This window comes from Lepidochelys kempii, chromosome 2, assembly GCF_965140285.1.
Source record: "Lepidochelys kempii isolate rLepKem1 chromosome 2, rLepKem1.hap1, whole genome shotgun sequence".
Classification (NCBI taxonomy): domain Eukaryota; kingdom Metazoa; phylum Chordata; order Testudines; family Cheloniidae; genus Lepidochelys; species Lepidochelys kempii.
This window is the reverse complement of record NC_136381.1, coordinates 70,005,671-70,149,849: the sequence shown is the minus strand read 5'-3', so window position 1 is coordinate 70,149,849 and position 144,179 is coordinate 70,005,671. Positions and strand designations below refer to the sequence as shown.

General features: G+C 40.9%; 1 protein-coding gene across 3 annotated transcripts; it reads right to left on the bottom strand.

Moving 5' to 3' along the window:
- Positions 1–50,320: 50,320 nt before the first annotated feature.
- Positions 50,321–137,608, bottom strand: ATP6V1H (ATPase H+ transporting V1 subunit H). Of its 3 annotated transcripts, none has more exons than XM_073331151.2 (14): positions 137,502–137,608; positions 130,539–130,661; positions 117,568–117,670; positions 116,260–116,349; positions 112,423–112,536; positions 111,051–111,155; positions 104,562–104,615; positions 99,975–100,072; positions 94,678–94,870; positions 91,149–91,327; positions 89,741–89,866; positions 83,767–83,868; positions 70,616–70,729; positions 50,321–50,883 (listed from the first exon to the last, which is right to left on the bottom strand). In XM_073331151.2, exons 2-14 carry the CDS (start codon positions 130,640–130,642, stop codon positions 50,823–50,825), a joined length of 1,443 nt encoding a protein of 480 aa, XP_073187252.1. In that variant the 5' UTR covers positions 130,643–130,661; positions 137,502–137,608; the 3' UTR covers positions 50,321–50,822. The 3 variants fall into 3 exon arrangements, with proteins under 3 accessions (XP_073187252.1, XP_073187253.1, XP_073187254.1); XM_073331153.2 differs by lacking the exon at positions 50,321–50,883 and adding an exon at positions 75,510–75,580 and having other exon boundaries at positions 70,649–70,729; XM_073331152.2 differs by lacking the exon at positions 104,562–104,615.
- Between the last annotated feature and the right edge of the window lie 6,571 nt (positions 137,609–144,179).

The following is a 144,179-nucleotide window of genomic DNA, read 5'->3' as shown; positions in this document are numbered from 1 at the left end:
TGCTCTCCCAGCAGATATCAGGAAAATTAAAGTCACCCATGAGAACTAGGGCGTGCAATCTAGTAGCTTCTGGGAGCTGCCGGAAGAAAGCCTAATCCACCTCATCCCCCTGGTCCGGTGGTCTATAGCAGACTCCCACCACTACATCACTCTTGTTGCTCACACTTCTAAACGTAATCCAGAGACACTCAGGTTTTTCTGCAGTTTCGTACTGGAGCTCTGAGCAGTCATACTGCTCCCTTACATACAGTGCTACTCCCCCACCTTTTCTGCCCTGCCTGTCCTTCCTGAACAGTTTATAACCATCCATGACAGTACTCCAGTCATGTGAGTTATCCCACCAAGTCTCTGTTATTCCAATCACGTCATAATTCCTTGACATCACCAGGACCTCCAGTTCTCCCTGCTTGTTTCCAAGGCTTTGTGAATTCATATATAAGCACTTGAGATAACCTGCTGATCGCCCCTCATTCTCAGTATGAGGCAGGAGCCCTCCCCTCACAGACATTCCTGCCTGCGCTTCCTCCCGGTATCCCGCTTTCCCACTTACCTCAGGGCTTTGGTCTCCTTCCCCCGATGAACCTAGTTTGAAGTTCAGTTAAGTCTTACCTAAGTTTAAGGGATCTTCCTTATTGATGCTATGCCTCATGAGTCAGCAATCCAAGTTTTCCACCAAGCACCAGAGAACAATTCAGGGACACAGTAACTTTCTTCCCATTTTGCACTCTCTCTGGGAGAGAGAGAGAGACACACACACACACACACAGTAAAGGGGGGAAAAACACCGTAGTCAATCCTGCTTCCTCCTTTTTATTTCATGTTTTCAAGTGATCTGCACCTGGAAGACATTGTTTCCAGTTTCCAGATACTCCGAGGCAGTTTCAATGGAGCAAACTGAGCTCTTCCTTTGCGTAACTGAATCCCTTCCTAGCCAAGTAAAGTGTGGAACTCGTACACCAAGTTATGCTTTCCTTTCCATCAAATTAAATTAAAATTGAGCTGGCCCCACACACTTTGGGAGGTATTTTTAATAATTTTTAAAATATTTTTTAAATAATTTTAGACTAGCTCTTTGGAAGGTTGAAACTGAAAGCCTATTTTCTAATAAAACTAAAAGTGTGTGTGTGTCGGTTTGTTGTGGTAGAGATGCTCATGCATAGTGGGCTTCTTTCATGGATGTTACCTTTTGAAAGCTCATGGTCCCCCGGTATGAACCAATTAGCAGTTAAATAGCCAGACTATCAAATGTAGTGCAGGGTCTGAAAGGTGTAAATGTCAGATGTGTCCCCTCATTCTGCTGTGTTGGCAACCCAGACTTAGGGGTATGGGCTTCAGACTTTAGGCAGAATAACTATTATTCAATGCTTCAAAGATTTTGATGAGCTCTGAGCAACATGTGAGCCTGGCATGCAATCTAGTTACTCACATATTCAAGTTAAAAGTTTAGTTTGCAAGGATAACCCTCTCCTGTTCACTCCCAAGACATTTATATTTTGTAAAAACTGCTCTTATAGAAAAGATAAGTTTGTAATAAGCTAGGGTGCAATTATGTAATTTTTACTTAGCCAGGTGGTCCATTGATACCAATGAGGTTATGTGCATGAATAAGAACCAGATACATGAATAAATTTTGCAGGATTGGGTTCTTGATTTCCAAATTACACTGGGAGCTGGTCACAGACAAAGGCCCAGATCCTCAAAAAGTATTTAGGTACCTAATTGCCAACAGTTAGGTGCCTAAATAACCTTTGAGGAGTTGGGACCCTCTCAAGTGTCAGCTGAGAAATGACATCGGACTTATTCACAGCCATTAGATGCAAAAAAGGTTATGTTGTTTGGTTGGCACACAGAAGAGCATTTCTTCAGCACAATGAAAGCTTATTTGCATCCAGTTCCTTCACATTGCCAAATACAAGCTTACCTTGTTCTGGAAGATAATGGTGGCAACTGGCCAGTGATTTCCCATCTGACAGCCCCTGTTGTTGGAAAAATAGAAAAAAACCCAATCACTTATGGCCATTATTCTGGAACTCCAGCAGCTCCCAGGAAGGAAAGTCTTCACTGTGAGCCTTGCTGGAAGGGAACAGACATGATGCAGAGTTCCCTAGGGCCAATTTTTTACTCCTTAGTTATTGATGGGATATTAGGTAATCATCTTCTATTGGCTGGTTCTCTGTGGGTGAAGTCTTGCCCCTACTGAAGTTAGTTGCAGTTTTGTCATCTACTTCAATGGCGCTAGAATTTCACCATAAGGTTCCACTCATGATTTCAACAGACTTTGTTTTTAAAAAGGTGTTTGAAGAATTTGTTTCAGGAAAAAAAAACATCCATCAACAATTCCATGGACTTTGTAAACAAATATAACCCCTATCCTCCAAAATGTAACAGAACCATGAAGATGTGCCCACACCCTAAACTTAGTAACAAGGGGCTGAATGCGCAAAAGGAGTTAAGTGCCTAAATCCCAGTTTTAGCTCCACTGCAATGTACAACACTCCTGCCTAACTCGGGTGACCATGTTCCTCAGGGTTCTTTCAACCCAGAGCTCGTGGTAACTTTTACTCTGTGCGAGGTGGTGTCAGGAAATAAATCAGGAGAGACATGGCCGTCCAACCGATAGATGGCTGGCACAAACAGGACAACGCAAAAGTGCTTTCACTTAAAGCTAAACTTTTCTTAGTCTCAAGCACTTACACACATGTCCGCAAAAGGTTAGTAAAACACCCCCAACCCTGGATAATTACCAAAGCTGAGTGTGGCTCTCAAGTGGCACAGCGGCAGGCTTCCGGTGGCCAAATCTTCCGTCTGCCGGTGAGGACTGCAAGATGTATCCAGAAGGAGAGTCCAAAAAGAGTCCAACTACCTCAAACTTTTCCCCCTTATTTATACATTAGACATGTCCCTTAAAGAAAACTTGTTACAAGCAGTTTCAGGGGTCCAGCAAAAGGTTCCTTCTGATTATTGATTAACCTGGTGTGGGTTTTTCCCAGAGTTTGCAGCCTTGAGGCCCCCAATAGACATTTCTGGGGCACATGCTGCTCTTCTAATATGCATGTATTAGCCACTTCAACACAATTCTTATCAGGAAGGACATGGGGTCAAACTGCCCTCTCTGTGGCACCCCAAGACCCCCCCCCTCCCCTCCTGCCTTGGTTAATCTAAGCCTGCTGACTTGGCTGCTTTTAGCAATAAGCCATAGTGGCTTCAGGCACTTTACTGGTTTGCCAAAGTCTCCCTGTACAACCAGATGTCCTGTTTTTAAAGGAACAGTCCCATTTTTGGGGACTTTTTCTTATATAGGCACCTATTACCCCCCATCCCATCCTGTTTTTTCACAGTTGCTATCTGGTCGCCCTATGCCTAACCCCTGTAGGCCCCGTAAACTCACTAAGCAACTAAGTATTCAGGGTAAAAATACCCTCAATATCTATGTTTCTGCCTCTGGGCATGCACATTGCTGCTCCCCTCTAGGTGGCCAGATGCCTATCTCCCTCCTGAGGCCGAGAGCAATTCACAAAGCACAGGAATATAGGCACTAGGACACCTAGGTCACATGCAGGGCCCAATCTGGTAGCTTCTTGCCTTCCCACCCCAGCTGGGAGTGGAGGGAAAGCTGCCTGGGGCTTCTTGCCTTCCCACTCCCTGCCAGTGAGCAGAGAGCTGGGACTCTGGGGGTCAGCAGAGCTCTCAGTGGGGAGTGGGGACCCCAGGTAGCAGCCCGACTTGAGCAGAGACCCAGCAGCAGCCTGGTTCGGGAGCCAGCTTTCTTGTCAATTTCAATGACTAGCTATGTCACCCCTGCCCTGTAACCTGGAGTGCCCTTTACAATGCCTTACTGCTGTAGCCTCCAGCCTGAATTGCTCACAAACAGCCTCCAACATGTAAGTCACTCCCAGCTATGTCTGTGGGTGCTGCACCCAGCCAGCCACACTGGCTTTTACCAGCTTTCAAGGTTACCACATGATGACCCCAAAACACTCCCAGTCCCAGATTTTCCTCCAAAAATATACGTCCCTGGTGGCAGCCCTTTCTTGGACAGTACAAATATATTAATTCCATTATTCCTTTAAGGGAATAATATGCACACAACTTGTTGCCCCAGATGGAGTCATCCAGACACTTCAGCCTGAACACACTGGGTTAGGTAAAACAAAAAGACAAGTTTATTAACTACAAAGAGATAGATTTTAAGCGAGTACAAGTAATGAGGTCTGAAAGTCACCAATGGTTTTAAGAAAAATAAAGTTAAAATGCTTACTGGTGCCTAACTTATGCTCTATTAGATTCAAACCAAAGTTTTCTCATCACATGTTTTCAGCATTCTTGCTGACCAAACTCTTTAGGTCAGGACCCTTTCCCCAGAATCCAACAGTTACTTCCTTTGTTTCCTCAGGGGCAGTGAATGTAATGGGCAGGGAGAGAGAGGGCAGGTGTCTTGTGGAGTCTTCTCTTCATAGTCCCTCGCTCCTTTGAGAAGCATTTCCAGCAAGGCGATAGTCAGTCTGTGGGGAAAGAAACTTCATGCTGTTCCTTTGCTCAGATGTAGTTTTTTGTCCCTGCTCCCTTTCCCACCAAAGAATGGCCACTTAGCAGGTAATGGTCTGTCAGCCTTCTTTAAACCTGGCTGAGGCATCAGCTTACCCGTTGTCTCTCAGGAACTGGTTTGGGCACTTCCCAGACTTATCTGGGGAACATACTTTTAGTCATGGTTTCAATTTATGTTTATTCCTTCACATATATTCCTGCTACATGCATTTTACCAGGATATTATTGGTCAGCAAATTATGAGGTTTTTAAACGATAGCTCACAAGGCAGACCTCGTACAAACATTATTACAATAGAATATAGAGTGTGAACATAGAGGTATATTCTGTCATAGTTAGATACATATGTAAGTGCTTTGCTGAAGAGGGGCCTAAGAGGGACTTAAATTGGTGCATATACTTTGTGCCAGCCTCCTCTAAAGGGGTGAATTTCACCTATGTGAATTTCAAGCTATATTGGTTATTCTGAAGTCAATGGGACTACTCATTGATTATGGTGCTACTCAGATTGAGTACGAGTATCCAAATCTGACCCTGGGCAATCTGGAAGAAGTGTTCTTTTGCAAATGACCAGGGGTTGGGGGGGGAACAGGGGGGGTTGTTGGATAAGCAATGTTTTATTGTCAGCACAAAAGAACTTTCTTTGATTAGTAAATGTACTGATAGGAAATTCCTCCTTCTAATGATGCAGCAGGGAGTTGTAAGTGGCCTTAAAACACAAAATGAACGTATCTGTCCATAAACTGCCTGTGAATTTCACTAAGAAAACACCCAAAATGCTAAATGGTCCTGATGTTTTACATAAACTGGGTGGTATGTGAAAAATAAATGGTTGGCAGAAGCTCATTACTGCTAGTTGAAACTATCATTCAAAACAGGAGAGAGAGATGCTAGGGAAATAGAACCCTCAAGAGGGATTTAATTCCGCAAATTTATCAATTCGGCATTTCAATGGATTTTAATTATTCAAACATAGGCTTTGTGTTCCAAGGCTGAACAACTTCCTCTAGAAAAGCATAATTTAAAAAATGCTTTGAAGGGCCAGTATTTGAAATGTCTCCTCAGAAAGGGGTATTGAGTCATGGCCACTGAGGTTACAACTGCTAATGAAAATATCCTGTATTAAATACATGAGATTATTTCAAAGGAGCATGTCTAAGAGCATGGAAAAGAGATCAACATAGAGATCGAGAGGGAAAAGAATGTATTTTGTTCCCATCCACCAGCGGAGACACATCATTGTAATTAATTATTATTACATTGCTATTTAATAAAGTATGCTGTCACCCACTCAATGCTGCAATCATCCCCGAGCTTCCCACCACAACATTTATTTGACTGCAGAAACTGAAAGATGCAATGGGACCCATTTGATTTTATGCCAAAAAATTCATTGGTATTTTCAGAAACCACATTTGTTATTTTACCTCTGAATAAATAGTGCTACCACTGAAACAGCCAGCAGCAACTGCTCTCCAGCTGCTCAGCTCTGAAGACAGCACCCCCGCCAGCAGCGGGGCAGAAGTAAGGGTAGCAGTACCACAACCCCCCCTACAATAACCTTGGGACTCCCCCACAACTCCTGTTTGGGTCAGGATCCTATAGAACACACCCCATTCCAGAGCTCTGGGAGCCTTGACATACAATAATACAGCAGTTACAAAACATATGTCACCCAAAGCAGCAGCTCTTCTCCTTCCTCCCAGACTTCATTCATTCGTGAATCATGTGACCAATACAGCTTTTAACGTCCCACCACCACACTCTTCTATCAGACAAAAATCCCATCCTCAACTGCCTCAGCCAGTGCCGAGTCACACAGATGCACTTCGGAAGGTCATCATATTTGGGCCATTTTAGCCCTTGGTAGGGGGGAGGCCATTCTAAAGGAATAAGGCCTTTCTTGAGAATGTTCTGCCCCAAAGCCCCTCCCTGTTTAAAAGGCGGTTTTATATTATGCAGAGACTTTATATACTGAGGGACTGATCTGGTTAAATCATTTCAATAGCTGGTATTTCCTGCCTGTACTGGAAGGAAACATTCTAGTGTGTGTATGTTTTTGCACAACTTGTGCCACAACAAAATAAGCAGATCCTTTGGATACCGATGAGCTATCTTTGATCGACAATCATTCAACATTATGAAATCTCACCTTTTGCCAGCGCTCTGAAGGTCTAGCCTCATTAAAAGTAAAGGCAGATATGTTAAGCTTCTGTAATTGGGGTAATAATGAAGAAAAACATTATCAATATTATCACTGATTAGTACTGTGAAATAGGTTTGTTCGATGTTGCCTTGATTTGACACAAACATGACACAAACATGTTGTGGAGGAAAGTCTGCTAGAGCACAAGCCTACACACTGTTTCCCTCTCACATGAAACAGACACGAGCTGTTTAGTCAGAAACTCTTGTTCATTTTTAGTTCTTCTGAGCTATAATGTTTAACTCTTGTAAATATGCCAAAAAGTAGCTGCTGCCTACAAACTGAGACAAACTGTTAGATCGGTTTCAGGACGGATATTTGTATTTTTGTGGGAGTAGAACAGTGAGAGCAGTTTTGGAGAATTTTTTTTTCCTTGGATGGATTATTCAGATCAATTAACCTGGAAAATCTCCTATTTCATACCAGTGACCTATTGAGTTTGTGTCAGCCAACTGACAGAAGTTCAATAGCACGTAAGTCTTAAAAGTGACAGTAAAAATTGCTTGAAAGGTGTGATATAGAAAATGAACGTACTGTTGTGAGAAAAGTATGAATGGCTGAAAAATAAAAGGGAAAAGTTTGAGCTTTTCCCAGCATGCTATAGATTAGCTAACTAATATCCCCAAGCTCTTTCCCCTTCAAACTTGAGACCTAATCAGCTCCACTCCCTAATAGGAGACACAGTGAGTTCACACAATCCCTCTGTGTAATCACAATGATGTCCCACACTACCTATAGAGACCCTAATACTAGAAAGAAATAACCCTGATGCTCTGATGCATTCCTGGACCTCCTCAGACAGTTCTATATACTATTACTTTTCCCTTTAAAGCACACCCTGTTTTTCTCCTCCCTCTGTAGGAATCCCTAATGCCTCTAGTAACTCTTTGTAGATATCACTGAATCATTCCTGCCACATTGCTTTAAGTCTAAGAGAAACCTCACCACCTGCAGAAAAACCACTTTTTAAAGAACGCCCATTTAAGTCCTGTCCCCATTAGAAAGACCTCAACTTAGGCTCCCTTCACCTCAGTCTCAGACAGTACCTCACCTATTGAAGAGCAGGCCTGGAGTAGGTATCTGCCATCTGTCCTCTTTGGTAAAGACTGGTGCAAAGAAATCATATGGCTTTTCTGTAATCTGCTCATAACTCTCCCTCCCTCCAGGTCCCTATTCTCCAACAGATTTATATTGCACATAATTCACTTAGAAAATGTCTGGTTATGTGAGTCTGTCTTTGCTACTTGCTCTTCAGAGTCCCTCTTTGCCCTCCAACTTTCCATCTTGCATTTCTAACTACCATTGTTCACATGCCTTTCAGCTGGTTTCAGTAAGTCTGGCTTTCCATTTTCAGGAAGGTACTGTTGGACTCAATCTCTTGATCTTTGTCATTTGGCCATGACGATGTTTTTTCTCCCTGCTGGTCAGGGACGTGCATGCTTTCTGAGACTCTTTTAGGATGTGTGTTTATCTATCCTACATGCGGAGTCTAAGCATTTTGTATAGCCTCAATTTTATTTTTCGGGTTTAGGTGGCTTGGCCTAGGTTTCTCTTTTTAAAAAAAAAAAATCCCCTTTTTAAAATGTGGAGCTACAGTGCTAATTTTTGGTAGATCCCTCCCCTGAGGACACTGAACATAATTGCACTGTGGTCACTACTATTTAGTGGCTCTACCATAGTTACTTTTTGAATATACTCCTGTGTGTTACACAGGACTTAACTGACCCCCTGCAGTATCTTGGCAATCAGAGGCCAGAAGCACTCACCTATCAAAATGACAATGATAAGTATGGATACAAGTATTCAGGGGTGCAGGAACAATTGGTATAGTGGGGGGGCTGAGAGCCATTGAACCAAACTGTAAGCCCTGCATATGATAAAAACCACTTCAAGCTAGGGAGTGAAGGAGCACCCCCAGGTCCACTAGTTCCAGCACCTATGCAAGTATTTGAAATGTCACAAAACATTTTGAAAAAAATTCCAGCACTGTTTTGATTCTATTAAATCTGTAACATCAAAAGGAAATTCTTCAGAAGTCTTTGCAACTGTAACTAGTGCAGTTTGTTATTTCCTTAAAATGCATACATGCAATTTATGAAGAGACCCTTTCTCTTACAATTCCCCAACTGTATATCATCTATAAACCCAACAATCACTCAAAAATGCATGAGATGGCGCTAAGCTGTCATAGGTAAACCAGGAGCCAACCGTCCTGTCCAGGTGTTTCCAATCATATTTCAGTTATAAGGCTACCTCCTGCCCCCTCCCACAGGTTAAAACAATTCTGAGTCTCACTTAGCAATTCTGTTAAGAGCTCTCACAAGATTAGTCAACGCTGAAATGAGAAATGTCAGCAAGAGAGCATTCTAGAAAAGCAGCCAGATTTAATAATTTTATTAAGATGATGTTGAAGTAAAAAGAAAACGGTACAGAGTTTAAGCAAAGAAGTTTCTGGTTATCAGGGAATAAGGTACAGATTATCAAGGGGTACGAAATTCGGTTTAGGAATGGGTGGCGTAAGGAATACATAATCTGTAATCTCCCCGATTGGGGGTAAAAGTTTAACGGGTCAAAGTACAGATATTGAGATATGGGGGTATGTTGATCATATAATGGCTATGTTCAGGTGTGGAGTATAATGAGTGGATACGATGATGAGGATGGATTTACCCTCATTTGGTGGGATTTAATGTTCAGTGAGTTTATCGTTCCAGTTCATATGGTCCAATGGAAAAAGTCTCTCAGTCCCTTTCCCATAGGTACTGTTAGTGGCCGGTGATGTGTTCGATGTGGATATCCCTGGACCATCGGATGGTATCCGAAATCATGAGGTGCCGCATGAGCCGTGCTATTACAACCAACATCAAACAAAGCAGAACTGCCTGTTAAGAAGGGGGAAATGTCACACGTAAGCACTTCCTGGGAGTCCACGTGAACTCATACAGGCCCTCTGATGATTAGACCAATGGCTAAGTGCTTCCAGAACATTCAGACAAGATATATCTTGTAGTCTGGGAGCATCTCAGAATGCTGATTAAGGCCATCAACGAAGCCTATCAGTAACAAAATTCCTCCCATGCAGAGACCTCTCTATATGTAAACAAGAGCTAAACTACTCACAGATGAGACAGTTACTTGCCTTATAGCAACTGGCAGTTCTTCCAGGTGTGTGGTCCCAATGTGTATTCCACTGTGGGTACACATGTGCTCCGTGCTCATCTGGTGCCTCTGACCAAGGAGATCAAGAGCAGGGCGGATCAACAGCCTCTGTTGTTCCTTCCCTACTATGAACCAAAAGATAATCTGAAGCAGAAGGGAAGGAGGGCCAGTAGTGGGCTAGAGATAGGGACCACACATCTCAAAAAGCCTCCAGTTACTGTAAGGTAAGTAACTGTCTCTTCTTCAAGCGCTGGTCCCTATCTGTATGCTACTGTGGGTGATTGACAACAATATTCAAATAGAAGGAGGGTGCGAGGACACAGATGGCAGAGCCAAACAAAGGTCTGCCATTCCAAAAGCTGCATCAGCAGAAGAGTCCTGTACCAAAGCCTAATGTCTCGCAAATGTGTGGCTAGAACTCCACATAGCTGCTTTGCAGATATCAAGTAGAGGCATTTCTTGAAGCAATGCCTTAGACGTTGCTTGCACTCTTCTGAAATGAGCCCTTACCCTCAAAGGAGGGGTCATATTAGACAACAGATAGAAAAGCAAAATACAGCCAGAGATCCATTTTGAGAGTAATTGGGAGTATATAGCCTGACCCATGACCCTATCTACTATGGAGACAAATAGTCTGGGATACTTCCTGGTTGGCTTTGTTCTCTTCAGGTAAAAGGCTAAGGCTCACCGAATGTCCCGGAAATGAAGCCTCCTTTCTTCTGAGGATGCATGTGCTTTTGGGAAGAACACAGTTAGCTGGGTACACTGGTTCAGGAGAAAGTCTGAAACTACTTTGGGGGTGAATTTAGGATGTAAATGTGATGAAACTTTGTCCTTATGAAATCAGACGTCAAGAATTAGAACATTCAAAAATCAGTCGGAGAACACTTCAATCTCTTTGGTCACTCAATTACAGACCTAAAAGTGGCAATATTACAACAAAAAACTTCAAAAACAGACTCCAACGAGAAACTGCTGAATTGGAATTAATTTGCAAACTGGATACAATTAACTTAGGCTTGAATAAAGACTGGGAGTGGATGTGTCATTACACAAAGTAAAACTATTTCCCCATGTTTATTTTCCCCCCCTACTGTTCCTCACACGTTCTTGTCAACTGATGGAAATGGCTCACCTTGATTATCACTACAAAAGGTTTTTTTTTCTCTCCTACTAGTAATAGCTCATCTTACCTGATCACTCTTGTTACAGTGTGTATGGAAACACCCATTGTTTCATGTTCTCTGTGTATATAAAATCCCCCTAGTGTATTTTCCACTGCATGCATCCAATGAAGTGAGCTGTAGCTCATGAAAGCTTATGCTCAAATAAATTTGTTAGTCTCTGAGGTGCCACAAGTACTCCTTTTCTTTTTGCGTATACTGACTAACACGGCTGCTACTCTGAAAAGTTGGCCACCAACGCTCCAAGTTCACCACCCTCCTGGTTGAGGTGATGGCTACCAGGAATGGAACCTTCATGGGTAGGAGAGACATGGAGCAAGAAGCTAGTGGTTTGAAGAGCGACTTAGTGAGTATGGAGAGAACAAGGTTCAATTCCCATTGAGGAGTCAGTTTTTTTAATAGGTGGAAAGGTTCTGATTAGGCCTTTCCAAAATCTGCTAATCAGTGAGTGCGCAAAGGTCAAGTAACCCTAAGAAGGTGGATGGCACACATTGATTGCTGCCAGGTGAACCTGGAAGGAGCTGATGGACAGCTTGCTGTCATTAAGGAAAGAGCATAGCCCAGAATGAGAGGAATATCCACAAAATCTGGGGATATAGATCTTTGAGTCACCCAGTTTGAAAAAGGTTTCTACTTGGCTAGAAAATAGGAAAGTAGAAAATAGAAAGTAGGAATCCTTCCTACTATTAAAAAGGATGATCTACAGCTTCAGAACAGGATCATTCTAAGGAGATGCCCATGCAAATACAAAGCCTTGTGGTAAAGAGGACAGGGCATGGATGCTTGATCTTGCCATTTCCCGGGGTCAGGAGATCAGAAAATGCTGGAATAATGGTGCCCAAAATGACATGCATAGGATGCTCAGAAACAAACTCTCTGGGCCAGTTGTGGGAAATGCGGATGACTAGTGCCCTGTCCCACCGAATCTTTCGTAAGACCCAAACCAGGAGTGGTAGTGGAAAGAAGGCACAGGTGGTCTGACAGTGGAAGAAGTAGACCATTGCCCTGCGAGTAGCAAAATAGTGCTCTTTTGAGCAGTATATGCCACATTTCCTATTTATCTGGGAGGTGAACAGGTCCCTGGTGGGGGGACCGCCATACAGCAGAAATATTGTTCACCACAGAGTCGCCTAGCTGTCACTCAGGGTTGACAGCAAAATGTCTGTTGAGAGTGTCCGCTAGCACATTCTGGTTCCATTGGCACTGGGTTGTGATTTGGCAGCAGCAGTGCCTCCAGTATCTCCCAAACCCAAACCCTGGAACCTGCAAGCACCAATGAAGTCCAATCACCAAGAGCATCGGTTACCCGTGGTATGAATTTTGTCTTCCAGAGCTGGGGCATAGACTCTCTCTACAGCAGCTCTGGTGGAGGACATCTTCTGGTAGAGGACATCTTCACTTTCCCAGATCAAGTGTCTCCTGCTCCGTTAGGTCCCTCCCTTAAGAGACGTCCTCACCAGGAGAGCCTCCTTTTGGAAGGAGGCTGTTTCCTGTTCCATCTTCAGGTTATGACTTCCCTCCAGCAGGAATGTCAGTACCACTGTTAGATCCGGAATTGGCTCTCTCTTCCTTGGGAGATTCTGAGCCACCCAATGAACCATTATTTCTTCCTCTAAGATACGTCTTCCTGGACAGGAGGCCTGGACCAACCTCCATCTTGTCACTTGCCTCAGACCCACTAGTATCCCATGCTATGGGAACCTCAGCAAATCCCATTTGATCTATCCTATTGGCCATACTGGGGACCATGGGATCTGTATCTTCCCTCAGATCTAGTCTAGTCTTCTAGGGAATCGTCCATCCCTACTCTCCAAGAAGGCAACTGGAACTGCCTTTTGATCCAGTTAAGGAGGAGGAGTGGGAGTGGGATCTGATGGTTCCTCTGGAACCAACGAGATTGTCTTCCTCCCCAGCTGAGGTGGTGGCTCCAGTGGCTCCAATGGCTTTGAATACAGGTCTTTCGCCTCCCACGTGAGGGGCCTAACCATCAGGCTACAGGTGAGGTTCTCTCAATCTCTCCTGTTGAAGATGTTCCACTTTGTATAAGATACTTAAATAGTCATTGTGTCAGACAAAAAGCAAGACTGGGGAAGACAGAAGACAATCCTAGCTCCATAACCCCTGCTCCAATATATATTTAAATAGCTATGCAAAAATGGAACAGCTTCAACATGAGGGATTTAGAAAGTCCCTAAGCCAGAATGCTCATTGGTTGGCGGTTACTGTCATCTTCTCCCCCTCTGGACATTTTGTGAATCTAGCCCTTTAAAATGCTTAAAAACAAAATGTTTCACTTGTCCCAAAATTGACTTTTTCAATTTTCCAGAAATGCCAGATTTGGTTTGCGCCAACGGAATTTTATTTTTCAGCAAACTGAAAAATCAGTTGTTTCTCCAGCTCTGACAGGGAGTCATGAGTCCTGGGTTCCAGACCTGGCTTTGTCACTGACTTTATATGTGATTTGTGCCTCTGTTACCTGTTGTCTGTCTTGTCTACTTAGCTCTTTGAAACAGGGGCTGTCTCTTACTCTGTGCTTGCAATGTGTTTGAATGGGGCCTTGATCTAGAGTTGTGACCTTGAGACACCACAAATGAAAGTAACACTATAAGAAGACAATAATAAAAGTTTAGACCTCATGAATATTTTACATTTGCAGAACCTTGTAAAATATGAATTAACCTAATTTTCAATTCATAATGGGCAAATGTGAATACATTTATGTAAATATCTGTAGATAATCAAGAATACTGTTTATAAACTCAGACTCCTGGCTCACTGCCCTTGGGGTATATTATAAACTGATCCATCAGTCCTTATTTAGGCAAATCTCCCACTAACTTCAGAACTAAAGGATCAGTCCTTATAATGATAAACCATCAAGGCTTTGGGTAAAATTTCAAAAGGATCTAAGTCCCATTGACTTTCAAGGTGACTTGGGCTCCTAAATTATTTTTGAAAGTGGTATTTAGGATCCCAAATCACATTGATGCTTTTGAAATGTTTACTCTTTACCTCTCTTTGGATCCTGAATTATAAACTGGACTGTGCTCTGCCCTTTTGTTGTCATGTAGTCGTTTTCAAGGTTGCCACAAAGTGGAAAAAATGTAACAGCATGCAAGCATCATTGCTTTGTCAGTTAGCTCACACACAAAAAGTATTAATTGTGACAGAAATGCTGGGAATCTGGTGAATACCCCAATCTTTCTGCCTACTCATTTCTCCCTTTAAAATTCTGACAAAATAATCACACCTAAATTTGATGAGATGATTTTAATGCTCAGCAAAATCCTTACACTCTGTTTATCCTGTTATAAATTTGTTCATCAGATCATCAACTCTTCTCTATTGGGCTTGTAAAGCCATGAAACAATGCATACATCTGCTCAGATTCAGTTTTAACACAAGGAGGAGACGAACTTTTAGGTGGGACTCCCATTTTAGCTAACTCCACATTTTTCTCTGCCATCGCCATGGTATCTTTGGGAATGCTGGTGCCCTCAGAATAGGGTTACAGTAGATTGGGGTAATGACAGCCAGTTGTGTGACGGAAATAAATGAGATAAGCAGCTACCTAAATAAAAATGAAGGTATATAAAGAACACATCAGCTGTTTGAAAGTAAAGGTAAGCCTCATCAAAGACATGGGGCTGTGAGCACTGGAAATTGAAGTCTTCAGTTTAATTATAGAACAGGCAGAGTAGGTGCTATAACAGCATAAGCGTACTCACTTGTCTTATTCCTAGGGCATGAGGGAGGCCCAAGCATTCCTTGGCCTCGCTGTTGAGACTGACAACAAGGCTACAAAGTAATTTCCATTATGCTAGGTTGTGCAAGTGTGGATATATTTTTACTTGGAATTGAATCTAGACCATGAGCTTTTCTCAGTGGCCTCCAAACAGCCATTCAATAGGAATATCTTCATATTAAAAGTACTTCCTACTCTCCTTTTTCTTTCATAAGCCAGTTACATTACTGAACAAGACACTCTGGAAAGACCTAGAAGCCTTAGTTTTCTAAGGCTATGGCTACACTAGAGAGCTTACAGTGGCACGGCTGTACCGATACAGCAGCACTGCTGTAAGATCTCTAGTATAGCCGCTCTGAGCCCATGCGGGAGAGCTCTCCCTTCGACTTAATTAACCCACCCCCAACGAGGGGTGGCAGCTGTGTCTGTGGGAGAAGCTCTCTCTCACTGACATAGCACTGTCTGCCCTGACACTTAGATCGGTGTAACTTACGTCGCTCATGGGGGTGGCTTATTCACACCCTGAGTGACATATGTTGGTATAACTTAAGTGGCAGTGTAGACATAGAATGTCTTAGGCTGTGGTTTCTGCTTCCATCTAAGCCACTCAGCCTTCATCATATTCAACTGTTAAAGATGCTCAGCCAAAGCCACTACGAAGAGAGATATCCACCCTCATCATGCTCAGCCCTACATTAATGGTCCCATTAAACCTCAGTTGTATTGTTCCTGTGTGTAAGACACGTGGGTTTGCCCTGTGCCTTAAGGAAAAAAAGTTACAAGCTCATAATAGCCAACACATAGCAAATACGAATTTTAAGTCAGTGCTTCATTTGCTCCAAAGGCAGGCTAGTTCCTGCTGACATTTTATCTTCTACTTTTCCCCCCTTTTTCCTTATTGTCCTTATACTTCACTGATTTAAAGTCCTTGCTTGCTCTTCCGGGGGTGTGCTACACCCCTCCTGTTCCATTGCAGAGGAGGGTCTGCTGCCTAGAAGTGGTGTTCCCAGTCTTTTATGAGCACCCAGAAGGAAGGCTGGTTACCAAACGTCAAAACACCTGATTCGCTGTTGCCCTGTGCAGTGTATAGTCATTTCCACTAGTGCCAAATTGGTGTGAAATGCTACCCATCTGATTGAGCAGCATTCTACACCCACTTTGCACACTTATTCTCTTATCAATCACTATCCAAGGTGCAGGACAACAGAGAATCAGGCTTTTTACATCTGTCCACCAAGGTTACTTTCTGAAGTGGATTGTTCAGAATACAAATGTTGACTGTGAATCCAATGCGGTCATAACCACACTCTGGCTTTGTTTTTTTTGTGATTTCATGGGAGCTGGAGTTCTAACCTTGCAGCAGAGCTGGTCAAAAATGGGAATTAGTTTCCACACACAAAAACCACTCAAAATAATTTTTGTCTCCTTCTAAATATATTGTGGCTTTTTCTGATATCCAATTAAATAATTTGAAATGAAAAGAGTTTCAAATTATGTTATTGAAAAATAAATCAAAATTAAACATTTTCAAATAGCTCATAAAACCATTTTTCATTTTAAAAGGCTTCAATTAAAAATGTGACCAGCTCTGCTTTTCAGCCTTCTATAACTCACTACATCCCTAAAACATGGGAGTTGCACAGCCACATCCCCTATTGTCTATTCCCTATCTGACCTACTACCTATACAGCTACAAATCTTAGCTAGACATTATTTTAGGATTCAAGGAGGCATTTGCATTTGTATAAATTAACATATCATTTCACTATTTCCAGGTAATGTAAACATGTCGATGAATTAACTTCATAGCTGTAGAAATATTTTTTCCTCCAATGCCTTCATGGTGCCCTGTTATCCTAGGTAAAACATAATTATCTTGTTCTTTGAATTACTGAAACATTCTGCATGTGCAAATTGATTCATATTGATGTTCTGTTGTTAGTGGGCACTTACGTCAAAGAACTTCTAATTACAATGTTGGACATTTCCCAGATGACAACAATCTGTCAAGTTCATGAGTTCTAACAATTATTTCCAGTATACCACAAAGCCCAATTTGATTATTAATTATTATTATTGAATTTTGATTTAAAGCAAAGGAAAGTTTATAACTTCCTGAAAAAAGCAAAGTTAATATCACTCTGGAAGTGGACTTAACTGAATGTATATTTACAATACTCATCCAGGGACCAGTAAGAAAAGGGTACTTCTTGTAATAGCCTTGTAGTTCGGTTTAATTCCTAAAAGTTGTAGCCCATGTGCCACTAGTTTTTGGACACTTGTTACATTGACACCTAACACTTCCCCACTCACCCGGTAGAATTAACATCAAAATAGCATGCAACTCTGGTAGTGAACCTGCTAAATGCATGGGGAGGGATTCTCCAGCCAACAGTGGTCCCTATATGCTTCTTGCATGGTGTAGAGAGACCATAGAATTCCCCTGGTGCAGGCACTGCTTGGAGTTGCTGCAGAAAGGCTTATATAGGCCCTCTTGCAAGCTTCAGTGTAGGGGCTGTGCTAGGAGTGGGGTTGTGCGTGGGAGGGGAGTCCCTGTAGTGCATACTGCTGTAGGCATTTGGGGCATCTGTGGGTTGTGAAGCTGCATATAGGCTGCCCAGGCTAGGCCATTGGAGTTCAGAGCAGCTGCTAGGGCTGCTCTAAATTACACTAGGAGTCATACCAGCCCCCAACCACTTCAGCATCCTGAAGGTGCAAAGGTGAATTAAACCCCTCCACCCGGCCTGTCCCTGTGTGGGATGTGCTTCCTGGATGCATAGCATAGTCTCACCTATACTTTTAGGACATTTCCTTTACCACTGTAGATTCACCCTCCCCTCCATTCCCACCCTACCCCTCCACTCCCACAGCTCTAACAACCAATACTGTTATATACTCAACAGCAAGTATCAACCAAGGTCCTAATCCTGGAAATGCAAATATGCTTAATATTAAGCACATCTCACTGGAGGCAACTGGACTACTAATATGCTTAACATTAAGCAAATGTGTTTGCTGGTTTGAAGCCACATGGCTGCACCGTTTCAGCAGAGAATCCATAATCATTTATTCACAGTCTCCTGAGTACATAGCCAACAACTAACCCCACCACTGGTATGTGACTGGATGGCTGACCACTAGCACTTGTTATGAAGGGGAAAGCAAAGTGTTTTTCTGTACGGTGACAGCTGCCAAACAGACACAAACCAAGGTTCCAGGGGGTTCAAAGTCTGGTGAAGTCCATTGTCCCACACATTTTGGTGATTTGTTCTTCCACATGGCCTAATTACAACTGATCACTTTGAGCCAGAAACATATCTAGATATTCTAAGCAGTTCAGAGCACAGAAAAGGAAGGACCTGCAGGAGAATGAGCAATGTGAAAGAAGTGATAGGGAGAAGGAAGTCCTCCGTTACTTCTGAAGGCAGACAAGATAAAATCCAGTGCAGTCAAGAACTGTGAGCCAACTCCCAGTGGAAGTTTGGATAATAAATTCATTGGAGCGTGGCATTTGCCCCATCTAGACCCACTTCCAAAAAAGGAGCAGATAATGAATATGAAGCAGATTATCCTTGCGGGGGCAAGGAAATACAAACAACAAAAGTCTCCAGTTCAGACATGGAAAGGCTTCAATTTCCTGCACCTTTCAGGAGCAGTACATTTACTTTAAAACAGCTGGTGCTGTTACATATTCTGCTTATTGTACAGCCTTGTTGTGCAAGGTGCTATTACCCTCAACCCCTGTTGATTTTAATACGAATGAATGGTGCTTCTCACCTTTCAGCACCAGGGGCTCTGTCATTAAGATCCTTGATGCTGATGAGAGCAACACACAGGAAGAGTCGAAAATAGCTGGAAGCTCAAGCAGGAATGAGTGGGTAATGGGAAGGTACCACAGAAAGGCTGTTTTCTCTAGCTTCACTACCTCCATGCCCAGGATCAGTGGAAAAGGAAGCCACGGATCCAGCAATTACCCTTTCTGTGTCCTTTCTGCCCAATCTGAATTTCCTGCTCTCACATTAAGAGAGGGAGACAGTCAGTCCCTAAACCTAAACCTTCATCATTTTGATGATCCAATCCTGCAAGGTGCTGGGCATCACTTGCAGCGGGAGTGGAGGAAGCACAACATGCTGGAGGAGATACTCATCATTTTGCAGGATCAAACCTGACATACATTTTCCTTTCATCTAGGAGCAGCAACTGGCATAAACTTTGCTGAACATCAGTTGAGTATGTGTTACTCCTTGTTGATTATTAGGGCCCTACCAAATTCATGGTCATGAAAAACGCATCACGGACCATGAAATTTGGTCTTCCCCTGTGAAATCTTGTCTTTTGTGTGCTTTTATCCGAAACTATACAGATGCTTTTCAGATCCCCAGGATACCTGGGATTCTGCTATTTTTGCATAGTCCATGTAAGTCCATGTAAACACCACCACTCCTTTTCCTGAGTCTGTGTGTAGAAATTCTACTGGCTTTTAACTGTATTGAGAACAGGAAAAATCTAATAAATGCCCTGTATTAAAATGCAAGTCTAAAGCAATTACCATGAAGGAAACAATTTCAGCTTTATCTTCATCTGATTTATATTGGCAAATGGGAATGGAAGAGGAAGAAAGCAAAGCAATATAACAGACACAGGATGGATGGACTGGTTTAAAATTAATTAGCTGAAAGCAAACAATCATCAACTGTAACAAATAATCCTCCTCCGTTTCTGCTATGAAACCTTGTGTATCAGTCAATTGAAACTTTAAGGACAATTGAACTCCTTATCTCAGACTGGCAATTTCAAAAATGTATTCATGAGTTTTCACTCCTAGCAGGCCTAAAAGCCCCTGCGGAGCTCCTAAGTAACAGGTGACATAAAATCTGTAATTCCTTTCTGGCTTGTGTATTTTACAGTTTGAGGTGACAGTAATGTCAGGAAAATTACATTTTTATTTGACAAATTAATACTAGGTGAATTTTTGGTTTTGGAGTTTATTAGTTCATTCTGTATTTACAAGAGCATATTTCACAAGGAATGTGGACGAGATTCTGCCCTCAGTTACAGCTTTGGTAATCCACTGACTAAACATTTTATGAATCTCTCTCTCTCTCCAGTTATTGTGACATTCTAGAAAACAATTCTATTCAAAAGCTAGAAGTGGGGTCCAAATCTCAGACCTAGGGGAATATATAACAAAAGAATTATATGTATGTATTAACCCCAGATGACTATAATTGAAGGCAGAATTTGATCCACTATGTTTAATACAATACACATTGCATATTTCAAAAACTTACCTGCCTGCCTATCTTTTTTTTATCTTGGTATGTCTGCCAGGCCTATTGCTGTAGTATCTGAAGCATCTACTCAGGGCTCCATGACTCCACCGTCACCAAACTTTCTGAAAAATTCACTGCTTGCCAAAAAATTGTGCTCCAAAACCTCAGCTCTCTCTCTCTTTTAAATCCACATTTCTAGCTCTCACAGTTGTGGAGAAAATCTTTGGTAAGTTAAGAAATGCCAGGGGCTTTCCCAAATTTGGACCATTTCTTTTTTTTTTTTTTTAAATGAAATCAGGTTGATTTTTAAGGGTTTGTAAATTTCAATTTGAGGGGTTTTTTTCTTAAAAAAACCAAACACACACACACAAAAACATTCCTCTACTAAAAATACATATTTGTATTTTTAAATTTCAGCCACAGGATTGTTCGTGGATTCATGCTGAAGAACACTACAATCCCAAACACATGTGCTGTGTGTTTTACTTCAGTGACTATGACCTTTGAAAAAGAGACGGGCTGGTTTTCAATTTAATAGCATTTCAACAGCAAATATATTTTAAATGCACAAAGGACCATTCTCAAAGTTCACAAAATTGTGTTTGGGTAGGTGGAGGAAGGGGCTAAAGGTTTATAAAAAGAAAAATAGCTGCAGTTTTTTCTCAGAGGCTTCAAATCGTTACTTTGGCTCTCACGTGTACTCAAAGGGCCTGACCCTGCAAAACGCTGAGCATCCTCAGCTGCCATTCAGAACCTCCTTTAACTACAGCTTGGTCCAAACCCCACTGAAGTCAATAGGAATCTCTTCACTCAATTGAACAGGGTTTGGACCAGACCCGTAACATTCAGACTGTTTCCTCTGACAACGTAACTGATTTGAAGTACATTTTTAAAAAGGCATCTCTCCCAGGGTTTTTAGCGTATAAACATATCACCCGGATCACCCTCTTGGAATTCTGGAACTATTAATACATGCTAGATCATCTCCAGACCACAGCAATTTCACTGATGCCGCATCAGGCTCGAGCTAAGGGACACACAACGCTGGCGCTTTGGGTTCAGTGTTGGCAGCTGATTGGTGTCCAGGTGGTGTTTCAAGCATTGGTTAGAATCTGTGAAAACCTAAATAACTCAGGACCTTCCCACCCAAGAAACCACATCTCATCTGGCTGCAGTCAGTCCAAATAAAAGTGGGATCTGTTGGGAGGATATTCTCTATTCCTCTGCTTTGGAATTCACATTTCCCACCAACCCCATTGTCTGAAATGGGCCCAATATAGTATTGAGTTCCCAGGTACATAAGACAACTCATCTTTTTATTCAGCCTTTCAGGGAGGAAGAGCACACTGCGGGCTTATATTTACAGATCTGTTAAAGTAGTCCTGATTTGATCTCTCAGGCTGGGCAAGTGCTGTTTCTGTGGAAGTTAATCTTTTTCTGATGGCCTAGTATTTTGCATTGAGTCAAAGGCACTCGGGATGGACACTTCTAGCTATCTATTGATATAGAAGTTTCCATCCTGAGTGTGTGTGTGTGTTATATATATTTTAAAAGAACAGTAACAAAAAATTCTTTCAAATACCACTCAAAAAGAAAAGTTTTATTGTGATTGCTCCCTGTTCACTTTCTTACATGTGGTTTGTCACTATTCCATACATGTAGTCATTTGCGGTTCCTTAATTAGTACTTTTCCCTAAAATTCAGTGGCCAACGTTAGCGGAGATCTTTCCTCAAGTTAACCTCATAGAACTTTGAAATGCACTACTCCATTCCTTTTTAAACTTCTCCAAAGCCTCAGCAACACAAAACATTTTCCAAGTCACAATCCAACATGGCTGACAAAAAGGGCCTGATTCTTATGTATAAGAAGACTCCTTTACTCTTTTCTGGCAGTGTAAAAGGGCCTTAAAGTGAATGTAAGTCTTTTTTACACAGCCAGAGTGATGTAAAGGGGCCTTACGTAAATAAGAATCTGGCCTACAGTTCTTTGTGAAACCCTGGCTCCATCAATCAGAGTTTTGCCATTGACTTCAATGGAGTCAAGATGTCACCCTCTCTCTCATCTATTTTGGCTCTCTCATGAGTTACAGAGTCAAGGATTTGCACTTCTGTATTTTCCAGGGCCCAGTACAAGCAGCTGGTGTTCCTGCTTTTGGGAATGACACGTTCAAAGCTTTGCACAAGAGCTACCTCTCAATCAGCAACAAATACAGCTAGGCTTTCATTTGTTCCTAGAATAGGTGTTTCTTGAATAGCAAAATGTATGCATCTTTGTTTGTATTCTCATTAATTAGGGCAGCAATAGCAAGTGCACAGATGCTTTCCAACCAGTAACACTGACAGATCAAAGGTAAAACAGAAAAGTCATGCATTTGAAAAGCTGGGTTGTAAGACTATTGCATTATGCAAAGCTATGGAGTGTAACGTTTTGTCTCTATGTCACGTATTTATTTACATTGTAGATATTACCTGTAGGCAGCAACGCTGCACCTAAAAAAAATACATCAATCCTACAGAGAGACTAAAGCAAGCCAAACGTTACTGGCAAAATGCTACACTTCCTAGAAGAAAGGGATCACAACAGACAATAGGCATTTCACCAAGATCTAATACAGATACATTCAGATTAAAAGAACTAGCAAGATCATCTACAATAGCACCATCTACCTTTTGTCAGCTGCTTCTCCAGCCAATGGGCTGGAACAGCAGCCACATGCCTTTACAGTCTTTACAACATATACTCTTTAAAATAATGGATCCCTTTCCTCTGTCCACCAGACATGCTCAGGCTGCCGCCTTCCACAATAGCATATATAGGACTAGCACACAGGCACCCTCCTCAGTGCACAGGGTATGTAAGGAACATTTGCCCCAGGCTTTCCTCTCACCTCCATTCAGCCCCAATGTCAATGGTGTAGAGACCCACACATTGGCAATCTGCACCACGATCAGTTTCAAATATTTTGTCATACACCAGAACATAATTAGTTCCACCGCCATCTTTCTGATGTCACTTCCCTATGGGTATGTTGGCAGCTGAGCAACCCTTCTCCTTTCTTGCTCTACTTCTAGCTAAATACATACAACTTGAATATTCTTCCTGTGCATTAAACACTTCACATATTTGTACGTGAGAAACTGACAGCGATAATGACAAGTACAACCTCTTGACAGCAGTCTGAGTGCTTCAAATAATTATTAGTTATAATTATTCACCTCAACTGTTTAGCAGAGGAATTGCAGGCACTGGGGGGAGCATAAATAGAAGTGGGAGAGGTCTCCAGTACAAGCCTGAAACACTAAATTTATGATCTCTATATATAGGGATAATTACCAGATTGATCCTCGTGGAAAAGATCTTGCCACCCACAATTTTGTTTCCGCTTAACACACACACAACTGAAAATATGTTTTTATCCTGTTCAATTAGAAGTTTGTGTTCTCTCTTAAATGATTAAATAGTCACTTATTCTTGTTGTATGGAATGAAAATTAAGTCAAATGTATATACACATGCTAGCTCGCTCTCTCTCTCACACACACACACGCCACGTAACATATTGGGGTATTTCCCCAGCTGATTTAAAATGTCATCGCTCACTTGATATCAATGAAGCTATGACAATTTACACCAGCTGAGGATCGGTCTCTAAATATTTGCGACACACAACTTTATTACAGTTGCTCATCAGATACTTCAAATTCTGCTTTACGTATTAAATCATCCATAATAGTAGTTAATAGTACAAATGCTTCCATATCATGGATCCTTGATGATTTGTGGTGGCCTGCAGCTGTTCCCACTTAAATTTAGACATCATACTAATGTTGGATCATCACAGTATTCACTGTATAGAAAGGATTTTAAAGTAACTTCCTTACTTGTAAATATCTTATTATTTGTATTATCACAGTGCCTTGGAAGCCCAATCAGGGACCAAGACTTAATTGTGCTCAGCCCTATCTTTTTTAATTAACGGATAACTAGCCCATTTGTTTAGTCTGTGATAAAATGGGCTGGAAGAAACCCTCAACCATAACTATCTGTCCTACTAGTCTATTATTGAACATAAATGAAGCTGAAATATCTTTATCTTAATTTATCTGTTGTTTTAATTCTCACTTTTTATTTATACGCCTTCCTAAACAAATGACTATTAAATTCATACCTTTCCTAGTAAAAATAAAAGTCCTGTTGCACTGAACTTCCCCTCTCACGTACTTCTAACAAGCAGGCAGGGAGTTGCTCATACAATATTCTTTTTGAAGTGCCATTGTTCTGATGTGATAAATACATGTATTGAATTGACCTTGTTGAATAGATGCTGTAGTTTTCGCTGCAATTTACATTTAAAATTAGTTTCCATGAAAACAAGGAAACTGAATTTTTTTTTTAAATTGTAATACCATACAATGCTTACATAGACACACAATCCTTCAGGCAGTTTTCAGTAGGGCAGACCGGAAAACGAGATTTCCATTTCACTGAAGTTTCAGTTTCAAAAAATTCCTGACCAGCTCTAGCTTTCAGTCCATGTGACGGTATTCACATCCAAGCCAATTTCAACTAATTTTGATACTAAGATCAAGAGTCACTATTACTAAATTCTCTCAAAAATCCCCATGCCATATTTACCACTTCAAATACTCGTTTAATATCTCTTTCTCTCAAAAAAGCCACATCACACACCAAACAGGCAAAATCTGTTCTTTAAAAACTCCCCGGTGCATAGTCACCATGGTTCCTTTATCCATCAGATATTTCAGCATATTTTCCTCTTAGCATTTTTCTACTATTTTACTCCACCACTTTAGGTCACAAAGTTGGATTTTGCCAGCATCACTCTTCTTTCTTTTATTTAAAGATCACTACAATGAGTTTTCACCAAACTTCTGGTGCCTATCCAGACTTTTCAAAGACAAGTTATAGTGAAGTTTGCTGATTTCTTCAGTATCCTAAATGCACATAATCCAGACTGGCTCTATTCAAATTACCGTGCCTATTGGTTTTTACAAAGATTAAACCATGGGAAATCCAGATTGATTCAAGAAATATACAACTTTAAGAGTCTATGTGAACCAGTTCTTACAGTAAAATTCATTAACCTTTTTGAACGCCAGTTGGCAGGAATCACAGATCTCAGTTAAATAATTGATCCACTTTCTGCTCTTATTTCAACCGCTCTCCATAACCATATATGCATTTTAAGCTTTGAGAACTCACTTTTCTTATGACAAAGGATATAAAGAAAGATTTGGTGTGGGTTTTTTTCCTCTCCAACACAAACATTGCTGGAACAGTAGGAAACTGCAGTGCAGAATCACCCCTATGGCAAACAGGCTGCATGTTCTTAGACCTCTGATGATGCAGCCAGGTGGAAGGAGTATTTTTGTAAAGAGCATTTTTCCCTATCCACATGACAGTGTCATGAAATGCCATCTGCAAAGTTGGTATTAAAAATGCAATAGGTAGCAATGAAATATTAAGACAACATAGAAGGTTGAGGGGTGAGTTTTTTTAGTGGCTTAAACTGAGTTTCTATAAGACTCTGTACTTGTGGATTCTTTAAGGTGAAGAAGTATTTAGTGACTGTGGTTTCAGTCTCAGTCCATCCTCCCTCGGTTTTCATTGCCTTGTCTTTTTCAAAATTCCCTGCAAAGTCTGGCATAGCAGTTCTCTTATTAGAATCTAAATAAAAAAATCACATTCAGAATAAGACCATGATACAGGGATGTCATTCCCGATATTATTTTGTAGTTCAGCAGCTACAGACTCCTACATGCTGGAGAATTTGCATCTCCAGTCCTTTCACTGAAGTAATGTTTGAACTTGTTCTTCATTAAATTACTGGCAGCATTTCACAAAGAAGAGGGCGAGCCTGCTGGGTAAATGGCAGAAAACTTTCAAACTTGCACTTGGTTGTTAGGCTATATAATTCTGATGAAGAGTTCAGTATGTTTCTATCACTTTTGCTCTTCAAATCAGCCTCTCGTTATCTGGTTTTCTTTTCAGTTGGATCTTACAACCCTTCACACAGTGATTGCTAGCTCTTTTCAGTTTTATTGAGTGCTTAATGTTTGCCCATCAGGATAAAGTCAGTGCAGATATACAGCTTGCCAGTCAGAATAATAATTACATACTTGATTCCCCAGGTAAGCTTCTCTATGGTGATCTTTGTTCATTATTTTTTGTTGTGCTCACTATTTAAAGGTGGCCTAGCAGCCATTTGTAAATATGAACACACAATGTGCTTGGCATTGTGCAAAACATAAGATGCTATCATCAAAAGAGGATGAATTCTATTATTTATTTGTATGACTGCAGTGTCTAGGAACCCTAGTCATGGATCAGACCTTACTGAGGTAGGCGCTGCACAAACAATATGATCTTTTAGTGTGATGAATTAAATCAGAGTAGTGTGTTTCTGTGGATAGGTGAATGGATTTGAATCTCATGCATTAGAAATTAAGGCTTTAATTCAACAAGGTGCTTAAGCACATGCCTAAATTGGGGCCTAAGCACTGCTGATGAATTTTTCTAGACTGCCATTTCACTTTGCATTCTGCAGTGGTATGCAGGGTACTGTACATCCTGACTACTAATGTATTACCTCCATTTATTATATTATGGCTTGCACTTAGATAAAAAATATTTGCAAAGAAGCTTACTTCATCTTAAGCGTTTGAAGGACAAAAACTTTTTTCGCCTTTAAAGGGAAACATGAGTTAGAAGTACCCAACATCTTCTGTAAAACATTTTCCCAAACATACATAGAATCAGAACTGGAAGGGACCTCAAGAGGTCATCTAGTCTAGTCCCCTGCACTCAAGGGAGGACTAAGTATTATGTTCATGTACATATTCTCCTTAATGTTTGTTTATAAAAGAAATCAGTTTCAATAAGGATATTTCTAGAATTCTTTATAAGCGTTTAAAACTAAACATTGTTCTCTTTGCAAAGAAGATGGGTGAAGGCAGCTCACTTTTATGACTTGGTTTATAGCTCTGATAGCACATCCTCAGCATCATGCCTGTTTAGAATATCCTGAATAAAGAATATCATCACCTTCTTGTACACAAGCAGGTCTCTTTCTTAAACAAGTAACTTAGAAGTTTGTTTCCTTGAGATAAAGCCCATGTCTATACCAAGCTGTTGACTTGTACCAGGAGGATGCATCCTGTTCTTTGAGGGAAAAAAAGAATAGGAGTACTTGTGGCACCTTAGAGACTAACAAATTTAAGCTTTTGTGGGCTAAAGCCCACTTCATCAGATGCATAGAATGGAACATATAGTAAGATGATATATATACCTACGGAGAACATGAAAAGGTGGAAATTGCCATACCAACTCTAAGAGGCTAATTAATTAAGATGAGCTATTATCAGCAGGAGAAAAAAAAACTTTTGTAGTGATAATGAAGATGGCCCATTTCAGACAGTTGACAACACCTTCTTGTCAGCTGTCTGAAATGAACCATCTTGATTATCGCTACCAACAAGTTTTTTTCTCCTCTGTGTGTGTGTGTATAGATATATATCTTCTTACTCTATGTTCCATTCTACGCACCTGATGAAGTGGGCTGTAGCCCATGAAAGCTTATATTTGTTTGTCTCTAAGGTGCCACAAGTACTCCTGTTCTTTTTGCGGATACAGACTAACACGGCTGCTACTCTGAAACCTGTTCTTTGAGAAGACACTGCTGCTGGTTATTTGTGTTGTGTGTACAGCATACAAACAAAGAAGTTAGATAAAAACCAAGGACTCTTTCTGGAAGGTTTCAAGAATAACGGTTTCTCCTTTAATTCCTTTAATCCAGACCCATAACACAAGAATCAAAAACACAGAGAGAGAAAGCAAGATATTCCTTAAGACAGAGAGGCTTAACTCAGTCCACTAGTGGGGCTCACACTAGCACCCTAAAAACAGCAGTATAGACAGCACTTTGAAGTTGCAACTCAGGCTGGAGCTCAAGCTCTGAAGCCTAGGGAGTGGGGTGGGCTTCAGAACTTCAACTGACCTGCAACTTCAAAGCAGGGTCTCCCACTAGCCAAGTCTCTCAAACACCATATCCCAAACTGGCAATATCAGCTACTCATCTTCAGCTGGTTACGATGAAGCAGTAAATAATAATAAAAGAGGCAGTGGAAAAAATGAAAACATATGTTTGACAAAAATCACAATTTGCAGGCTTTTCATGAGCCAAACTGGGCTAAACTCATCCAGTAAATTATTCTCTGGCGAATTACTCACTCAATTGTATGTATGTCCAAGCTAATTTGAATTGATGTTGTAAGTAAATATTTCAAGAGAAATTGTATAAAATGCTTCACTAAAAATCAAGATGCGTTATCTCTTCTGTTCTTTATCTCTATGTATGTTTGCATGTGAATTTCTAGTGTGCTAGTCACCCTTGTATTACTCCTGGGGGAATTCTGCACTGCACAATGCAGAATTTTGCAGAAATTAATGTTGTGCATGCAGAATTTCCTTTCCCTCACAGAAATGGGCTATAGTACTGCTGGCTGCCACTAGGGGTCACTGGACCTGGCAGAGCCCAGTTCACACATAGAAGACACTGCCAGGGGGAGGAGAAGGAGGAGCTGGAGGGTTCCCAACAACTGCAGTTCCCCACACGCCCTGATGGAAGGAGAGGGTGGCACATAGGAAACTCCATGCAAGCCTGAGACCAAGCATCAGGCTGTTTCACCCTCTAGATCCCTGGACTCTGAAGGGAACAGAGGGGCCCTCACAGCTGGGCTCGAGGGCAGGAGGAGTGTGGGTATCTGGGATGGGGGGGACACAGCTGGGCTTTGGGGAGGTAGGGGGTTCAGGTGTATTGGCTGGAGGGACACGGCACGGCTCTGGGGGAGAGGGTTTGTGGGTGTCTGGCCCCCTAGCAGGGCTCTGCAGGGGGGAGGGGGCAGAGAAACAGGAACTGGGGTGTCATAGGGGTTACTTTAACTCTCTATTTGGAGGGAAATTTTGTGTGTGTGTCTGAATTGTTACAGGCATACTTGCTGACTTGAATTTGAAATAAATTACCAAAATAATTGAAACTGACGTCATTACGTAGTGTTATTTTGACAAATAAAATTTGCAGAACTTTGCAGTATTTTAAAATATTGTACACAGAATTTTTAATTTTTGGCACAGAATTCCCCCAGGAGTATTGTATGTAGGCACTGAAAATAATCATCTGTTAGGTGGATTATCAGACCAATAAGAAATATCTTACCCACTACTTGCGTTTACAGGGCACATAGATAGGGATTCTGAAATAACTTCCTTTTAATATCCATGGGTATTCATCATTGGGGCCTGATGACTTGTATACTGTATGTTGCCACAAATACTGTGTACTCACTGTTACCACTTACTTGGTTAACATGAGAGTTCTACAAACATCTCATGATCCGAGTGTTTTATGGGACAGTTGTACATGCTACCCAACAGACAGAAGTCATTTCTCACTTTATTCACAGCCAGCTGCCCTAAACCTTAAAAATATTTAAAATCACACAAAAACCTCTTTGGCTGAAGACAGACCTTCAGTCTGGAGTTTGCCAACTAGTTGTGTGAGTGCAAATCAAGTCTGCATTGCAGAAAGCTATTTCAGAATCTCAGATCTACGTAGTATGCAAACGCAGGCAGTGGGTAAGATATTTCTTATTGGCTCAAACTGTGGAATGCATAGAAGCTAGCAAAGCCCATCCTTTCTGCTGGTGAAATTGGCAAAACAGATTATCAATCACTAGATCCAACCTTAAATTCAATATTCAGTAATTTTCCCAGAGGCCTTACAGCTTTTCCAGATAAATATTCCAGTCATCTTCATCCATAACACAGCTGGTGTTCACTTCCAGCAGTCTGAAATTAAATTAAGCTGGTTTGTGTTTGGATGTAATGGCTGTTACAAATCAAACGCAGTTAGCACAAAGCACAGAATGGTCTGTTAACACTTGATCAATTGAAAACAAAGTAACTGGATCCCAAAAACTGTGGCTTGTAATGGAATTCATGGCTTTAATCCTTGAATCAACATTTCCATCCAAAATGAGAAAATGAAAGGAAAAATGAGACTGACCTCATGGATTGTACAATTAACCAAAAAATGTGGCATAGCAATATCAAACTCTTTCTGAATCAAGGCCACTTTACTGCCACAGAAGAAGAATGAGACTTTGATCAACGCATTGAGTTCCAAGTATCCCCTAATATCCTTCTGTTGATATAAGTCAAAATAAATCACTATAGAACTGTAAGGGGATAACTGGAACTCAGGGTATTGTGCACAATTTGATGCAGCAGGAAACTATAGCAGTTATTGGGACTCTGGGAAACCAAGTGCCACCTCTTGCCAAGGCTACAGGCATTTGCTAAGAACTGACAAACTTAGAGCTGGAGACCAGACCAGCTCACTTATATGTTAGTGTTGCTCAAAATAGGTATTAGTCTTATAAAAAGATAGTTAGTGTTTAGACTCTACAGAATGTTTGTAAGTTGCTGAAGGTGTTAATCTTATTTGTTACATCTGTATTACGTGCTATAAAGGAAATGTGCAAGTTTTGCTTTATAAACAAAAAAAATTTTGCTCTAAACTTGTGAACTCAGATGGGAAAAACTACCAAAGACAGATGAGCTATCAAGGAACATCACAATACAAAGGATTGGTGAATGGTCCTGTTGTATCTTGGAAGTACTACATGAAAGCAAGCTCATCCTATGGACTTGGAGGCTGAATGAAGGAAATAAAACAAAGACAAGAAAATGTTCTGTGTCTTGGCTGTTTGGCTTCAGTTTAGTGACTCTGACCCTGCAAGAGTTCAGAGATACCCCTGGGTCACCCTGAAAGACATTTTGAATTGACAGAGCTCTACAACTGCGTAATTCATAGGATTTAGATTGCAATGCATGTGTGTATATGCTGCTTACTTTAACCTGACAATAACTCTCATTTATTCTTCTTACTGGTTAATAAATCTTGAGTTAGTTTATTACAAGGATTGGCTATTGGCATTGCCTTTGGTGTAAGATCTAGGGTAACAATTGACCTGGGATAAATGACTCGTCTCTTGGGACTGGAAGCAACCTGAATATGTTGTGATCCTTGGTGTAAGTGACCATTTATCACTAAGTCCACCTTGCCTAGGTGGCAAGATAAATGGTAGAGTCTAAGGGGACTGTCTGTGGCTCCATGGTAAAACTGTAACAGTGATCCAGGAGTTCACATTTGTCACTGGCTTGGTGAAATCTAATTACAGAACATACCATCAGTTTGCATTTTCTGCCCTGTTTTTGGCAGTCTGCCCTGAGGTAGGCACTCTCAGTTGTGAGCCACTTTCAGAGAGTGTGGCACTTACATCGGGGGAGAGCAATGTAGCCTTTTATGTTATTTAAAGTGAATTTGGTAATGTGGTATTACCCCACTATGGATTCAGCTCTGGTGGCCTCAGTTTCCAGCTCAAACTGAGTGAAAGTCACCTCTGCTACTTGCTTCAGATTTAGAGTTTCTAGGGACACAAAGACTAGACAAACATTCACAAGTACAAAGTCTAATCTGTTTTACAAGCTTTATTAAAGTTACAATTAAAGGTTATGAATACCCAAGCATTTAGAAATTCTATACAGACCTATGCACAGGTTACAATTGCAGTTATACTCACATCTCCTAGATAGTGTCAGGGTCTGATGGGTCTCTCATGGATTGATCATCCGTAGAGGGATGGTTCCTTCTGGAGTTTCCCCTGGGGAGTTCAATTTTCCTAATCTGGGCTCCCTTTTTTTACAATATGATTCTGACTGTACCTCCTTAGCATGTATGCACATAGTGCACCCTGCAGTTAGGGCATGTGTTAGAAAAATGTGAGTACCACGTATCTTGTAAGCAAAAAAGTATTTTTACTGTTAATTTTTCACAATATCACCCATTGGCACATCTTTTCCCATAGTCTTGTGGCATAGAGACATTCTTTGGTCACTTACTTATGTCAAGCATTTCTTAAGCCTATGGCCTAGTATGGCTAAGCTACAATCTTACAGGCCTCAGCCTATAGGCCTTGTCTTTCAGCCCTATTTACTTAGCTTCCTAATACATAATTATCCCTTCTAACTACTAATCAATCTTGTACTTCTATACTCCTACAATTTAACTATATTCAACATACAATGATTATAAGACATTTCAGTCAATTATAACATCACATAATAAATTAACAATAAACTAAAATCATTGGCTATAGCAAATATCCAGGGGAGAATGAAGAGGCTATTTTGTGTAAGAATGAAAAAAAAGAGAAAGTACTCACTGGGAGGCAGGGGAGTGGTTAAAATGACAAAAGAAAGGACTGGGTCATTGTATTGACTTCAGTGGATTACACTAGCATAAAACTGGAGTAATGCAATGGTGAATTAGGCCCAAAGAATTCAGGATGCTCAAGGGAAAGTAAGGGTAGACATAACACATTTGAACTAAGAAACCTTCAGACACAGGCGAATAGTCTGAATTCAGGTAACAGTGGGCAAGATGAGAGAACATAGGCATATGTTTTTTCTTACTGGAGAACAATTTGCCTAGAAGAAATCTTACACAGATTGGCAGAATCAATTAAAGAAGCACTTGATAGAAAAACAAAGAGAACCAAAAGTAGCTGGATAGGACCTGATAAATTTTCATGCTATCTTTCAATCTTTAGTTTTCCTGTGTAACAATACACAGAACACTTGAATCCAGAGAATGGTTTAAACTAGTGTATTTCTTCCTTAGGTGCCAATCCTGCAAATATCTCTAGAAGGATAAGCTTGTGCACTGGCAAAGAAGATTGGAATTTCGCATCAGTAATTTGTCAGTTAAGACTCTAACTAATTATTCACTTGTCAATTAGTTCTGGAGAAAGCCGGTTAAGCTTGTGAAATTTGCCCTTAAGGGAGATGCCAGCTCTAGTTACAAAATACAGGTGCACGCATCCTTTCTAACTAATTGACAGGAAGGGGCATCACCTTCTTTGCCCTGGGAAATTAGTTAATTGCATCTACCATACAAAGGGACTTTCCTTCATTCCAGCATGAAATGCATATTTAGAATGTTCAATTGCCAAAGCTGTGCTGCCAGACTCGTACACATCTACGTAATTACTCTTCCTGCCTCTAACATCAGGCCACATTCTCACTTCATAGGTTTACACCAATCAGTTGAGTTACTCCAGCTTATATACTACAACTGAGATCAGGCATGTCGAAAAAACAAAAACTCCATTATGTGGCAGGAATAAAGCCCTCCATTCATAGAAGATCATGGTTATTTTGTGCACTTTCACTGTAAGTATCCCCCCCCCAAACCATGGAAGACAGTCGCTGCAATTTGCAAGCCACTCAGATCCTTCTCTGACGTAACATGAGTACTGATTTGGAAGAATGATTCTGCATTGCCAACTTCACCTGGCATTTGTAATGGTTGCAATGGCACTGTGTGCAAATCATTTTGTGTTAGCATTACTCTATTCCTGAACTTTGAAACATTCACAACCACCTCAGCTCCACTTTTTTATTTATGCCCCTACAACATGTTGAACATTTCTTCAAGGATCTGAGAGCTCTGGATTCCCAAAGAAGTCCACTGGAGTTCAGTCTTTCCTTCACAGGAGCTACTCAGGACCCAGGAGGATCAGGCCCTAATTTCCTATTGCGTTTCTGCTTTAGATCCCTACCTCAATCATATCCCGACCTGTATGCAATTTTTCTCCATTAGCTGTAACAATTCTTAAGTGAGGCCCTGCATCAGCAATCTGATCGAGGTGAGGGGTGAATGCTTCTGCCTACATGGAGCCCCCATTAAGTCAGTGGGCTCCACAAGAGCCTGCCTATGGAGGTCAGGTTGCTGGATCGTTGTTTAAGAGAGATGAAATGAAGAACTCATATGTAGTGGGTGTTCCATATAGCCCATTAGTGCAGTGAATCTCCCCTTGTTTTTTCCTACCCCCCTCCCCGCCCCCTCCTCAGACGTTCTTGTTAAACCCTGGATTTGTGCTGGAAATGGCCCACCTTGATTATCATACACACTGTAAGGAGAGTGATCTCTTTAGATAAGCTATTACCAACAGGAGAGTGGGTTTGTGTGGGGGGGGGGGAGGACACCTGGATTTGTGCTGGAAATGACCCAACTTGATTATCATACACATTGTAAGGAGAGTGATCACTTTAGATAAGCTATTACCAGCAGGAGAGTGGGGTGAGGGGAGGTATTTTTTCTTGCTTTGTGTATATAAAAAGAATCACAGAATCATAGAATATCAGGGTTGGAAGGGACCTCAGGTCGTCATCTAGTCCAACCCCCTGCTCAGAGCAGGACCAATCCCCAATTAAATCATCCCAGCCAGGGCTTTGTCAAGCCTGACCTTAAAAACTTCTAAGGAAGGAGATTCTACCACCTCCCTAGGTAACGCATTCCAGTGTTTCACCACCCTCCTAGTGAAAAAATTTTTCCTAATATCCAACCTAAACCTCCCCCACTGCAACTTGAGACCATTACTCCTTGTTCTGTCCTCTTCTACCACTGAGAATAGTCTAGAACCATCCTCTCTGGAACCACCTCTCAGGTAGTTGAAAGCAGCTATCAAATCCCTCCTCATTCTTCTCTTCTGCAGACTAAACAATCCCAGTTCCCTCAGCCTCTCCTCATAAGTCATGTGTTCCAGACCCCTAATAGTTTTTGTTGCCCTTCGCTGGACTCGCTCCAAATTATCCACATCCTTCTTGTAGTGTGGGGCCCAAAACTGGACACAGTACTCCAGATGAGGCCTCACCAATGTCGAATAGAGGGGGACGATCACGTCCCTCGATCTGCTCGCTATGCCCCTACTTATACATCCCAAAATGCCATTGGCCTTCTTGGCAACAAGGGCACACTGCTGACTCATATCCAGCTTCTCGTCCACTGTCACCCCTAGTCCTTTTCCGCAGAACTGCTGCCTAGCCATTCAGTCCCTAGTCTGTAGCTGTGTATTGGGTTCTTCCGTCCTAAGTGCAGGACCCTGCACTTATCCTTATTGAACCTCATCAGATTTCTTTTGGCCCAATCCTCCAATTTGTCTAGGTCCCTCTGTATCCTATCCCTGCCCTCCAGCGTATCTACCACTCCTCCTAGTTTAGTATCATCCGCAAATTTGCTGAGAGTGCAATCCACACCATCCTCCAGATCATTTATGAAGATATTGAACAAAACCGGCCCCAGGACCGACCCCTGGGGCACTCCACTTGACACCAGCTGCCAACTAGACATGGAGCCATTGATCACTACCCGTTGAGCCCGACAATCTAGCCAACTTTCTACCTACCTTATAGTGCATTCATCCAGCCCATACTTCTTATAACGTAAGAACATAAGATCTGCTATACTGGGTCAGACCAAGGTCCATCTAGCCCAGTATCCTGTCTTCCAACAGAAGCCAATGCCGGGTGTTCCACAGGGAATGAACAGAACAGGTAATCATCAAGTGATCCATCCCCTGTTGCCCATTCCCAGCTTCTGGCAGAGGCTAGGGACACCATCCCTGCCTATCCTGGCTAATAGCCATTGATGAACCTATCCTCCATGAATTATTTTTTTAACTCTGTTATAGTCCTGGCCTTCTGTGCATTCTGTGCAGCATCAGTGATGATTATGAGTATTATTTTTCAGCCACTGGTCTAGTTAAACACAGTGCCAGAGAGACAGTTATTACAGTTGAATAAGTATAGCAGTTCCCAGTAATGTTGCAGCCATTACTTTTTCCTCCTTTACTGCTAATGGTGTAGAAAAAATACTATCCATCTTCCACTTTGCATGGAAAATTTTTAAAGACAACATAATAGAGGCTCAACTTAAATGTATACCCCAAATTAAAAAACATAGTAAAAGAACCAAACAAAAACAAGTGCCACCGTGGGTAAACAATGAAGCAAAAGAAGTAGTGAGAGGCAAAAAGGCATCCTTTAAAAAGTGAAAGTTAAATCCTAGTGAAGAAAATAGAAAGGAGCATAAACTCTGGAAAATGAAGTGTAAGAATATAATTAGGAAGGCCAAAAAAGAACTTGAAGAACAGCTAACCAAAGACTCAAAAAGTAATAGGAAATTTTTTTTTAAGTACATCAGAAGCAGGAAGCCTGCTAAACAACCAGTGGGGCCACTGGATGATCAAGATGCTCCAGGAGCACCCAAGGATGATAAGGCCATTGTGGAGAAACTAAATGAACTCTTTGCATCGGTCTTCATGGATGAGGTCTGAGGGAGATGCCTAAACCTGAGCCATTCTCTTTAGGTGACAAATCTGAGGAACTGTCCCAGATTGAGGTGTATTAGAGGAGGTTTTGGAACAAATTGATAAACTAAACAGTAATAAGTCACCAGGACCAAATGGTATTCAGCAAGAGTTCTGAAGGAACTCAGATGTGAAATTGCAGAACTACTAACTGTAGTCTGTAACCTATCATTTAAATCAGCTTCTGTACCAGATGACTGGAGGATAGCTAATGTGATGCCAGTTTTTAAAAAGGATTCCAGAGGTGATCCCAGCAATTACAGGGCAAACTGGTTGAAACTGTAGTAAAGAACAAAATTGTCAGACACATAGATGAACATAATTTGTTGAGGAAGAGTCAACATTGTTTTTGTAAAGGGAAATCATGACTCACCAATCAACTAGAATTCTTTGAGGGGGTGCACAAGCACTTTGACAAGGGGGATCCAGTGGATATAGTGTACTTAGATTTTCAAAAAGCCTTTGACAAGGTCCCTGACCAAATCTCTTAAGCAAAGTAAGCTGTCCTAGGATAAGAGGGGAGGTCCTTTCATAGATAGGTAACTAGTTAAAAGATAGGAAACAAAGGACAGAAATAAATGGTAGAATCTCCTTCCTTAGAGGTTTTTAAGGTCAGGCTTGACAAAGCCCTGGCTGGGATGATTTAACTGGGAATTGGTCCTGCTTTGAGCAGGGGGTTGGACTAGATGACCTTCTGGGGTCCCTTCCAACCCTGATATTCTATGATTCTATGATTCTATGGTCAGGTTTCAGAATGGAGAAACAAAAACAGTGGTGTCCTCCAGGGGTCTGTACTGGGACCAGTCCTATTCAACATATTCATAAATGATCTGTAAAAAAGGGTAAACAGTAAGGTGACAAAATTTGCAGAGGATACAAAACTACTCAAGATAGTTAAGATCCAGGCAGACTGCGAAGAGCTACAAAAGGATCAAACAAAACTGGGTGACTGGGCAAAATGGCAGGTGAAATTCAATGTTGATAAACGTAAAGTAATGCACATTGGAAAACACAATCCCAACTACACATATAAAATGAAGGGGTATAAATTAGCTGTTACCACTCAACAAAGATCTTGGAGTCATTGCGGATAGTTCTCTGAAAACATCCACTCAATGTGCAGCGGCAGTCAAAAAAGCAAACAGAATGTTGGGAATCATTAAAGGGCTAGATAATAAGACAGAAAATATCATATATTGCCTCTATATAGATCCATGGTATGCCCACATCTTGAATACTGTGTGCAGAAGCGGTCGCCCCATCTCAAAAAAGATAGATTGGAATTGGAAAAGGTTCAGAACAGGGCAACAAAAATTATTAGGGGTATGGAACTGCTTCCATAAGAGGAGAGGTTAATAAGACTGGGACTTTTCAGTTTGGAAAATAGATGACTAGGGGCGGGGGGGGGAATAAGATTGAAGTCTATAAAATCATGACTTGTGTGGAGAAAGTAAATAAGTGTTATTTATTCCTCCTCATAACACAAGAAGTAGGGGTCACCAAATGAAATTAATAGGCAGCAGGTTTAAAACAAACAAAAGGAAGTATTTCTTCACACAACTGCACAGTCAACCTGTGAAACTCTTTGCCAGAGCATGCTGTGAAAGCCAAGACTATAATAGGGTTCAAGAAAGAACTAGTTAAGTTCATGGAGGACAGTTCCATCAGTGGCCACTAGCCAGGATGGGTAGGGATGGTGTCCCTAACCACTGTTTGCCAGAAGCTAAGATTGGGCTACAGGGGATGGATCACTTGATGATGACCTGTTTTTTTTCATTCCCTCTGGGGCACGTGGCATTGGCCACAGGTGGAAAACAGGACACTGGGCTAGATGGACCTTTGGTCTGACCCAGTATGGCTGTTCTTATGTTATTGTGCTATGGTCAACAACATAATCAGAGGTACTCTTTTTCATGCTGTCACTTTGAAAAGCATTGGGAAAAAGGATGAATAATTGGACCGGCTTAGGTTTTTTCCAGAAATGTTTAGCCATTTAAGTTAATGCGCCATGTTAAACAAGTCTCTAACATTTATGTAGACATATTAAATGCACGCACACCTCTCCTCATGTCAATAGACAAAGGTAAAGCTTATAAGAGGACATGAGCCTCTGCCTGTGTTCAGAATGCTGTGGCCAAAACAGTGCAATAGAACGGATCTAGGGAATATTAACTGGTGCAGCTGGCTGCGTGGATACAAGATTTAGAATGGCATTTTTAAAAGCACTCAGCATTAGCTTAATTCTGCTATTACAAAGTGCATGGGGAGGCTTACCTTTGACTTTAGGCCGTGGACGAGTGCTTTGAACACCTCCTCCTTCAGGAATGATGCAGATTATTAAGACACGTCTATTGTTTGGGGCACACAAAATCAAACGGCCAGTTTAATTAGGGTTGAGCATGCTGCTAGGACACCAGGACTCCATTTTGTATTACGTGTTATGTGAATTTAGTGCTTATGAAAGGTGATGGACTGAGAACGGAAGACAGAAATCCAGGCAGAAAGCACAGACAGATGCAGTGGCAACAAACTTCCCTCTACTGCCATGCCACTGAGACTCAACCCCCACTCACAGTGCACAAGCTCAGGAGCTGAGGAAGTGGTTTATGCCCCATTCCCATTCAGCCATGGACCTCTCTGCTGAGAATGCCAGAAAGGGTGTGTATTAGTTATGGGGACCCCTGTCCACTTTCAGACACAACTGACTCATTTCACGGGGTATGTCTACTCTGCAATTAGACACCCACAGCTGGCCCAGGCCAGCTGACTCAGGCTTACAGGGCTCAGTCTGTTTAATTGCTATATAGATATTTGGGCCCAGGCTGCAGGCTGAGCTCTGAGACCCTCCCACCTCACAGGGCCCTAGACCCCAGGCTCCAGCCCCAGCCCAAGCCTGAACATCTACACTGCAATTAAACAGCCTCTTAGTCCGAACCCCGCAAGCCCGAGTCAGCTGGCACAGGACAGCCGTGGGTTTTTAATTGCAATGTAGACATACCCACAAAGGCTTTACCCATGGTAACTCCGTGGTTTCCGTGCAGACCTAGCTTACCCTTGAGCCTAGAGACAGAAGGCCCAGAATCCGTCACCAGCCCACTGAGCCATCCAATCCCTGCAAGTGCTGTTTTGTTTTGGGTCTGATTTGGTTTAATCCCCTCCCCAGGCCCTGGAGGACGAGGTATTGCCCACCTCTTGCTTTCTCCATGGTCTTTGCAGTCCTGGGGGGGCAGGGGGAGATTTTACCTGCCATTTCTAACCATTTGATGAAATATTTAAAAAAAAAAATCGAGGTGAAGAAACAGGTTTAGGGGAAAAGAGAAATTCTTGTGTGGAGAATAAATGACTTCCAGCTCTGGGAGTAGGTGGGTGGAGAGGAGTTGTCCATCTCTTGGCAGCAGGATGCAATATTACCTGTGCCTGGCCCTGCCGCTCTATTCAGACTCACCGGCACTTAGCTGCGATTTATGTCTCAGAGAACATTTTTTCTGCAACCACAACAATGGGAAAGGAGACGTGAATGAAGCGGCAGTCACCACTCACCGCAGGAAACAAACTAGGAAAGTGCTGTCATTACAAAATAGGGAAACTGGGCCATCCAATTCCCCCACCCTCGCCTAAAAACAAGGACTTGGCAGGACAACGTGAAACAAACTGCCATCCCTCTACCACCTCAGGCAACAGTATTTGTACTTACAAAGTAGGGTGGTACCATACCATTCAATAGAATAGCAAGGCAGCTGCCACAAAAACATTTCAGTAAAACCCCATTTAAACTAAGATCAACTAGGGCCCTGAGGTTTTCAAAAGGAGATGCTCTCTATCTTCCATTTACATAGAGAACAGAAGCCACAGGCATGGTTTCTTTACAACATACACAAGGCCTCAGTGGTAGATGAATGTACAACTGAGGCATTCTTAATTCATCCTGCCTTTATTATATGCTTCTGGGGAATATTCTAGAATCCACTTATTAGAAAAGTCACCCTAAGCAAGTTATGATTTGTAGCACCCAAATACCCGACTCACAATCAGGGCGCTGTAGCGACAGACACTGTAGGCACAACATAAATTATAGTCCCTACCCCCCAGGATCTCACAATCTATATATGGAGACACAACAAGAAAGTGTAGAACTCGGAGGGGGGCAACAGCTGAATGCAACCCAAGTCTGCATGTATTAGCTAACTGTACAATTTGAAGGGTTGTTTTTAATTAAGATAAACAAGCACAGATATTAATCAAATCACAAACATCTCTTATGAAAAAAGTGGCTTTAAACTGCTGCATAAATTAATTTAACAGCTATATTTGACTCTGTTGAATAAATGAGAACTGACTTGAACAAACAAATTATCTACATATAAGACATGGCTCCATTTGTACATGGATTTTAATTTGAGATATTACAAATACTGCCTCAAGTCCCCCTCAAAAAGAGAGAAATCCAAGTTAACTGATTACATTTCAGATATTACTCTGCTGATATTGCAGGAGATAGAGTTTATGATGCATGGCTGTACTGAATACAAGGTATTTCTATTCCATATACACTACACAAAATGGCAATAGATACGGCTTGAATTTTAAATGTTTTATTTACTGTGCCTTATGATTTAGGAATATCCTTACTATAGATTGTCCTATTTAGCAGATATCAAGCCATGATTTATCAAGCCTGCCTACAATGCTCAGTATTGCAAGTGCACTAAACCAGTGCACTAACTTTAGGTTATAGCCTTGCTGCCATCATGAATAATGTGTGCCCAGCTCCTACTGCAGAAAGAACTGAATGAGGAAGTATTTTCCAGCTGCTCAAAACACAATAGACAGAGCCCTGTGCTTCCAGTCACTCGTTCAGGTTTTTTGTGTGTGTTTGTTTTTCAGGGCAGGTATTTGAACTAGAGCTAAGTAAACCTTTAATATTTTGCCTACTTTCCTATGCAAAAGTGAACATAATATTTTGCATTGGTATACAGGTTTTACTTGATTTACGAATATTGGCAACAACTTATTCGTAACTTTGCACAAACAAGAATCCATTGTGTCCAAGTTTGAACATATGATAGGGTATGTCTACACTGCAATTAGACACCCGCAGCTGGTCCGTGCCAGCTGACTCATGCTCATGAGACTCAGGCTGTGGGGCTGTTTCACTGCAGTGCAGACTTCTGGACTCAGGCTGCAGCCTGAGCTCTGGGACCCTCCCACCTCCAGCCCAAGCCCCAGTCATTTGGCACAGGCCAGCCACAGCGGTGGGGGGGGGGGGGAGGAGGTTAGATTGGATATTAGGAAAAACTTTTTCACTAAGAGGGTGGTGAAGCACTGGAATGCGTTGCCTAGGGAGGTGGTGGAATCGCCTTCCTTAGAAGTTTTTAAGGTCAGGCTTGACAAAGCCCTGGCTGGGATGATTTAATTGGGGATTGGTCCTGCTTTTGAGCAGGGGGTTGGACTAGATGACGACCTGAGGTCCCTTCCAACCCTGATATTCTATGATTCTATTCATTTGAGCGTAGACACACCCTAAAAGGTTTGGATTGCTAACCTTAATTCCTATGTTTATGTTGCTTGTTTTTCAGATAATTAGGAATAAAAACCATTGGCAGAATATTGTGAACTCTAGCTTTGCATAATTGTGTGTCTAGGAATATAAATACGTATACAGATTAATTCTTTACTTACATATTTCTGTTCAGTGAAACATTACTCAAACAAAAAGACTCTTATATGCGTTTTCCTGAAAACAATCTACCGCTGACATTTAGTTTCACAGATGGAATACATGTAAAACCTTAACAAAACCAAATGATTATGAAAAAAAAAATCTGGTTAAATGGATTCTGCAATCTCCTCTTCCTAGAAGCGGATTCTTGTCCAACTGTAGCATTTGTTGCAATCAATCTGGATTCTAAAAATATTTTTTCTTGATCATAGTCACTAAAGTATTTATGTTCTCCTAGGCTCCCAGAAATTTGGCTGGACATAGGTATGCAGTTTGTGCCCCAATATGTGTAAATAAAAATTTCAACATAATTTTTGCTGACTAATTTGTGTTTGCCAAGATGAATCAAGGTGGGGGCAGGAGGGAAGTAAACCTTGTTTGTATGAAGCATTATTTTTCTCTATTGTTTGCAATGCAATATTAAATAAGTATAGAAAAATATGATATTTTGATGACTATCTCCAGAGGAAGCTAAAGCTTGATACACTGTATTAGTAATGGACGTATGATAAGGTTCCAATGAATTCCCCTTAGGATGGGAAGATAAGAAACAACATCACTGACAGGCCCACGCATATTGTCAATGAAAGTTTTAAAAATGAAATTTAAGCATTTTCCAGCAGACTTGCAGGAATACCAGCTTGAGCGGTATAGGACTAGTAAAGGAGAACCAGAATATGAAATTGAGCAGTCTAGTTACAGTGTACAAGATGAGCAAAAAAACTAAATTAATAGAAATGCACAGAAGTTCAGAAGTGTTCATAGAAGTAAAGGAATGTTTGATTATTTCACCCCTGGAATACAAACAGCTAATCCAACCTAACGCCTGGTGTAGACAGTGCTCGGTCAATGGAGGAATTCTTCTGTTGATCTAGCATCTGCCTCTCAGGGAGGTGGATTAACTGCAGTGACAGAGGAACCCCTTTCTGTTGCTGTAGTAAGTATCTACACTGAAGTGCTATAGCTGTGCCACTATGGCATTTTAAGTGCAGATAGAATCTTTTTTGATTGAACGTAAGAATGGCCATACTGCATCAGACTAATGGTGCATCTAGCCCAGTATCCTGTCTTCTGACAGTGGCCAGAGCCAGGTGCTTTAGAGGGAATGAACAGAACAGGCAATCAAGTAATCCATCCCCTGTCGTTCAGTCCCAACATCCGGCAGTCAGAGGCTTAGGGGACAGAGAGCATGGGGTTGAGTCCCTGACCATCTTAGTTAATAGTCCACGATGGACCTATCCTTCATGAACTTGTCTAATGCTTTTTTTAACCCAGCTATAGTTTTGGCCTTCATAACATCCTCTGACAATGAGTTCCACAGGTTGACTGTGCGTTGTATGAAGAAGTCCTTCCTTCATTTGTTTTAAACCTGCTGTCTATAAATTTAATTGGGTGACCCCTGGTTCTTGTGTTATGTGAAGGGGTAAACAACACTTCCTTATTTACTTTCTCCAAATCATTCATGATTTTATAGACCTCCATCATAGCCCCCTTTAGTCATCTTCTTTTCTAAACTGAAAAGTTCCAGTCTTTTAATCTCTCCTCATATGGAAACTGTTCATAGAATCATAGAATATCAGGGTTGGAAGGGACCTCAGGAGGTCATCTAGTCCAACTCCCTGCTCAAAGCAGGACCAATCCCCAATTAAATCATCCCAGCCAGGGCTTTGTCAAGCCTGACCTTAAAAACTTCTAAGGAAGGAGATTCTACCACCTCCCTGGGTAACGCATTCCAGTGCATTCCAGATTCACCACCCTCCTAGTGAAAAAGTTTTTCCTAATATCCAACCTAAACCTCCCATACCCCTAATAAATTTTGTTGCCCTTCCCTGTATCTTTTCCATTTCCAATATATCTTCTTTTGAGATAGGGTGACAAGATCTGCATACAGTATTCAGGGTGTGGACCCCATGTACTATGGATTTATATAGTGGTATTATGATATTTACTGTCTTATCTCTTTTCTTATGGTTCCTCACATTGTTAGTGTGCAGCAGCAGTCAAACAAGCTGAGTGGATGTTTTCAGAGAACTATCCACAGTGACTCCAAGATCTCTTTCTTGAGTGGTAACAGCTAATTAAGACCGCATTATTTTGTATGTATAGTTGGGATTATGTTTTGCAACATGCATTACTTTGCATTTATCAACACGGAATTTCATCTGCCCCATTTTGTTGCCCAGTCACCAAGTTTTGTGAGATCCCTTTGTAACTCTTCGCAGTCTGCTTCTGACTTAACTATCTTGAGTAATTTTGTATCACCTCCAAAATTTGCCACCTCACTATCTACCCCTTTTTCCAGATCATTTATGAATATGTTGAGCAGTACTGATCCTTGGGGGACACTGCTATTTACCTCTCTCCACTCTGAAAAAAGGCCATTTATTCCTATCCTTTGTTTCCTGTCTTTTAACCAGTTACTGATCCATGAGAGGACCTTCTCTCTTATCTTATGACTGCTTACTTGCTTGAGGGACCTTGTCAAAGGCTCTCTCATAACCAAAATATATTGATAACAGCTGAATAAAAAGTTAGAGCAAAACATCAACTGTGATCAATAAGTTAATAAAGGTTAATAGAAATTTAAAGCTATATTTTTGACATCTGAAATGGTCGGTGAATGATTGTTGTGCAAACTATTAATTTTCCTGCCAGTTAGTTAAAGGGCCATGAATTTGGGAACCTGCAGCATTTTAGCAAGAGAAAAGAATCAGACAATAGTGAACCTGGGATTTTGTATTGAGATTGGTTGTAAAACTTTTGCAAGCCCTGCAGCTACCATCTCTTTTCCACTTATCAACTGCCAAACTAGAAAAATATAATCAATCTAATATAGGTTAGGCTACCTCAAAAGTTACTTCAATATATGAAAAATCTAAACAGTTGCTCTGTGCACCATCCGTTGAGCCACATATTAATCTTTTCCTATAATTTAACCTCTTTACCTTGAAGAGGAAACCATTCAGAAGATGCTAACCTAGACTGAGTTATCCCAATATCCTCAAATATGCTTTTGAAAATCTCCATACTGTACTCTCTCGCTATTGTCACGATTCTCAATATGGACCACTGCAATTAGATCATCCCCTATTCCAGCCAGTAAACAGACCACCACAAAAACAAAAACATAGCTGCTCTGCCAATCCACTAAGTAAACAACTAGCCAGATGATTTCCCAGGTCTCGCTAGAACAAAGTTTTCCATCTTTATCTCAGTTCAAAGAATCTCATCACCATTATCTGTCGGCTAAGCTGTTTTTTTCCTTTCGGTTTCAAAAGGGTAGATTTTACCCCGACTCCTTTCTGATCCAAACCTATATCACATTCTATCTTTCATTCCTTTCCTCCATAGTTTGATCCAACATCACATGCTGACTGGGTGGCTAATGGCTGTGCCAATCTCAGTCTTCACACTTTTGATTCACCATAGCCCAGCTATCAGGGCTGGTTTTGTGGGTAAATTCACCTAACACTTCCTGTGCTATTGCACCCACCATATCAACCTCAGTCATAAGTTCCGCAGTTTGTGCCAATGTAGGCAGTGACTAATATTACACTGAAAACAGACCAATTGTCAAAACTGCCCAAATAAATCCATGCAATAGTTGTACTGCATTAGTCCCTCTCCGTCTTATAATTTAACCAATACCTGTCCCCCAAGACCATCTCCCCTAAACTTATAAGCACTAATTCAAACACTCCTTTGGGCTCCTTTTGTAGGCTGATAAGGGATTTACACATAGGAAAATCTAGACTCCATGTGCTGGCAATGCTATTTATTGGATAGACGTAATTACAGGTCAACAGGTAGAAGTGGTTTGCATAGGTCCCAGTTCTCCCATTTAAGTCAACTGCAAGACTGTCATTAATTTCTATAAGCCATTTTACAGCCCTCAGTTTACACCTACTTTAATTCTTGTCTAGCCCAGCTTCCAGCAGGCAGACAGAATGAATGCAGTGAATAATATCAGCGCAGTAATATCCATGGTTGTGTGTCTTTATATTAACGTCAGTTTAACGCTACCCCCAAATTTTCAACATGCCACACAGTTCTAAATAGACAACACCTAACTGCTCTGTAGAAATTGCCAAGCTAGAGGTTTTGCAAGCTGGGTAGAGGTCAGGTCAGGTGGTAGCATCACCTGCCCCGTAGCCTTTTTCTGATTCCCAACTGAACTGATATACCATCACATTTCTCATAGAGAACGTTGGCCTCTCAGTCCTGAACTGCAACAGGCCTGGTTCTTCCAAGTCACTGACAGCCACCATTTGTTCAGCCAGGCATGCAAATTACACTTTTGCTATTTTCATGAGCTGTTAAGAAAGATCAACATTGCTAGACTCCAACATTGCTAAAATCTTGGCAGTAGTGACATTTCACACATTGTAACAGGGACACATTCAAATTAAAAGTTTTACTTCTCATTCTGCTAGATAAACCTCCTACTTTTTTGCATTTGGAACTTAAACACTCAGATAAAAGAGCTCACTATCTACAGGTCAGCAAGGTATTTTATTCTATTGAGACTTACGCTGGTTGCGTTCATTCCATAATTAAAGGTAGACTTTTAGGGTGCACTGATCACTGTATGAAAAGCCACACAAAATACAAATGTTCAATATAGTATGGTTCAGCCTCACTTGAGCTAGTGCTTTTCTGGGTTAGGTCCCAACTTAATTGTTTGAATTAAGGTGGCACTTTGAGTATCCAGTCATGAATCATGGCCTCTTTGTGGTAGGCAGCATACAAAGACATTCCTACCCCTGAAGATCTTATAATCCAAGTAGACTTCAATGAGCTAGATGGACCTTTGGTCTGACCCAGTATGGCCATTCTTATGCTTATGTGCTTTGCTGGATCAGAGCTTCAGTTACTAACATTGCACATTTTTCTTCCTAGGTTCAAATGTGTGTTTCACTTCCCTCTCTACTCCCCTTAATTCGAGTTTAAACTCTCTTTACCCATTCATTGTGAATTCAAAATTTGCTCAGAGGTGCTCCCATTTAATTTTCAGAGACTGGTTATTTAAGAAGTTGTATTATAAAAGTAAAAGTTATCCTCAAATGATGGAACTGTGCAGTGTGTGGATAAAGATTTTAACAATTCATTATAGGGTAATTAAACTGCATTTATCTTGACACAAATTTAATGAAAAAACAAAACTGTGTTAAACTACAAAATTTTGCCAACAGGAAATTTATGGTGTTCATATGGATTGAGGCAATTATTCCTTTAATCAAACCATGTTTCAGAAGCCAGTTAGACACAGCCAATGTCAGTTTTCAGTAATCTTTAAACCCTTACTTATCAGCATGCAAGAAGGAAGCTGCTAGCATATGCTTTCACTCACAGAAATCTCAACTTTGCCCACATCCCTGTGTCACACTGTACTGAAGTGTTCAATCTGCTTGACATTTCATCTGTTTTCTATTCACTGGATGTAATGAGAATGCAATGTGACTACCTTAGATGAGCTTCAAATACAGCTGTGTGTATACTGAAAAAGCAGTAACTCAAGATCATTGTATTCAAGACCCTTTATTCGCTTACAATAATCAGATAACTTTTGTTGGCAAGACTACTCAAGCAACTATGTATTTGCAAGATTATTGGCACCAGAAGGTGCTAATTGATACAGACATCTTAACGCCACCTGTAAACTTAAAGCTCTTCTCCTGTTTCTGAAAGTTCCAGTCATCAAATGAAGGAAGCAAAATCAGTAACTTTAGAACAGAGCAAAGTGAATTAAGAATAGCAGGTCCACAAGAAACAGTAGCTTGAGCACTTGAGACCCAAATTTGTTGGCATAACTCATTTGAACAAAAATAAATTCATTAAAAAAAGTGAAGACCGCTCCAAATGCAGAAGGGGGCTAAATTCAAACAAGTTCTGTGCTGCTGACAGTTTTGTCAGTTCTAGTTTAAAATAGACTGCAGTTGATACTAAACTGGGAGGAGTGGTAGATACGCTGGAGGGGAGGGATAGGATACAGAAGGACCTAGACAAATTGGAGGATTGGGCCAAAAGAAATCTGATGAGGTTCAATAAGGATAAGTGCAGGGTCCTGCACTTAGGACGGAAGAACCCAATGCACAGCTACAGACTAGGGACCGAATGGCTAGGCAGCAGTTCTGCGGAAAAGGACCTAGAGGTGACAGTGGACGAGAAGCTGGATATGAGTCAGCAGTGTGCCCTTGTTGCCAAGAAGGCCAATGGCATTTTGGGATGTATAAGTAGGGGCATAGAGAGCAGATCAAGGGACGTGATTGTTCCCCTCTATTCGACATTGGTGAGGCCTCATCTGGGTACTGTGTCCAGTTTTGGGCCCCACACTTCAAGAAGGATGTGGATAAATTGGAGAGAGTCCAGCGAAGGGCAACAAAAATTATTAGGGGACTGGAACACATGAGTTATGAGGAGAGGCTGAGGGAGCTGGGATTGTTTAGCCTGCAGAAGAGAAGAATGAGGGGGGATTTGATAGCTGCTTTCAACTACCTGAAAGGGGGTTCCAAAGAGGATGGCTCTAGACTGTTCTCAATGGTAGCAGATGACAGAACGAGGAGTAATGGTCTCAAGTTGCAGTGGGGGAGGTTTAGATTGGATATTAGGAAAAACTTTTTCACTAAGAGGGTGGTGAAACACTGGAATGCGTTACCTAGGGAGGTGGTAGAATCTCCTTCCTTAGAAGTTTTTAAGGTCAGGCTTGACAAAGCCCTGGCTGGGATGATTTAACTGGGAATTGGTCCTGCTTTGAGCAGGGGGTGGACTAGATGACCTTCTGGGGTCCCTTCCAACCCTGATATTCTATGATTCTATGTTCCTGCTATAGACAGTCACTCTCTCTCTCACCCCTTGGCTTTCACAACTAAGTCCCAATTCTGCCTCCTTCCTAACCCATACTCCAGTATATTCGTTAGACAGGGAAGTATGAGGAATAAGTCACTAATCATCTGTTTATCCCCCTCAAGGTTCCATCTTCAGTTCCCTCCTCTTTGGAGTGAACATGTCAAATGGTTTCTGCCCCCTCTTGTGCACAGCTGTGATCACAGAACCTACCTGTAGATTTTGTGGTACATCTTAAAAGGATTCTTGGCATCCTACCAGATCTTCAGACCAGTCTTCACTGCTTCAGAAGTAGAGCCCACAACGAGTCCATCTTGCTGACTCCTGCACCTGCACTAGCTCTGCACAGACCCAAGCATCTGATGACGTGGAGTCCATTCATGTGTTGGGGCCTTAGTCTACATGCTAAGGGTAGCATAGCAAGATATTTACAATGGACTCAAGCTTAGGATTAACATTTCAGGCTTTTTAGAGGCTTTGAGAAAATTTACAAATGATTTCATCTCTCCAAGAGGGAATTTTAGCACCAATTAAAAGCCAGATTGAGGAAAGAAAGTTTCTCCATATCCATTTCCACTGATGGATAATTATTCTGGGTTAAAATATCATCTGCAGGATCTTTCAAAGTATGAGCTGATCATTGGCTGGGGCTAGGAACAATTCTGCCACTGTATCTCCCATGTTTTAGTATTACATGGCGGGGGAGGGAGAGCGGAGGTGGCAGGGGAATAAAACAAGTTGTACCTAGCTCATTAGCATATAATACTGGCAACTCTTAGGAATCTTGTTTCCAAGCCCCTTGTGTAGGGGCTATAAATATTATGGTGTGTCAATCTTGACATTCATTGCTACCCATATTGTGCTTAAATTTTGAGTAGCACTAATACTTATTAACATTTTAAAATGGAAATAAGGTGTTTATAGCCAAGTTAGGTAAACTTTGCAAGCCAAATGTAGTAGGTTATAGAATGGCATCAGAACTCTATTAGTGAGTCAACACTCATGTCTGTAATACCAGAGATCAGATATTTTAATTTTCAGTAACCAGGAATAAAAGACACTGCAATGAAATTCACTCCACGGCACTTATTGTACTTAGGAGGTCAAAATTACTTGGATGCTTTCACATAAAGCCTATGATATGCTCTTAATGCCTGGTCTTGCTATAATCAGTACTTGTAGTGACAGGAGGCACTTCCTGCTTTATGTCTTGCCAGACCAGCGCCGCTCCCCTCCTCCCCTTTTTTTTTTTTTTTTTTTAAGACTAGTTTCTGAATGTTTCATCTTCGGAAAGCAAAGCCCTTTACTGAAAAAACAAAATCATGTTTACTTTTTATTTACAAACATGGTAATATTGTTTTAAATAAGACTTTATTGAAACTGATCAGCAAGGTTTTCCAGATTACTGAATTTCAAACAGCACAATGCCTTAGAAGACAATTTTATTAATTACTCTGTACATAGAAACAGGAATTTATTCTTGTTTTCAGAAATGGACAATAACACTGAAAGAAAATATTAAGGGAGTCAAGATAGTGTCCTGGAATGAATATCCTTTAATAAGGTTCTTGTTATGAGATAACAATAAATACATAAAACAAAGGCAGTATATATCAGCCATGTTTCTTCAGAAGCGTTCATAATATAGCAGGATGCCAACTGGCAGATTAGTCAGAAGTAGTTGAACAAACACTAACTTTTACTAGGTGACAGCAACAGAGGAAAACAGGAAAGAAATCAACACATTAGCAGGAGACAAATATTCCAACCAAGAATGTATGCTTATTATCAATTTAAGATATATATACTCCAGCTGTACCCAGGAAGGAAGAGTTGCAACACACAGTTTGAAATGTTTAACTTCGTGCCGTGACTGTTGGAGGTTGTTCTGACTGTAACTGCTTCCCAAGATACTCCCTGAAAGACACAACATAAGAAAGGTTGTGAAAGATTCCCCTGAAGAATGTCTCAAGCAGAGTGAAGAGAGGGAAACAATGCTCTTATATTTAAACCTTTTCATAGAAGAACAGTGACTAGCTATGTTGGATGCTCAACTTGAGAGCATCTTAAATGGCCAGAGCTTCATTTTCAGAGGGAGGTTGCTCTGCAACTCTTGAAGTTCAGGTGAGAGGTTTCAATTTGAGCATCTCCCCCCACCACACCCCGAAAAAGTAATCCAAAGTCACTAGTCACTTTTGAAAATCTTGACCAGTGTTCTAGCTCATCCATAACTACTGTAACTTTGTTGAGTGACAACATTCACACGTGCTGCTGGTAAAATATTTAAAGGATTATTCATCCTATAGTGTACATGTATAACTCCTGATAATGTTAGTATGCACACAGACAGTACAGACTTCTCAGTTAGCAAAACCTCATACAAATTACAGATGGAAAAGATTTATAAGATCCAATCAGGTTCATTCCCTACCTTTCTTGTATTAAGAGTGCTTTCTCCAGGCCAGCGTAAAAATGTATTCAATTTTTTTTCTTTTTAAACAAACACACTAGTCCGATCTAATCATGGAACTAAATTAACACCCAGAATCTTAAGCGTTCCGAAGATTTTTTGAATCTTTGGTAGATTCCATCTTTCACACAAATAATGAAGTATTTATCTGTTATGAAATTCCTCTATCAAATTAATCAATTTTCAAAGTAGTTTTCAGGTCATCACTGCAATGCAATGCCAATAAACGACACAAAAAAGATGAGTGTAAATTGCATAAAAATGACACCAACGGCCTAATCCTTCAAGGCGGCTGCTGAGCACTCTCATGTCCCATTGGTCTTCATGGGAAATTGAGGGAGCTCCATACCTCACAGGATCTGGTCCTCAGAAAGAGTGTGGGAAGAAAGTAGAGGAGTATCATTTCCCCCACTTATGGCACAGTTACTATGACACTGTCATTTTTGCATTTGAATTTTGGCTACAGGAGCATAATAGTCTACATTAGTTAGACAAAGGCACCTAGCCACAGCAAGCCACCTTGGGAAAAGACACTAAACCAAGCTCATGTGACTCGTTTCAGATTGCAAGTTTACCTGCAGTATTTCAGATCCCCATTGACAGCCCATTTTATTACCTACCTCTCTGGCCTAACTTCACAAGTGCTGAAGAAAAATGGTTTTCAAAATCTTCAAAAATGAAGTTCAAAAGGGAACAAGTCAGAAACTTGCATTTTTCAATATTACAAGACATCCTGTTAAATGTGAGCATGAAAACCTTACGTAACTGTCTTATAGTATGGTTCTCCTGTTTAAGTGCCACAAAATCTCCAAAAGGAAGAACAGTGACCAATCTCCTACACCCCATGTTATGAATAAAATTCAGTTTAATTCTAGCATCTTATTAGAGAGAAGGATATTCAGCTTCACATGCCTTCATTTTCTATAGCATAGATAAAGCTCAGCACCAACGCTGCATTCCAGTCATAACAGAGTACTTTCCCATATCCAAAGTGTCCACAAAAATGTAATTTTAAGTGTTGTACTCCGCTAGCAGTAAAAACTTAATCTTTAATATAACTTGAATGCTTTAAAATGTAGCACCCTATGTTCCTGCATATTAACTTTCCGAAGTAGTCAAATGGTTACCAGTATGTGTTTAAAAAAAAGCACTTAGAACCTGAGGAAACAATTGTCAAGTGTTGCCATGGAATCATAGTACCATAGACAGATACCAGCCCTAAGACCTGCTAATGATACGTAGCTCCCCTCCTCAAGATACTAACCGCGCTGGTCCTGGGAATGAAATTAACCAGAGCCTCTGGTGGTATAGGGGTGTGCGCCACATGGCTCTACATTGCCATGCTGTTGAACAAGAAGAAATCCCTTCTTCTGCAGAGACTTGGAATAAGACAAGCAACTCGCGTTGTCCCTGGAGTGCAGGAGTATTGATTCTCCTCTGACCTACTCCTTAGGTCTGGTTGGGATGGCATTTACAGGCTCTGGAAGGAGCTGCACCAGGCTACAGGACAGTGGGCTAATGATGCTGGTAGGTTAAACTGCATAGAAGTTTATTGGTTAAACAAACTCTCTCTCAATATGCAAGTTTCATGTGATAACTGTTCACTGCTGCTAAGAGGAGAGAGATGGGATTATCGGGTTATTCTGAGAGGCCTCTGAGAGATACATTTCTGAGATCTCATATTCTGAGAGATACATTTAATCAGTTCTTCTCCTCACCCCCTCCCCACAGGATTATTAAAGCAGCTCTTTTAATAGAGAGCATAGTCAGGTACTAATTCTTAATGTACACGTTAAAGGACGATGCAATGAATAGGTTTTATGTGATGGCACTTAAGCATGTTCGGAGATAAATAGCAACCGTGAACAGTTATGACTGTCTTCACAAGCACAGGAAGAGATTATTGCTATGCTTTACTAACTTCTGCAAATTAGAGGCTCGAGTTAGGCAGCAAACTGTTTCAGATTGTTTAGTGTGACTCTTTCAAATCAACGTTTTAGACATGCTGCTTGCCCTACGTAATTAATGCTGTGTTCAAGCAAGCAAGCAAGCACTCAATACACAGTATTGCTGGAGTTCTGGATGAGGGGAGGGAGCAGGGAAAAAGGCTAGTAAAATGGAGAATCACCAAGCCTTTTCCGGGGTGGGGGGGGACGGGGGGGACCCACTTACACAGCCTATGTAGAGAGCTATGAACAAAATACCTGCTCCACTGGCAAAATACAGTCTCAGTCAATAGATTTCTGGTGAGGAGAACTGCCTTCCCTATGGACTAGGGCGATCTGTCACAGGTTCAGGGTAACAGCACCTGTAACATCCCTGTGTGGTCCACTCCAGGAGTGCCCAGTCAGGTGTCAGATCTCCAAACATCACCTGTCTCTGGGCAAGGACCACTGTCCCACTCCCTTCTGACTGGGGAGTTTTAAGGAAGCACAGTTCCTGGCCTTACACTATGATCTCCCTGGCAAGTCAGTCTGCCTACAGGCCAGCACCTGAGCTGTGCTTTCGCTCAGAGGACAATGAATGTTTTTACAGGGACCACACAGCTCTCTCAGCAAAGTACACTTATTTTAAGGACAAAAAAAAGCAGAGAGAAAACATGTGAAAACCAATAAAAGTTCCTATCAGCATGCTAGAGCCTTGCCAGAGGAGGTCACCTAACAGTATTATGGGGCCCTAGTAAGCCAAAATCTTTCTAACCCTTCCTCAAGGGTTGGGACACCCCTTAGCAGTTACTGTTCATTTGCTGAATCAAAATGAAGGCCTGTATCAGTTCAAGCTCAGGTTCTTAAACCAAAAGCCATTTCTCTGTTGAAGTCTCTGGAAAACCCAGTTTGGGCCCAGTATATACAAACATCTTAGGGGGTGATGCATCTCTGGAGTTGTTTACAGTCCCCAAGGTAATCACTCCACACACTCCCCCTCCCCCCCACACACACACACTTTTTAGTTCCTGGAGGTGCTGTGGTAACCCTCCACCATGGAAAACACAATCATACATAAACCATTCATAAATTTGATACAACGATCTCCAAAGATACTGCATGGGATTACAATATCTGTCATACTATGTATGACCATATACAATACCACCAAGTCAATCATGTCACAGGACTATAGTGATGGAAATATTTTCTCACACAGGGAAAATACAAATAGGTGGCAAGCCAAAATGTTTAGCGATATCACCTACAAAAAGGATCCTGCAATGTTTCCTTTCACTATTTAAAGGGTGGGTGGGGAGGATGAATTCCTGCAAGCCAGCGCTCCGATATCATGGAATGCATCTGCACGAAGTGCTTCACTGACTAGCAGAAAATGTAAGGCAGCAAGGTGTGCTAGCGAGCACTCATGGTAGGTTGAACTCCTGAGAGGCCTACAACCTTCCAAATAACTGCTTTAATAGAGTTTTCTTACAATGTTGCAATTTCAGTGCCTAGCCCACAATGGACTTGTAAAGCCAAGCACTTTATATGGTTAGTAGTCTAACTAGCTCTATAACAGCACTGGTGATAACCCTAGAAGTTGACATTAGATTTACAATACAACGGCCCAGCTAGGGTCCAAGTGTTGCAATTTGAGATTGGGAGACTGATTAACTGAGGCAAAATCCATCTACCTTTGAGTATAGTGTAACCACCAGTCCTCACATTAAATACTTTAACAGATGTGTTCGAGCAGACCTGAAGAAAAGTTGTGTGTAAGCTCGACACTTGTGTGTCTCACCAACAGAAGTTGGTCCAGTAAAAGATATTACCTCATCCACCTTGTCTGTCTCCTGATTCGGACATCTGATTTTAATTCAGCTAAAAGTAATTAGAGAGTTATGCACTAGCAATTTTTTTTCTCTTTCAGGCTAAGCCTTATTTCTAGAATAAAAATGGATAGGTTTCTGGGAGATATCCAAAAGCTGACACTTTCTCCAAGGAGTTCAGAAAATTAAATATACATTTCTGTCGCATCTTCTGTATGTTCTAATATGTTCCTCCTTTTGGTACTGTCATTTTCATTTAATGTTTTCACTTCGGGGGTTGTGGGGGTATCAAGCTGAATCCAGAGTTTAGGTAGATTCTTTGTTGCGGTAATGGCAGTAAATGTTTTATGGCGATTTGATGAAGAAGTCATGGCCCTGATCCAGTGCTCACTTAATTCAATGGGAGTATTTCCACTGAATTTCTTGGGTGCTGTATCAGGAACTATTTATGTGAAAATTTGAGCTACTGGCCTTTTGCTTGTGAAGTTGCACAGTGTCGGCAGCAAATAACCCAAGACAGACAACAGCCTTGTAACTTTAAAACAAACAACTGAATCCCAACTTCATTGTGTTTAACTCTGAATCAGGAGTTGGATTCCAGAGGCTGAGGGGAAAAGATGGTAGTGAGTTTAATAGGGTAGGCTTAGGTTTTTAAACCTAAAAACACCAAACCCTTATATTCTCATGCCCACTTCAGTCAGTTTTGTCTCTCCATAAGGAATCAGAAAGATAATTTCAGTCCTGATGCTGTTTAAGCTTTTGGTTGGTCGGGCTTTTTTCCGCCGCATATACTTTGTGTCTAAATGTTAATGTGTTGACTTTAAAGATTATCAGTGTAGAGCTTTTTCAAATAGTATCCAAAAGACACTCAAGTATGAAGATTTTTGACACAGACGTAATGGGTAATTCATTTTAGTAGACTGGAGTCTTTGTTAGAGTAAAAGGCACAGTGGTTTCTTTTGACAGAGAGCACTAAGATATTTTGATGTTTTTGTACTTGATTGTGCGTCTACCAAGTAAATCCAATCCAAAGTTTGATCTTTCTAGAGATGTAAGAGTATGAATTTGAAAAGTTGGTTCAAACGCAACTCTTCACGTTCTGAACAAATAAAGTCTGATCCCAGGAATACACAACACAACTAACTACAAAAGATAAGTAACCACTAGGTGACCTTTAAAAAGGTAAGAAATCAGAAAAGATTAACAGGAAGAACATTTTGAAGGTTATTACTGGATATATGTCAGTTCATTTGACTCATCCTACTAATCTAAAAACTTGTAGCTAGTTACAATGCGAGACTAATTTTATTAAATGTACTCAAAAATAGAACATATATATAGCTGTGGTTATATCACCAGTTTAACTACATCAAACAATCTCTAGAAAGCCGATAAGGGTTGCATTGCCAAAGGACAATTCTGTGGTCATAAATGAATCTCCAGAATGTTCTGAATAACAGTCATCAGCTGCAGCAAAGTAAAGTTAGAAAAACAGAGTTCATTAAAGTAGGAAAGAAAAAACAAGCTCAGATCAATTACAGCTACTCTAGATGTCTCAGACACTTTTCTTGGCCATGGGAACATAATGTTTATGCAACAATATGTGCTTAGACACTATCCCATTGAATAAACACCTTATTGCACACATTGCAATTTACAAAGTCAGGCAATATAATATAACACCGCTGTTATTAAATGGGGATATCAGAAAAAGGAAGAGATATCTTTGCTTGATCCCCAAGACTGAAAGGAAGAATGGTCCAGCAGTTAGGACACAAGTCTGCCAGTTGAGAGAGCCAGGTTCCATGCCATGCTCTGCCACAGGCCTCCTGTATGACCCTGGGCAAGTCACTCAGGATATGTCTACACTGAGTATATCCACACTGTAATCGGGAGGTGTGATTGCAGCATGAGTAGACATACTAAAGCTAGCTTTGATCCAATAGCAATGAAGTTGCAGCAACACAGGAGGCTGCATGGGCTAGTCCTGCCCACCCAAGACCTGCGTTGCCACAGCATCACTGATACTGTTACTCAAGCTAGTATCTGCAATCACACCTCCTGACTGCAGGGTAGACTTATCCTTATTAATCTGTGCCTCAATTCCCCATGACACCTCAGAGTTATTTGCAAGGAAAAATACACTAAGGCATTTGAGTACCTAAGATAGATACGACTGACAAACAAAAGTGGCAGTGAATCTTTGCAACAGAAACAAAACAAGAATGCACTTACAATTACATGATGTATCCTAAAAGATACAAAGATACAGATGAGCCTGGACTGAGTTATTAAAAAACCAAACATACACCAAACAAGACTGAATTGTTAATTGTAACACTACTTATACCATTTTGCACCTTTGAAGTAAGTGACAACCAAGAAACAGGATGTATATCACCATATTTTATGTACACAAGAAGAAACATAGTGGTGGATGGTTGATTAAATGGGATGCATGCCAGAGCAAAGAGGACAAAACTCTAGGTCAAAAGTTACTTGTTCCTATGCACTTTAAGTATTAAATTAACATTTGTCTTTGGCTGAACCCAATATCATTAAGCAGACAATCTACAGATTAATAATGAGTGATTTAAAAAAATCATTGGTGGTATAGATTGTGTTCTTTATCACTTTGTAACATGCAAATTATTGGGTTCAGCATGCAGCTTGCTTTTTATAACACTATAATACAAGCTATTAACTACATAGTGGGAAACCTCACTTTTTATTAATAATTTTCCTTCAAGGACACATTGTCTAAGGTAGTCTTTTCTTCTATAGATATGTTTTATGACACTTTTAAAATTAGATTTTCAACAAAAAGCTCCACAAATTAGGTTTTGATCTAACTACATACCTGTTTAGTAAGAACACAGCAATATCAGCACAAGTCATTTTTCACTTGTTTCTATAATGTATTGTGACTGCTAAAGTTTATAAATACTTTAAGGATAAAGTCTCAGCCAGTATTCATCTAAACTGATTCATGTGTTCCAGTAATTTAAAAATTCAACTTTAAACTTCATTAAAATCAGGCAACTTAGTTTACATTTGTGCTTTACAGATCAAGAAGCCTTTATTTATCATGTTTAATAGAACGGAAAATACTTTCAACATTTAAAAGCTTTAAAGTTTATACAGATGGCAGAATAATTCACGAAGGTTGAAATAAATTAGGTCTGACTGACAATTTTAATCAGACCTCTTAACATCAAGGAAAGCTTTAATTTAAAGTGCCACTTATCAGAAGTGAAATTTCATCAGAAAAACGCTACTTTGCTGTCAGCCAGCAAATGACTTTTTTCAATTACTGTGCATGGAGCTCTAAAATGAGACATTAATTTGAAAAGTAAAAATGTAACACTCAACATGATATGGAACACACACTGCAAATGAGGAATGCAAATTAGACCTCCAAAAACATGAAAAATGTGTTGTACAAGAGGTTTAGGTTTCAAGAAAGAAAATATGATCATGCACCATGAAATCCAGGGGAACACATGCAGAATACAAATTCCAGCTACCCAAATAAACGGAATGCAGCTGTGTAAAATACACATTTATGTCCAAACAAGAAAATAGAGACCTTAAGCATTAGTTAGTGGGGAGTAAGTGTCCTTGTAATCAATTATTTCTTTGCTTAATTTGTCACCTTCTATTTAGATGTATGCTTTTTAAACAAATTTTATTAATTTTATCAAAGATAGCTATTGATCATTTTGAACTTTTCAATTAGAGAAACACTTAACTACACATTTTATGTATTTTAATACGGAGAAATATGACAGCGTTCAAGATGAAAATTGTGTGAAGCTGGCTAAATCAATATAGTTAAATTTTTCTTAATATGTAGGTTGCATTATTCTTCATTGAAGCACCATTTACTAGAATTAAGCCTATAGTTTCTGGCAGCTTTACATGATTAAGCTGTTCACTATCACAAACAGATGCAAGCCAGCATGTGGGATAATTTCTAGATGGCTGGCTAACAACATAAGATCCTGCAGTTCATATTACAAGGAGCAAGCAAGATAGAGAAATATCTTTGGTGGGTGGGATTTGAAGGACAAAGTTCATAATGGGGTCTGTAAGAGTAGTGACTAAAATACAGTATAATGCCAAGCTCATGCTCAAATAAATTGGTTAGTCTCTAAGGTGCCACAAGTACTCCTTTTCTTTTTAGTATAATGCCATTAACTCTACAAAATAGCAGTTTATAATGTAGCATATTGTAAATTCTAGGAATGGAGTTTCAGGTCTATCCATATTTCTATGAATAATTTCTAAGAAAATTAATGGAGCCAAACCTCCGATACATGTAACAATACTGATACTGTACTTCCAGTTTGTCACTGGTACTTGACTGACTCCCATCACTTAACAGTCCCCCCATAAGTCCCCCTTCACCATATTCATTTATTCCCCACTGATCCTGCAGAATTGCTGCTGATGTACCTTCAGTGAACTGGAAGCACAACACCACCACGAGCTGGGGTGGGATTCCCTTGCTCGTGTACACTCCTTCATGCTAGCGCCTAAGGATAAACAGCAGCGTAGCCACAGCAGCACAGGTAGTGGCAAGCGGAGACTCGGCAGCAGTGTGCAGAGTACATACCCACCTGTTTCTGGAGGGTATGTACTCTGTGTGACTCAGCCATGCTTCCGCTACCGCAGCTACACTGCTGTTTATACTCCTGCTAGCTTGATGAGGGCTAGCATGAGTATGTGTACGCCAGCAGGGGAAATCACACACCTAGTTCATAGTGTAAACACAGCCTGAGTTGTGTGCTTTAAATCTCAGTCTGCCTCAAGCTGCTTTGGGGGGTTGGAGCCCACAAGTGAGTGGGGTCCTGGTAACATCATGGACTGCCCAGAGGTCACTGATGCAGTTCAGTATTAAGGCAGGGAGGAGGTCATTGCTGAAAGGTAAACAGAGCAGGTACAGAGCAGGTTGGTGGCCATTAGCTTGGTAAACTAGTATAGTTACCTAAAGACAGGACCAGATTTAGGGGCAGGCGACCCAGGTGACCACCTGGGGTGCCGGGATTGGGGGGTGCCAAGCTCAGCGTGCTCTTTTTGTAGATAGCAACAAAAGGGAAAATGTTTGAAGTAAAATATTTCAGGTATTCCGGATGTAGATTCATTTTTCACTAACCTTCTAGAATGTTCTGGACCTTTGTAGAATCTTGTGGCACCTTCCTGACTTTCTGAGAACTACATATTCCTTGAACCTCCTAGAATGTTGTCAGCCATGCCCTTGCAGGTATATGGCATGAATAAATACATATTTACGGATCCTAGCATGCAAATTTATCGTATTATATGACAGAGATCAATCATGCATGCAAACTGTGCGAAGTCGTGAAATGGTCTAAAATGCAATAAAAAATAAGATATTCAAAAGTTTAACAAATGGGGAAGGGGGGACCCCACTAAAGATGCTCCTTGACTAGGACGCCATTTGGTCTAGGGGTGGCCCTGCCTAAAGATATTGTGAACTCAGCCACTGACTTAACCTAACAGAAGAAACAAAACAAATATGCATTTCCAAAAGGTTCCACAGTACTATGGATCAGTATGTCTAAGGAGAAGCCAAGAATGTTTGACATCTACACGTATATTGTCAGCTTATTTGCCAAACAGCTGACAGCGTGTAGGACCATATTACTTCCCCTATGGACAGTATGAAGGTGAGTGTGTTCATGAAGAAAACTAAGGGAGCCATTTCCACTTTCTACAGAGGCGAGGGGGGTTTTCCACCCTCCACTTATCTCTTCGGGGCATATGAAGAAAAAAAGTAAGCAGAGCTAGGAGGCTAACTGAGCTTGCACAATTCACCCACCCTCAGAACTAGACTAGCTTCCAGGAAAATTCAGAGAGTTAATGCTACCTCAAGAAACACCAGCTGTTGTGTGCTCTGTGATTCCTTTCCGCAGAGCCAAAGAGCACAGATGGGAACACTGCATGCTGGCTGCCCAGATGGGAAGTGATGGAAAATTCTTTTACAGAGCAACCTGACATTTGCGGGATAGGGTGCTGTGATTCCAGAGAATCCCTGGTCTCTCCTACTTTTTTGAAGCTTAGGCCATCAGCCTGCCCACTGTGAGTTATGACAGAGAATATGCCAACTCCACAGTGACAATGAAGTCTCAATACCCACCTGCAGAAGTAAAGAAACAGATTGATAGAGCCAGAAGAGTTCCCAGAAGTCACCTACTACAGGACAGGCCTAACAAAGAAAATAACAGAACGCCACTAGCCGTCACCTTCAGCCCCCAACTAAAACCCCTCCAACGCATTATTAAGGATCTACAACCTATCCTAAAGGATGACCCAACACTCTCACAAATCTTGGGAGACAGGCCAGTCCTTGCCTACAGACAGCCCCGCAACCTGAAGCAAATACTCACCAACAACCACATACCACACAACAGAACCACTAACCCAGGAACTTATCCTTGCAACAAAGCCCGTTGCCAATTGTGCCCAAATATCTATTCAGGGGACACCATCACAGGGCCTAATAACATCAGCCACACTATCAGAGGCTCGTTCACCTGCACATCCACCAATGTGATATATGCCATCATGTGCCAGCAATGCCCCTCTGCCATGTACATTGGTCAAACTGGACAGTCTCTACGTAAAAGAATAAATGGACACAAATCAGATGTCAAGAATTATAACATTCATAAACCAGTCGGAGAACACTTCAATCTCTCTGGTCACGCAATCACAGACATGAAGGTCGCTATCTTAAAACAAAAAAAACTTCAAATCCAGACTCCAGCGAGAAACTGCTGAATTGGAATTCATTTGCAAATTGGATACTATTAATTTAGGCTTAAATAGAGACTGGGAGTGGCTAAGTCATTATGCAAGGTAGCCTGTTTCCTCTTGTTTTTTCCTACCCCCTCCCCCAGATGTTCTGGTTTAACTTGGATTTAAACTTGAAGAGTGGTCAGTTTGGATGAGCTATTACCAGCAGGAGAGTGAGTTTGTGTGTGTATGGGGGTGGGGGGGATGTGAGAAAACCTGGATTTGTGCAGGAAATAGCCCAACTTGATTGTCATGCACATTGTGTAAAGAGTTGTCACTTTGGATGGGCTATCACCAGCAGGAGAGTGAATTTGTGTGGGGGGGGTGGAGGGTGAGAAAACCTGGATTTGTGCTGGAAATGGCCCACCTGATGATCACTTTAGATAAGCTATTACCAACAGGACAGTGGGGTGGGAGGAGGTATTGTTTCATATTCTCTATGTATATATAAAATCTGCTGCAGTTTCCACGATATGCATCTGAGGAAGTGAGCTGTAGCTCACGAAAGCTTATGCTCTAATAAATTGGTTAGTCTCTAAGGTGCCACAAGTACTCCTTTTTCTTTTTGCGAATACAGACTAACACGGCTGTTACTCTGAAACCTGATCTGGGTGTGTGTTTGTTCCCTTCTGCACACTTGAGCAGAAGGCAAGCATTTGAGTTGTAACGTGGCTAAGACATTTCATTGTGGGTGACTGATGGGAATATGGAACATGTATTCCAAGCATAACATTTAGAACAGAGTTTTCATTCCATTCAAGGAACAGGATGACAGTAATAGCTCGATAAGTTCATTAATGTGAAGCTACTTTCACAGATTCCAAGACCAGAAGGGACCTGGGTAACCTCCTGTATGACACAGACCCATAGAACAGGCCCAAAATAATTCCTAGAGCACATTTTAGAAAAAACACCCAATTTTGATTTAAAAATTGCAATTAATGGAGAATCCATCACAAACCTTGGTAAATTGTTCCAGTGGTTACTTACCCTCACAGTTAAAAATGTACGCCTTATTTCCACTCTGAAAATGTCTAGCTTCAACTTCCAGCCATTGGATCATGTTATGTATCTTTCTCTGCCAGATTGAAGAGCCCAAATCAAGTATTTGTTCCCCATGTAGGTACTTATAGACTAATCAAGTATCAGAGGGGTAGTTGTGTTAGTCTGGATCCACAAAAACAATAAATGCCCAAATAAATCCGTTAGTCTTTAAAGTGCCACCAGCCTCCTTGTTGTTTTTATAGACTACTCAAGTCACCCCTTAATCATCTCTTTCTTAAGCTAAATAGATTGAGCTCCTTGAGTCTATCACTATAAGGCATGTTTTCTAAACCTTTAATTATTCTCATGGCTCTTCTCTGAACCCTCTCCAATTTATCAACATCTTTCTTGAATTGTGGACACCAGAACTGGATACAGTATTCCAGCACATAGTGTTCTATTCCTACTCGAGAGATTCCCTTTTTATGCATCCAAGGATTGCATTAGTCTTTTTAGCCACAGCATCACACTGAGAGCTCATGTTCAACTGATTATCCACCATAAGCCCCAGTTCTTTTTCACAGTCAGAGCTCCCATCCCATAAGTATGGCTTAGATTCTTTGTTCCCAGATGTTCACATTTAGCCATATTAAAACACATGGTTGACTTGTGCTCAGTTTACCAAGCAATCTGGATCGCTCTGAGTCAGTGACTTGTATTCTTCACTATTTACCACTCCCCACAATTTCTGGGTCACCTGCAAAACTTTAACACTGATGATTTTATTCTTTCTTTCAGGTCATTGATAAAAATATTAAATACCATAGAACCCCAAATACATCCCTGGGGGATCCCACTACAAATGCTTGATGATGATTCCCCACTTACAATTACATTGAGACCTTTTAGTTAGCCAGTTTTTAGTCCATTTAATGTGTGCCATGTCGATTTTATATCATTCTAGTTTGTTTTTTTTAATCAAAAAGTCATGGGGTACCAACTCAAAGACCTTAGAGAAGTCTAAGTATATTACCGTCAACACTATTGCCTTTATCAGCCAAACTTCTAATTCTCATCAAAAAGCATGATATGATCTATTTTCCATAAACCCATGTTGATGAGCATTAACTATTACCCTCCTTAAATTCTGGTGTTTAATCAAGTCCCACATCAGCTGCTCCATTATCTTGCCAGGATCCACGTCAGACTGACAAGCCTATAATTACCTGGGTCATCCCATTTACCCTCTTAAATATTGGAACATTAGCTTTCTTCCAGTCTTCTGGAACTTCCCAGTGTTTCAAGACACACTGAAAGTCAGCACTAACATCCAAGCAAGCTCCTCAGCCTGATCTTTTAAAGTTATTGGATGCAAGTCATCAGGACCTGCTGATCTAAAAATGTCACAGTTCAGTACCTGCTGTTTAATACTCTCCCAAGATACTAGAGGAATAGCAAGTGTTATCATATATGCCGTGACCAAATACAGAAGAGAAATATTTATTGAGCATTTCTGCCTTTTCTGCTTTATTAATAATTCTACCATTTCCATACAGTAACGGATAATACCATTGTCAAGGTTCTTTTTCTCCTTAATACATTTTTTAAAAACCCCTACTTATAGTCCTTAACTCTGATGGCCATATATTTCTCCTTGTGTCCTTGCTTCCTTCATTAATTTTCTACATTTCCTAGCTTCTGATCTATATTCATTACTATCAACTTCCCTTTTCTTCCATTTGTTAGGACATGCAAGATAATTTTCTTCTGGGTTATCAATACTCTTGAACAGGTAATGCCAGTCCCAGTCCCACTCCATCCATCCTAAATAGGTTATAAGCAGTGATTTTAACATTCCAGTCATGCGAATCATGGTTTCATACCAACTATAGCTAATTTTTGCTCATAAATGAGCAATTACAGTTCCTCTTGTTTGTTACCAGGCTCCCAGCATTGGTGTAGGGGCAATTAAAGAATTTCTCCTCTTCATGTCCTTCGGATCCTCAACTAATTTTGTTCTCAACATTTAAATCTTGTGCTAAATGAGTGCTCTTATCTTCACTCTTTTTACCCTTCCCTTTTTGTTATTAGTTTAATGCTCTCCTGACTTTAGCCAGCCTGTTCCCAAACAGATTAGTTCCCCTTCTACTGAGGCAGAGACCATCCAAACTGTAAAGCTCCCTCTTCCCAGGGAAAGTGAACTAATGTTCCACAAAAACCAGAACTCTGCACCCTACACCACTTACCTAGTCAGCAGTACATTTCCAGATCCTTCTGCCTTCTTTTACTCATGGGACAAGAAGGCTCTCCAAGAAAATCACGTGGACATTCTTCCTCTTCAGCATGCTTCCGCGTTCCCTGAAGTAATCTATTATCTGTGAGATATCCTGTGATGCAGTGTCATTAATGTCGATATGAACCATCGCCAATGGATCCTTGTCCATCAACTTCAGAAGCCTATCCAATTTCAGAGCAACTTCTTGTGTCATGGCTCCAGACAAAGAGCACACCATCCTGTTGTCCACCTCTCCCTTGCAGAATGTTTTCAACTCTTCTGAATATTGAATCCCTAATAAGGATCATCTGTCTTCCTTGGATGATTGGGGAACTCTTTGTCGGCAAGCTGGATTTTCTTACATCCACAGGTGTGTCCCACACGTCTCTCTATTCCTTTGGATTAAGAGACGTATCTTCCACAGTTTCCACATCAAATACCTGGTATTGATTGGAAACTTCTAGCAGTGCAAAATTCTTCCTGATCCTCTTCTCTCTAGTGGCCACAGCCTGCCTATCCTCATCTATCTCTAGCCACGTAGAATGCAACTGTGACCTCTTGCCTCTGATGGTTACCAACTGCCAAGCCTCTTTTCTTACCTCCTCTCTCTCTCTCAGACTGCTCGTCTGTAGTCTCCTTATAGTTCATAGGTGTTAAAGTATGGTATTATGCCTTGAAGTACAGGAAAGACACGCTGTTACATCCAGCAAACAAATGAACATGTTTACTGGTTCTTTTTGAGCTAGTATCTGAAAATTGCTGTAATTTAGGAAGTTAATGCTCTGATTTTTCTTTTTTAAAATACAAGTTTACATCATAAAAATACTGCTGCAACTGACAGATTCCTGTGCTAGTCCTTGGCCTTATTAAATGGACAGAGTATCCTGCCAGAACACAGGCACAGAAATTGGCAGAGAGAGATGGTCCCTCTCTTGAACATAGTTAAGGCACAGAGTGAAAGGGCAGTATGAAAAAATATGCACTGTCACTTCCAGTGCTATACTTTTTTCCTGAGGACAGCCGACTTCCATTTCCAATACTGTGAGCCTGGCATCTTTCACAAACACTAATTCACTTTCAAAAAAGTCAGCTCGTCCTTGCTTTCATCTGTCATTTTACACACATTAAATGATGCTAAGATTAGAATTCTAAAGAAATAACTTGGCTATCTGCTACACCACTGCACGATTCTTTTAAAATGCAAATTCAACTCAAAACTATTTCACTAACATGAATTGTCTGAAAAATGACAACGTGTAGCCACTTCTGACCACGACTAACTTTTGTCTGTCTTTAACTAAAACACCTGTGAGTTTTCCTTTGCTTCCCTTAAAATCCTTTAGTAACCAAAATCTAACCAAGTTGTAAATAAGCTATTCAAATTGTTTAGGAATTAACTGAATTTGAAGAGCGATTATTTAGAAGCTTTATACAGTAATACAACTTTGTTTTAAGCAGGAAGTCAACTCCTACCATACCTCTCCCTCATTAAAATTCCTTCTTCAGTGATAGTAACCTGTCCTACCAGATCACCTAAAGTACAGTCAGAACCTTGTGACACTCAGGTAGGTAACTCACTCAAGTAATTCCAAAAAGCATTTCACCTACTACTCTGATTTACTAGCCTTCTGCATACTGGACATTTTGTAAGCATTGCCTGTTAAACCCAGTGGAGGGGGCGGGGGGAGATAGCTCAGTGGTTTGAGCATTGGCCTGCTAAACCCAGGGTTGTGAGTTCAATCCTTGAGGTGGCCATTTAAAGATCTGGGGCAAAAATTGGGGATTGGTCCTGCCTTTGAGCAGGCGGTTGGACTAGATGACCTCCTGAGGTCCCTCCCAACCCTGATATTCTATGATTCATTAGCGTCAAGCTTCAGCCCAGGGCTGCAAAGCTCTTTCCTGTCGCAACGTCCCAAGATTTGAAAGGGGACCAGACTGGTGCCGTCATGCAGAGATCACAAATCAGATTAAAGAAATTTAACCAGAGTCTGTGGTCTAAATGAGGAACGGGCATTTCCCCAACAGAAATTACTGGAATTCCATTACATAAGGGAGGGAAGTCTAAAAACGTGACTGGACTGCTTTCTCAGTCAGAGCAGAACAAGAGCACAGAGGAATGAGGCTTGAAGAAGATTGCTCATTTTACTGGGTTATTTAGGTGTTGGCAAAATTGAGCTTGAACCTCCAAAACAACCGACCACCACCAGTTATCAAACTGTACTCCACAATGTTTTTATTTTTTTTTTTAAATTAAAGCTTCCAGGGGAACACTCAGTCCTTCCTCTCACTTTCCCCTTATAAGGTAAGTCAGAAGCATTAAGGATAGAACTGATACTTAAAGGTCCAATCTGTGAGAGTCTTCATGATTTGACTTCAAGACACTAACTGTAAATCCTGTGTGGAAACTATGGGGCAGATCCTCAGCCCTAGCTAAGTCCCTTATGTGCTGCTCCACTTCTATACCATCTCTCCCCCTCCCCCTATTTATGGAGCATAATTGGTCTAGCAATCCTGGGTTCCTATGGGCCTATTCCAGCGGGAATAAACTAGAACAGCTTCCCTATTGCAGAAGGCAGGAAGGTAGTTTAGAGAGACATTTAGCACCCCACTGTGCCCAGCATGAGCATGCTAATCCCATTCATATAAGTGGGAGTTCTGCACACATCTAAAGGTAAAAGTAGGCCTTAACAGTGCAATTTGGCTAAGTGGTAATATGCAATAAATTCAATTTGGTTAAGTGGTAACAATTTATATAAAATACTGTTGGGGGGGGCACCAACAAGAGAGGGGAAATAGCTAAAGGGGTGTTGCTGACAGAAGTAAGCTGAATTTAAAATGGGAAAAGTTAGGCTATATATCTGGGAAAACTTTTCCTGACAATGAGAGCTATTTGTCTGTGGAACAGTCTGCAAAGAACAGTGATGGAAACCTCATTGTTTTGATAGGTTTTGAAGTAGCAGCCGTGTTAGTCTGTATCCGCAAAAAGAACAGGAGTACTTATGGCACCTTAGAGGCTAACAAATTTATTTCAGAGTAACAGCCGTGTTAGTCTGTATTCGCAAAAAGAAAAGGAGTACTTGTGGCACCTTAGAGACTAACCAATTTATTTGAGCATAAGCTTTCGTGAGCTACAGCTCACTTCATCGGATGCATACTGTGGAAAATACAGAAGATGTTTTTATACACACAAATCATGAAAAAATGGGTGTTTATCACTACAAAAGGTTTTCTCTCCCCCCACCCCACTCTCCTGCTGGTAATAGCTTATGTAAAGTGATCACTCTCCTTACAATGTGTAAGATAATCAAGGTGGGCCATTTCCAGCACAAATCCAGGGTTTAACAAGAACGTCTGAGGAACCGGGGGGAGGGGGGGTAGGAAAAAACAAGGGGAAATAGGTTACCTTGCATAGATAAAGGATTATAGTGTGAGATGAAGGGAGGAGGAAGGAGGATTATAATAAAACAATGCTTGAGGGCTAAAAAGAGTGTATTAGGGAAAAACTGCTTTGTATGGTTAATTAAGTAATACTGGTCTTTTAATACACTTGTTATTACCATGTCACTACAGCAATGCACAGTATCTTGAAAAAATCTCTTCCTAGTATCTCTGTATGTTGTTACTAACACCCCCTCTCCACCTCCAAACTATTATAATCATCAGTGCTTTACTTTTTAAATTGCATTATATCTGTCTCAAAACCCCATGCACAATCATAAGGAATTCCAAAGCATGGAGTGCTCAAAATAGACTGAATTTAAACGTGTAGTTTGAAGTCATAATAAAATAGGTGTGCATTTCACAATACTTATTTTCTATCATACTGCTGAGCCATAGCATCCCAGCTTCTACTTTTATTACACTTTATCCAAGCCATTTGTGAGTAATCTAGCCTAGTGGTCAACATTTCAGCATGCTTGCATGTACTAGCCAGTCTGGAATACATTTTTTCAGATGCTGCTCTCTATCTGCTCTACAATACCATTTTAGATTTGAATTTTCAGGACTGCTAAGATGAAGTGAAAAAATGATGTCTTGTGAAAGATCTCATTTCTTCGTCATGAAAACTAGGAGTTGTTTCAAATGGGAAGAATTCCATAAGAAAAATGCAGTTATATAGGAATTTAAGTTTTCCATCCAGTTTAACAAGTTACAGATTGATTATTGTACCTGGCAAGCATAAACTGCATAAGAAAGTGAAAAATCACATTTTCCTATCAGAACATTTGATTAAAGTTTATAGTGTACATAGCTGATTTGAATTAACATGAAAAGGCAGAAAATGTTTTAAAAATCTTGCCACTTCTAGAGGTTGTCTGAAACAGATTAAATCCTTCATCCATAGGACATAAACTGCTTCCCCCACTACAAAGAGGAAGGAAACTTCTCCCATACTGTTTCTACAGCAGTAGCAGGTTCCCAGCACTTGGGAAGGATTTTCAGGCCTTGTTCACAATCATCAGCCAGACAGAGCACAGCACTGAATGGTATTCTCTTTAAAGGCTGTCAAATGCCATTTCTTAAATATTTCAGGAAAGGGGGCATTAGTGAGTGACTCTGAACATAATTAACACCACAGAACTTTAAGGTCCTAATAGTCAGGCCTTGGAACTGAACCCAAGTCTCTCAAATGGCAGAGCAGAGCAATACTGATGTATGGTTAAAGTTTTAGAACTTAACAACCGCCTTTGTCCTCTTATCCCCTTGTTTATAACTCCACCTTGGAATCTTGAATAAAAAATTTACTTAAAAAGAAATCTTCCATCATTCAGACATACTTGTCAATGTAGGTTTGTTTATGAACATTACACTACAAACCTTGACTTAGAATAAGAGAGCAATGAAGGAACATCATTCCAGAAGAAAAACACAGTGCATGCACTTTGTAAGATATCTAAAGATTAAAGTGTTGGGACTATCAATTTCCAGAGGATAGCTAAGTGAAATTGTAAACACCACAGTGTGAAACTCAATAGAGAACTAGTGAAATCCATTCTGATTTACACAGTTAAAAGACATTTTTCAAACTGTGATTATACTGCATCAGTTCTGGAATATGACCATTATGAAACATTTAAATTATAGTGTTTACGCATAATTGAGTGCTGTGTGTTCCACTGAACCCTTGAAAGTCTGATTACTTAATTCAATTAGCATAAAAGCAGGAAGGAAACAGAAGCCGAAGTGTTAATTTTTCATGTCAGCACAATTTCTTGTAGGATCATCACATTACAGAGATAAATATTTCAACTAAAGAGGATCATAGTTATTTAAAAAAAATCAGCAATCTGGATTCTATACAGTCTCTCACAGATAATATTAACTGAAGTAAATTTTCACATACCAGTTGTGAACCATCAGCTTCTGTACAGCCAGTAGGGCATTATAGCGAACTTGCTGGTCTTCGTGATGCATGTGGTTCATTACTAGCTGTTTACCACCAAGCTGCTCAATCACTCTGAAAAAGACACACATTTTAGAATATCTTGCAATTACTTCAACCTCTGCCTGCTAACAATCAGATAATCCTAACTGCTTAGTACCAAGGGATTCAAACAGCAGGTTTATGAATCACAAAGTGAATGGTAAATGCCATCAGTTTTCTAGGGGATCTGTCAAGGTTCCTTCCCCACTCTGAACTATAGGGTAGAGATGTGGGGACGTGCACGAAAGACCCCCTAAGCTTATTCTTATCAGATTAGGTTAAAAACTTCCCCAAGGTACAAACTTTGCCTTGTCCTTGAACCGTATTCTGCCACCACCAAGCGTTTTAAACAAAGAACAAGGAAAAAGACCAGATGGAGATGTCTTCCCCCAAAATATCACCCCCAAGCCCTACACCCCCTTTCCTGGGGAAGGCGTGATAATAATCTTCACCAACTGGTACAGGTGAACACAGACCCAAACCCTTGGATCTTAAGAACAATGAAAAATCAATCAGGTTCTTAAAAGAAGAATTTTAATTAAAGAAAAGGTAAAAGAATCACCTCTGTAAAATCAGGATGGTAAATACCTTACAGGGTCATCAGATTCAAAACATAAGGTTTTGCCTAGAGGGATTCTCTAAGTTACAAAAAGTCACAAAAACAGGAAGATACATTCCATCCAGCACATCTTATTTTACCAGCCATTAAACAAAAGGAAATCTAACGCATTTCTAGCTAGATTACTTACTAACTTAACAGGAGTTATAAGGCTGCATTCCTGATCTGTTCCTGGCAAAAGCATCACACAGACTGACAAACCCTTTGTTCCTGCCCCTACCCCCCCTGCCCCCAGATTTGAAAGAATCTTTTCCCCTCGTTGGTCATTTTGGGTCAGGTGCCAGCGAGGTTATCTTAGCTTCTTAACCTTTACAGGTGAAAGGGTTTTGCCTGTGGCCAGGAGGGATTTTATAGCACTGTATACAGAAAGGTGGTTACCCTTCCCTTTATATTTATGACAGGATCCATATTATTTCATATTCACTACATATGCGATGATTCCCTGTATTTCTAAGCATACATGTATACACACTCATTGCTGCTGCTTCTTAAATAGCAAAGTACTACTACTACAAAAATCCCAAACACCAGGGAAAAAAAGCAAAACTAATCCTAAACTGACCTCTGAAGGGATACTGCCGAGTACTGTGTGAACAAGGCTAAAAGCTCTGACCACAACCCGAGTCTATAACCAATTTTGGTCCCAACCCCCAGCAATTACCAACCCAAAAAGAGGCTCCCCAACACAAGAGTGTACAAACTCCCAGGAGCCTCTCACACACGTAAACTCTAATTCCTTAGCATTCCCTGTTCAGACTTAATATCCTGTACATGATTGTTAGGGGGCTTATTCCTTCACCCACGTACTTCTCTTGTCCATCTCACATGAAGAGCAACAATACCCGAAGTCCAAAGGTGCAAACAATTCGATGTTTATTGGGGTGAACTTCCAGCAAGCGTGATTCCAGTTTCCTTCCTTAGTGGCCCCCTTCCCAGCTCTGACACCACAGAGCCTTACACCTGTGTCCCTGTTCCCATTCCTGCCCTTAGCCAAACATGATTCCAATTTCCCCACCCCCATTCCCTGTTCCCATTTCCCCCACCCACACACCCACTCCCTTCCTGATTGACTGCAGACTATATAGTAAAACTTGAGTTCTGCTTTGCTATACCTTAACCAATCATTTTCCTGAAATTTAACTAACCAATCCTAACATATTGTAACATGATTATGTAACCAATTATATCCCACCACCTTAGTTAGTTTACACCCAGCAAAATTAATTATACAGCAGACAGGAACAATCACAGAACCAGACAGAGATTATACAGACAAACAACAGCAAAGTGGGAACTATAATGACTAAACAATACAGAAGTGAGGATTTCACATCCCAGCTATTGATAAGTGAGTTCTTGCCAGACAGGATGCTATCAAACTAAGTTTCCTTTTACATCTTCTAGGCACTTCCCTTTCTCTGGAGGTGATAGGCATTATCAGGACAGGATTGTATTCCTAACAGCCCAATAGCACCTTCTGTCAATGTGACTAGTTTGGAATGTGAGGATGTGACAGGTCGCTTCCCAGCTTATGGCTGCCTCTGCTGCTTAGCCAAAGGCCTTAGCCTAAGAACAGGGCCTCAGACTGTCACAGTAAGAGAAGGCTCTTACACCGGCAGACAATGATTTTGATTCTCTCTTTTATACCTCTACAACTAGCCAAGTGATAAGAATGCACCTAAATTCTTAGAGTACAGGCCTTTACAGACAGGCCTGAATATCTATATCCTAACAATTATGTCCTATCATCTAAATTGAGGTGGATACAATTCCCCCAGCCCACATGGGGAGAATCCTGAACTCCCTTCAGTTTTATGGGATTCATTCTCACACACATCTCACATGCCAACCAAAACTGAAAAAATCTTCATGAGGGATCCATCTAACTCACCCCAAAGAAGGGATGCCATCTATCCTTGCCCCCCCCGTCTCCCCCTCCCCCGACTGCTGCTCAGTCCCAGAGACTCAAGCAGTGTGGCCAAGAGGATGAAGTGAGCCAAACTCCTTGCTGACCTTGTGAGGCTCTCTCCCTCACTGAAAGTCAGAATCACATGAAATGCCATGCCAAAAATTCTCCATAAATGAACCTCAAACCCCCCATAGTCACCACAAATCCAAAACCATTCCCCTCTAATCCCCGCAGCAACATGCTTGCCACAAGAAGTGGCCCTCTCCCTATTAACCTTCCATTTGAAAGCATGCCATTACTTCTGGTCACAAGTGGGCAAGGAATTCCCATTATAAAAAGGGGAGAAGGGAAGTTACTGCCTCTCAGACAAAACCCATGGCTGGTAGTTCAGTTTTTCCCCCCACATGCCTCCCCAAAAGAGGCCATTTTACATCCTGCAGCAACAGCTTTAAAGATCAAAAATAAAATATAGCAGTTTTCAGAGGAGTACAGGCATTTATTTGATCTTCTATTGCTTTAAAACACAAAACATACCTATTATGGCATCAAAATTATGATTACTTTGGTACAATAGCCTGTGCTGTTGTCAGGACAGCCAACATCTGTGAACTGTGCAATAAATACCAATCTAGGTGGCCTCATACGTTGTAGGAAGTATTTCTGAACCTACAGAAATAACTGCAGCATTCCTAGTACTTTCACTCCTGCTACCTGAAGTTAAGATTGCTAAAGCCTTTGGCATTTTGGTGGTTCTTGAATATAAGAAAAGCTAGGATGGCTTGCCAACGGGCTGACAGAGCCTTTTACTGCAGGTTCTCTGAATGATGCTAAAACATTATGGTTTCTCATCTTGCCCATCTTTGCCCTAGAGAGGATATACATATAAGGTGCTCATGCACAAGGTGGGTGAGGCAATATCTTTTATTGGACCACCTTCTTTCTGTTGGTGAGTGACAAGCCTTTGAGCTTACCCAGAACTCTTCTTCAGGTCTTGGTTTGAAGAAGAGCTCCGTGTAAGCTCGAAAGCTTGTCTCTCCACCAACAGAAGTTGGTCCAATAAAAGATACTGATTCATCCAACCTTGTCTCTAATATTCTGGGACCAACCCACCTACAACACCGCATACAAAAGAGTCCCAGGTATTCGAGAGATCAATTGTGGACTTTGCTAGAAATCATGGCAGTGCTTCATGCAGATAAAAGATAAGAAAAAAATATGTAACAAATCTGAGGGTTCAGCAATATCAATTTCTGCTGGAATGAATCAACTGTATTGCTTATTTCCATGGACTGACAGATTCAAGGTGCTTAACCTCCAGACCACTTATTTTTGACAAGTCTTATGGGACAAATTTTGAAAATCTATTTATCACGAAATCTTATTACTTTTCCTGTATCTCTGAGAGACTAGGGGTGTGTGCGCATTTAAACAACAAACAAAATGGAGCAGACCCTTTGTGGTATTTTCCATTTAAAAAATGTAAACAGTATTCTATTTCTTAATGCTGCCAGTTTTCATTTACCAAGACATTTTGTTCTAGCATTTTAACTCTGCACTAATCTTTGGAAACAGCAACAAACATTTGTTCAAAAATCAGTGATCCTAAATCATCAAAATGTGTCATGTGCCATCACTTTATATGTGGATAATTAAGCTGGTATTGGTCACTGCACAAGACTTCCAATTAAAATGATCTTGAAAATGTTACATCTGCATATTGTAGTTTAATATTTCTTTAATGTACTTTAAAACTGTGTAATGAGCAACAAGTAATTTTATTAGCCACAGATAGTGTATTGTAAATTATCTAATGTGTTAAAGTACTTTGCATTGCTTTAGACTTCTGGCAAGATGGGTCTGGCAGGACATCATCTCATCCAATATTCATTGGAGCGAACTGTTTGGAGAAACAGGGTGTCACTGTTCCTTCCTCACTCTGAACTCTAGGGTACAGATGTGGGGACCTGCATGAAAGACCCCCTCATCTTATTCTTACTAGCTTAGGTTAAAACTTGCTCAAGGTACAAACTTTTACCTTTTGTCCTTGGACCTTAACACGCTTGGTGGTGGCAGCATAAACAAAGAACAGGGAAAAAGACCACTTGGAGACGTCTTCCCCGCAAAATATCCCCCCAAGCCCTACACCTCCCTTCCTGGGGAAGGCTTGATAAAAATCCTCACCAATTTGTACAGGTGAACACAGACCCAAACTCTTGGATCTTAAGAACAATGAAAAAGCAATCCGACTCTTAAAAGAAGAATTTTAATTAAAGTAAAAGAATCACCTCTGTAATCACGATGGTGAATACCTTACAGGGTAATTAGATTCAAAACAGAGAATCCTTCTTGGCAAAACCTTAAGTTACAAAAAGACACAAAAACAGGAATATACATTCCATTCAGCACAACTATTTTACCAGCCATTTAAACAAAACAGAAATCTAACGCATATATCTAGCTAGATTACTTAGTAAGTTCTAAGACTCCCTTCCTTTTCTGTTCCCGGCAAAAGCATCACACAGACCCTTTGTTTTCCCCTCCCCGCTCCAGCTTTGAAAGTAACTTGTCTCCTCATTGATCATTTTGGTCAGGTGCCAGCGAGGTTATCCTAGCTTCTTAACCCTTTACAGGTGAAAGGGTTTTGCCTCTGGCCAGGAGGGATTTTATAGTTCTGTATACAGAAAGGTGGTTACCCTTCCCTTTATATTTATGACACAGGGTCTTTCATCTGTTGATGATACCCAATTTACTGTCTTCCCTTTCATCATTATTGACAGTAGCATTCTGTATATGTCCATACTGTAATCAAACACCCACAGCTGACCCAGATCAGCTGACTTAGGAACAGCAGATATAAAAACTACAGTGTAGAAACTCGGGCTCGAGCCTGGGCTCTGGGACTATTTCCCCTTGTGGGGTCCCAGAGCTTGGGCTCCAGCCTGAGCTCAAATATCTACATTGCAATTTTACTGCCCCGAAGCACAACCCCCCATGAGCCGAGTCAGCTGGCATGTGTCAGCTGCAGGTATCTGATTCCAGTGTAGACATATGAGGCCCCAATAAGGGCCCCATTGAATTACATGGTATACAAACACTTAACAAGAGAGTCTCTTCTTCTCAGCAAATTTAAAAACCACTCAGAATTAGTAACTCTTAATGTGTGACATAGAATGGAATATTGAAAGAAAAACTGGACATGACATTTAACTCAAAGATGAAGAAAATATTTCCTGAACTTTAATACCCATTGAAGGCATGCACCTCACTTGCTCCAAAATGGTTTATTGCACCTTCTAAGTCCTACTGGATCCATAAACTACGTGTTTGAACACAACAGAAGTAGCCAGTAGCACCCATCATCTACAGCGTGCAGAGATTAACGTCATTCCTCTGTATTACACACCTCAGAAATGTCATCCACACCTCTGTCACTTCTATACTAATTTCTGTGCAAACACTGCAGTTTTATGCCAGTACAGCCTGGTACTTGCAGTCCTCATGCTGGTATATGCAAACACATACAGCTATGTACACTTTTTCCAAGCCACATTCCAAAGCCTTGCTCCTATAAGCTTCTATGTGAGGTAATAAACACTGAAGTCAATGGGACTCCTCACAGGTGTAAGATTTGCCTATGTGGAGCAGCTAGTCGTATTGGGGCTTCAGAAAAGCAAATTTCTATATCACCTGTATATTCACAGATGTGGATTTTAAGTGTGTAAATATATAAAGTCACTTAAGTATCCATATTTAGAGTCACTCATTTAAAGTCACTTAAGTATCCATAGAAGGAGGATCCTGGGAATTACAGGCCAGTCAGCCTCACCTCAGTCCCTGGAAAAAATCATGGAGCAGGTCCTCAAAGAATCAATCCTGAAGCACTTGCATGAGAGGAAAGTGATCAGGAACAGCCAGCATGGATTCACCAAGGGAAGGTCATGCCTGACTAATCTAATCGCCTTTTATGATGAGATTACTGGTTCTGTGGATGAAGGGAAAGCAGTGGATGTTTTGTTTCTTGACTTTAGCAAAGCTTTTGACACAGTCTCCCACAGTATTCTTGTCAGCAAGTTAAGGAAGTATGGGCTGGACGAATGCACTATAAGGTGGGTAGAAAGCTGGCTAGATTGTCGGGCTCAACGGGTAGTGATCAATGGATCCATGTCTAGTTGGCAGCCGGTGTCAAGTGGAGTGCCCCAAGGGTCGGTCCTGGGGCCGGTTTTGTTCAATATCTTCATAAATGATCTGGAGGATGGTGTGGTTTGCACTCTCAGCAAATTTGCGGATGATACTGAACTGGGAGGAGTGGTAGATACGCTGGAGGGCAGGGATAGGATACAGAAGGACCTAGACAAATTGGAGGATTGGGCCAAAAGAAATCTGATGAGGTTCAATAAGGATAAGTGCAGGGTCCTGCATTTAGGATGGAAGAATCCAATGCACCGCTACAGACTAGGGACCGAATGGCTAGGCAGCAGTTCTGCGGAAAAGGACCTAGGGGTGACAGTGGACGAGAAGCTGGATATGAGTCAGCAGTGTGCCCTTGTTGCCAAGAAGGCCAATGGCATTTTGGGATGTATAAGTAGGGGCATAGCGAGCAGATCAAGGGACGTGATCGTTCCCCTCTATTCGACATTGGTGAGGCCTCATCTGGAGTACTGTGTCCAGTTTTGGGCCCCACACTACAAGAAGGATGTGGATAAATTGGAGAGAGTCCAGCGAAGGGCAACAAAAATGATTAGGGGTCTAGAACACATGAGTTATGAGGAGAGGCTGAGGGAGCTGGGATTGTTTAGCCTGCAGAAGAGAAGAATGAGGGGGGATTTGATAGCTGCTTTCAACTACCTGAAAGGGGGTTCCAAAGAGGATGGCTCTAGACTGTTCTCAATGGTAGCAGATGACAGAACGAGGAGTAATGGTCTCAAGTTGCAGTGGGGGAGGTTTAGGTTGGATATTAGGAAAAACTTGTTCATTAAGAGGGTGGTGAAACACTGGAATGCATTACCTAGGGTGGTGGTAGAATCTCCTTCCTTAGAGGTTTTTAAGGTCAGGCTTGACAAAGCCCTGGCTGGGATGATTTGGCTGGGATGATTTAACTGGGAATTGGTCCTGCTTCGAGCAGGGGGTTGGACTAGATGACCTTCAGGGGTCCCTTCCAACCCTGATATTCTATGATTCTATGATATTTCATGCTCATATCTCATTCTGTCACGCAACCAGTCAGCATTTTCCTCACCAAATCCAAGAATTCAGCCTAGCTTTCCCCAGCCCATTTTCCTCTCCCAGTCCTCTTGTATAATCCCAATCTCTCTGCCATCCACTGAACTCCAATGCCCCATTTCCCTTCCACACCAGCCCACAGAACCATTCCCCTAACAACCAGATTCACTGGCTTGCAAAATGACAATAGCTACTCTCAGCTAACCCACACTCCCAACAAGTGTTCCAATCAAACCAACAGAAACCTGTCTCCCTGGACACTCCAATATCTCAAAAATAAATAATGTATTCCCCTTCTCTCCCCATGCCTCATTCTCTCTGCCAAGCCTCACAAAAACAATGAAGGAAAGGAAATATCTACTCATACTATACATTGGAGAGGTAGAGTCTAGATAGTTATTTAAAATTCAGCATTGTTGTCTGTTAGTTTTTCCTCCCGAAATCTCCTCAGAAGATTAGCATATAACATGAATGCCAGTTTATTAATGAGGTATATTTTTATTGCATATTGCTCTCACATGCCTTAGAAAAGCAATTAAGAGGAATATCCTGTGAAAAGATTAGTGATGCGTGCATATCTTTTGCATATTAACTTGTAGCACGCTACTGTACCTCGCATGAGTACTCTGTATTACTGTGACTACCCTATTTATACTTGAACAATAACTGTTGAATAATTTGTAATTGATGAGCAGCACAATTACTTTTAAGTTAGGCTACAAAAAAATATGGCATTATTATGGGACTTCATTACCTTCACCCACATTACACTTTCTAACTTGGCCATAACAGTACATGAAACTCCAAGGAGCATTAAGCAAAATGTTATTTTACACAATTTTAAGATACTCTGTACAAAGTAAATGCTTTCCAAGACATACCACTGTTATATGTCAAAGTCCTCAACATGAATACTAAAAATTCTTAATAGCACAGGAGGTTCCTAAAAGCTTTATTCCTGCTTAAGGCCTCCTCCCACCTTCCCAAGAGAAAAAACAATACACAAAATATTGTTGTGAAATACAACCAATAGCTTGTCCACATTCAAGGGCTTTGACTTTTATAATATACTGAATAGCGAAAAAGTGGTGAAAAGAGGATGTTCAGCTCAAATGCACCCCTCTCCCAGGTCAAAAAGAAAAAATTAAAATTCTCTCATCAGAACTAATGCTGAGTATTCCAAGTGACAAACACTACAGTGGAGAAACATTGGGGCTGAGAATTTAAAGTCAAGAAATCCAGTATTATCGTTCCTAAATCCAGTGTAACTTGGCCTACTTGTACATATGCAATATTTTGTATTACTATGCCTGGCGTTAGATGTCTGCCTTAATACAGAAGTACAAGCTCTAAAAGCAACAGCTACAGTATGCAACCCAACTTCAAATAGTTTCCTTCTCAAATTTATGACCACCTCAGGTGCTTATTTTAATCTCCCCTCCTCTTCTTCTGCTTCTTTCTCCCTCAAAGCTGGATAAAGGAAATCAACTAGCTGACAAGTCACAAGCACCCTGTATTGGGTGTAAATGACTTTCACTGTGAAATAAGGAGCTGAGTAGTAGCATGAGCAAAGAGAAAGAAGTTGGAATTCATGCAATCCATTGTCAGTTGAACAGCCAGGAGTTGGCATAAATTAAGTGGAATTCAGCGGTGGAGCAAGGAAGATTATGCCAGCCGAAGGCATTAACATGTACCACACTGCATGTACAAGACCAGGCTGAGGTCAGAGAGCTGTTCTTCAAGATGTTCCCTGACCTTAGGAGTTAAAGAAGAAGGTGCTCCATGTGGTATTCTTCCTAGAATAACCACGTTGACAGATCTCACCTGAGTCACGAGTGCATACCTTATACAATGACACTCACAGCGACTTCTTTGAACACCCAAAGGGTTGGGACCTCTTCCCAGCTGAGACCTGCCTCTTCCTTCTCTTGCCAGAGGAAGGTGTGCAGGAGAATATGAAGTTCCCTCTGACCCCCCAACAGACATTGAGCATGCCTTTGCATTAGACTGACTATAGAAATGCTAATAAGTTGGGTTATATGCAAATACTTATAAATATATGGTCCTATCCTTTGGTGGTATAAATCAGCATAGTTCCATTGATTTTAATGGAGCTACACCACTTATACCAGCTGAGGATCTGGTCCATAATTTCTAAATGGTAAATATCTTGAACATTCCTTAAACTGATGTAGTGTTCCGAAATAACCTAACCAAAAGAATAAAAAACAGATGTTTGGTCTAATGAACATTGCTCTTAGACAAACAAGAGAAGGGATCATCGATAGCCAGAATGGTAATTCTAGCTCTCTGCTGAATGCAACTAATAACTGAAGAACTTGTAGCTTTTATGTATTTAAGGTCTACCATCTTTATAGGCTTCAAGTTTTAAGGACAAAAGTTTTAAACTAAATTTTTTCCAAAACAATGGAATTCTTCTATTTTTCTGAACCAGTGAACAGCCTCCAATGTCACAGGATTCACTGAAAATGAAAAATTGCCATTATGATTCCCACATCTAGATGCAAATTTGATAACTTTATACTGAAATCCAAGTGTAACATCGAAGGAAATGGACCATTAAGTAAAAAGAAAAGAAATACTCGTGGCACCTTAGAGCTATAGCTCACGAAGCTTATGCTCGAATAATTTGTTAGTCTCTAAGGTGCCACAAGTACTCCTTTTTTTTTGTGGATACAGACTAACCCGGTTGCTACTCTGAAACCGGACCATTAAGTGTAACTGAAACATTGCTTTAAAGATTGAGAGACTTGGAGATAACGTACTAAAGTCATATTGAATAAGGATTTCATTGGTGATCCCATATGTGCCTTGCAAGGAACAAGCTGTTATTCCCGTTTTAAAAATCTGAGCAAGGCATGACTTTTTAGTTCGTATTTTGTAAGAGAGTTGGCCTGTTTAGATTTTTGTACCTAGAAGACATGACTGTACTTGTAGTATTCATAAGTCAATATGTAAGAAAAAATATACTATTAATACGATTTTTTTTCATTTTTGAACTGGCTGGAATGACAGTTATTTTCCTGCACCCTCTCACTTTAAAGTTTGAAGCTATGCTGAAACAGTCAAAAGTGATAACAACGTGGAGTGCTCCTGTTATATTTCAGCAGTGGAGTTGTGCAATTTGGTTTTGGATTATGGAAAAAGTTTAGTAACATATTCCTGTTTTAAACACCATCCTAGGAATATAACATACTGACCACACCCTCTTGTCTATTTTCAGGCAACATAATGGATTGTCATCTCTTCCTAAACTATCCACAGAAAGTCTCAACTTCTTTCAGCTCACAAGTAAGCTAAAAACAACAAACTGCAGCATTGCTCAATACATATGGTCTGCTTGCCACATCTGAACATACTTGATTTGTTCTTATATTTTTAAGAACATCTGCAGTTCCAGTACATAAGGTAAGATTACAGAGGCTGTCAATCCTCCATACTTCATAAATTCCCTTCCCACAAGTACACAGTGAAATCAGTTACTAAAGTTTTAATGACAGGTTTCAGAGTGCACCCGATGAAGTGAGCTGTAGCTCATGAAAGCTTATGCTCAAATAAATTTGTTAGTCTCTAAGGTGTCACAAGTATTCCTAAAGTTTTAATGAGGCTTTCTGCACTGGCAGTCAGGAATAGTGCACCAATCCAAATGCGCCAGTAATCTGTGCCAAGAATTTTATCTTACAAGACTAAAAATTTTTCCATTTTTCTCATTTAAGCCTCGTCAGGAAACCAGTGACAGCTCATCATTTCTTCACAGGAGAATTTTTTTTTAAAAAAATGACTTGTATAGCTAAGTATGACGGGAAGAGATGAGACCTGAAAAAACTCATCAAGGTCTCTGAGACAGAGGCCACAGGTGCCTCAGATCAGGATAAGCAGAAGTGACTAAACAGTGACTAAACTAATATTACATGAACATAGCTATAATATGGTGCGACAGGATGGACGAGGCCCAGAGGCTCCTGCCACACACCATCCAAGAGAGGAGCAAAAGAGAAATCCTCCAAGCAGCCTAGAGGGGTTGCAAGGAAGTAGCCAATGAGAGAGGCTGCAGGGAGTAGCCAATCAGAGCCATATAAAAGGAGCTGCAGAACACAGCAGTAGTCAGTTGCTGCCTAGAGCCAGGAGAGGATGTTACTGGCTGGCGGAAAGAACAGCAGGACCATGGAGAGCTGAGGGGGGCAGGGACTGGGGGAAAACAAAGAAGGAGCTCCTGGCTGGCATCTGGGACTGAGCCCAAGGAGGGCCACAAGACGACAATGTCTCCAGAGAGGAAGCCCTGGGGATATGGCTCACACCAGGGCTGGAACAAGTTAAAATCTGCATACCCTAGAAGGAGTTTGCTCTGCTTCACATATAGACACTGTGTGAGAGTTGGCTGGAAGGCTGAGTTACTGAAAAACTCCCTGAAAAGCCACCATAAACTGAAAGACTGCAAACACACCTGACTAGAAAGCAGACCAGAAGGGTGTACTCACAAAAGGTGGGTGCCACAACCCCTTACATATGGTCTCTTTAAAAAAAGACTCTGACAGCACATACCTTGTAACCCTTGGGATATCTAAATCTCACCTCCCAAAAGGTTGCAATATACTGAACCTGACCCCGCAGAAATGTCTCACTTTTCAAGTGACAGGGTTGTAGCTTTCATAGAATTCGTTGCTAACAGACCATTGTAACATTTGGATTTGTTTGCCTAATATACACAACAGTTTGTCTGCATTCATACTATGTCAAAGATATTATATGTTTCAAGTAAGGTATTTAGTATTTCTGCATTTAAATTTCTATTGGTCCTTTTTACATGAAGTATGGTATCAGAACACAGTAGTTTCATTTATCACAGAAATCGCCAGCAATATTTTATGAGAAACAAATATTAGCTCAAAAGGAACAAAATGGTTTTATCACAAGAAACTGCAGGATTTGTTACTAAAGATTGTCCATGACTATTGCAAGACCAATACTCTGGTGTTTACAATGAAATTCTAATAAACGCTTTAAATATACAGCAAGTCTGTGACTGAAATGATTATAATAGCTACTAAATGCCTGAACAATTTTCAAGAGCCTTTCAGATATATTTTCTTCACTAATTAAAAGCCCCAGAAAGCAAATTAAGTTTATTGCTGACAGGATCAAACAGCTATTTAATATTCCCAATAACCTATTTCATAATTATGTTGGGGCTAGTTGCAGCACTTGTTGTACAATTATAGTGTTTATCAGGTTAAGTGGATACTCCATCACCTTGCCAGTAAGCATTATAAGAGACAAAGGCAAAGAAAGCTTTTTGCTTACCGCTTCCCTCGAGGATAGTGTCGTACATATTCTCCCACATCATGAGCAGCTACAGCTAAGACTTGCGGGTCATCAGAAACCTCCAGAAGCTTAGTCAGGATTCTACAACAGTATTTAAAACAATCAGATGGTAATTACACTACAAAGTGCTAATTTATAGTAGCTTAATTTCAGAGACCATAAATACATTATGCATCACCTGTACAGTAAAACTGGGATTATAACACAAAACAAAAATACCTCCCAAGCAACAAATTGAAATTAAATAGCAAAGACCCTATCTACTCTAGGCAAAAGGACATTGCAACCAGTGCCTTGAGCTTGCAGCATCTGTACACAACAGCTGCCTAAAGCATCACTAGGCTGCAGCACCTGCAGTGAGAACTTGAGCTCAAGTCCAACTGTACCAGCCATGCTTATGAAATTCAACAGTGTGGAAAAGAAGCCACAGAAGTTGCAGGTCCATAAGCGCTGCTGCTGCTGCTTCTGCTAACTCCATTCCATGATGAAGTGCCTTCTGCAGGCAAACTACCCAGAGCGCTACCCCAAGAAATAGTTTTTGGTGTTCAGGACACATGATTCAGAAGTCCCAGAATACATCATGGCTATTCGGCTTGCTGTCTGTAACATGCCAAAATGGTTCTATCAGAACTGTTGTGTGGTTGCACTTTACTACTGTCAACCAACTTTCATGCACTATCCCCCACAATGATTTCCTTGTTTACGATACACTAGAGGATACCCCAGTTAAACACAGGCAGAATTTTAAACAGAAGAGGAGGACAATCATTACCCATTATCGCGAAGAATGGAAGTGCGTTCCAAGAGTGGAGAGTAAGACATGTTATTGAAGATGGAGAGTTATAGCATTTTTTTTTAAACTTTCTAATTGTGATTTTCTAGTTTCAAAGACGCCATTAATAGCAAAGAAATATGCATCCTTTCTTGTACTTATCTACTGTACTTCAGCAAGTAACTCTGGTTCTCTTCAAAAACCAAGATTATAAACGAGATACCATATCAAAATCTATTAAGATGCTTGTTACTTATTTCCTTAGTGTAACAAAAAGACAATTCTGTACATTTCATAAAGAAGAAGGGGTTACTCAAACTTCAACTCAGTATGCAAAATAAAGATAAGCAATTTGAAGGCAATTCAGCAAGAAAACATTTGCCAATGTAACTGTTTACTAGCCAATAATAAAAATACAATTTGACACACACAATGATATGGAGGTCAGAGACCATAGGTTGTTTTTTAGAATAAGGCAGGGAAACTTGGTGACAGATGAAGCACAGATTGCTGGAAAATTAGATTAGTCTGTGTTCGGCGTGAAAGTGAGAAGAAACATGTGCGCTCCCAGGATAGAACATTGGTAACTAACAGCAATATTAAGGCAGGTTTTAAAAAGTTGCTTCGAACAACTCCACCCAGGAAGCTTACACACCTAGAAAATAATTATCCTAAAAGTCTGAAAGAAATGGCAAGTGAAATGACTTCATTAGTTTAAACAAACTTTCTGCTGGTACTTCTCACTGGAATCAGACTTGAATTTGAAACAGGACACAAATTAAATACAGAATGAGGAACTAAAATATTGTAGTATTAAGTATTCAGCCCAGTCTTCTTCAAGTTATAGGCAATATAGGGGGAAGAATATGCAACGAGAGCATTTGTCAATGAAAAACTGGGAAGGCTGGCAAATACTAAAGAGTGAAGCAAAGGAAACTGAATAAAACAGCTTATGCAATTTAATATTCAAGAACAAACAAGGTTTTAAAAACAACACAGTATTTAAGAGCCTAAAAAATGCAGTTATGATTTTTTATTTTACTAACAAAACTTTAAAACAAACTGCTGTAAATACGAACAATGTCTGGATAGACTATATTAAGTTTCAAATAAAGAGGAAGATGGTCCACTTTTACAATTTATTTTATGTGTTCACTGCCATTGCAGTGGGACAGGAACAGAGCACTTGTGTAGTAGGTCACAGTATTTTGAAACTTCTGCTGTAACAACCAGAAAAGACAAAGATTACTGACTGGCATGAAGATGATAACGTGGAAACTGTTTCTGAACAACTTGTAAGGTTCCCCTCCCTATTTGCTTATCTGCAAGATAACGTATTATCCTAGTATAGGCACAATCATCACTGGCTGGATGAAGGTTAGGGGTGGGAATTTAAGTCTCTTTCTTCCCCCATCCCCAGGTTCCGAAATACAAATTATAAAAGACGCTTGGATGAGCAGCTCATGCTATACTGAAGATAGTCATGTTACCGATGAGGTTTAGGAAGTGTCTTGGATTGTGTGTGAAAGCGAGTGTATGGAGTTGATATACCCTATAGCAAGAGAAGGAGCCTAGAAGCTTGCATATAATCTGCTACAATGATCAGAAAGTAGCATAAAATAAACTTGTAACAGCAAAAACAGCTTGGTATTGAACAGACTTTCCATATGTACATTCCAAATATTTTCAAATTCACTTACAAACAGCCATTTTTTTCACTTTGGTGAAACCCCATTTTTTGTTTTAACGAAATTATCCTATGCTAAAAACACAAGTATTATTCTATCATTCAAAGGTACATATAGAAAATTTCAGATTGACCCAAAATCAACTGTTTTAATCCCTAATCTTTCACCTTCAATCTATCCACCCTTCCTGCCCTCCCTTACCCCCACCCTCCAAAAAATAAAGAAGTCTGGGAAACAGACAGACTTTGCTGACAGTGAACATATACTGCAGACTTGGGCTCTGTTGAACCAAAGGGTGTGGCAAAAATTCCAGAACTAAGGATCCATACTAAGAATTCCCTGCCCTCATGTCCCAGTATATATAAATAAGGTCTGTAAACTCACATAAGTAAGACAAAATGGAGGTCAAGAATAAATCATGCCAAACCAACCAAATTTCCTTCTTTGAGAGGATTACTGATAAACTAGTGGATGGCTGGGAAGAATATATCTTGATTTTAGTAAAGCTTTTGATAGTGTCCCCACATGACATTCTCACACACAACCCAAGGAAATGCTGTGTAGATGAAATTACTGTAAGGTGGGTGCATCCCTAATTGAAAAACGATACTCAAAGAGTAGTTATCAATGGTTCGGTGTCAAACTGTGAGGGCATCTAATGGGATCCTGCAAGGGTTTGTGCTATTCAATGGTTTTCAATAATGACTTGGATGATGGAGTGGAGAGTATGTTTGTAAAAACTGTAGTGATACCAAGCTAGAAGGGATTGCAAGCACTTTGGAGGACAGAATTAGAATACAAAAGGACCCTGATAAATTGGAGAACTGGCCTGAAATTAACAAGCTAAAATTCAATAAAGATAAGTAGGAAGGAAAAATCAAGTGCACAAATACAAAATGGGGACTCAACTGGCTAAGCAGCAGTACTACAGAAAAGGATTTGGGGGTTAGAGTTGGTCATAAATTGACTATGCGCCAGTAGCATGATACAGTTGCAAAAAAGCCAAACATTCTGGGGTGTATTAACAAGAGTGACGTAAGTTCAGCAGGAGGTAACTGTTCCACTCTATTCAGTACTGGTGAGGCCCCAGCTGGAGTATTGTGTCCAGTTTTGGATAGCACACTAAGAAAGATGTGGACAAACTGGAGAGTCCAGAGGAAAGCAACAAAAATGATGAAAGGTTAAAAACTACAGGCATGTTAATATCCTGAGAAAAGACAACTGCTAATGGTCTTCAAAAATGTTAAGGGCTGTGATAAAGGGGACTGTGATCAATTGTTCTCTGTGTCCACTGGAGGTAGGACCAGAAGTACTTGGCTTAAACTGAAGCCAGGGAGATTTAGGTTAGATATTAGGAAAAACTTTCAACTATAAAGGATAGTCAAGTGCTGGAATAGCTTACAAAGGAAGGTTGTGGAATCCCAGCACTGGAGGTTTTAAAGAACATGTTAGACAAAATACCTGTCAGGGATAGTCTGTCTTAATCTTGCATCAGTACAGGGAGATTGAAGTCCCTTCCAGCCCTACATTTCCATGATCCTATGAAAACCTACATCTTTAATTGCACCCAGAAATGAACTGAAAACCAGTCCACCCTGTGAAGGATAGGGGCAGTGTACCCTGTATCAAGCACCACTAAAAGCAGGCTTCTGTACCTCATTATGTGCCACCAAAATTTCAAAGTGGTCTTCAGGAGTAGCCTACATCCAAAAGAAATAGCCACAGCTTTTTAGCCTTTAGCACACTGAGAAAAATAGCCACTGCTGCTATTGGACATCCAGAAATAACACTTTAGTATCACAGTAATGAGCGTGGCATGAAAAAAACAAATAGAGCCAGGAGGACAAATGAGAGTAATTCTGGTTTGCAATCCTGAGCAACAGAAAGGTAAGCAAAAATCTCCCATTTCCTCAGTGTCCTTCTCCCATACTTCTATCATGTCTAGGTTCGCTTGCTAGCTCCTATCCAGGCCACAATCTCAAGTAGTCACCAAGACAGCAGATCAACTGGACTGTGCAGTGGATGGAAGATGTAAAGTTGGAGGTCTTCTACACAATAAAGGCACCACAGGCCACACCACCTTGCTAGCACCCTTCCCCCCAACAGACTGACATGCAGACTGAAAAGGGTTTGTTCATTGAGATACTGGGGTCTTTCCTCCGGAAAAAGCTATGCACTGAAAAAGCTTCCAAAGAGGAACTCAAGGTTTTGCTGGCCATCATTTAAGAGAAGCACTGCTTTAAATTATTGAGCATAGCCCAAGGCACTCCCTGAGCACTACCAGAACCTCAGCGAGAGACTTTCTGCAACTCAAGCAGATGACTCCTAGTTATTATTCTGCTTCCTCAAAGATTGAGGCTCTAGTCCGATTCTGAGCAGTCTTACCCAAAGCAGAGTGAAAATTTGCCCTGGCATGAAACACTGGTATCTATCTGCAAGTGAGTCAAGACACTACAGACACCAACCTGCCTACCACTGGGAACAGTTCTGCTGATTGGGACTTTGCCTCCAGCACAGGATCAACAAAGAAACGACCACTTGCACAGCCATTGTTAGATTTCACAACTTGGCCAGGCTCACACCATGCCTTCTATTTTAGCATCATGTACTCTAGTTATCTCCCTGCTTTAAATGTTGCAATCCAGATTTATACAACATTGACAAGGAGGAACAAATTAGAAGGGGCACTTTGACACCACTCTGTCAATGGTAAAGGACACGCAATCAAAATGATTGACTAGGCAACTAACAGAGCATTCACAGCTATCTAAAAATCCAACTTTGTCAATTGGCTTCTTAAAGCCAGCCAATAAAATAGATGGAGCTAAGGGCCTATCAAGAAAGGTGGGCTCCAACCTCAAAATAGTGCAAGTCCTTGTCACATACAGACAAGGACCAATAGCTGCACTATTCAATCCCACCTCAAAAACTAGATCAAGAGCGTAGAGTGTAACACATTGAGCCAGAATAATTGAGCCAGCCACACAGAATAATCCCACATCTGTAATGATATCCTCAGCCTCATCACCAAAAAAAGGTATTTGGAAGACTGATGGAATGCCTGACAAAATTTTAACTATGGTATGGTGCAGTCAGACTTTTGGACTGTATTAGCTGGTATTTCTTTAAGTGTATTTAACTGAAATAGTTTAAAAGCCATCATGTGTGATACTGCAAGTGAGTTAGGATGAATTTTGAATATTTTCTCTATTACATAATCAACCAAAGTACCTGGTTCAGTTAATAAAAAACAAGCAATTCAACTTCTGAGCAGATGATTCCCACTGTCAAAAAGCCATACACTTTAAACAGTAATATGTTCTGACCTTCTCTTCTCCCTAGGTAATGTTTCTACAAAATTAAATTACAGCACTTATTGCTCATGTTGAAATAAATACCATAGTACACATGGTTTAAATTTGAACACTGAAAATATACTTTAAAGAACAGTGTGAAGAGAGAATCAGAAGTTTATGAAAACTAAAGAACTTACTTCAATAGCTCGTAATTCTTTTCATTTAATCTCACAGCATTCTCTCGCCAAAATTTCTCAGATTTGTGTACAGGACTCCATTCCAATCTTCCTGACTTGAGCTCAGAACTGTACTCATCAAATGAACTAGAGTGCAAAAAACATACGGTGAAACACTAGTTTCCCATGAACGGGCCTTTAACAGTACATCAGAAGCTCTACTCCTTGAGAGACCCTAGGATTTGTTATGACAAACTTGAACGTCACAGTTCTTTACAAATCTGTATCAAAATTCTGATTTGGATAAGTTGCTTAAAAACATTGGTGGAACATCCTTAGGCAACATGAAAGTAAGCACAGGTTGAGGGGAGGGGAAGAATCTCTTTTGAAGTCCTCTCACTTGGACCACTTCAGAAACTTAAGATTTAGGCCTAATCTACACCAGAAAATTAAGCAGGCACAACTACATTGCTCTGGGGTGTGAAAAAAATCCATACCCAAGTGGCATAGTTAAGCCAACCAAGTCCTTGTGTAGGCAGCACTAGTCGACAGAAGAATTCTTCCACTAACCTAGCTACTGCCTCTCAGGGAGATTGATTACCGATGCCGATGGAAGAACCCCTCCCATCAGCGTAGGCAGTGTTTACACTGAAGCGCCCCCACAGCAGTGGAGCTGCGCCACTGTAACGTTTTAAGTGTTCACAAGCGCTTAGTTGCAGGGTTCAGAAAGAAAAAGGAGAACTAGTGGCACCTTAGCGACTAACCAAGTTAGAAAAGGCATTCTCCCCAGACGTATACTTACTTTTACACAGAACGTGATCTTAAATTTACTGATCTGAAATATAAAGTGTTTTACAAACTATCTGACAATCCCATTTTATTAATAAGTGAACTGTGCTCCTAAATGTGGGATTCCAGATCCCAAGAAGAAAATCGGTTAACAGTACACATTTAGAGAGAGAGCTAAACTGCTTTGTGCACTTGTTAGCAGTTACTAAAGTCTAAAAAGGAATTCCTCTGACCAGGGGCCCAACTTAGAGATACAAGCTGTAGTCTGAATTATACATCCAGCGCAAGTTGGGATAAATGACTCACTAGTGTACTCATGTTCATTTGGCATTCTATGGGTCTACATGAAGTTTCATATTTTGTAAGTATCGAATTCGGCTCCAGTGCAGCAGATGCAACTCTTGTTGAAAACCCTGCCCTTAAAGTGTCAGTTAAGAAGCATGTGTGCATAAGCATAGTAGATTTTTCTAGTCAGATATATGACAGACATCCAGTTAGAAACTGGATCTTTCATATACTGTTGGGAAGATATGATATACCAGAACACCACCAGCATATCTACTATTTTCTGTTTTAAAATCAAAAAGTTTGCCAGTATTTCAAGTGACACAGGTTTAAAAACTCATACTATAAAATATACCTAAGATCCTGGACACTCTCGCCAAGTTTTTCCAGTAGAAACTTAATATCCTCACTTATGTCTTCATCATCATATTTCTGCTGATCCAAGTTCTCTAATTGCTTCAGAATTTTGCATTGGATCATAGCGAGAGCATACTCTTGGCGAGTTTCTCTTTCAGTAGATTTTTCTAAAAGATTCTGGAAGAAAAAAAAGGTAAAAGTTGAATGTAAATCTTTTACAGTTTAAAAATACTAGTATTTATTACAGATTTATCTTTCTGCAAATATCCTCTAAGATTAATTTGAATTATGCAAGTTTCATCAATAGTGTTAATCATTTATTAAAAGGCTTGCTTGAGAGGGCAATATTATGAGCTGACAAGGATTCCAACATATTTTGGCCCTAATTTTCACTTAGGTTAGTACAATTACATGCTCAAGACTGCCTGTCCAACAACATGAAAGTGACCAGTTTATATTAGTTCCTATATAACTTCCTATATCAAGAGTAATATAACACTTTAGAAAACTAAAGACAGGCCTTGCAATGCACAGTTCACATCTGAATCTAGAGGCCAACTTCCTCAAAGTCTGGGCACATTCAGATCAGGGATTTTAGTTCAAGCCCATCTCTATTAGTAAGAAGAGTGCTGGCATAAGCACATAGTGCAGCAGCCAGTGATTTCATTGACTCCCACTATCAGTTCATTACCTTTCATTCAATTTAATCAGGTTCAAATTATACTATTCAATCAAAGCCTGTCACTTTTTACTCTGATAATGCACGTTATCGACATAAAAAAGCCTCAGTGAACAACAGCCATGTTCATATGAATAAGTCATAATATCTTTCAAGAGCAAGTAATTACCTGGAGAGAGAGAAGTAACTGGACCACTAATTTAATGTATGCACTGTTGTACGTGTGCAGATCCCAGGACATTAGAGAGACAAGGTGGATGAGGTAATATCTTTTATTGGACCTGAAAAGCTCTGTGTAAACTCAAAAACTTCTCTCTCACCAACAGACATCGGTCCAGTAATTCAGTGACTTTTCTACTGTAATGTTTCTCAATACTTTGCTTAAAGATAAGCATGTGAGGTTTATATTTGGGGTTCCTTCAAAATTCCTAAACAAGTAGGAAGGTAAAACATGGTCAATGAGTAATATTCCCTTTAAATATGACAATGGAACGTTTTTTAATTACTCTCAGGTTCTATTGCTGTCTTCTACAGCCAAGCACAACCGAACTGGCTGAAATGGGGGACAAGGTACTTCCACACCCTCCAATTTCATAACCGATCATCCTTTACATCCCAACAGCCAAAGGAGTGTCTAGGCACAGGTGGTCAATGCAATTCAATATAAATTTAATTTATTTCCAATACTTTCTTCCCCAACTTCTACAAATCCCAGGCTTTAGGTTATGTGTGATACTTTATAGCTCTCCAATTTGCAAAAGCTCAATTTTGCAATCAGAAATACCAGAACTGCTGAAGACACACAACGAATTATGGACAAGAGGTTGTATTTAATTTATGCAGCCCTATAATTGTCAGCAGCGTCCAGGTTTGCAAGAAGACACTATCTGCTGAAAAAAGACAGTGTTACTTTGATATATGAAGACTGGGTGACTGTACATTTCAATTATTAAAAGAGAAGATTAGATTTAAACATGTTTAAAAGAAGTAAATTTTTTAACTTTCTGCCTGAGCCAGAGAAAGGATTATAGCTGCTAAAGAAGAGTTTATTTCTGCGGGTCACTAGCATGGATTAGTCTAAAAGTCAGAAACAGGAGCTCCTTTTCTGGTATATTAACCATTCAAGGATAAAGAGACTCGGTGGGTCAATAGATGGTACTGCCTCTGGAGTACCCCCTCCCCGACCAGTACATTATTCTAAGAAAGGTGGGAGTAAATCCCACTAAAAAGGTGGGGAAAACATTTTAGAATGTTCTTTCCAGGACATTCGAATGTAACTCTCCATCCGCTCTAGGCTAGATAGCAGTAAAAATCTAGCAAGTTACCACAACAAAACGCAGGTTGCTATGGAACTGGTGAAGCAGAAGTTTTCATGCACATAGTGGGCAACTCACGTTACCACTATGTATCTTAATGTACTTTTTTTACTTTATATCCTAGAGCTCTTTAAGGAAGATTCACAAAAACTCCAAACATGCAGTTCCTGGAGGCAAAGGTATGTTACTAGACAGCTAGCATAGACGGAACATTCTTCTCCCATCCAGACCTAGAGACAGAGGTGGAGAGAATCCAGTGTGAACCCTCTCTGCAAAAACAACAAAAATGGAGGTTTCAGGAAATACCTAGCTGCCACAGAGAAGACTATGACCAGGAAGCAGATTCCCATATTTTGAGTTTCTCTGCCCAGTGGCCCTAGCACATTTGGGGTTCAAGGTCCAACAAGCTTCAATTTGGGTGTGCAACCTAGAGATGATACATTCACACACCATTGTGGTAGGGAGAAAATAATTTGGTAGGTGGACGGGTTTGCTGGGATGGTTATGAAGACCAGAAAGTTGCCTTTTAACAAGTACAAAAGTGCAATAAATATCACTGCTGAAATGCATAGCTTGCCATTTAAGTTCCATACTCCACAAGTTTTAAATTCTTATAAAAAAGATTAGGAAGGCTGAAACTCATAATGAAAATTACATCCTTGTCAGGTTTCAAGTTTCCAAATACAGTAATTACACTGGAGCCCAGCCAAAACACGTACAACTGTAGTTCTTTCCATAAAAAGGAAGTTTCCCATGTCCCCACCATCCTCCCTCAACTAGCCATTTTAATTCCCTATACTAGATACATGACCACATGCACATAAAACGTCCAATGCGTGGGCGCAAGAAGGGATGACACATACAAACCCGAGTCTGTGTGTGCGCGCGCGCACAAAGATTCAGGAGGCCACAATGCTTTGGTATTCTAGAACATCTTGATAGGATCTGTCATTTTCAGATTTTACTGATATAATATTGCAGCAGAAGTCAACTAGTCAGTGCTCTTATGTGGACATCTCATCCCAACATACATTACACTATCTATGCTTACACTAGTCATGCAAAGTTTCTCCTCAGAAAGCTTTGTTTTGGACACATACATAAAATCATTTTCTGTCAATCACAACAAAAGGATGGTGAGTAGGTTTTCTGCCTGAGCTGGTACATTTTTATGAAATATCTGCAAGGCCAGTTTACCCATTTACTAAGTGTTAAAGGGTGTAATTCTTGTGTTTTATAACCAATTGCTGCAGCAGCTTTTTTTTTAAATAAATTCTGTAAAAAGGATTATTTAACAGAATATAGAGGAACAATGAACATTCATATTGGGATCTGCCAGTTCAAAAAGGCGCAGAAAGCTGCATGTCTTTTTCCTACAAAAAATCCACATATTAACTCTGGCTCTGGAAGGAAAGCCAGAGTTAATGTGGACTACACATCCAATCCAGCATGCCTGGAAATAATCTATGGAAGCACTTCGGTGAGAGACAAAACCACGTAAACCCACTACAATTACAGTCAACTTTACTTACCCGAAACGCTGCAAGGATTATTCTAGTTACTTTCTCTTTGACAGATTCTTGGAGAATGTCAGACAGAACTGGAACAATATTATATCGACGCAGATATTCACACATTTGAGGACTGAATGCCAACAGCCATACGGAGAAAATCATCTGATACTGGAGCTGGAAGCCACATTTGTTACTCAGGACTCCCATGATACTGAAAGATATAATTTACATAGGTAGTAGTGCAAATGTTTCATAATGGGCAAGTGCCCTGTGTATATCACCCTGAACATGTAAGATTTTCTTTAAATTAATGTTTGCAAGAGAGCTCATTGGCAAAAGCTATGAGTTTTACGTACACAACTAAGGACTGGATGAAACCAGTACTTCATGATGCCCAGCACTTGCACTTATGTGTTCAGCCTAATCTCTTTATTCAGATAAGTTTTCATTTTTAACAGGTTACATTTCCAAGGCTTAGGGTTGCAAAGAACGCTTTCAAATATGCAGTACTGTCTGTTTTCAGATTAACGGCCAATATGTGACGAGAGTAATCTAGTGAATGTTAATGTAATTAACATACTATGAAATGTTAAGGGAGATTAGAGAAGCTATCAAAATAAAGAACTCAATAATAGTGGGGGATTTCAATTATCCCCATATTAACTGGGTACATGTCACCTCAGTACAAAATGCAGAGACAAAATTTCTCGATACCTTAAATGACTACTTCTTGGAGCAGCTGGTACAAGAACCCACAACAGGAGAGGCAATTCTTGATCTAGTCCTAAGTGGAGCGCAGGATCTGGTCCAAAAGATAACTATAACAGGACCTGTCAAGGTTCCTTCCCCACTCTGAGCTCTAGGGTACAGATGTGGGGACGTGCATGAAAGACCCCCTAAGCTTATTCTTACTAGCTTCAGTTAAAAACTTCCCCAAGGTACAAACTTTTACCTTTTGTCCTTGAACCTTTAAGCTGCCACCACCAAAGTGTCTAACAAAAATAACAGGGGAAGGACCCACTTGGAAACGTCTCCTCCCCAAAATATCCCCCCAAGCACTTCCTGGGGAAGGCTTGAAAAAATCCTCACCAATTTGCACAGGTGAACACACACCCAAACCCTTGGATCTTAAGAACAATGAAAAAGCAATCAGGTTCTTAAAAGAGAATTTTAATTAAAGAAAAAGTAAAAGAAAAACCTCTGTAAAATCAGGAAGGGAAATACCTTACAGGGTAATCAGATTCAAAACACAGAGAATCCCTCTAGGCAAAACCTTAAGTTACAAAAAGATAAAAAAACAGGAATATACATTCCATTCAGCCCCACTTATTTTCTCAGCCATTTAAACAAAACAGAATCTAGCATATATCTAACTAGATTGCTTATTAACTCTTTACAGGAGTTCTGACCTGCATTCCTGCTCTGGTCCCGGCAAAAGCATCACATGGCCAGAGAGAGCCCTCTGTTTCCCCCACCTCCAGCTTTGAAAGTATCTTGTCTCCTCATTGGTCATTTTGGTCAGGTGCCAGAGAGGTTATCTCAGCTTCTTAACCCTTTACAGGTGAAAGGGTTTTTCCTCTGGCCAGGAGGGATGTAAAGGTGTTTATCCTTCCCTTTATATTTATGACAGGACCACGTGGAAATAGTGACCATAATATAATAACATTTAACATTCCTGTGGTGGGAAGAACACTTAAGCAGGCCAACACTGTGGCATTTAATTTCAGAAAGTGGAACTATGCAAAAATGAGGAGGTTAGTTAAACAGAAATTAAGAAATACAGTGACTAGAGTGAAATCCCTGCAAGCTGCATGGACACTTTTCAAAGACACCATAAGAGAGGCCCAACTTAAATGTATACCCCAAATTTAAAAACACAGTAAAAGAACTAAAAAAGAGCCACCAGGGCTTAATCACCATGTAAAAGAAGCAGAGAGAGATAAAAAGGCATCTTTTAAAAAATGGAAGTCAACTCCTAGTGAAGTAAATAGAAAGGATCATTAACACTGCCAAATTAAGTGTAAAAATGTAATAAGAAAAGCCAAAAAGGAGTTTGAAGAACAGCTAGCGAAAAACTCAAAAGGTAACAACAAATTTTTTTTTAAGTGCATCAGAAGCAGGAAGACTGCTAAACAACCAGTGGGGTCCCTGGACGATCAAGATACAAAAGGAGCGCTTAAAGATGACAAAGTCATTGTGGAGAAACTAAATGAATTCTTTGCTTCAGTCTTCACGGCTGAGGATGTTAGGGAGATTCCCAAACCTGAGCCATCTTTTGTAGGTGACAAATCTGAGGAATTGTCACAGATTGAAGTGTCACTAGAGGAGGTTTTGGAATTAATTGAGAAACTTCACAGTAACAAGTCACCGCGACCAGATGGCATTCACCGAAGAGTTCTGAAAGAACTCAAATGTGAAATTGCTGAACTACTAACTGTGATTTGTAACCTTCCCTTTAAATCAGCTTCTGTACCCAATGACTGGAAGATAGCTAATGTAACGCCAATGTTTAAAAAGGGCTCTAGAGGTGATGCCAGCAATTACAGACAGGTAAGTCTAATGTCAGTACTGGGCAAATCAGTTGAAACAATAATAAAGAATAAAGTTGTCAGACACATAGAACAACATAAATTGTTGCGCAAAAGTCAACATGGTTTCCGTAAAGGGAAATCATGTCTTACTAATCTATTGGAGTTCTCTGAAGGAGTCAACAAACATGTGAACAAGTAGGATCCAGTGGGCATAGTGTACTTAGATTTCCATAAAGCCTTTGACAAGGTCCCTCACCAAAGGCTCTTACATAAATTAAGTTGTCATGGGATAAGAGGGAAGATCCTTTCATGGATTGAGAACTAGTTAAAAGACAGGGAAACAAAGGGTAGAAATAAATGGTAAATTTTCAAAATGGAGAGGGGTAACTAGGGATGTTCCCCAAGGGTCAGTCCTAGGACCGATCCTGTTCAACTTATTCATAAATGATCTGGAGAAAGGGGTAAACAGTGAGGTGGCAAAGTTTACAGACAATACTAAACTGCTCATGATAGTTAAGACCAAAGCAGACTTAAGAACTTCAAAAAGATCTCACAAAACTAAGTGATTGGGCAACAAAATGGCAAATGAAATTTAATGTGGATAAATGTAAAGTAATGCACATTGGAAAAAATAACCCCAACCATACATACAATATGATGGAGGCTAATTTAGCTACAACTAATCAGGAAAGATCTTGGAGTCATCGTGGATAGTCCTCTGAAGAGGTCCACGCAGTGTGCAGCGGCAGTCCAAAAAGCAAACAGGACGTTAGGAATCATTAAAAAAGGGATAGAGAATAAGAAGGAGAATATCTTATTGCCCTTCTGTAAATCCATGGTACACCCACATTTTGAATACTACATACAGATGTGGCCTCCTCATCTCAAAAAAGATATACTGGCATTAGAAAAGGTTCAGAAAAGGGCAACTAAATGATTAGGGGTTTGGCACAGGTCCCAGATGAGGAGAGATTAAAGAGGCTAGGACTTTTCAGCTTGGAAATGAGGAGACTAAGGGGGGATATGATAAAGGTATATAAAATCATGAGTGGTGTGGAGAAAGTGAATAAGGAAAAGTTATTTAGTTGTTCCCATAGTATAAGAACTAGGGGCCACCTAATGAAATTAATGGGTAGCAGGTTTAAAACAAATAAAAGGAAGTTCTTCTTCACTCAGCGCACAGTCAACCTGTGGAACTCCTTGCCTGAGGAGGTTGTGAAGGCTAGGACTATAACAGGGTTTAAAAGAGAACTAGATAAATTCATGGAGGTTAAGTCCATTAATGGCTATTAGCCAGGATGGGTAAGGAATGGTGTCCCTAGCCTCTATTTGTCAGAGGGTGGAGACAGATGGCGGGATGACTTGATCATTACCTGTTAGGTTCACTCCCTCTGGGGCACCTGACATTGGCCACTGTCGGCAGACAGGATACTGGGCTAGATGGACCTTTGGTCTGACCCAGTATGGCCACTCCTATGTGCTTCATTGTCATTTTAGGAAACACTTGCAGCTACTCTGGAATTGCAGTATGGAGTTGGAGAGTGGGCAGAGAGCAGAGTAAGACCATTTTCTTCCGATGCCCCTAGTCTCATCTTGGAATGTAACAATTTAAATACGATGTATGCAAAATGCAAACTAATGTACACACCATTTACGATGAGCCTTCTAAAAGCAGCCCGTAATCAGAGTCATGCCAGGTCATGAAAGTCACAAATACATATCACCAAGCATTAGATGGGACTATGACAAGAGTAATATATCTGCTAAACAGAGCTTTCATTTGCGTGTAAAAAAAACAAGTAGAGCTGCTCAAAAGCGTTTAGATAATACAGTTTTTGATGGAAAACTGTAATTTGATAAAGACAAGATGTTGTGTGAATATTTTAATTTAATAATTTTTTGTAAAATTTTGACAAGTGCTTCATTTCAACGAAGTCAAAGCACTTTGTTTCAACTTTATTATTTTGGCTTTTAAATTTTATTATAGTTTATTACTGTATATTATTTGAAAGACACATGTCCTTTTAATAAGGTCATTGTGCATCATGTTGATATTTCCAAAACAATTTTTTTCAGAATTTTCATTTCACTGGAAATTGATTTTTTGAACCACTTCAAAACAAAAGGAAATTTTGAAGTGTCAGAATTTCCCACAGAATGAAAATATTGAGTTTCAATCAGCTCTAATAACAAGTCACTTACAATACAGAGACTTACATAGTGATCTTTTCCAAGTAAGGCCAGTGATAAGTTTCTGAACTCACGCACAACTATTTATTCCTCTTTGAAAGAAATTTACAGAGTTTGGGTAGAAAGTGATCTACCAAAAACACTACATAATAAAATGGAGCTATAATTCCAGAAAGTATCACTCTTCAACAAAACTTACATTAAAGATTACTGCAAGTTTCTACTGGACCTTCAATTTTTATTTAATCTGTTTTCAATAACCTGCAGTATATCAGTCTCATATATAACAAACCCCCTGCATGGTGCTCTAACCTTTAAGACAAATAGCTCTGATCACCTTTAAGTTATTAACAGAACAATACTTTATGAAGCCCTGAATAGTTATATGACTATTTTTCAGCTCATTTGTTTGCATGCATACGTTACTATATGAGCACAAATAAGAATTTCAGGCTCAAATACTATGGCTACAAGTAAGGAAGGTTTGAAAATTAAGCCTGAAGAGTTGAATTTTAAGGAAGGTCATTTGGGGAATAGCCTATTGTGCATGTTTGAAATGTAACTATTCCTGTATAGAGTAAGTAATATACTCACCAGTTTACCCCATCTGCTTCTACCCATGCAAAACGATATTCATTGACCCTGAGCATCAACTGCAGGCATCCAGCCACACACTGTACATATTGGGAACTCTAAAGTGGAAACAAGAACACCACCCTTATTTTAAGATGATTAAGGCACTAAATAGTGTTGAAATTTTGTACAAAATTTCAGTAGGCCAGAAATTGAATCACAATATTTTTCCTGTTCTGGACACTAGCTTCCATAATATCTGTAAAGGTTCTGGTTTTGTCTCCATACACCAGTGTTTCCTGAACTGTTCAACACAATTTCTGTAAGGGGTTACAGAAAAAAAAAATTAACACAAATGTGAATTTTTGGAAGAAATCTTCAATACATTGAAAGTTTTTTTTCTAAAACATGGATATAATATATGTCCTGCAATGGTGTGTCCATAATTCAGTCTAAACTAGTGCAGGAGAAGAATGTGTGCAACTGGATGCTAGTAGAAGCTCTAGCAAAAATATTAAACCTGTACTCGTGATTGGATTTGCTTTATGAAAGCGTTCAAGCACCATTGAAAAACAGAGGCAAGTACTCATACACACAGGAACGTGCTTCACTGTTTCATACACCTCCAAATTTTTCTGCTAAGAAAATGCTTGGAAACCTGTGCAAGTCCTTTGAAAGGTTATTGAATTTCTGACTTCATGAATTGCAGCTTGAGATGATTACCTTCACCACCAGCTTCTTTCACAATGAAGTGGGGTGGCTCTCAGGAGGTGAAGTGCTAATCAGCCTCTTCGTATTAAGAAATGAAGATTTTTGTGAACAATCATTAATATCTCTTGGGTAGTACATTAATACTACTTTGCTGGTATTGACACTTGATTCCATGGTAGAAAATGAATATTCCGTCAATGCAAACAAGGTAGAAACATTCATTGGAAAGCTTGAAAATTTGTCTTCCAACGTGTAGAGAGGAAGAATGGAGTTCCCTTTTTTCCCCCCAATATGAAGGGAACTGCAGTGTCAGTCAGGAATAATTCAGTGTTTGAGCAACTTCAGATTCAGCTGCAGAACTATTATTAAAAGCTTGCATTAAAGAAAGATGTGGATCACTAACCACCTTCCACCCAGACCACTGAGTCTGCAGCACCAGCAGGCCATTGAGACACAAAAGTCTGGAAGTTGCTCTCTAGCGAGGATCTGAGAAAACAGTCTGTAAAGGAATACCACCTTGCTCTTATTGAAACTTTGAATGTTCTCATCTTCTTACCTTTGTGATTTTCAAGTGTTATTAGAAGTTCCTTCATATGATGGAGATATAGAACATAAATCCCCATACTTCAGAAAATCTAAGCAGTAATCAAACAATGATGGTGGAATACAGAATATTGCCACAGCTTTGGCAGCTAACAGGATTTCTTACAAAAGGCAGATTTCCTGGAAAATCAAGAACTCTAATTGTAATCTTAGCTCTGTCACAGAACTGCTCTAAGTCATTGGATATAAATTTATAAACCCCAGGGCAGAGATTAGAGTGAGAAAAGAACACAAGGCACCGCTTCCCACAGCTCCCATTGGCCAGGAATGGCGAACCGCGACCAGTGGGAGCTGTGGGGCTCCATGCCTGCAGATGCTCCAGATAAACAAACTGGCCCGGCCCGCCAGCAGTCTCCCCCAACGGGCCAGGTGCCAAAGGTTGCTGACCCCTCCTCTAAAACATCATGGTGGATCAGCAACATTGTAGAAGGTCAAGAATTTCAAACACTTAAAGGAGGAAAGAAATGTTAAGACAAGTCCTGGATGAAATGAAAAGGTAAGAGACAATAAGAGATGGTTATGCTGTTCCACAAGAACTGCAAATGAATTCGTTCCCCCTCCACCTTTATATAATCAGAAACTGAAGACCACACAGTGATAATTAACAAGGACATTTATTTCAATAGATAGTTATTTGCTTTCATAAATCTTGAAAGTAAAAGGTAACATGGATGGAAGAATCTGCTGTACACAACAAAACTACTATCTCTTGAAACAAATTAACTGTATAAATCTCAAAAATTTTAGTCATTTACCTAAAACATAGGAAGTATCTCTCTATTACTGAAACTAGGAATTGCCAGATCTTTAAAGACACAATCATAAAAGTTATCTCTCAATACTGCTTTCAATTAAAATAAAAACCCCTCATTTTTTATTAGGATGAGCCATAATTTCCTCCTGTCTGTGTAAAAGGCTGTCACTGCACCCTTAACTCATCCTCAGTTTACATACCGAAGGATATGTGGAAGTAAGACTACTCACTGTTCTAAGGCCCTATGACAAAGGGCCATCTGCATAATGGAGACTTGAAACAGCAATATTGCAAAGGAGTGTCTGAGAATGTTTCAATCTCCACTTTTAGACCTTGTCTTAACTAGAAAAAGAAAAGGGGGGTGGGGGGGAAGAATTAAAAAAAAAAAAAGGTATTTAACCCCCTTTAATCTAACCTGCGTTAAAATCTTAATGAAGACAAGGTAAATTGCAGTTTTAACCCACAATAGCAGGTAACTGTGACCAGTTAACATGCATTAAAAACAAGATACTTTGTCTTCACTAACCCAAATTAACAATCTAGTGAATACAAGTTAAAAATACATCTTTTTCCTTAGTGAAGATACTGTTTTACATTTAAAGGAGATGCAGCAACTCCAAGTGTATGCTTATTAATCTCCTAAAAAGCCATCAATGTCTTTAATGTTAACATATTCTTTGGACCCTAAAAATCAAGTGTCAAACTGTTTATCCTGCCACAGCTTTTGCCAGAGTAGTGGAGTGAAATTTCTTCACTACGCCACAAGCATAGAGAAAACTGAAGTTATGAGATTCACTTTCACCTGCTACATTGCCCAGTTGCATTCTGAACTGCACTGCCTACATCACACTGAGGAACTGAGTAAAACGTTCCCTTTTAAACCAACTTCATGCTGTTGCTTCCCAGTGTCCAAGGCCGGGGAGACAAGGCGTGGAATTCAGCCCTCCTCCTCAGAACTCAGTTTACTCAAGTAAGAAGGCTTGATAATGCTTAAGAAAGCACTAAACTTTCAAGGGACGTTTTTGTAGCTGCATATTGTAGAGGTTTATCTGGGACGATTTTATATGTACTATTTTCTGCCGTATTCATAATAGGAGACATTAAGGAGACAAAAGCAACTTACCCTCTGAACTTCCTTTACTGCCAGTCAGAGTTTGACACTGAACAGTTAGTATTCAGTTTTTAGTATTTAATTGCCCCTTTCTTTCCCCTTCTCATAACTGGAATGATGTTACCACTGCCAGCTCAATGCAGACGTAATTGTAATATCCTGACTCCATTTGAATTGATAAGCAGAAGCACTAGTGTCCCACACATTTCATTATCAAACAACATTATGCAGCACGTTTTAGATAAATACTTTTGTTTCTTGGTGCCATCGAGTGGCAAAAATGTGTAGTACAGCTTGAAATCAAACTGCGTTCTATAATAATTGCCATCACAAAGACTCTTCAATCAGAACACCTGAACTGTTCATCTGTATGAAATTAAACAGTTATTAACCTATCTGCTGCCCAAGTATGTTGCATTTTGTTAAAAAAAGCAATATAGATTTTAAAGTATTTAATATATTCTTAAGTTCACACAAGTGAATTTGTTTTTTGCAGAGCTATATTTTTGTAATTCAAGAATTTTGATTCAACAGGTACAACATTTTGAACACAGAACAACAAAAAAGCTAAACTGTTTCACTGCATTCTGTAAGGTATAGAAAACAGGACATGTTTCAACCCAATGCAATTTCGAAGAGTGGCTAATAAGCCCTTGAAAAAGTCACATTAAAAAGTCAAAGTTCAGAATTGAAATATTGACTGTTTTTAATCAGCTCACAAAAAAAAAAAAAAAGACATTAAAAGCAAAACTGGATTATTTTGCATTCAGATGTCCCCATTTGTTTTACCTACACTTATGCTTCACTCACTAAGATTTCTGTTTTCAGATCAGAAGATCTAATAATCCACTTTCCTCATCAACTAGAGAAATAAATTATGTTTATACCTAGATTTAAACAGGTATATGCACATTTCTAAAAGCCATCCCCACTAGAGCTATCAATAATGGGGAAGTTGGTTGTAATTCTGCTCTCAGAAGTCAGTAGTATTCCAACAGAGTTCGTGCTCTTAGCTTCCTAGCACAAGACTGGTGGAATTTCCACAGCTCTGAGATTTGACTCCCAGGAGTCATTAGAACCTGGCAGATTCCAAGTCAGGCCACTCATCACAGAGTCTGAATATCCCACTCTGCATGTTCCCATTCATTCCTTTGGGTGCACATGAGGCAGAGGTCCTGAGGTAAACCCACACAAGAAGAAAACAGTATAAAAATAAGCCCCAAGGGGGGAGAAAAATAAATGTAAGGTATAAACATAGGAACACCTTTAAAATCAATTCCCCCTCTCCACCCTATGTAGCTTTTAGGATAGGTTATATAGTCTGGGTCTGTTTAATCCTGACTATCAATTTTAAAAGTTTGGTGAATAATAGAGACTGTTTAATGTTTTAGGAGGCCACTACATTAACAAGTTACAAAGAGATACTCACATCACTGGTTGAGACTGTTCCTGTTTCAATAGCACCCATGGTACCACGAAGTTTCTAGCACAAAAACAAAAATGGTCAGCTTTTCTTGTTAAGGCAACTCTATTGCTATTAAAATAAATGTATGATCAGGATGGTCTCTTAGCCCTACAGTACAACTTGCATGATTTTGTCCAGGCCAGCTGAGTGCCCCAATAGTCACTGTCCTCCACTACTTTCATTTAGAGACTATTCTACAGCTAACCAGATCTGTTGGAAAGTCCTTTCACCTACGATAAAACTGTACCTAGCTAAGTCAATTTCTAATGAGGAAGAAAATCACACTAATTCTACCCTCACAAATCAAGACTACAATAACTGGCAAATAGAGAAGCATCCTCTCACAAGCCAATGTTTTGCAGTATCCCGGTTTACACGAAGGTGGTAAGAACAACAACAGAACAATAATATCCAAGTCGTCCAGGACACTGTTATGAGGTACACTGAAGCGCATTTTCTCCTTTGAGTGCTTGTACATAACACCTATTAGGGTTAGTCTCAGAATGGTGTAAGCAGAAAGACTATAACCCTGCCTTGGATAATATCAATAAATGACAGTGAAATTGCTCGAAACTTCAGGAAGCAAAAGCAAAACTAAGTATAACCCATACACCTTCTGGGTGTGGAGTTCTGTCCCATCTAGTGGCACTGAGATGCCTTAGCCCTGGTCTACACTACAGGGTTAGATCAAATGTAGCCACATTAGGTTGATTTTATAATGAATGTGTCTACACAAGCAACCCCATTCCATCGACCTAAAGGGCTCCTAAAATCAACTTCTGTACACCTCCCGGCGAGGGGAGTTGCACTAAAATGGACCCTCTTGGGTCAAATCTGGGGTAGTGCAGATGCAAATCGACGTTATTGGCCTCTGGGAGCTATCCCAGAGTGCTCCAATGTGACCGCTCTGGATAGCGCTTTCAACTCCAATAAACTAGCCAGGTACACAGGAAAAGCCCTGGGAACTTTTGAATTTCATTTCCTGTTTGGTCAGTGCAGCAAGCTCAGCAGCACAGGTGACCATGCAGTTCCCCCGGAATCGCAAACGAGCTCCAGCATGGACCGAAAGGGAAACACTGGATCTGATTGCTGTATGGGGAGAAGCATCTGTGCAGGCTGAACTCCCATCAAAAAGAAGAAATGAAAATATATATACCAAAAATCACACAGGACATGATGGACAGAGGCTACAACAGGGACACACAGCAGTGCCACGTGAAAGTCAAGGAGCTCAGGCAAGCCTACCAAAAGGTAAAGGAGGCAAACGGTCACTCTGGGTCAGAGCCCTATACATGCCGCTTCTATGATCAGCTGCATGGCATTCTAGGGGGGGACCCTACCGCTACCCCACCACTGTCCATGGACACCTGCAAGGGGGGAGTCCCACCCAACATGGAAGAGGATTTTGTGGAAGAGGAAGAGGAGAATGTGCAACAGACAAGTGGTGAATCCATTCTCCCCGACAGCCAGGACCTTTTCATCACCCTGTAGCCAATACCCTCCCAAGGCAGGATCCCCAACCCTGAAGCCAGAGAAGAGACCTCTGGTGAGTGCACATTTGTAACTACAGTACAGGAATTAAAAGCAATAGTGTTTAATGTTTGATTTGCCCTGAAGACTTGGGATGCATTCGCGGCCAGTACAGCTACTGGAAAAGTCTGCTAACGTGTCTGCGGATGGAGCAGGAATCCTCCAGGGACATCGCCACGAAGCTCTCCTGCAGGTACTCTGAAAGCCTTTGCAGAAGGTTTCTGGGGAGGGCTGCCTTATTTTGTCCTCCACAGTAGGACACTTTACCACACCAAGCCAGTAGCAAGTAGTCTGGAATCACTGCAGCACAAAGCATGGCAGCAAATGGTCCTGGGTTTTGGTCACATGCAAGCAACATTCAGTCTATATCTTTCTGTATTAGCCTCAGGAGAGTGGTATCATTCATGGTCACCTGGTTGAAATAGGGGAATTTTTGTAAGGGAACAGTAAAAGGATCCCATTCATGCTGGGCTGTTTGCGCTTGGCTAAAAGGGATCATCCCTGAGAATAGCCAAGCGGCGGGGGAAGGGATCATCCCAAATAGCCACAAGTAGGGGTAGGGGGGAGGTGTGTGCTACATATCCACCCGAAAATCGCAGCCCCTCCTTTTAAATGGCAAACCCAACCAACATTGCTTGCTATGGGAAAGGAGGGTGCTGCAATTTGAAAACATTCCCACATGTTATGAAGGCGTAAGAAGCTAACCCTGCGTACCCTTTGGCTTACCGTGGCTGCCTGGAAACCAAATTCTGTTGCCCAACCGTGTGTAATGTGTCACCATACCAGCAGGCGCTCAATATAAAAGGCAAAATACAACCTTGTACCTAAAACACATGTGCTGTCTGCTGTGAATTGCTTGATTCATTGTGAAAAAGTCTCCCTTTTGTTCTCAGAAATGTATCATCTTAAATTTTACTCTCCCTTTTTATCCCCCTGTAGGAGCAAATGTCTCTATGCTTCCCCTATCATCTCCATCCCTGAGGTTATCGCAGATTAGAAGGCGGAAAAAACCGCACTCGCGCTGACATGTTTCTGAGCTCATGCAGTCCTCCCGCACTGACAGGGCACAGCTGAATGCATGGAGGCATTCAGTGGCAGAGGCCAGGAAAGCATTTAGTGAGCACGATGAGAAGAGGCAGGATGCAATACTGAGGCTAATGGGGGAGCCAACAGACATGCTCAGGCATCTGGTGGAGCTGCAGGAAAGCCAACAATAGCACAGACCGCCTCTGCATCCACTGTACAACTGCCTGCCCTCCTCCCCAAGTTCTATATCCTCCTCACCCAGCCACTCCACTCCAGAGGATGACCCAAGATTCAAAACAGTTTTGTTTTGAAGTGTGGCTACAACAAAATGTGACCTTGTCCTTCCCTCCTTCCCCATCCCACCCGAGCTACCTTGTCAGTTATCTCACCTTTTTTTTTTTTTTAGAATTAAAAAAGAAAGAATGCATGGTTTCAAAACAATAGTGACTTTATTTCCTTTGCCAGCTGTGATCGAAGTAGGGAGGGTGGTTGGCTTACAGGGAATTAAAATCAACAAAGGGGGCGGGTTTGCAGCAAGGAGAAACACACACAACTGTCACACCGTAGCCTGGCCAGTCATGAAACTGGTTTTCAAAGCCTCTCTGATGCGCAGCACACCTACCTGTGCTCTTTTAATCGCCCTGGTGTCTGGCTACTCAAAACTGGCAGCCAGACGATTTGCCTCAACCTCCCACCCTGCCATAAACGTCTCCCGCTTACTCTCACACGTATTATGGAGCACACAGCAAGCAGTAATAACAATGAAAATATTGGTTGTACTGAGGTCTAACCTAGTCAACAAACAGCACTAGCGAGCTTTTAAATGTCCAAAAGGTACATTCTACCACCATTCTACACTTGCTCAGCCTACAGTTGAACTGCTCCTTACTACTGTCCAAGCTGCCTGCATATGGCTTCATGAGCCATGGGAGCAAGGAGTAGGCTGGGTCCCCAAGGATAACTATCGGCATTTCAACATCCCCAACAGTAATTTTCTGCTCTGGGAAGTAAGTCCCGTCTTGCAGCTGCTCAAACAGCCCGGAGTTCCTAAAGATCCGAGTGTCATGCACCGTTCCCAGCCATCCCACGTTGATGTTGGTGAAACATCCCTTGTGATCCACCAGTGCTTGCAGCACCATTGAGAAGAACTTCTTGCGGTTTATGTACTGTTGGCAAGGTGGTCCAGTGCCAAGATAGGGATATGCGTTCCGCCTATCACCCCACCACAGTTAGGGAAACCCATTGCAGCAAAGCCATCCACTATGGTCTGCACATTGCCCAGTCGCTACCCTTGATAGAAGAACATCAGTGATCGCATTGGCTACTTGAATCACAGCAGTCCCCACTGTAGATTTGCCCACTCCAAATTGATTCCCGACTGACCGGTAGCAGTCGGGCATTGCAAGTTTCCACAGGGCTATCGCCACTCACTTCTCAACTGTCAGGGCAGCTCTCATCTAGGTATTCCTGTGCTTCAGGGTGGGGGAAAGCAACTCACAGAGTTACAGAAAAGTGGCCTTATGCATGCGAAAGTTTCACAGCCACTGGGATTCATTCCATCCCGGTAACACTATGCAGTCCCACCAATCTGTGCCTGTTTGCCTGGCCCAGAATCAGCATTCCACTGTATCAACCAGCCCCACTGCTGCCATGATGTCCCAATTGCCACAGCCCGTGCTTTCAGGAGCGTCTGTGTCCATGTCCTCCTCACAATTGTCTTCATGCTGCCGACTCTTAGCCAGGTTCTGCACATATTGCAGTATAATGTGTGAGGTGTTTACAATGCTTGCAACAGCAGCAGTGAGTTGAGCGGGCTCCATGCTTGCCATGCTATAGCGTCTGCACGGGTAACCCAGGGAAAAAGGTGCAAAATGATTGTCTACAGTTGCTTTCACAGAGGGAGGGAGGGGAGGCTGACAACATGTACCCAAAACCACCCACGACAATATTTTTGCCCCATCAGGTGTTGGGAGCTTAACCCAGAATTCCAATAGCCAGCAGAGACTGCAGGAACTGTGGGATAGCTTCCTACAGTGCACTACTCTCTGATTCGATGCTAGCCATGGTATTGAGGACACACTCCGCCGACTTAATGTGCTTAGTGGGAACATACACAAATCGACTGTATAAAATAGATTTCTAAAAATCAACTTCTATAAAAATTGACCTAATTTCGTAGTGTAGACATATCCAGAGAGAGAGAGAGAGAGAGAGATTAATGTGTTTGCTCTACAGCCTTAGCTAACAGCTGGTTGGCTTTTGGCTTACCCATTAAGCTCCAGGGGTCCCAGATTTGATCCCGCCCGCCAGTGACTGGGTCTGTTGGCGTTACATAAGTAGTCCAAAAGAATCCAATGTGAAGCTATATATTGGCCAAAGGCACTGATGTATTATTTTGACATAATTCAAAGTATCTTCCCTGCCCAGAAGAGCGAGTCAGGATTACTTCCAGACATCACAAAATACATTTCAAAATTTAAAAAGAAGGTGTATTTATAACAATGCTCTTTATATTTCAAACTCAACTGCAAATGATCTAAAAACACTTGAATCAATTTGAAGATATTAAGGCACAGCTCTGAGTTTTTAAAAATAAAGTCACGCTTTTAAGATTCTTGCTTTTATAGAAACCATATGGTATTCTTCCTCTAAAGGTCCTTAGTTTCCAAAAATGTATCTGAGTAAAGTTTGGTCAGAAAGCCTACTGAACTGAGTCTCACAATTTATTAGAATTCAGTTTCACTCCTACACACACTTATTAGAAAATGACAAACTGTTTTTGTAAACAACCTTACACAAAAAGTAACGCCACCATATGAAACAGCAAAGAAACATGGTTTTGCTTCTGAAGAACAAGTCATTCTTACTATACTAGAGCTATTGTCACATGCCAATACTGCTCAAACATTTATGCATTTTTTAGGCAGCTTCACAGTTTCAGATGTTTCAGTCTAAGTGGGGATCAATTTTTTTTTTTTAATGGACTCTTCAATCTAGCAGAGAAAGGTATAGCACACTCCAGTGGCTGGAACTTGAAGTCAGACAAAGTCCGACTGGAAATAAGGCATAAATTTTCAATTGAGATAGAAATTAACCATTGGAACAATTTATCAAGGATTGTGGTGGATTTTCCATCACTGGCAATTTCTAAATCAAGATAGGCTATTTTTCTAAAAGATCTGCTCTAAGAATTATTTTTGGGAAGTTCCATGACCTGTGTTGTACAGGAGATTACACTAACTGTTCACGATGATCTCTTCTGGCCTTGGAATCAATTAATGTACCTTAGAGTGCAGTTACAGTCCAAAAAACAACAAGAAAAGGAGTTCTATATTCATTTGCTGTAGATGGTTTCCAAAACTGTTCAGCATACAAGTCAAGACATGATTTTTTTCCCCCAAGTGCAAGCCCTCCAAAAAAAAAAAAAAAACTGAAAGGATTATTTTCTCTCACATTCAGTCACCAGGAGTCAGCAACTTTGTTATTAAACATAAAAAGCAAAATGGAATGCAGTTTGCTCTCTCATAGCTGTGCAGACTCTGTGGGGATGGCACTTTTCAATCAATCACGAAAACAGAAAAGCATATAATCATTCAGCGTGTTTCCCCTCCCCCGGCAAAAACCCTCCTTTTCTTACTCTAGCTGGAACTTAGTATATAGTATTTGAAAGTATATGTGAAGTTATAATATCTCTTACTTAGAAAGCAAGTCTAAGGATTTGAGAGTTAATTGTAACTGGTAATTACTGAAGTCTAAAGTTTTTTTCTTTAAACAAATAATGCATATTTTGTTAATACAGTTACACATTTACACTTTATACACCTTTGTAGGGAGGTTTAAAAATGTAAGCCTTTTAAGAGTGCATTTTAATTTTTTGTTTAAGTTTAGTTTTTTTACCTGTGAACTAAGTTGAGTTTTAATCCAGTTGAAGTAATAATTCAGATCACTGCCTTCCATCAACTCTTTTCCCCAGGCGGCCAATTTGGCAATAATTCTTGCTGCCTAAAAAAGAATTTGGTAAATAGAACTTCAGTTGCAAGTGATCAAAGATTGAACGGAGGAAAAAAAAAAACAAAACACTGCTGTATATGCTTTGGAAACCAATTTCGGGGAAAATATTGCTACTTACACAAATACTGCTGCTTTATTCATTTTTTCGAAGCAAAGCCTTATAGTTTATTTATACCTAATATTTGTCCTTCAGCTTTTTCTGTTGGCTCTGCCCCACATTAGTATGCAGAAGCAGTGTACACAGATCAGAGGTTATAAAAAATAAAATAAAAATCTAAGACAGCATCGTTGCAGTCTAGGGCTTGGTCCTGCAACTGGCTCCTTTCAGAGGTAGGTGTCTGCCAACACAAAGCCAGATGCAGGATCTAGTCCTAATTGGGTATGCAACATTCATTAACATCAATTTGCTTAATTTTAAATATTTAAGGCTCACAAATATCAATGCACCAAGAAATTTTAAATAAGTACATGTGCCCATACTGAAGCAGAAAATATAGTTTCCAGAAGAAAGATTATTATTCTTTTTTTGCCTTTAAAAAGGACAGGAAAACCACTGGGGAAATGAGATGGAATCTTCTGAGGAGGAAATTGTACAACACAGAAAACAGGTTTTCATAAGTAGTTCTTCACAATGCCTATGACATGTGAGAAACATACAAACTGGATCTGTTTTCTATGCCTACAGTCTTCCCAAGACAACTTATATGCATTCAAGGAATTATTTGAGGAAAAACTGTCAAATTATGCAGCAGGACTTCTACATTCTGCAGCACTCCAAAGTAGCAGACGAGAATCTATAACCACCTCAACTTTTACAAATAATATATGAAAGTGAATAATAAAATTACGGCCCTTAAGGTTTGAAAATATGTGCTACAAAATTTTATACTAACACACATAACTACAGAGGGATCACTGGTTGGTGGATATTTTCTAGTAACTAAACAGTTTTCTTTAAAGAAATCTGTTTTTACCACAGATATTTCCTGATCAATGAGACAGACATAATAATTCAGAACAAAGAACCATAGTTCCACATAACACTATTTTGATTCCCAGGAAAAGCAGCATGTATTTTGTAACAAATGGTTGTGCAAAAATTTGTTGTGTGATAAAACTGGTTTACCTGACTTGTAAAAGAAAAGCCTTTTACCACACAAGGACTGATTTAAGTTTTATGAATCTGCAAACTCCAAAAAGAAAATACATTTCTATTTTCACCACAGCTTCTTGGGAGATAGATACATTTAAAGCTTACCATGTGCACAGTGAAGAGATCTTGGCGGTTCAACATAGGCAGAAAGTAGGACCATGCAGTGTTCTTACCACGTTTTGCATAGTCAAAGAAAATACTAACACGCTGATGCTTTTCCTGCAAAGGGAGGGGCAGGTAAGGAGAAGCTCATCAGTATTTCAGTCACAATTTTATGTTATTTTTTCCATTACATTGTCTTATATTCTCATTAGGTACATTATGAGAGATAAAATGAGAGGGACTGACACAGGAAATGTAACTGTTACCACATACCACTGTTGGATATCTGAAGTGTTGAAACCCAGACTTTAACTGCTATTCCATGCTGGTTCCCCATCAACCCTTAAGAGACCGATTCCTCTCTCACACTCCCAGTTATACTTCAGTTTATGCACTGTCTGCTTAAAGGAAAACCATGCTTCCTTCTGGCTCAGACATTCAGAATGAAAGATTACATAGCTACTGTGAAGGGCCACATTTTCAGAGGGTTGCAACTCTACCTCCATTTCAGCTTAATGAACTCTGGGCATTAACTTTTTTCCACATTATTTCTTGCACCCACAAATGACAGGATTATACATACACAATTTGTGTGTGCACATTTGCACATTGTTTTGCACTTTCAAGTGTCTGTGCATGCACAGGAATGTTCTACACGGCCTTTAAAGTCTATCCTGAAGACTACAGTCGGCGCTTATCCCCAAATGCAAGCTCCCATAAGAGGAATTGGAGTTGTACAACACCACAAGCCACAGTTTTGGGGTTTTTTTCTGTTTGAAACTAGCATTAAAAACAAAAAACTGCAGTATAGAGCATATTAAGCATATATTAACCCAGAGATAAAACTGAATGCCACTTTTCTCTCTAAATTATTCTTTATTCTAGTTTGTAAATTACACAGATGAATACCAGCATGATTAATTTGGAACTAAAGTTTATGAGAACTGTACACCGTAGGCCCCAAATAATCTCAACATTTTCATTTAACTTTCTTAAATCAAATAATTCAGATTGGGATACATTGTGTATAGTATAAATACAATATAGTATATAATGTCACGGAATTTCTACTTTCACTTCCTACCAATGTGTAGCTTGGGAACATGAAATACACAAGGTACACAAAAACACTGGATTTTACTGCTTCTCAAGATCGCTTTCTATGAAAGAAGCTTCCCAATTAAAGCAATCATGAGAAGTTGTGCATTTTGTTTTCCTCCACTCAAATGAGAGTTAGTATCCAAAGAAATATCCTTGACAGCTACAAAAAGATTTCAACACCATTGTATGAATGCTGTGCTGCCATCTTTAACAGCTAACATGAGCCTGCAATGCTCACTAATGTTTGCCTTATTCCCCTTCTCCCTCCCCCAACACCCACTCCAGAGAGTTGTTAACCAAATATTTTTGAATTTCTTTTCAAGTCTTCAGACTGATACAGGCAGCACAGCTGAATCAGGTGATCAGCATTTCTTCCCTTTGCATCAGTATCATGTTCTACTTCAAGAGCTAGATTTCAAAGACTGTTTAACACCAGTTATTGACAGCAGAGGTGTAAAACAGTGATAGCAAATTGCTCCCAACTCTCTAAAATAGAGCACCAATAAGGATGCAATAATGTTCCTTCAGGATGAGGGTAGCAGAAGAACAGAGAAAAAAAGAATCTGAAGAACATCTTATGGTCAAGCAACTAAAGGAATAAAATTGGAGTATCACTGATGGGCTGAAGAGACAAGATGAGGTATATGAAGGCTAAAATATCAGAAGAGCAGTGGAAAACCTCTCTACTTTTAAAATCACAAGCGCACCAGGAAAGAAAAAGCCTGCTCTGATGTTCTGGTAGCTTTGCACTCTCCACAAATCTCTGGTCCTCCCAAGTATTCCTGCACTCTAGACCAGTAGAAGTTAACAGACAGAACTATTTGGGCTTTAAAAAAAAAAAAAAGAACAGCTATGACTCTCTCTCCAAACAGTGGCAGAGTTACATGACATAGCAGTCCTTTGAAGAGCTGTATTTCCTTCCTATAATTTCAACAACTAGGCTAAGAGAAGACCAGAATTAGAATCACAGAAATGTACGGCTAGAAGGGACTTTGAGGGGGCCAGCAAGTCCAGCCCTTGTTCTAAGGCAGGATCAAGTAAACCTAGGCCATCCCTGATATTTGTTGGTCCAACCTGCTCTTAAAACCCTACAAAAATGGGGATTCCACTCAAAAGACTATTCCGGAGCTTAATTACCTTTCTAGTGACAAAGTTTTTCTCAATATCTAACCTACAATCTCCCTTGTTGCAGCTTAAGCCCATTACATCCTGTCCTACTTTCAGTGGACATGGAAAACAACTGATCACCATCATCTTTATAATAGCCCTTAGCATATCTGAAGACTTTTCAGTCTTTTCTCAACACTAAACATGCCTATTTCTTTCAATCTTTCCTCATAGTTCAGGTTTTCTAAACCTTTTATCATTTTTGTTGTTGCTCTCTTCTGGACTCTCTCCAATTTGTCCACTTCTTTCCTGAAGAGTGATGTCCAGAATTGGACAGTATCTCAGATGAGGCCTCACTGGCGCTGGCTAGAGCAGTACAATTACTTTCTGTGTCTTAAATATGACACTCTGGTTAATATACTCCAGAATTATATTTTTCACAATTAACCTTTTTCACAACTGCATCATAATGCTTACTCATTCGATTTGTGATCCACTCTATCCCCCAGATCCTTTTCAGAAGTATTAATCCCTAACCAGTTAATCCCCATTTTGTAATTTCACATTTGATTTTTCCTTTCTAAGTGCAGTACTTTGCAGTTATATTTACTGAATTTCATCTTGTTAAATTCAGATCAATACTCCAATTTGTCAAAGTCCTTCTGACTTCTAATCCTGTCCTCCAAAAATATTTGCAACCCCCCCAGCATTATGTCACCTGCAAATTTTATAAGCGCACACTCTACTTTTTTATCCAAGTCTAGATCATCATATTGGTTCCCCTTGGCTTAAAAATAAATTACCTATACTGAGTCAAGAACTTGTCAGAAGCCAGACAGAGAAACAAGACCACTCAACTGTCAAGGAAAAAGGGAATATAATTTGTTACAAGTTTCTTAACAGACCTTAATCCTACCACTTCAGGAAAGAGTAGAAATTTTAGTAAGCCTCAGCAGTGCACTTAAGCCGGAGATGGAAGCCTCAGTTTGATATCCATCAAAACGAAGAATATCATGTTGTGATTAAAAATAAAGACAGGAGTTTACAAGCTTCAAAAAAATATTAGAAAGGAAAAAAACCAGGATTAAACACATTTGAAATTCCATTGCCCTTTTCTTAAAGTGTCACATTTGGGTATTTAATTTGATTTAACACACAAACCCGATGCCAAGGTATTTTAACACACTATTTCTTAACATCAACATGACGGCTCAATACTAGAGCCAATTAGAAAACTGGTTTCCCTCCCACCCCAGAAAATGTTGACCAAAAAAAAAATTCATTTTCAAAGTTTTCAATGGAAAATTTTTATTTTTATCAACAACTATTCAACAGTTGCCTCATTCCTGGAGCAGCATCCATTCTGTGTACTAAGTGTAGCTGGGGTCCAATGTGATCATGTACTTAAAGACTCAAAGTATCATAATGCATCAACACGAAGGGGCCAAGCTAAGATTGCCTGTGAAATATTTATTCTGGCATTTCCCAACTTTTGAGTGCTTGACTGTGCAACCTAAATATACACTCTTTGAATACAGTATTACATACATACACAAAGAGATCATAATTAGCTCAAGAGACATCCAAGCAACAAAGACGACGACTTAAATATGAAATAGGTTATTGACCTACTTGCAGCATATCATCAATCATAGTTAGGATGTACTGAACCGTCTGCTCCTTCGAGATATGAGTCATCAAGTTTATGAATGTTTTAGCACACTAGAAAATAAAATGCATAAAATTAATATTAGCAATTGTTTTATAATATGCAGTAGAATCTCAATAATTCACATTTTGGCTTTATGTAAATTTTAAGCATCCTAATGTCTTATTCATCTACAATATAATATGAACGCACTTGACATCATAATGAAATATTTTTGCCATGCACTTCACATAGAAGTGCATTTCACTGTTCATTACCTTTTACAAATTGTTCTATGGCATTCAATGGAATCAGTGAAGTAACTAGCGGGAGTTAGCAAGGTTCCTCAACATGATTTGTCAAAAGATTAATGAGTCAGAATTAGAATCTCTCCTTCAATGTTTCTTTTAAGAAAAAGAAAATTTGTAAGACATGGGCAAATTCAGTGACAGATGCTGAAGGGATTGCAAGTTTCTCCCTCTCAGTGGTGCAGAACCAGCACTTGGAAAGCTCACCTGGCCTACCCATATGTTTCTGGCTGGAAGATAGATACAAGTTGGACCTTAAGAGTTATTCAAACTGCTTTCCTCCCCCCAGCACAATTTAATCATGATATGTTTTCAGCAGCAGATTTCACGAACTGCTAGAGCTAGAGATTCATGCTTTATTTTACTTGGAGAAAATGAGAGCAAGCATCTGGAGAATATGGGGAAAGGGGTTGAGGTGAACCTAGAAAGAGCCACAAAAAACTTATCACTACTCTTTACATTCTATGTAACATTTAGGCTACTTTATTTCAGACTATGCTATGTCATCAATTTAATGTACCACCTTGGACAGTTACACTGTCACTATACAAACAATGCATATTATATGTAGCTATTTAAATACTGTATGCATTAGTTACATCTCAAATTCCATTTATTTGAGTTTAAGAAGTTGTACCAAAATGCACCCAGCCATATCAGAAAAAAATACCTAAAAAGTATTATCCAAGAGCAAAACATATATGTATGAAGCTTCCCAGCTTCTTTTGATCTCATCCCAGCTGAACACATTTAAAAATTAAGAGGTCTGTTAAAAATAAGGGCCAAGTTCCACCTCACAAAAATTCATTTGTAATGGAACTGTCTGAAGCCCTGCTAAAACTTGCTAAATAGTGTAACAGCAAAACACATACTTCCAACATTTAAGTAGAATTAGAATTAGTAAGTAGAATTAGTATGGCAAGAGCAACCCCCCCCCCCCCCCCGCCTTCCCAAAAAAATTTTTTTTAAAGGAAGCTGGGTTACCTGACTGCCTTCAGCTTGCAGCAATTCTTGTTTTTCTTCTGGGTTCCTCTTCTGCTCAAATCTTTGAATAAATTCACAGTCTTCACCTGAAATCATCTGTCCTCTGAAAAACAAAATATAAAGCCATAGGAACTTTTTGTATCTTACTTATTTCAGGCCTTATTTCTTTCAAGATGCTATTTGACATGAGAGGCACTCTTCCTTTATTAAAGCTATAATAAATTTAGCCCTATCATGAATGCATGAGGCACTCCTATTCTGCTGAGAGCCTCATGTGCAAAGAAATGAAAACTCCCAGAATAGGGAATAATTTAAAGATGCAATTCTGTGTCTCTTGACTACTCAACAGCATCACCTCAGTCATCCTTAGATTGCCTCCAGCCCTTGGAAGCACATAAGGAATCACTTGAGAGATGCAGTGCTGCCTATATATACATACTTCAAGTACATGCTGAAAACAAGATCTGCAACACAACTATAATCCAGCTGAAAAAACATGAGCAAATACAAAACTTGTTAGTCTTATGAAATAAATTTTAATGCGAAAAATGAAATATGGGGAATAGGAAATTTTTTGGAAGTAAAGTTCTGGTTTCTAGGTTAGATTTTTACTTTTTCAAAATAGTTAACACACACTTGTGGTTTTAATCAGTTGATTCGCAGTATTTAGAAGATGCTAAATATACCAAATCTGACTCAACTTCTAACTAGGTTTGTGGGGTTGAGAAGGAATTTCCCCCCCAGCAGATCAGATTGGCAGTTTTTCACCTTCCTCTACAGCCTGTGGATGCAGGTCGCTTGCCAGGATTAGCTCACTTGATTTTACTAATCATTTCCCTGCCATTTCCGGGGTCTTGGGCACCTTGTTTCCTCATAATCTCTGCTGATGGCACATAGTAGTTAGCGTCCTGTGAGCTGTAATACTTTGTCCCGTATCAGTTGATTAACATGTGGGTGCTGGGCCGCCACAGAAGGTGAGAAAAGATGATGATGTGGGTCCCTTCTAGCCTTAAATTATGACCAAATGACAGGTAAAGAATGGAATGGGGGGGGAAGGACTTGAGCTAGTGTGTTCCACAGCTACTTCCTCTATCCATCCAAATCTGTAGCTGAAAGTCTGTTGTAGCTAAACATTAGCAACTGTAAAAAACATAAGATAATTAAAGAACCACCATTCGTGATATTTCCATTTAGCAAACTGAGCTACAGGACTGGCAGAATCTTCTACTTATTACAATGCAAAAGTTATTTCCACACCTGATAATGAGCAGGAAAAGGCAGCACAAACAACACATTTTGTCTAGGTATAGTAAGGAAAATGATGTAATCAAAGGAAGATGAAAATCCACAGCATTAATACGTGCCAAATATCACAGGTTAACACACAAAGGGACCAAGTTACAGAGGCTGAAGCTCTTCAGAGAAATGGAGAATTGTGCATAAAGCCATCCAATGCCAAAAGTACACAGGCTGGAAGGATGACATATTACTACTCCATGTTTCAGTTTTTCCAGCATTTTTAACTCTTCATACATTTCCACAGTGTCAAAGGTCTTTTCCACCTACCAAAGCCATACAGAATAAGTTCTTCTAACCAGCCTTTTCCACAATCTGAGTCACTGCCTGCACGTGGTCCATGATTAAAAATTGAGTAAAAACTCTGCCAGTTCTCAGGGCAGATAAGAGTTCAGTAATCCCTGTAGCTTTTTCACCAGGATTTGTGAAGTACAGAAAATGGAAGGAGATCTGTAATAAAACATGTTTATGCTTTTCCCTCTTCTGAATTAAATACCACTATTACTTGGCCCATCCCAAAGTATCTGTCACAGGGTGACTGGCGTCTTTAAGGGGAGATGGGGCCACACCTGTGCCATAATTGGATAGTTGCTTCCTGGTGTGAGAGGGTGGAACTAAGGAAGGCCATGTGACAGCCTAATGGACACCTGGGCCTTATAAAATGATAGAGTGATCTCACTCTGCAGTAGAACCACAGGGAATGGAGCAGGCTTCAGTGGAAGGCCCTGGCACAAGGGTCTGTAGGACATTGGGTATTTCAGACTGATCAGCCCAGGGGCCCAGTGCTTTATACCAGAGCCAGGAAGGAGTCAAGAAGCAAAGCGCAGAAGGGGCTGAGAACAATGCAGGAGGGGAGCTAGCCTGGGGATGAGTACTCTATCCCAGAGACAGAAAGACTCTCACAGATAGCGAGAAAGGGGCTGGGATCAGGGACAGAGGGTGGGCTGAAGAGAATTCACCAAAAGGCAAAGAACCTTTTTGTCTGTTGGGACTACAGTTGGACTTTTGCTACCCCAGAAGAAGTTAAATTGTGTTTGACTTGGCCGGAGGGCTACGCCACATCATGACAGACTGGCATGTGGAGAGCGGAGGAGACCCACCTCAGGACAGGAAACTCAGGAAGGGTATGCCAGCAGCTCTACACTTGACCAACAGGGGACGCTACAGGGCAGCCAGGCCTGCACAGCCAGCCAGCACAAAAACCTCCCCTTTTCACACTTATGTGAAGTTGCTACACTATATGCTGTATGTGAGGCACTACCAAATTCATGGTCCATTTTGGTCAATGTCATGGTCATAGGATTTTAAAAATCAAATGTCATTATTTCAGCTATTTAAATCTGAAATTTCATCGTGTTGTAACTGAAGGGGTCCTGACCCAAAAGCAGGTAGTGGGGAAGTCGCAAGATTAATGTAGGAGTGTTGTGGTACTGCCACCCTTACTTGGGACCTGCTGCTGGCAGCCACCACTTTCCAGCCACCCAGCTCTGAAGGCAGCGCACAAGGGTGGCAATACACCACAACCCCCACTACAATAACCTTGCAACCCCCTTTTGGGTTAAGACCCCTAGTTGAGAAACGCTGGTGTCCCCTGTGAAATCTGTATAGTATAGGGTAAAAGTACACAAAAGACCGGATTTCACGGTAGAGTCCACATTTCACAGTCCGTGATGCGTTTTTCACGGCTGTGAATTTGGTAGGGCCCTAGCTATATGATAGTACTTAACTGTCAAAACATTACCAGGTACAGTGTATAAGAGAATACAAAAAATAATTTGAAAATTGGTTTTTGAGGACCATATCAAATCATATTTTTGACAATCCAGCCAGCCTTCTCTAATTTTAGAAAGATTTAAGAACTCATTAGTTGAGAGTCTTACGGTTTGTATTCAGACTAGGTTGCTAGAGGTCTGCAATGAAATACAGCTTCTGTATTCTTAAAAAGGACACTGATCAACCAGTCATAGAATCATAGAATATCAGGGTTGGAAGGGACCCCAGAAGGTCATCTAGTCCAACCCCCTGCTCAAAGCAGGACCAATTCCCAGTTAAATCATCCCAGCCAGGGCTTTGTCAAGCCTGACCTTAAAAACCTCTAAGGAAGGAGATTCTACCACCTCCCCAGGTAACGCATTCCAGTGTTTCACCACCCTCTTAGTGAAAAAGTTTTTCCTAATATCCAATCTAAACCTCCCCCACTGCAACTTGAGACCATTACTCCTCGTTCTGTCATCTGCTACCATTGAGAACAGTCTAGAGCCATCCTCTTTGGAACCCCCTTTCAGGTAGTTGAAAGCAGCTATCAAATCCCCCCTCATTCTTCTCTTCTGCAGGCTAAACAATCCCAGCTCCCTCAGCCTCTCCTCATAACTCATGTGTTCCAGTCCCCTAATCATTTTTGTTGCCCTTCGCTGGACTCTCTCCAATTTATCCACATCCTTCTTGAAGTGTGGGGCCCAAAACTGGACACAGTACTCCAGATGAGGCCTCACCAATGTCGAATAGAGGGGAACGATCACGTCCCTCGATCTGCTCGCTATGCCCCTACTTATACATCCCAAAATGCCACTGGCCTTCTTGGCAACAAGGGCACACTGCTGACTCATATCCAGCTTCTCGTCCACTGTCACCCCTAGGTCCTTTTCTGCAGAACTGCTGCCTAGCCATTCGGTCCCCAGTCTGTAGCTGTGCATTGGGTTCTTCCGTCCTAAGTGCAGGACCCTGCACTTATCCTTATTGAACCTCATCAGATTCCTTTTGGCCCAATCTTCCAATTGGTCTAGGTCCTTCTGTATCCTATCCCTCCCCTCCAGCGTATCTACCACTCCTCCCAGTTTAGTATCATGGCCTTAAAAATATGTAGCTGCATTCCAAAGGGTCCAATGCAGCTTAGTGATGTATGATTTTTGTCCTTCCCTCCCTCCCTCTTTAACTAAGAAAGTTATTTGGCTCCAGAAGTGTTAAATACAGTGTTTGTATTTAGTGGTAAGCATCAGTGTATATGCATGCCAAGATAGACTATGGGGGAAATGAGGGAGACTAAATTACCACTTCTCCCCCACAGTAGGAGGAACATCACAATGATGTTCTCCTGATGATCTCTTCTAATCTGCAGGTGGGGAGTATTCCCCTGCACACAAGTGTACTGCTGACACCAAGAATGGAAACATCACCAAGATTTTGGATTTTTAACACAACCAGATTTTCCAGGAACAGGAATACAGAATTACGCCCTTTTTGTATTTTGTATTCTATTTTTGTATGCTTTGACATTTGAAGATTTTGTTGTTCAACATTTTGTTCTCAACACTTCCTCATAACAAGCCATTTCTCAGCATGCGTAGGGGCCAACTCACTGCTACCAAAAAGATTTATAAAGCCAAGTCTCATTCGTCCCTTAAGACAGTGGCTTCTGGCAAGATGCAGGTAATTTTTATAACACAGCCCATGGAGTCTGTGAAGCCCCAGGGATTAACAAACCTGTACAGTTTTAGTCAGCCGAGAGAACAATAATCAATCAGCATTGGTCAAACTAGAAAATTCCATACAATGTAAAAAGTAATCAGAAAATATCCACTTCATTGTTTTTAGAACACTTCACACTAACATAGCATTTGTCCTCTTCAAAGAACATTACAAACATTAAATAAGATTTAAGAAGAGCCCTTGATTACAACTTTAGAGTTTGAGAAAGCAGTGCAAAAATAAGGAATGCCAGTTTATTTCAAAATTCGGTAAAAGTTTACCAACTGTCAAAGAAAACGCTTTCAAACAAATAAAGCTCTCTACTTTGATCTAACATTAAAGCTCAAGAAAATCAAAGGCGGAGGAAGACATTCCTTGGAACAAAGGAAGAATTGAGGTTTAATATACATTTATTTATAAGTGCCAGTCTGAGCAGACATTTACAGCACATTGTTGAAGAAAAGAAGTTTGACAGTTTAGTAAACAATTCATTAATATTTCATCAGGGACTTTGGGAATCTGAATAATGCCTTACCAATGTCAAAAATGCCACCTCCCAATCACTTCATTTTAAAATTAAAATTAGTACTTATCTAATAATCCCAAGGCGTCTCATGAATACCAATGTAAAAGCCATACAACCACAGCAGAATAACCCAATCCTCCCCTTTGGTGCCAGCGGTCATGATTTTTCCCCCATTACTAATATGTTGAGGTTTACCAGTTCTTTACAATTAAGGTTTTAAGGTAACCACAGTCTCCTCATTTCATTTCAAAACACTCCTTTCTTCCCCCCCCCCCCCAGAATTATTGAATTGTACTGTTACTAAGACACAGCCAATAAAGCATTGTCCTGCAACCAAGAATGCAGCACAATGAGCTAGAGTGCATTTTGTTCAAGAAGTGCCACATCTTACATATGCCAGGTCACCGTGTACCTTTTCTAGTGCTAGACAGCAAGTCAAAAAAGGAAATAGTTTCTTCAGTTTTTCTTCAGACTCAAAAAAGGAAATAGTTTCACCAAATAGATTCAGATAATTCATAGATTCTCAATTCTAAGGCCAAAAGACCATTGTGATTATCTGTTGCACCTGTAAAGCTTTACGTTGGTAAATCATTTGGTTGTTAAATAGATTTCCCATGTGATGTTGCAGACTAATGTTTTGTTCCCTTTAAGTATGAGCCACTCAGTCTGCTGCCCATTAATCTTACTACAACTTTGCCACTTATCTCATGGAACAAATAATTTATTTATTTTTTAAAGTCTCAAAACAAAGTCAATACTTCATTCGCACCCTGGATACAAGGCAGGCATTAGTAACTGCTATTATAGAACTGAAGAAGGCAGATGATGTTGGTTATTGTTGCTTAAGAATTATATAGAACAAGTGCTTGTAAGAGATCATTTATAAAAAGCTCTTGGTCAGTGTAGTTGATACAGACACTTGTGATTAGTTTGGTTTTTCCATTATGCATTCCTCATGACAACTGTAGTTCCTGTTTTATTCACAGGACACAACAAAGTAAAACCTGGCTTTCTGTTTCAAACACATCTGCCAGGTTTCACAGCTAAATATGAGACATTTCTATTAATTATTATTGATACCACCCCATACTCACTTTATCAGCATGTCAAGATGCAAAGTTTTTACCCTTGGCATGTGATGCTTTATGACAGTATTAGAGGACACTCATATGATCTGATTGCTTGACTGGTTTAATAATCACATTCAAATTTATATAGAGGGAATGGCTTCTGTGCAATTGTACCAGCACAAACTGCACCAAGCAGAAAAATGTTTTAAAGGCCAGAAATTATAAAAACATCGTGACATACTATTTGATTTTAGTCAATTTCAAAAAATTAAAGTTGATAGTATCTCTTTACAAATAAAATCCACAAGCACCAAGAACATAAATACCCCTTTTTAACACACTGGGTGATCCTCAGAAGGCAAAGTGTGAGCTATTATGCATCACACAACTCACTCAAACGTCAAGTGTTCTTATAGGTTTGCATCCTACAATACAGTAGTTTTCTAAATGCAAGAACACTGATTCTGAGAAGCGTATCTACTGTTTCAGCAGAGCACCAGTTCTCAAACTGTGGGTTGGGACCCCAAATTGGGTCACGACCCCATTTTAACAGGGTCCCCAGGGCTGGCTTAGACTTGCAGAGGCCCAGGCTGAAGTCCGAGCCCCACTGCCTGGAGCTGAAGCCCAAGCCCAAGGGCTTCAGCCCTGGGCAGTGGGGCTCAGGTTACAGACCCCCTGCCTGGGGCTGAAGCCCTGGGGCTACAGCTTCTCCCCACCGCCCGCAGCAGTAGGGCTCAGGCTTTGGCCCTCCCACCCAGGGCAGTGAGGCTCAGGCAGGCTCAAGCTTCAATCCCCACTTCTGGGGTCATATAGTAATTTTTGTTGTCAGAAGGGGACGTGGTGCAATGAAGTTTGAGAACCCCTGCAGTAAAGGACTATTTTACCATTTTTGAAAGTCTCCTTCAGGAAAGGGAAACCTGGCTTCCCTCAACTGAAATATTCTGATTTTACAGTGCAGCAGCAGCAGGAAGACAATATTTTCTACAGTCTATACACAAAATTAAGTGTAAACTACTACACAAAGGCTGTTAGGTTTTTTGTTTGGTTAAGACTACTGACTCTAGTTAGAATTACACCCAAAACTAGGTAAACAGAAGTTTTGATATTAAAATAATGAATTCTCAATTCAATTAATTTGCAAAACTGACAATATATTCAATGACAAATGCAGAAAATATTTTCAGTTGTTATGATACAACCCAAATATTTTAAGTTCTTGCAGACATGCTACACACTCTGAAATCAAACACTGCCGGTAAACACTGCTACATGTTTTGTGTAATGTGACTTTTTGTTTACATGCATAACATTCAGAGGCAGAACAAACAATACACTAGTTAGACTTAGACTAAACTGAAACCGTACTAGACAACTCAGGACCTAGATACTGGCATATACCAGAATCTGAGCAACTCTGAGCAAGAAACTTTACTCCAGCACTGCAGAGCAGAATGGGCAGAGGAATTCGCCTCTCCTGTTTGCTTTAAAACCACTGTTTTAAAATTACATTAAAACAAGTCATAAAATATACATCACTTATAAAACCACAAATAAAAAAAATGGCACCTCAAGAAGACTGAACATAAAGTCTTATCCCAATTTAGGGCAAAAACCAGAAGATCTGATTTGAGACCGGCCTCCATTTTTGAGGGCACATTAAACATGCTAACAGTTTTATCTATGGATTGTCAGCACAGCATCTCAGATAATCTTAACTCTCAGAATGGAGCATGAAAGAGGCACTCTCTAAAATAATCAGGACCAATCCACAAAGGTCAATCACCACTTTGAACTGCATCAAGAAATTAATCAAATGCAAATGCTATTTGTATTAGCAGGTAGAAGCCCCAGTCATGAACCATGACCCCACTGTGCTAGGCGCAGTACAATCCCCAACACGTGTGGTCGACCAAGCACTAGTGCACTGTGCTTCATTCTAGAAACATCACTAAGTAAATGGGCAGTTGCGTTCTGTGCTAACTAACATTCCTAAATGGTCCGAAAGTATAGTTCCATCTTGACTGAACACGTTGCAGTAATCTAATACAGAAATAGCAGAGGCATGGACTAACTATGGCAAGGGCCATACACATCAGGCAAGCTCACAAATTTTCATTCCTCCAGGAGCTGCGACGGATAACGAAGTTCAGCATCTTGAGAACAAAAGGCAGGCATACTCTCTCAATAAATGGACCACACCACTTGTCTCCCGTCCTTCTAGCACCATAGAAACTTAGCGATGGAAGGGACCTCGAGGTCATAGTCCCATCCCCCCCAATGCTGACACAGTACCAACTATACCTAGACCTTCCCTGGCAGGCATTTGTCTAACCTGTTCTTAAAAACCAACGACAGGGATCCCACCACCTTCCTTGGAAACCTATTCCAGAGCTTAATAGCCTTATAGTTAGAAAGAAGAAAAGGAGTACTTGTGGCACCTTAGAGACTAACCAATTTATTCGAGCATAAGCTTTCATGAGTTACAGCTCACTTCATCAGATGCATACTGTGGAAAGTGTAGAAGATCTTTTTATATACACACAAAACATGAAAAAATACCTCCTCCCACCCCACTCTCCTGCTGGTAATAGCTTATCTAAAGTGATCACTCTCCTTACAATGTGTATGATAATCAAGGTGGGCCATTTCCAGCACAAATCCAGGGTTTAACAAGAACGTCGGGGGGGGGGGGGGGGGGGAGAGGTCCTAACCTAAATCTCTCTAGTACAGATTAAGTTGATTACTTCTTGTCCTAGCATCAGTGGACATGGAGAATAGTTCATCACTGTCCTTACTATACCAGCCCTTTTGAAGACTATTATTAGGTCCACCCTCAGTCTTCTTCTCAAGACTAAGCATGCCTAGTTTGTTCAACTTTTCCTCATAGAAAAGGTTTAGAAAACCTGACCTCTTTTTTTTGCCGCTCTAAGTTCTCCTCAGTTTGCCCACATCTTTCCTAAAGTGTAATGCTCACCACTGGATTCCAGCTGGGGACTCACCTGTGCCAAGTAGAGTGGAACAATTACCTCCTGTATCTAACAAACAACACAAGTTAATATACCCCAGAACGATATTAGCTTGTTTTGCAACTGCATCACGCTGTTAGTTTGTATTCATTTGGGGATCCACTACAATTCCCAGACCCTTTTCTGCTTTACTACCGCCTAGCCAGTTATTCCCCATTTTGTAATTGTGCATTTGACCTTTTCCTTCCTAACTGCAATACTTTGGTCTGAAATTCAATGAAGACAAGTGCAATTATTCAACTTGTAAGATCCTTCTGAATTCTAATCATGTCCTCCAAAGTGCTTGCAAGCTTCCCAGCTGGGTGTCACCTGCAAATTTTATAAGCACACTCTCCCCTCCATGATCAAAGTCTTTAATGAAAATATTGACTTGTATTAGACCCAAAACAGACCCCTGCAGAACCCCACTATATACACCCTCCCAATTTGACAGTGAACCATTGAAAACTCCTCTTTATTTAGGGTTTTTCAACCAATTATGCACCAACCTTATAGTAATTTCATCTAGACCACATTCCCCTAGTTTACTTATAAGACTAGGGTGTGGAAGACTGTCAAAAGCTTTACTAAAAATAAAGATAAATCACTTACACTGCTTCCCCCCATCCACTGGGGCAGTAACCCTGTCAAAGAAGGAAATTAGGTTGGTTTGGCATGGATTTGGCTACTGCTTATCACCATCTTATCCTCTAGTTGTTTTCAAATTGATTGTTTAATAATTTGTTCTAGTATCTTCCCAGGTATCAAAGTTTGTCTCACTGGTCTATAATTCCCTGGGTCCTCTTTGTTCCTCTTTTTAAAGATAGATACTATGTTTGTTCTTCTTCAGTCCTCTGGGACCTCACCCATCCTCCATGAATTCTCAAAGATAATTGCTAATGGTTCCAACATCACATCAGCTAAATCCCCAAGTGCTCAAGGGTGAATTTTTCTAGGCCCTGACAACTTAAATACATCTAAATATCCTTTAACCCATTCTGGCTTGTGTTCCTTCCTTCTCGTTAATATTAATTGTGTTAAGCATCTGGTCACAATTTTAAGTCTAGCATAGTTAAACCTGCTTGGACACTTCTTATGAAATAAGAGTGGATTTGTTCAGTTTAGCTTAAACCCATTTCAAAGCAATGCAAGCTAAACCTAACAAGCCATTCTTATTCATAGTAAAAAGTGTCCACACAAGCAGTTATACTGGTATAGCTATACCAGTTTAAATTCACTACTTTCCCAGGTAGACAAATCGTCAGGCCTAGAGAGATGAAGTGTCCACACTCCCACTGCAATTAGATTAATTCGACATTAAGGCCTGGTCTATGGGCCGGGAGCTGCGGGGGCTCCCACGACCTCCATGACTTCAGCCGATGGCAGCCGGGACCTGCGGGGGTTCCCCACCAGAGGCAGCAGAGGGACCCTGCAGCTCCTGACCACTGCAAGCTGAAGTCACGGAGGTCGCTGGAAGTCACCGATTCTGTGACTTCCACAACCTCCGTGACTAAATCATAGCCTTAACTATAACCTAAAACTGATTCTGGAAAGGACTCTTTACAACTCTAAAGATCTCTATTATGAAACTGACCTAAGAACTCTATTCATGTCTGTACGTATAATGACCCTTTAACCAATACTCTCTCTTCTTTTTTTAATAAATTTTAGCTTAGTTAAAAAGAATTGCCTGTAAGCATGTATTTGGATAAGATCTAAGATATTAATTAACCTGGAGGGTAATGTGTCCGATCCTTTGGGATTGGTAGAACTTTTTAAATGATGAACAAGATTTTCAGTAATCCTCCTCCTATTTGATTTGGCTGTCTGGGTGGGAGGTCAAGGCTGGATTGCTTTAAGGGAACTGTATTTCTGGCTTTTAGGTAACCAGTAAGGTATTGTAGAAGCTGTTTTGTTGCTGGCATAGTGAATCTAAGTATTAGAATAACTAGCAGTTTTGGGGATTGTATGCCCCATTCTTTGCAGTTTGCCCTAATTAAGCAACCTCAACGTGCCCCCGACTCCGGGGTCCCACTCAGTTTAAATTAATATTGGCAAAAAGCTTCAATGTCAATGCTGTTATACAGTAACTCCTCGCTAAACGCTGTAGTTATGTTCCTGAAAAATGCTACTTTATGCAAAACAATGTTAAGCGAATCCAATTTCCCCATAAGAAATAATGTAAAGGGTGGGGGGGTTAGGTTCCAGGGAAATGTTTTTCACCAGACAAAAGACATAAGTTTAAAACAAACAATTTAATACTGTACACAGCAATGATGATTGTGAAGCATGGTTGAGGTGGTGTAGTCACAGGATGGAAGAGGGTAGAATATTTCCCAGGGAATGCCTTGCTACTAAATGATGAGCTAACACTTGGCTGAGCCCTCAAGGGTGAATACACTGTTCTTAATGTAGCTTCACACTCTACGAGGTAGCACCAATGGGGGGTGAAGACACAATATACGCATGGCAGTGGCTGCAAACACACCGTGTGCATGTGAGTGAGAGAAAGAGAGACACACACACCCCATGTGCATGTGAGTGAGATGCGCACTGCCCCTTTAAGAACGCTGACTTCACTCGAAGTACATTGCCTTTTTAAGTAGATCAGCAAGTTGAGACAGCAGCTGCTGCCAGCAAGCTCCCTCCATCCTGAACTCTGTCATGTCCCCCTCCGCTCTGTGGAGATGGGGTACAGGAGCGGGGAATAAGTACACCTTGACATCAGCACCCCTCTTCCCTCCCTCTCCCTACAAAGCAAGCAGGAGGCTCCCAGGAGAAGCTCCAAGGCAGAGGGCAGGAGCAGCACATGGCAGTGCAGGGAGGGACACCTGAACTGCCCAACAACTGACAGCCTGCTGGGCAGCTGCCACACAGGAAACTTAGGTGAGATGATGGGGGGCTGCCGACCCACCCTGGTTCCAAGCCCCCACCAGCTAGCTCCAACGGGCTGCTCTTCCTGCAAGCAGTGGACAAAGCAAGAGGCTGCCAAACAACGTTATAAGGGACCATTGCACAACTTTAAACGGGAATGTTCTCTAATAGATCAGGGATGTAACAAAGAAACAAGGTTAACCGGGATGTTAAGTGAGGAGTTACTGTACAAGAAAAATTCTGCTATTGTTAGTATACCTATTTTGTTCAGGGGTGCTCAGGGTTGGAATAAGCCATGCCAACAAAAATTGCAGTTTTGTCAGTATAAGCTGCATACACAATCGAAGGGATTTGCAAGTACGCTACACCTATACTGGCAAAGCACTCCTCATGTAAACCTGGCCTCAGTCCTGTGCTTTTCCTATTAGGCCATGCTTTCTGTGAGGAAACACTATTCTAATGTTAGGTGGAAAGTAATCAATTTTAGTAAACTTGTCTTAAAAACAATGTTTCTGAGGACCACTATACTGAATTCAAAAAATGAAGTTCCTTTTCTTGAAGTAAGTCCATAGGAAATTATCCCAGCTATTTCCATTCACTGTAGGTTTTTTCCACTTTCATAGTATCATGATAGAATGACACTTCTCATGTTACACATCATAATGGATATTCACAAGAATCCACAAGCTAGTAGAAAATGCAGCTGTCAATGATTCATGGTCAGTTTATACTTACTGGAGATATGACTGCCAGTTGACTTTGTTTGCCCGAACTTCAGCAGCTTTGGCAGCAATTATGTTTGTTGGGACAGCAGCATCCACAGCACCTCTGATATCCATTTTAATCTCGATTTAAAATCTGTTTAGAAATACATTGAGTCAGATCTGAGACAAGTACAATAAATCAGGAACACAAACAGACTACGTGGCCAAAATTTCCAGCAGTTTTTAAATGATTTTAGGTGCCCAGTTTGGGACACCTTAAAGGAGCTAGTTTTCACAGTGTGGGTACCAAGTATTTTCTGAAAATAAGGCCTCTTTATGGCATCTCAAGTCTGGCATTCCCCCCCCCCCTCCAAAAAAAGAGGAAACCACAGGTTACTTTTGAAAACTTTGGCCTGTACTTTTAAAATCAAACATTTTCCTCTTCCATTAATTTTAAGTCACAATGAAAAAACATTGTACTCATGCAATAATGTGAAGATATTTCATGGGATAAGGTATATACTAAAACTAATTTAAATAATAATTGTCTGCTGTTTATGTTGCATAGAAATTTTCTTCAAAACCCACTCATAATGGAAGATAGTTATGTGAGAGGCTAAATCATTTGTTGCTACCTCTTTTAAGTAGTTCTTTAGCTAAATAAGAATATAAACTCTTCATGGGTGTAAGTTATGGTTGTCGATAAAGGGATGACATCCAAAGATGCATACACCTCAATTCTGACAGTCACATCAAAGACAGCACGTGAAAGACATACAAAAGCATGAACAGTGGGAAAACAAACATATATACAAGCCACTTTCAACTAAACTGTATTTGACAAAAGTCTTCAACTCTTCCTTTAAAAAGCTGAAAATTTCTTCACACCAAGCCTCGGCATTTTTTCCTTTGAGATCTGCAGGGCTTGGAAAATATCCACTTGCCTGTGGCAAAAAGGATGTTTCTGAACAATTTAAGATTTCCTTTTCTATATTTAAAAAAAAAAAGTTTCTGGTCTTATGGTTAGGATGACCTTCCCAATGTGAACCTAGTGTTCACTGATGCAGTGAGTGTACAGACATCTCCAGTGCTAACTGCTCAATTTTCCCCAATCTGTAGCAGCGTGAAAACTACTGCTAATGAAAAGTGTACATAAGCAGACGTTAAACTGACAAGAATCAAAGAGTCAGGTCAATCTTATTTCGCTGTTGGTTAGTCAAGGTCAATACTTGTGTTATTCATTGGGGGATGAGGATCTTAGAGTGTAGCAGACACACTTCCCACTGCCTCCATAGCATCCAGAAAACTGAGGGAATATTAGAGCAGTAGAGATTTCCATCAGCCTTCACAGCAGTTTAGAGATTGTGGTGGGGATGTATATAGAGAGAGTATCTAAGGAAGAAAGTTAAAAAAAGCCACAATGCAAGGAGATAAAAGGAACAGAAGTGCATGGAGAAAGGAAGATGGAGAGGAAACAGACACCAATGGTAACACAAGTAAAACAGAAACATCATGGTCTATTTTAGGGCAAAAACAAAAAAGGAGTGAAGCAAGAAAACAAAACAGAGTATGTTCATTAAAAAAAACTAACAGAATTTAAATGCAGTACAAAACTGTTGTAATCCTTTATATTTCAGGAAGAGTGGCCTTAGGGGCAAGGCAACACAGGTATTTTTCACTTATGTGACTACACAAAGTCATTGGGTTAGTAAATGTTCAGTAAGCTTTTCACAGTGGGTAACACCAACAGGTCAGAAAGGTCAGTCAGGAACAGTAAACAATTAACCATAGGGTACGCAATATTAAGACAAGCATAGGCATGGAAAAAATCATAGCACAATAAACTAAGCAGCATTTGTAAGAAGAAAGAGACCAGAAGAGCCAAGCTCCTGCATTTACTCCACAACAGAAAATGGGAAGAGTTTGTGAAGTGACACAAAGCTTCTCACTGTTTCATTTAGACACAATGAAATCAATGCATAAAAAATTTCTTAAGAGAAAAAAAAAGGAAAATAAAAACAGGTCAGACTGAACTTCTCCCATCCTTCTGTTATGTATTCCTTTGTGTTCTGCTCCCCATATCAGAGTCTGGCTGCATCAATAATGAAGTTGCTCCAGCTTTAAAGAAAACATTTCCCAAACAGATTTGGAGACATTTTAAAACAAACTTCACTTACACAATCAAGGAAGTTATTTGAATAAAGACTGCTTCAAAGAATTGCATTTTTGCAACTCCAGAAGTCACCCTAAAAGTAACTTGAAAGCAGTGTGACTTGTACCCAGGAGCTTTCAATTAGAAAAGGCCTGGATGTCCTATTCAGCATGTATCACATAATTTAGGCCTAATTTAATTTAGTCATTTGTCTTACAGCTAGTCATTCCCCTAGTGACATCAACTCTTGCTTCTCAAGAACTATCCAAAAATCAGAAGTCTTCACTGGCATGTCATGCTATATAAACATTTACCCTTTGGCAATAACAGTAACACTAGGTCTCAATATCACAGACAGAGACCTTCACCACTTCTGCTTTCTCCTTCCTTTATGACCTAATCATCATCTGACTCTGATTCCAAAACAAGGAGCCTGTTTGCAGCAGGTTGAAGCCTGGCAGGAGCAGGAACTCCACACACCCTAAACTAGAACTACCTCACCCAACCAGCTTGGAGCTCTTTGACCACTGCCACCACAAAGAAGCAGAATCTCCCTTCTCCATTCTCTACTCCCCAATACACACCCCTCATTTCTATTATTGTATGAAAAAAGCAACTTTACTTCCCATTATTATTTCATGGGGGAAAAGAAAAGTAGCCCTAAAAAAGGAAAGCAATAAATAAACCCTTCAACATTGCACTTTTGGGAGCTATACTCTAAACCAGGGGTTGGCAACCTATGGCATGCGTGCCAAAGACAGTACACAAACCGATTTTTAATGGCACGCTGCTGCCTGCCAGGTCCCAGCCACCGGCCCAGCTCAGCCCGCTGCTGAACCCAGGCCGACAGTGGGCTGAGCGGGGCCGGGACCCCAGCAGGCAGCAGCGTGCCATTAAAAATCCTGCTTGCCCCCGCCTGCTCTTCTCCGCCCCTCCCCCACCACCACAGGGGCAGGGTGAAGAAGCTTAGTCCTGCCAGCTGCTGCTGCAGGGCAGGCAAAGTCCCCCCTCCCCCACCTCTTCCCCTAGCATGCTGGGTTCCTGCCCTTCCTCCTCTCCCTCCCTGCTGCTGATCAGCTGATGGCCTTGTGAGGGAGGGGGAGAAGCCCAGCCCCTGGCTCCGGAGATGAGGTGGGGACAGGGTCCCAGCCGCCAGCCCCACTCAGCCCACTGCCGGTCTGGGGTTCTGGCTGCCGGGGTCCCTGCCGCAGGCCCCGCTCAGCCTGCTGCCGGCCTAGGTGAACGGAACCCCAAGCTGGCAGTGGGCTGACAACATAAGATCAGCATTTTATTTTAATTTTAAATGAAGCTTCTTAAACATTTTGAAAACTTTGCTTACTTTACGTACGACAATAGTTATATAATATATAAACTTATAGAGAAAGACCTTCTAAAAAATGTTAAAATGTATTACTGGCAAGTAAAACCTTAAATTCAAGTGAATAAATGAAGGCTCGGCACAGCACTTCTGAAAGGTTGCCGACCCCTGCTGTAAACACACCAGCAGGTTAGTGGAAATTTATCAATTTTATGAAAAAACTCGTACAGATACAGACAGACATCATCTTCCTTTCCAAATGCAAACAGATGGACATCATACCAAAAGGACTGAAGGTAAAAAATCCACTACAATCGACATACCACACAGACTATGCGGACAGCTTGTGCCACACACTCAAAGAAACTGTGGAACCACCTGATCAACATCCTCTACAGCAAACAAGGAAAGATTAAGAATGAGCTCTCAAAACTGGATACTCTCATAAAAAAACCAACCTTCCACTCAAGCTTCCTCGTGGCTGGACTTTACAAAAACTAGACAAGCCATTTACAACACACACTTTGCTTCTCTACAAAAGAAAAGGACACTAATCTATCTAAAATACTACATGCCACAAGGAACCACAACAGTGGTTCCCTTAACCCACCCAACAATATTGTTAATCTTTCCAGCTATACTCTTAGCCAGGCAGAAGAGTCTGTCCTATCTCGGGGCCTCTCCTTTTGTCCCTCCAGGCCCACGAACATGATACAGTTCTGTTGTGACCTAGAATCCTACTTTCGACGTCTCCGACTCAAGGAATATTTCCAACACACCTCTGAACATACTAACCCACAGAATCCTTCCTACCAACACCACAAAAAGAAGGATTCTGCGTGGACTCTCCTAAGGTCAAAACAACAGACTGGACTTCTACACAAATTGCTTCCGTCGACATGCACGGGCTGAAATTGTGGAAAAGCAACAACACTTGTCCCATAACCTCAGCTGTGCTGAACAGAACGCCATCAACAGCCTCAGGAACAACTCTGACATCATAATCAAAAAGGCTGACAAAGGAGGTGCGGTCGTAATCATGAATAAGTTGGAATATGAACAAGAGGCTGCTCGGCAGCTCTCTAACTCCACATTCTACAGGCCATTATCCTCTGATCCCACTGAGGATTATCAAAAGAAACTACATCATCTGCTCAAGAAACTCCCTGAAAAAGCACAGGAACAGATCTGTGCAGACACATGCCAAGAACCCCGGCCAGGGGTATTCTATCTGCTACCCAAGATCCATAAACCTGGAAATCCTGGATGCCCCATCATCTCAGGAACTGACACCCTGACAGCAGGATTGTCTGGCTATGTAGACTCCCTCCTCAGGTCCTACGCTACCAGCACTCCCAGCTGTCTTTGAGACACCACTGACTTTCTGAGGAAACTACAATCCATCGGTGATCTTCCTGAAAACACCCTCCTGGCCACTATGGATGTAGACGCCCTCTACACCAACATTCCACATAAAGATGGACTACAAACTGTCAGGAACAGTATCCCTGATAATGTCAAGGCAAACCTGGTGACTGACCTTTGTGACTTTGTTCTCACCCACAACTATTCCACATTTGGGGACAGTGTATACCTTCAAATCAGTGGCACTGCTATGGGTATCCACATGGCCCTACAGTATGCCAACATTTTTATGGCTGACTTAGAACAACGCTTCCTCAGCTACAGGACAGGCCCAACAAAGAAAATAACAGAACTCCACTAGCCATCACCTTCAACCCCTCTGCCATGTACATTGGCCAAACTGGACAGTCTCTACATAAAAGAATCTATGGACACAAATCAGACATCAAGAATTATAACATTCAAAAACCAGTCGGAGAACACTTCAAACTCTTTGGTCACTCGATTACAGACCTAAAAGTGGCAATTCTTCAACAAAAAAACTTCAAAAACAGACTCCAAGGAGAGACTGCTGAATTGGAATTAATTTGCAAACTGGATACAATTCATTTAGGCCTGAATAAAGACTGGGAGTGGATGGGTCATTACACAAAGTAAAACTATTTCCCCTTGTTTATTTCCCCTCCTGCTGTTCTTGTAAAGTGCTGGAAATGGCACACCTTGATTATCACTACAAAAGGTTCCCCCTCCCCGCCCCCATTGTCCTGCTGGTAATAGCTCGCCTTACCTGATCACTCTTGTTACAGTCTGTATGGTAACACCCATTGTTTCATGTTCTCTGTGTATATAAAGTCTCCCCACTATATTTTCCACTGTATGCATCCAATGAAGTGAGCTGTAGCTCACAAAAGCTTATGCTCTAATAAATTTGTTAGTCTCTAAAGTGCCACAAGTACTCCTTTTCTTTTTAGCATGTTAGTTGTGTCCCTTAAAGGGCTCAATGATCTAGTTCTTAGAGGAAGTAGCAACATCCATTTTAAATGCTTGTCAGATTAGTGGGGACTGGAAAAGAGGGTTTAGAGAGCTCAAGGATGGGGAAGTTAGAGGCAAGTAGGAGCAAGCCAAGAGGGAACTGAATAGGGGTGCAGCACTTTGCTATACACAAGCAGCCTGCTAAAGCCCTTCAGAGCCCGGCAGACTGCGCTGGGGCTGCAGACGGGTGCAGCAGTCAAACTGCGCTCTGCACGCTGCAGGATCCCAGCGCTGATGTGCCCAGGCCAGAGGTGAGCAAACTACGGCCCATGGGCCACATCCGGCCTGCGGGACCCTCCTGCCCAGCCCCTGAGCTCCTGGCCCAAGAGGCTCACCCTGTGCCCCTCCCCTGCTGTTGCCTCAGCACACCACACCGCGGGCACAACGCTCTGAGTGGACAGGCAGCACAGCTGCAGAGCCACAGCCTGACCCAGTGCTCTGGGTGGCATGGCTGTAGCGCCGCCAGCCACCCACGCTCCAGGCAACGTGGTAAAGGGGCGGGTGGATAGAGGGCGGGAGAGTTGAGGGTGGGGGTGGTCAGGGGTGTGGATAAGGGTTGGGGTGGTCAGAGGGCGAGGAACAGGTGGGTTGGAAGGGGCAGGGGTCTCAGGGCAGTCAGGAAGAAGAGAAGGGTGGATGGGGTGGCAGGGAGCAGTTTTGGAAACCCTCCATGCAATTTTGGAAACCCGATGTGGCCCTCAGGCCAAAAAGTTTGCCCGCCCCTGGCCCAGGTTGCTCACAAAACCTTAGGAGGGACCCTGCCGCTCCACGCACTCCTAGGGGGTGTCTAGATAAAGCAGCTTCAGGGGAAGCCTCGGCGAGAGCCCGAGCCCATTTCCCTCCCGCGAACCCACCGAGCAGCTTCGAGCAGGGCAGCGACCCCGGCGCTAGGGCAGGGAGGCGCTTGCCCGGAGGCAGGGGGTTGCCGCTCCGAGCTCAGCCCCAGCCTGCTCCGGGCTCCCAGCACCTCGGCAGCCCGTTCCGTTGTTCTCCCCGCCCGCCTCCGGGGAGAGGGAGCAAAGCCCCTGGGGGGGGGCTCCCCCCCGCCGCCCCCCTCCAAGCGGCGCAGGGAGACTCAGTCCCGGAGCGGCCGGCAGGGGCAGGATGCAGCCGGGGACCGCTCTTACCCCCTCAGTCTATGGCCGGGCCCGCGGGGCGCTGCGCTCCCGAGCTCCGCAGCTCCAGGGCAGCTGGGGGGACGCAGCTGAGACAACGGGGTTGGTCATGTGACAGCACCCACCTGACTGCGCAACCCGACGGCGGCCGGGGAGGCCCGGTTCGCGCAGTCGCAGCGCGGGCGCTGAGGGCGGGGGCGGGGGCGCCCCCGGTTGCTGGGGTTACCGCTCGAGCTGGCCTGGTCCTTCTTTGAGGCACGTTCCAAGCCGCCCTGGCTGTGGCTGGCAGAGCCAGGTGTGCTCGGGATAGTGCCAGAAGTCACTAAGCTCACCAGGGCCTGCTCAAGGGAGCTTCCGTGGGTCTTAGGCCTCCGGCCCCCTTGCAATTCACTGTGATCATCCCAGCACCTGCTGGTCACTCTGTGTCAGGAATAATGACACAGCCCCGTACAGTTAGTTTAGGGCAAAAACATCACAAAGAAGACATCTACATGCGCACGGAGCTTGCCAGCTGCCACCCCTCTTCCACATGGAGACCCTGGCAGGCTCCAGTCCTTCAAACCCTTCCACCAGGATTTTGACTTCTCAACTACAGTTTCATGTCCGTTTTAGAGTCAAAATGAGGGCCTCTGAGTCATTCAACCTGAGGCTTTGTACCAAAAGCCTTTTCTTTGCCTGCTGGGCATCCTGAACCCCCTCTGAAGCAGTATTTATAGTTCTCCACAAGGGGTGCTACTTCCCTTGAGTTATTTACCATTCCCAGGAGTTGCAGTAATTACCTCTCACTGATTTTAATTGTTGGATGAAGTTCCATAACTCTCCACTACGGAGTCGGAATACAATCCCTAGCTCATGCAGATAGATATGTAATGTTTAAATATACACAAGATTCTGAATAATCTCTGTGCCCATAGAATCGGGCGCACCTCAGTATAACAGTCTACTAAAGATTCCACACTTCGAAAGTCCCATCTGTCACAGTAGCCACGTGGATTTCAAGTGGTTTAACTGAAAGCTAACTTCCTTTTTTTAACAAAAAGGATTGTTTTTAATGAGAAATCGAATATTTAAAACTAAGGAAATTCCAAAAGCTAAGGTTTCATCTGCAAAATTAATTTAGTTGTATTTTCTCTGTTTTCCTTGTGTCGTTCAACTGGATCCTGGGTTGATCACCTCCCAACCAGTAGAATCGGTCACCTGTGTTTTCTCTCTCCTTCTGTCTCCAGCTGAATGACTACCTCAGTGTTTATACTAGAGGTCTCAATTAATTGCAGTTAACTGAAGCAACTAATGCAAAACAAATTAAACGAGATTTATTAAATTAGTCACAATTAATTGCAGTTTTAATCACACTGTTAAAAATTATAGAATACCAATTTAAAATTGTAAATATTTTTAAATATTTTCTATATTTTCAAACATTGATTTCAGTTACAGATTTCAATGTGTACAGTGCTCACTTTATATTATTATTGATTTAAAATATGTGCACTGTAAAGAAGATAGTATTTTTCAATGCACCTCATACAAGTACTGTAGAGCAATCTCTTTATGGAGAAAATGCAACTTACAAATGTAGAATTAATTTTTTTTTAACAAAACTGCACTCAAAAACAAAACAATGTAAAACTTTAGAGCCTACAAGTCCACTCAGTCCTTCTTCTTGTTCAGCCAATCACTAAGACAAACAAGTTCATTTACATTTATGGGAGATAATGCTGCCCACTTTTTATTCACAATGTCACCTGAAAGTGAAAAAAGGCATTTGTGTGGCACTGTTGTAACTGGCATTGCAACGTATTTAAGTGCCAGATATGCTAAACATTTGTATGCCCCGTCATACTTTGACCACCATTCCAGAAGACATGCTTCCATGCTGATGACTGGTTCTGCTCGCTAACAATCCAAAACAGTGTGGATCGATGCACATTTATTTTCGGCATCTGACTCAGATGCCAACAAGAGAAGGTTGATTTTCTTTTCTGGAGGTTCAGGTTCTGTAGTCTCTGCTTTGGAGTGTTGCCCTTTTAAGACATCTGACAGCATGTTCCACAGCTCATCCCTCTCAGATTCTGGAAGACACTTCAGATTCTTAAACCTTCAGTTGAGCGCTGTAACTATCTTTAGAAAACTCATCGTGGTACCATCTTTGTGTTTTGTCAAATCTGCAGTGAAAGTCTTCTTAAATCAAACATGTGCTTGGGTCATCACCCGAAACTATCATAACATGAAATATATGGCAGAATGCAGGTAAAACCACAGAGCAGGACACATACAATTTTGCCCTAAGGAGTTCAGTCACAAATTTAATTAACACTTTTTTTTAAAATTAGGGTCATCAGCATGGAAGCATGCCTCTCCCTTCTTGTCTCATTTCTGTTCATTCTCTCTCTCTCTCTCATGCACCTTTTGTTTTAGGTTGGGGTTTATGCTTACACTTATGTTAATGGAAGGGTGAGTTCATACCTATCCATCTGAATGGGGTTTTAATTCAACCTATAATGAGGTTTCACCTAGCTCATAACAATACCTTTGTGGATATGTCTACATTGTGATGCAGGCTCACACGCATGCTCACAAGGCTATAAAATGGAAGTATCCAGGCTCAGCTGGAACCTGGACTCTGAGACCCTGTTCCCTCGCACAGTCTCAGAGCCCAGGCTCCAGACCAAGCCTGAACATCTACACTGCAATTTTTAGCCTTGCAGACTGAGCTCCATGAGCCCAGATCAGCTGAGCCCTCTCTGAGACTTGGTGCCATGGGATTTTCATCACACTGTGGGCAGCATGTTTATTTCTATGTGAACAAAGAGATCATTAACAGATTTAACAGATTCATTCATCTGATGCTGTAGATTAACAAACACATTTCAAGATTTAACTAACACATCTGTGTGCTTTTGCAAATTGCTACATATATTAATGTTTCCACCATATAAAAAAGTTTCAAGGCCCTTTTCACAGCATTTGTGCTGGGCAACCATGTCTAGTTAGTTTATGCAGTTGCTGTTCTGGTTGCTAGTGGAAAAGACTCCACTCATTCTGAATAGAAATCTGTTGCTAGGAAAACATACTTGCAGGTAGGTTTTGATTTCTGGCACTGAGTGGTCCACTTAGATCTAGTCTCATGCTTTTGTAAGTGTTTGTATCCTGCTTTCTCATGAAATTTAGGGTAATCCCTGCTTCAGCTCTGGTCTTTAGCACAGAACTTCAGTGCTTCTGAGAGCACTCCTAGGTACAGGCATCTGTAATAAAAGATACTTGCTTTGTCTCCCCCAAGTCTCAAGTCACTTTAGAAAGGATGATAAGTATCACTAGCCCTATTTTACAAACAGGAAAACTGAGGCATGAAGGAGCTATGTGATTTTCCCAAGGCACACAGCAAGCAAGTGGCAGAGGCAGAAGGATCCATTTCCTTATGCCAAGGTTTCTGCCCTAGCTTCTGGCGCACTCACTCACCAGGAGCTGAAAACCATCTTTGTTTTGGTTTGGTTTTAAGGCACAGCACTTAGGTGCTATAAAATATACGTGCTGTCAGAACCACACATTTTAGGAACTCTGCCAGCATTTACTCAAATATAATTGTAACTCACTGGCTTGCGTGTGTTGTGTCCAGTCCACAGACAAGGCGAGTCTGTAGCCACTGCAGAGCCTGTCTGTTCAATTCAAGCTGCAGAGACAAGTGCCTGGTTTTTGATGACCCTTGGTTCCAGCCCCAGAGGTGGCAGTCATGTAATATTGAGAACAATTAATAGAAAGACACAAAACGCAAGTTATTTCTGGTGAAAAAAATATTCATTCTTTACAACCCCAGAAGTTAAAATGGATTATTTTCACAAACTGCTCTGCCCCGACTGTCTGGTGTCACTCCAGCCACACCAGCCTTTTGAGCAGATCAACATGGGAGTAGTAATCATCCCACAAAGGGTGTGGTGTATAAGAGTGGTGAATTCTGTGGTGAATTCCTCTTGCTCCAGGGAATTCAGTCAAAGAGACCCCAAACTGCCCCTTAATCTGGGATGTGTTGTGATCTAGCCTGCGTTGGTTTCTGTCCACGTTTCTAATCTTTCTAGGATGCTTAGTGTCATCTGTGTCAGCAATCCCCTGTTGTCTTATATGTCTATGAACAGCACCTAGCGCAATGGGTCACCCATCTCCATTGCGGTCTCTAGCTGCCTCTTGAGTATATGTTATAACTGTGCTGTGGTAAAGTAATTTAAAAATCATCCCACCAGGTTTCAGTTACATGCTGTTGTTCACCATCATTTAATAATAGCTGTGATTTTTGATTGTCTCCCCTCTGCCTTGCATGTATGCATGCTCTATTCTCTCCCAACCCAATGGCTGATGTTGCTGACAAACCATATGGTGCAGGAATAAAAATGAACAAAGACACAGCCAGACACTGTCACAGGATGCTACTTCAGCTACTCTATGAGCAGCAGTGCCTCATCTGTTTTCATAGTTTCTTATTCACAAAACACACAGTCTGTTTCTGCTCACCATATGTACCTTTAATCCTCGCTTTCCAAACATGTCACGATGTCGGACAGGGAACACAGCAGTTGGAGCCTTTCACACAGCTTTTTCTCCTCCATCCTGTTCACCCTCCGTGCTCCTGCCTCGGTGTGTCTTTCATTCCGGGCCTTGACCATGGCTAGCTCCACCTGGGAGCAGTCTGAGCCTCTGCCCTCCCCCTCCACTAAGGGCTCTGATCTATCACTCCTGGATTCACCCACTCCCTTCTTGAGTGCTTCTCCCCTCCTCTTCCCTTCCCCTCTCCCCACCCCCCACCTCTGAAGTCCTCCAGTGTGTCAATTCTCTGAGCTTGCTATATCATTAAACAGTGCCTCTGAAGGGTTACCTGGAGGGTCTACCATCAGTATTTCTTGGCACAGACCCCACAGTTGAGGTCTCCCTCTCTGTCCTCCATTCCTTGTACATAAGGGAAACTTCGTCCAAGTCAGTTCCTATCATCACTGTACAGAGCAACAACTTTACCACACCTACGCTCTGACACAAATTTTCCTTACTTCCAATGGAACGACTGCTACGGGGTAAATATGCTTTTCCTTCATGTAGACAGTGGGCTAGCACTCTCTCCCCCTTCTATCATCACTCTAATCTAACCAAGGGAACACACAGCTGCTGAAACCACCACACCCCTTCTGGTTCTCCAGTCTACGTTGATGGGAATTGTTTTTATCCTAGATCTGCCTTTTACACTTGCCCACCCACAGAACTCTCCCAACCCATAGTCTTCACAGTATTGGAGCCACTTCAGCATCCTGGTCACTAAAGATGCACCCTATCACAGACACCAACCGCAGGAAAGAGTCACAGTCAAGGTATATGCTTCCTAAAGAGATCACTATTACTCTTAGTACCAAGTGTATAATGTTCCTTTAATAAAAAATGGGGGAGAGGGGAATAATCCCCTCTGTTAAAGACTCTACCAGCTCAAACTCTGTGAATGCAGATCTGGGGAGCCATACCCTTAAAAAGATATAAAAGAAAGAATTGGAGCTGCTATCCAGTCTTGAATCTCATTAAGTTGTATACTTTCTGGAGAGTCATAATAGAATGCTCATGACAGAATCAAGTCCTTAAGCTTTGTGTTTTTGTTACGTGGCAAAAACCATAGTGATTCACTCTATTGATATAATTAGATTAGAACAAAAAACAAACAAAACAAAACAAACAAACCTGAAATGCAGAAACAAAGTGACTAGTTTTGTACGAATTTCAAAAGTAAGAAGGTCAACAACTTTTCCCCTTACTAGACTAAACATAGGCCAAAATTCAGCAAATATGCATCAAAATTCAATTACAACAATGGATGTCAATACTAAACATCTATTTGCAGGGTGAGGAACCACATTTCATGATCTGGGTACAGTAAAAGGCTACCAGTTGCATTTACATAGATGAGAGAGTCAGTCACATTGTAGCCTAAAAACACTGAAAAGTTCTCTTTCATGTCAAAAAACTAGTTGAAGGCATTACAAAAAGCTTAGCTCCTGATCCTGCAAAACACTTACCAGCAACCACACACCACACAACAGATAGTTATGCATGTGTGTGAGTATTTGCTTCAGGTTGGGGGGCTGTCTGTAAGCAAGGACTGGCCTGTCTCCCAAGATGCGTGAGAGTGATGGGTCGTCCTTCAGGATAGGTTGTAGATCCTTGATGATGCGTTGAAGAGGTTTTAGTTGGGGGGTGAAGGTGATGGCTAGTGGTGTTCTGTTATTTTCTTTGTTGGGCCTGTCCTGTAGTCCCACCTGGTGAAGTGAAGAAACAGACTGACAGAGCCAGAAGAGTACCTGGAAGTTACCTACTACAGGACAGGCCCAACAAAGAAAATAACAGAACTCCACTAGCCATCACCTTCAACCCCTCTGCCATGTACATTGGCCAAACTGGACAGTCTCTACATAAAAGAATCTATGGACACAAATCAGACATCAAGAATTATAACATTCAAAAACCAGTCGGAGAACACTTCAAACTCTTTGGTCACTCGATTACAGACCTAAAAGTGGCAATTCTTCAACAAAAAAACTTCAAAAACAGACTCCAAGGAGAGACTGCTGAATTGGAATTAATTTGCAAACTGGATACAATTAACTTAGGCTTGAATAAAGCCTGGGAGTGGATGGGTCATTACACAAAGTAAAACTATTTCCCCAT

Coding starts and splice junctions, on each gene's coding strand:
- ATP6V1H (XM_073331151.2), bottom strand. CDS start 130,642: ATGGATATCAGAGGTGCTGTGGATGCTGCTGTCCCAACAAACATAATT. Junction 112,537..116,259: donor TGATTGATGATATGCTGCAA/GTAGGTCAATAA, acceptor CTCCCTTTGCAG/GAAAAGCATCAGCGTGTTAG. Junction 89,867..91,148: donor GAGAGTGTCCAGGATCTTAG/GTATATTTTATA, acceptor TTTGCACTCTAG/TTCATTTGATGAGTACAGTT.